Source organism: Triticum aestivum, chromosome 6A (assembly GCF_018294505.1).
Source record: "Triticum aestivum cultivar Chinese Spring chromosome 6A, IWGSC CS RefSeq v2.1, whole genome shotgun sequence".
Lineage (NCBI taxonomy): Eukaryota > Viridiplantae > Streptophyta > Magnoliopsida > Poales > Poaceae > Triticum > Triticum aestivum.
The window spans coordinates 271520781-271664959 of NC_057809.1; the positions used below are offsets into that span (position 1 = coordinate 271520781).

The 144179-nt window shown below is 46.9% G+C and overlaps 1 protein-coding gene across 6 annotated transcripts; it reads right to left on the reverse strand.

Moving 5' to 3' along the window:
• Positions 1-37812: 37812 nt before the first annotated feature.
• On the reverse strand, positions 37813-115185 carry LOC123127423 (probable protein transport Sec1a). 6 transcript variants are annotated; one of them, XM_044547120.1, is made up of 21 exons: positions 114879-115184; positions 109958-110013; positions 109014-109095; positions 94618-94696; positions 91280-91330; positions 91090-91186; positions 90953-90985; positions 83406-83534; positions 80373-80564; positions 80201-80284; positions 80008-80106; positions 79857-79930; positions 79258-79354; positions 68108-68233; positions 67929-68024; positions 62111-62224; positions 61949-62026; positions 39102-39298; positions 38380-38470; positions 38208-38297; positions 37813-38128 (listed from the first exon to the last, which is right to left on the reverse strand). In XM_044547120.1, exons 1-21 carry the CDS (start codon positions 114946-114948, stop codon positions 38075-38077), a joined length of 1989 nt encoding a protein of 662 aa, XP_044403055.1. In that variant the 5' UTR covers positions 114949-115184; the 3' UTR covers positions 37813-38074. The 6 variants fall into 6 exon arrangements, with proteins under 6 accessions (XP_044403055.1, XP_044403057.1, XP_044403056.1 ...); XM_044547122.1 differs by lacking the exon at positions 114879-115184 and adding an exon at positions 111203-112015; XM_044547121.1 differs by lacking the exon at positions 91280-91330.
• Positions 115186-144179: the final 28994 nt, after the last annotated feature.

Sequence of the window (144179 nt, forward strand, 5' to 3'; positions counted from 1 at the left end):
CTGCAATGTTAAAAGTGGGACTAACCCCAAAATCTGCAGGCAGCTCAAGTTTATATGCATTATCATTTTTTTCTCTAACACCTTAAATGGACCATCAGCACGTGGCAATAGCTTTGATTTGCGCAAATCAGGAAATCTATCCTTACGCAAAATGTAACCAAGAAAGATCTCCAGGTGCAAAGACAACATGTTTTCTACCCTTATCTCCCGCGAGTTTATATTTAGCATGCATATGCTCAGTGTTCACCTTAGCTAGCTCATGTGTTTTTAATATCAATTCAGCACGTTGTTTAGGATCAAAATTAACCTTCGCCGAAGATGGAAGAGGCAACAAATCAATAGGTGCACGAGGAAGGAAGCCATACACAATTTCAAAAGGGCGCATCTTAGTAGTAGAATGCAATGAACGATTATAAGCAAATTCAATATGTGGCAAGCATTCTTCCCACATTTTCTTGTTATTCTTCAAAACAGCTCTAAGCATAGTAGACAATGTTCTATTGACTACTTCAGTTTGTCCATCAGTTTGGGGGTGACATGTAGTACTAAAAAGCAGTTTAGTCCCCAACTTAGCCCATAAACATCTCCAAAAGTGGCTAAGAAATTTAGTATCGTGATCTGAAACAATTGTATTTGGCACACCATGCAAGCGAATAATTTCATGAAAGAACAAACCAACAACATTAGCAGCAACATCGCTTTTATGACATGGTATAAAGTGTGCCATTTTCGAGAACATATCCACAACAACAAATATGCTATCCCTTCCCTTCTTTATTCGAGGTAAACCTAAAACAAAGTCCATAAATATATCCTCCCAAGGAACACTAGGTACAGGAAAAGGCATATATAAACCATGAGGATTGAGTGGTGACTTAGCTTTTCGACATGTAGTGCAGCGAGCAACAAAACGCTCAACATCCCGTCTCATCTTTGTCCAAAAGAAATGTGTAGCAAGTATATCCTCCGTCTTCTTCATGCCAAAGTGTCCCATTAATCCTCCTCCATGCGCCTCCCGCGACAACAAAATACGAACGGAGCTAGTTGGAATGCATAGCTTGTTAGCACGAAACACAAATCCATCATTAACAATGAACTTGTTCCATGTTCTCCCTTCCTTACAATTCTGCAATGCATCTTTAAATTCAACATCATGCACATATTGATCTTTGATGGTCTCTAAACAAAATATTTTAAATTCAAGTTGTGAAAGCATAGTATAACGTCGAGACAATGCATCAGCAATAACATTTTCTTTACCCTTCTTGTGTTAAATGACATAAGGGAAAGTCTCAATGAATTCAACCCATTTAGCATGTCTATGGTTCAGTTTTGCTTGTCTTTTAATGTGTTTCAAAGATTCATTATCAAAATGTATAAAAAAATTCTTTGGGCCATAAATAATGTTGCCATGTTCCTAAGGTCCGAACAAGAGCATATAATTCTTTATCATAAGTAGAATAGTTCAAACTAGGCCCACTCAATTTTTCAGAAAATTATGCAACAGGTTTGTTATCTTGTAATAACACACCTCCTAATCCAATTCCACTAGCATCACATTCAAGCTCAAAAGTCTTATTAAAATCAGGAAGTTGGAGTAAAGGAGCATGTGTCAACTTATCTTTCAATACCGTGAAGGCTTCTTTCTGTGCGGTACCCGAAACAAAAGGCACATTCTTCTTTGTAAGCTCATTGAGAGGTGCAATAATGGTGCTGAAATCTCTCACAAAACGCCTATAGAAACCAGCGAGGCCAAGAAAACTCCTCATTTGTGTGACCGTTTTGGGCTGCGACCAACTCTCAATAGCTTCAATCTTGGCTTTATCAACTTCAATTCCCTGTGGAGTAACAACATAGCCAAGAAAAGATACTCGGCCGGTGCAAAAGGTGCACTTCCCAAGGTTACCAAACAAATGTGCATCACGTAAAGCAATAAAAACAACACGTAAATGTTCCAAATGTTCCTCCAAAGATCTGCTATAAATCAGTATATCATCAAAATAGACTACCACAAATCGTGCAATGAAAGCACGTAAAATTTCATTCATTAATCTCATGAAAGTACTAGGTGCATTAGTTAACCCAAAAGGCATGACTAACCACTCATATAATCCAAACTTAGTTTTAAATGCTTTTTTCCATTCATCCCCCAATTTCATACGAATTTGATGGTATCCACTACGCAAATCAACTTTGGAGAATATTGTAGAGCCACTCAATTCATCAAGCATATAATCTAGCCTAGGAATAGGTGATGATAACGAATAGTAATATTATTAATGCCTCTACAATCAACACACATACGCGATGTACCATCCTTTTTTGGCACTAGAATAATAGGAACAACACAAGGACTAAGGGATTTGCGTATATAACCTTTGTCGAGCAGCTCCTGGACTTGGCGCATAATCTCCTTCATCTCCTCTGGATTGGTATGGTATGGTGCACAGTTGGGTAGCGATGCACCGGGAATTAAGTCAATCTGTTGCTCAATCCCTCGAATAGGTGGCAATCCCGGTGGCAGGTCTTGTGGAAAGACGTCAGCGAACTCCTGCAAAATGTTAGTAACAACAGGAGGCAAAGACGAAGGCACATCCTCGAATGAAAATAATGCCTCTTTGCACAGAAAAGTATAGCAAACAGATTTGCTAAAATTGAGCTCATCAATATCAGATTTGGTGGCAAGTAAACATGCACTTTTCAATTTAATTTCAGAAGCAACACTAGATGGTTTATTATTAGGCTTCATGTGTTGCTCAAATTCTTTTGCCACAATCTGATTTTCACTCTTATTTTTCTCCTGTTTTGCTTTATTAGCTCTATTAATATCATCTTTCAAAATGGAATCAAGAGACATAGGAAGCAAAGTAATATGTTTATCCTTATGATCAAGAGTATACTGATTGTTTCTACCATGGTGTACAGAATTTTTATTAAATTGCCATGGCCTACCAAGTAATATGTTTATCCTATGAAGAAGAGCATAGCTTTCTTGTATCACAGTTGGAGGTGGCAGCTGACGGAGGTGTCGGTGCAGCAGAACGTGTAGAAGTAGAGGATGCACGCGGTGTCCATGATGAAGGTCGGCCTGCAGAAAAGTTAGTTCGCGTCAATGTCTGTCGATCCTGCACTTCACGTTCATCTTTGCAAGCAAGATGGAATAAGCGAGTGATATTATTATATTCCTTATACTCTAGAATGGTCTGAATCTCTTTATTTAATCCACCCATAAAACATGCAAGCATAGCTTCATTATCCTCAACAATACCACATCTAATCATGCCAGTTTGTAATTCCTGATAATATTCTTCTACAAAAAAATTTCCTTGTCTTAAACGCTGCAATTTTTGAAGGAATTCACGTTGATAATATGGTGGAACCCAACGAGTACGCATAGCAGTTTTTAAAGCAGCCCAAGTAGCTGGAATATGATATGATATACAATGTTTAGACCACCAAACACATGCAAAACTAGTGAAAGCACAAACAGCAGCAGGAACACTTCTCTCCTCAGGATATTGTAAACATGTAAAACGTTGTTCAGTTTCTAACTCCCAAGTAAGATATATATCAGGAACATATCTACCCTCAAATGATGGAATATTGAATTTTAATTTAGGAAGATGGTCATAATCTTGTACCTTAGGTGGTGGTGCAGCCCTACCATTGTGATGATATGCATGAGGACGACCTGATGGTGGTGGTGGTGCTGGTGGTTGCACGTAGTTCTGATTTTGATCAACCTCATCCTCGTAATGGTCCTCCACCTTTTCAGTAGCAGCAGGAGCTACAGAAGCATCAACAGTAGTGTCGGGGAAACTGATCCACGAACACCTATGGGGATCGGCGGACCGAGCCCCTTTCGATTCGGTGAGGGCGGAGGTTGAACAAAGAGCGGATCGAGGCAGTACACGCGGGCAGTTTTACCCAGCTTCGGGCCGCACGGATGCGTAAAACCCTACTGCTGCTTGTTTGTGTGTATTGAATCTTTGCTCAGGAGCGATCGACGCTATCAGACTGAGCGTGGGAGTGTTTCTGGTGTTTCGAATGAGCCGAACCAGCCGAACCCCCTCTACGTTGCGCCTGGGCCTCCTTTTATACTTTCAAGGGGTCACCGACAGGTGGCAACGTAGACTAGAAGGGTAAAAATGGAAAAGAATGCGATAGGTGCAGCTACCGCTACTGTGGATACAGTGCACCCTACCTAACTCTGACGGCAGGGGACAAGGGCATTAAATGCCTGTCTGAGTTGCCTAAACAGTGCAAAAAGTGACCGTTAGGAGCGCCACCGTTTGCCACGATGGGCTTCTCTTCATCTCCGCTTGCCACCGCGCACCCCTAGCTGCACGGCTCCTGCCATGTGTGCTTGGGAGAGTCCTAGAGCGACACGTTAGCAGGTGTGCTGGAGCGCGGGCACGAGGTGGGGGGTTTCCCGTGGCAAGCTCCTTGCCGCGGCCGTCGTCTTGTCGTGTTTGGGAGCTTGTTGCTCACCGGGCCTTGCCGGGACGCAGGGCGCGTCGCGGCAAGCTTTCTTGGTATGCCTTAAGTGGCCTTCCCGGCAAGCTCCTCTTGCCGGGGTCTTGTCTCTTCCCGGCGAGATCCTCTTGTCGGGGCCTTGGTTGGCCTTCCCGGCAAGCTCCTCTTGCCGGGGCCTTGGTTGGCCTTCCCGGCAAGCTCCTCTTGCTGGGGCCTTGGTTGGCCTTCCCGGCAAGCTCCTCTTGCCGGGGCCTTGGTTTGAGTACTTTGTTCTTGAATGGTCTTCAAGGGAACCACGGAGGGTCTTGGCGGTCACCCGGCAAGCCTTGCCGCGGGGCGCTGCAACTGCCCGTGCACGAGTTCGGGATACTAGGGTACCCCTACTCTAGTACACCGACAGGAGCCCCCGGGCCTGGGCCATACACGGTGCCGAGCGCTGTTGGGCCAGGCCCAAAACAGTGCACGGGCACGCGCGGCCTAGGTCACGCCGCATATCTCTCCGCTCCCACCGCGCACGCCCAGAACGGCACGCGTCAAACGCGACGTCGTGCGTGACGCGGGCGGCGTGCGCGGGGCTAAGCCCCTCGAGCATGCGTCAGGCCACGATGATGAGGACGGTTCGCGCCCAAGGCCGTCAGGTCGAAGTACGAGGGCGTGGTGCCCTCGACAGCGTGCTGACGTCCTGCCGCCCCGTCTTCGAGCCCCGCTTCCATCGCCGCCATCGCCGTCCAGCCTTCGGACGGCCCCCGGGATGTTCTCTTGGTGTCTTCTGGCACCCGTAGCTCGCCTAGGCGCTCCTTTTGCCCCTTGTCGCCTCCTTGACCTGTCTCCTGAAGAGAGGGACAGGAAAAGGATTAGGGCATCTTATCTTTTCAATTTGTAAGCCTTCGGGCCTTAGCTGTATCTAAAACTTGTAATCCTCTCTTTCATGTTTTTCATCCTCTATGGACTGTACCTGAGTGGGATGTTTTTTTAATGAAAAGGGGATGCTTGCCGGGTTATTTGTCTCGCGAGTTGAACCCAGCCAAGGAGCAAATCCTTGGTATCCCTCGGACAGACATTTCATCTCCCGGCAACAGGCCCTGCCGCCTTCCCACGTCGCTCGACCTTTCTCACGCTTTTGACGGAGGCAGGAACGAGGTGGGTGCGGTCTCCTTGTTTCATCCCTTTGTTGCCACGACTACAACCAAACTTGGCCCCGAGAACGAGCCCCCAGGGCCTAGAGTTGAGGGAGCATGGCAGTTTTCGGGAAGAAACGTGGTTTCGCATTCCCCAGTCCATAAGAGGATGCATGATGAGGGATGAAAGACTTATCTGATATTGCAGCCCCCGGCAACTCTGGTTTGCCGTGGACGATTCTTGGCACTCGCAGCCCCCAGCGATACTGGCTTGCCGGGAAGGTTTTTATCTTCCAGCAGAGAACTTTGACGTTCTCGATGCCGGCTTCCGGCAAGCTTGTTGCCAGGAAGGCTTTTATCTTCAGTAGAGAACTTTGACGTTCTCGATGCCGGCTTCCGGCAAGCTTGTTGCCAGGAAGGCTTTTATCTTCGGCAGAGAACTTTGACGTTCTCGATGCCGGCTTCCGGCAAGCTTGTTGCCAGGAAGGCTTTTATCTCCGGCAGAGAACTTTGACGTTCTTGATGCCGGCTTCCGGCAAGCTTGTTGCCAGGAAGGCTTTTATCTCCAGCAGAGAACATTGACGTTCTCGATGCCGGCTTCCGGCAAGCTTGTTGCCAGGAAGGCTTTTATCTTCGGCAGAGAACTTTGACGTTCTCGATGCCGGCTTCCGGCAAGCTTGTTGCCAAGAAGGCTTTTATCTTCAGCAGAGAACTTTTATGTTCTCGATGCCGGCTTCCGGCAAGCTTGTTGCCGAGAAGGCTTTTATCTTCGGCAGAGAACTTTGACGTTCTCGATGTCGGCTTCCGGCAAGCTTGTTGCCAGGAAGGCTTTTATCTTCAGCAGAGAACTTTGATGTTCTCGATGCCGGCTTCCGGCAAGCTTGTTGCCGAGAAGGCTTTTATCTTCGGCAGAGAACTTTGACGTTCTCAATGCCGGCTTCCGGCAAGCTTGTTGCCAGGAAGGCTTTTATCTTCAGCAGAGGACTTTGATGTTCTCGATGCCGGCTTCCGGCAAGCTTGTTGCCGAGAAGGCTTTTATCTTCGGCAGAGAACTTTGACGTTCTCGATGCCGGCTTCCGGCAAGCTTGTTGCCAGGAAGGCTTTTATCTTCAGCAGAGAACTTTGATGTTCTCGATGCCGGCTTCTGGCAAGCTTGTTGCCAGGAAGGCTTATGGCGAAGAACTTCGTTGTTCTTGACACCGGCTCCTGGCAAGATCGTTGCCGGAAAAGCTTATGGCGAAGAACTTCGTCGTTCCTGACACCGGCTCCCGGCAAGATCGTTGCCGGAAAGGCTTATGGCGAAGAACTTCGTCGTTCTTGACACCGGCTCCCGGCAAGATCGTTACCGGAAAGGCTTATGGCGAAGAACTTCGTCGTTCTTGACACCAAAAAGATTGGTCCTAAGGGCGTTGCCAGCCCCCGGGCCATAACTGTGTTTAAAACACAACAAGTGATTAGCATCCGAAGTGCACTTAACTCGCTTGCGAATTTTGACTTTTGTTGCATATTCCCTATGCCTGCTGGAATGCTTTCCGGTGCGTACGATCCAGCCAGCAGCGCTTGAGGGAACGGGCCCTTAGCGGCTATTCGGGAACATCGCCTCCCGGAAAGGTTTACCTTCTTGGTTCTAGCGCAACCGCACAAGTTGCCGAGCGGACTCGAGGCAACATGGAGCGCAACTAGCCCCGAGAAGGCTCCTTGGGATACAGGTCTATGCAGAAATCTCAAATAAATAGCGCATGCTATCTTCCTGTTCAACCTCTCTTTGTATGTCCACCCTATGCTTTCTAGGGAAACTTGCCGGTGCAGGCACCCTTGCCGCGAGCACCGAGTGTGGAACTTCAGCAGCCTGCTGGCGAGGTCGCTACCGACAAGCAACCTTGTCGCAACTAGTTGCAGCTCGCTTAAGTTGTTGAGCGGACTCGAAACAAAGTAAGGGCGCTAGCGGCTCACTTAAGTTGCTGAGCGGACTCGAAGCAAAGTAAGGGTGCTAGCAGCTCACTTAAGTTGTTGAGCGGACTCGAAACAAAGTAAGGGCGCAACTAGCTACGAGTTGATTCCTCCGTGCACAGGTTTTCCATACAAAGAACAAGATCTCCGAGGCGGATAACCTTATATAGAAAGGAAATACCTAAAGTTTCGCACGACTTAGCTTTTCTGTTGCCGTACTGGCGTCGTTCTTTTGCTCGCCCGCTTCTTAGGAGCCATGATGATGAAGAACAGGTGAGCCTTGACGTGGACGGAACAGCTGCCGCCGAAGCTCCCCCTACCTGGCGCGCCAAAGATGTCGGGGAAACTGATCCACGAACACCTATAGGGATCGGCGGACCGAGCCCCTTTCGATTCGGTGAGGGCGGAGGTTGCACAAAGAGCGGATCGAGGCAGTACACGCGGGTAGTTTTACCCAGCTTCGGGCCGCACGGATGCGTAAAACCCTACTGTTGCTTGTTTGTGTGTATTGAATCTTTGCTCAGGAGCGATCGACACTATCAGACTAAGCGTGGGAGTGTTTTCTGGTGTTTCGAATGAGCCGAACCGGCCGAACCTCCTCTACGTTGCGCTTGGGCCTCCTTTTATACTTTCAAGGGGTCACCCACAGGTGGCAACGTAGACTAGAAGGGTAAAAATGGAAAAGGATGCGGTAGGTGCAGCTACCGCTACTGTGGATATAGTGCACCCTACCTAACTCTGACGGCAGGGGACAAGGGCATTAAATGCCTGTCTGAGTTGCCTAAACAGTGCAAAAAGTGACCGTTAGGAGTGCCACCGTTTGCCACGATGGGCTTCTCTTCATCTCCTCTTGCCACCGCACACCCCTAGCTGCACGGCCTCCTGCCATGTGTGCTTGGGAGAGTCCTAGAGCGACACGTTAGCAGGTGTGCTGGAGCGCGGGCACGAGGTGGGGGGTTTCCCGCGGCAAGCTCCTTGCCGCGGCCGTCGTCTTGTCGTGTTTGGGAGCTTGTTGCTCACCGGGCCTTGCCGGGACGCAGGGTGCGTCGCGGCAAGCTTTCTTGGTATGCCTTAAGTGGCCTTCCCGGCAAGCTCCTCTTGCCGGGGTCCTGTCTCTTCCCGGCAAGATCCTCTTGCCGGGGCCTTGGTTGGCCTTCCCAGCAAGCTCCTCTTGCCGGGGCCTTGGTTGGCCTTCCCGGCAAGCTCCTCTTGCCGGGGCCTTGGTTTGAGTACTTTGTTCTTGAATGGTCTTCAAGGGAACCACGGAGGGTCTTGGCGGTCACCCAGCAAGCCTTGCCGCGGGGCGCTGCAACTGCCCGTGCACGAGTTCGGGATACTAGGGTACCCCTACTCTAGTACACCGACAAGTAGGTACATCGGCACCAGAATTTTGACTAGGCTCAAGGGGAACGCATAGTGCTCGTCCCACATGATTTGGAAGTTGACGTTGTTGTTGTTGTTTTTGTTGTAGAGGTGCCACAGGTGCAGCCGGCGGTGCTTGTGAAAGACACGTGAGCAATTCCTTAAACTTGTTGTCGAGCTTTGTTTTGAACGTCTTCTCCATGGCCTCTTCAAATCTGTAGAGCACATCTTGCACCTATCCACTCATCATTTGCTAAAACTTATCATGAAGCTCCTTGTTCGTCAAGTTCTCCCAATCAATCTCGTCGGCTTCTGATCCTGCCATAGTCAGCAACAATAGAAACACACAAGAATATGATCCTACGGACTACTAACAAGTGGTGGTGGTGGGTGTCACAAATCCGTCAAGCAAATCTAAAATTCTTACCAGTTCTTACCCAGCAACAGGCGGCGATTGGCAACTGTTGTAGTCAAAACTCTCAAAGCTTGGATAGAGCGATTACCAGGGAGAGTCAAACGCGTGACGTAGATGTATGTGGAGCTAGGAAGGCTTATAATATGGTAGCAAAAAGGGTCAGCAATAATCAATTCAGAGATGCAAAGTTGAATAAACGCTCAACGACGGTACTGTGCTGGTCCTAGGCTAGACCGTACTAGAGACATGAGCCTAGAACACGAACAAAATCACGGCACGACACGTAAACAAGGGGAAAGCACACTCTGAAAAAAAATTGCTCTTTTTTGCGCTCCTCTTTTTTGCGAAAAATCATTATAATGGCGAGTGTCTCAAAACTCTTCCCAAGTCAAACTAACAGGATAGGCACGAAATTTTTTTGACAATTTTTTTTGGAAATTAGGGCAGCGACGCCGAAAAAGTGCGACAAAAAATCACTATGGTGGCGAGTGTCTCAAAAGACTCAGAAAACCCTAAAACAGGATGGGGGAAAAATATTTTCGGCTGCCGAAATTTTGGCATAAAAACTGCCCGGGGGTCTCCAGACTCGTTTTTTTCCGAGACCTACTCAGGCAAGGAAACACGAATTGGAAAATAGATGGATCTCGAAAACAAACCTAATATGAAAAGAATCCGGATTGGTGGTGGATATATGATGGTAAGATATGGCAACAGTGGTGGTGGTATATGGATACGGATTGGTGGCGGATAAGCGGTGGTGGTAGATGGCAGGGGCGATGATGATGGTGCGGTGGCGGCGTGACAACTTATGACCAGAACTAGAAACTCTAAAAGACTAGACGCTAAGACCAGCAACTAGACATGACGATGCAACCGCAAATTCAACAAAGCAAAAACCCTAAAAAGATTATGCAAAGGCTCAGATTGGTTCAAATATGATGAACTAAACCTAATTTTTTGTGGCTTTTCGTGTCTGCTCCTGTTGATTTCTTTGATTAGATTGTTGATTAAAACCACCTTGATTGCGTTGGCCCTGAAAACTGGAGTTTGAGCCGCCACCCCCGAAGCCAGGTCCGTGAGAGCCGGATCCTGAACCGCCATTCGGGCCATGATTATTCTGAAAAAATTGTAATTCCTGTACTCCCTCATGATGAAGCAATTCTTCCATAGACGGCTGGCCGGCTTCTCTTTCGTCCCGTGTTTCGGGCAAGGCTGATTCATCATTGCCTCAAGGTTGAACTTTGGCCCGCCAAACCGGGATACTAACGACTTGCCCTTACGATGCTAATTGTTATTCTGTGCATTGGTGTTAGCCACAAAGTCTAAACCGCCGTTGGCTTTGCGCTTACCGTTGCCACCTTGACCCGCCGTATTATGTTGTTGCCCTTTTGTATTACTACTCTTCTTCCCCTTGCCAGCCTTCTCTTCATCAGACTCGGGGTCTTTAGTACTATCAGAGTCGACGTACTTAACAAGAGCCACCATGAGCTCCCCCATTGCAGTTGCGCTTAAGCCGCCCCAGCTTCTGTTTAAGGGAAGGAACCGGCAATTCTTCTCCAACATCAGGACGACTGAACCGGCATTGATATTGTCTGATGAGTGGATAACTGCCGAGATCCGGCGCACTCAATTGGTCGTTGACTCGCTCTCACCTTCAAGAATGGGCATAGGCTGCTTGCATGTGTCTTTAAAATTTTGAATAAAACGCGCCTTCAATTCAGCCCATGATCTGATGGAGTTAGCGGGTGTAGGATCGAAAGTATGTCTAGAGGGGGGGTGATTAGACTAATTGACCAAATAAAAACTTAACCTTTTCCCAATTTTAGTTCTTGGCAGATTTTAGCTATTGTAGGACAAGTCAAGCAATCATCACACAATTCAAGCAAGCATGCAAAGAGTATATTGGCAGTGGAAAGTAAAGCATGCAACTTGCAAGAATGTAAAGGGAAGGGTTTGGAGAATTCAAACGCAATTGGAGACACGGATGTTTTTCCCGTGGTTCGGATAGGTGGTGCTATCCTACATCCACGTTGATGGAGACTTCAACCCACGAAGGGTAACGGTTGCGCGAGTCCACGGAGGGCTCCACCCACGAAGGGTAATGGTTGCGCGAGTCCACGGAGGGCTCCACCCACGAAGGGTCCACGAAGAAGCAACCACCCACGAAGGGTCCACGAAGAAGCAACCTTGTCTATCCCACCATGGCCATCGCCCACGAAGGACTTGCCTCACTAGCGGTAGATCTTCACGAAGTAGGCGATCTCCTTGCCCTTACAAACTCCTTGGTTCAACTCCACAATCTTGTCGGAGGCTCCCAAGTAACACCTAGCCAATCTAGGAGACACCACTCTCCAAGAAGTAACAAATGGTGTGTTGATGATGAACTCCTTGCTCTTGTGCTTCAAATGATAGTCTCCCCAACACTCAACTCTCTTTCATAGGATTTGGATTTTGTGGAAAGAAGATTTGAGTGGAAAGCAACTTGGGGAAGGCTAGAGATCAAGATTCATATGGTAGGAATGGAATATCTTGGTCTCAACACATGAGTAGGTGGTTCTCTCTCAGAACATATGAGTTGGAATTGTGTATGTGTTCTGATGGCTCTCTCCACGAATGAAGAGGAGGTGGAAGGGTATATATAGCATCCACACAAAATCCAACCGTTACACATAGTTTTCCAATCTCGGTGGGACCGAATCAACAAACTCGGTCGGACCGAAAAGGTAAACCTAGTGACCGTTAGAGATTTTCGGTGGGACTGACATGCAACTCGGTAGGACCGATATGGTTAGGGTTTGGGCATAAAGTAATCTCGGTGAGACCGATTACACAAACTCAGTGAGACCGATTTTGGTAATTAGCTAACCAGAGAGTTGGTCAGGCAAACTCGGTGGGACCGATTTGCTCTTTCGGTGAGACCGAAAAGTTACAAAAAGGAAACACTGAATTTACATTGCAATCTCGGTGGGACCGATCCGCTCTTTCAGTGAGACCGAAAAGTTACGAAAGGGAAACAGAGAGTTTGCAATCCCATCCCGGTGAGACCGAGATCCCTGTCGGTAGAACCGAATTGCTAGGGTTTGGCAGTGGCTTATGACAAGTGAAACTCGGTGGCGCCGGATAGAAAGAATTGGTAGGACCGAGTTTGGCTTAAGGTTTAGGTCATATGTGGATATGGGAAAGTAGTTGAGGGTTTTGGAGCATATCACTAAGCACGTGAAGCAAGAGGCTCATTAAGCAACACCTCATCCCTCCTTGATAGTATTGGCTTTTCCTAAAGACTCAATGTGATCTTGGATCACTAAAATATAAAATGAAGAGTCTTGAGCTTTTGAGCTTGAGCCAATCCTTTGTCCTTAGCATTTTGAGGGTTCCACTTTCACATCCATGCCATGACAATCATTGAGGTTTCCTGAAATAGTCATCTTGGAATAGCATTAGCTCAATGAGCTATATGTTGTTATGAATTACCAAAACCACCTAGGGATAGTTGCACTTTCAATCTCCCCCTTTTTGGTAATTGATGACAACATATAGATCAAAGCTTCGATAAATGATAATAAGCATGAGATATATCGTCGCTTTGAGAAGTATGTGACAAGTAAGAGCTCCCCCTAAATTTGTGCATATTTAAAATTTGCTTTGGACTGCAAATGCACAAAGAGTTAGAGTCATGGGTTACTCTTCCATGTCACATACATCTTGGTGAAGCGCTTAAAATGATAAGAATGAAATACATGCACTCATCACCAAGAATAGTGAATGATCACATAAGATAGATAAGATGATAATATTAGGCAAACATTAAGTGTAGCTTATGATCAAACACATGATCATCAATGTCTCACGAGCAATGACATAGTATCTCACACAAAAGCAAACAAAGTTCGAAAAACCACCAAATAAAACAAGAGAGAATAAAAGCAACACTCTCTCTCGAAGCCTATGATCTATACATTTTCTCCCCCTTTGGCAACAAGTGACCAAAAAGTTCCTAGAAAATGCATAGTGCTAAGTCGACACTCAGGCTTGATCTTCAGGTGGTGGTGGAGTCCGGAGCACTCCAAGGACGAAGCCTTCTATAGACGTGGTCGGAGTCGAGGCTGAAGTGGACGCTGGAGCTGGTGGAACTGAGGCTGTAGCTGGTGCAGAAGTGGTGGCTCTGGTGTCAGCAACTGGCACTGCATGTGATCTCTGAGCTCTTGGCACTCTGGCAAATGCATCAGTTGTAGTCTTGCCTCTCCTCTCCTGCATGTCATCCTGAAGTTGTTCCACTGCAGACTGAATCTCTGTTACTTTGACATCCAAGTCATAGAACTTTTGTTCCATGATCCTCTCTAAGCTTGCCTGGTTTTGAGTTAGGGTGGCTAGTCCTTGCTCAATCCGCAGGGTGGATGCAATCAAGTAACCAAGCTGCTCTTGTTTGGTTTTCAAGAAATACTCAGATGCCTCCTCTTGAGTTGGCATCTTGGCAGCTTTCTCCTTCCTTGCCTTCTCCTTCTTGGCTTGTGCTTGTGCAGATGATGGTTCATTCTCATTCATGACAACTTGATTGTCCTCAAAGTCTGGATGAATGGGCAGGTGTTCCTTGTCCAAGAAGTATATGCCTGTGCCCATCTTTGAGTTGATTAACTCCTGAATTTGTGGGGCATATCCATAGCTCCTCTTCTGATCAGCTGTTGTCCTCTTAATGGTCTCTACCATGAGGCTCATCACCTTGAACTTCTGTGGCACATCAAATATATGAAGCAAATTGATCGCATGGCCTCTGATCATCTTGTGATCACCTGACTTGGGCAACAAGGTGTGCCTCAGTATCCAATTGATGGTTGGCAGCCCTGACAGAAGATAGTGTACTGAGCCAAACTTGAAAGTGTCAAGTGCTTCATTTGGAATTTCCTTGTACATGTTTGACATTGAGTTATGATCCATCTTCTTCTTGGCATATACATCCAAGTCATCTTCCTGCTCTTCTAGGGCATTAATCAGCTGAGCCCATTCAGCAACTGTAGATTGGTACCTCGTACCTTCAGACATCCATGTTATCCTACCATCTGGATAAAAATGTGTTGTGGAGTAGAACTGCATGATAAGCTCCTCATTCCACTTTGTGAGCTTCTGCCCAACAAAGTCCTCTACTCCACATGCCTTGAAGCTGTCCTGCACTCCAGGGTAGTGCTCTTCGTTTTCCTTGATGTATTCCCAGTCGACCCATCTCATATCACATACAATTGGCTTCTTGTCCAACAAAACTGTCTCATAGAAGTCCTGATGTTCCTTAGTGTGGCACCTGTAGTCAACAGCAGTTCTTCTCCTTGAAGCATACGGATCTGCTTCTCTCCACTTCCTCAGCCCTGAGTCTCTTCTGAGCTTCATGTCCTCAGCCACAGGATGAGCATCATTGTGGTCTGGGATCTTGGGCTTGAGCTTTCTAAGAACTTGCTCTTCATCATCTTCTGCAGTGTCAGGCACTGGGGCCTTGTTCTTCTCAGCAGCTGGGATGCTTCTTGTATTTCTCTTTGGAGCTGTCTTGACCTTTGATGCAGCCTTGGCTGCTTCCTTGGGATTAGATGCAGTAGCCCCTGATTTGATAGCATCACCCATTAGCTTGGGTGCCTTAGGTGCTGGTGCAGCAACCTCTTCTTGTTCCTCTTCTTCCATGATGGAAGCCTTTCCAAGCACTCTGGCTACGGTCTTCTTGACCCTTTCCTTCCTTTTCTTTCCTTCAGCAGCAACTGGCTCTATGGTTGCAGGATTTTCAGGAATCTGAGTTGAGGCTCTGGCCTTTGGCATAGGCTGCCTACCTGCTGGCCTTTTGATTTTCAATCCTGGCTTTGTGCCTTGAGCTGAGCCATGTTCCTTCTCGAGCACTACTCTCTTTGAAGTTGCTTCCTCTTCTGACACATAGTCCTCATCCTCTGATTCTGAGGTTCTCTTCTTCCTTTGTCTTGTGGCAGCTTTTGGCAGATTGCTAGGGGTGCTCCTGCTGCCTTCATCTGAAGAACTTGAGGGACTATGTAGCGACCGACCCAAATGGATCAAGTCTCTGTGCTTACGTGTCATCCCTGGATCGGTATGCTGACACACACAGTACTCAAAGGATTTATAACAGAGGTAAATCACATGTATAAAGTAACGTAAATACTATTAACTCAATCCATATAGCGGAAGTAACAAGGTTGTGGATTCCCATCAACATCAACGGCAAAGTTGAGTGTAGAAATCGTAACCCTAACGTATCACTTACTCGTCGTAAGAAACCTGCAACATAAGACATTGCAGCCCGAAACGGGTCAGTACATTGAATGTACTGACAAATTCACACCATAGAGAAAATGATGAACAATGGCTATCACTATATGCATATTTGGCTGGTGGAAAAGCTCTATGGTTATAAAGTTTTTGCGTAAAACCAATTTTTCCCTACTGCAAAGGAATACATTTTAATTAACTATCATGGTGGTTGTTGAACATTGAGAATGGTTGACAGTATTCTCAATCCCAATTAAGTAACATCATTAAACCCAACAATATTCATTTAAAGTAACATGATGAGATTCACATGATATTCAAGTACTAGATACTCAAGTTGTCCATAACCGGGGACACGGCTAATCATGATTAGTTTGTACACTCTGCAGAGGTTTGCGCACTTTTCCCCACATGACTCGATCGCCTCCGTTTGTTTTCTCGCACTACATGGTGTTTGAGAAACGGATGACCGAGACATAGTCTTTCAGATGCACTAGCACCTTACATGTGGGGTAGACCGTACCACCTACAACCCCTACATCTGCTAGTCCACCCCGTAAGAGTTCGCACAACTTAGTCAACTATGCCAGAGCCCATAGTAGCATGTGGCTGCACACGGAAGTTTCTAGCATGAATTATCTTATGATCCCTTTGAGCCTGGGTGGCGGTCCGAAATAAAAATAGGCAAGTCCTGATAGACATCAGGTGCCTCAATCCACCCAGATGTGTATTTAAGTTGCCACCTTAAGTAAACCATTAAAATTAACAAACTCACATCTGTCATGGATATCACTCACCCAATCCACGTCTACTAGCATAGCATGGCATAATAAGCAAACGTAGAAGTAACTCCCAAAGGTTTCATAGTAATACAGGTGATAGGTACTACCTCATCTACTTCCCATCCCACAATTTAATTAGATCCTAATCATGCAAGGTGAGAGGATTGATCTAATGCAATAAAACATGGGTTGTAGAAAAAGGTATGATCAAAGTGTGAACTTGCCTGCAATGTTGATGAAGATGATTCGCACTCAAAAATCTTGATAGCTCTACTCGTCACACTCCGGTCAATCTATCGTAAGCAAGCAATAGTAACCACACATAAGCAATCACTCGAAAGATCAAAAAGATCGAAGAAGACAATTCGAAAAACATCAAAACCAAGAAAATAGCTCTTGCAACACAAAACAATTTCTAACAGTACCAAAATTATGTGAATTTGGCCTTATTAGAATGTTTAGGTCAAGAGCTTCAATTTGCAAAAAGAATCAACTCAAACGGAGCTACGAAACTCAAGTTATGATCAAACGAAGTTTGAATTCAAATCTGATCTAATTCAAATTTTTAAACTTTTCAAAAACATGTTTGAGTTGGATTAATGGATAGAGGGGTTCGTAACGAAGAAGTGGGCGTTGGTTTCGTTGGATTTGGACTAACGAGCAAAAAGATATGATCGTTTGAAACAGAGGGACTAATCTGTAAGAAAAACAATCACATATAGGTCCCTGGCCGCAATTTTAAAATAAAAGGAAAAAGAAAAACTCTACTGAGCGAATGTTCGCTGCCGAACGCTAACTAACAAAACTGTTCGCTAAAGAGATCTAAACGGAAAACGTCCGCTGCATAGTAAATCAAAACGGTTCTTAGAAAAAAAACCGATCTGGACCGGTCGATGGCGGTTTTACCGGTTCGGTCAACTCCGGCGGTGGGGTGGCGTCTCCGGCGACTACGGCAACGGCGGTGGGGCGGCTCCGGCGGGCGAGGCGAGCGGCGGTGCGGCTCAGGAGGAGGAGCAGCGAGCGGTGGCTGCGCGAGGCGGGGCGCTGGCGGAGTGCGGCGACGGCGGTACGGCGCAGCAGGCGGCGGCGATGCGGGTGAAGTGCGGCGGCGGCGGTGCTGGATGCGGGCTCCGGCGAGGAGAGGAGGCGGGGCCGGCCTCGGGTTATAAAGGGGCCGGGGCGGCTCCTTGCTTGGGGAAGGGGCGGCCGGAGGCGGGCGGTGCTCAGACTCCGGCAAGTCCGGGTCGCACACGGGAGGAGGAGGCGGCGGCGCTGACGGGCCGGCTGGGCCTTTGGCCCAGTTCGGTCCGCGGGAGAGATTTTTTTTTAAGATTTTGGCAGACAAGAAAAGAAGCAAAACAAAATAAAAATAAAAATATAATATATCAAAATTTTCAGAAAAAGATTTTCTACAACATGAACATTTTTCTAGCATTAAATAAAATACACACAAATTCAGATAAATCAAAGAGTGCTACTGGTCTATTAAAATGCAACAAAAATCATTTTAAAAATACCAAAATGATTCCAAATAAATTTTTCTCCAATTTTCTATTGTAGGGAATCATGTTACCCTAATTTTCATATATTTTATTTTTGGATAAAAATAATTTGAATAAACTCAAATAAATCCAAATTGGAAATTAATTCCAAAAGGACTTGAAATTGATCCTTTGAAACTCCCAACTCATATTTCATAATTTGAAGAAGTCATTTTATCTTCTCTCATGAAAATCATTGAGTTGCATAAAGTTTCAGAATTGGAAAATAATATTTCCCAATGGAATTCAAATATTTTTCAAACACCCTTTTCATTTTAAATGGAAGAAGTCATGTCATCTTCTCTCTAGGGTTTGGTGTTGAAAAGAATTTGAATTCATGGAGATCATGAAAGCAAATATGAAAGTTTGGGAAAGTCCTTTTATTCCATCTCATTTAACTTTCAAAAAGTTTCGAATTCACTCACTTTCAGACAATCAATCAAACAATCAATCAAATCTATCTACTTATTATAACATTCCAAAATTTAGAATTTTGGGATGTTACAGACAAGTGCCCTCACTCATCTGCACTGGCTGTTCTGACATGTTCTGGCTATCACTTTGGTCTGACATGATGAACAAGCTGACTGATGACCCTATGAATAGTTTATAGATGAGATAGAGTGGATAAGCATCACAAAATGCAGAGATTTTTGCAAAAGAATAATTCAAAAACTTAGTTTTAGTTTCCCACTGAAAGCATCTCGGATCTACCGATTTCTAAACTCGGTGATACCGAAGCAGTTTTGGCACCTAAACTAGTGAACTCGGTCAGACCGAGTCACAGTTCGGTGGCACCGAGACTGCTAGGGTTTCACAGAGTTCCAAAATCGGTCACACCGATAAGTAATTCTCGGTCAGACCGAGTCTCACTTGTGCAATGGCATAAGCCAAATCGGTGGGACCGAGTTTTTCAACTCGGTGGGTCCGAGATGGTTTCGGCGGAAACCTAACCCTAAATTTTTTGAATTAAACCTAATCTATGAGTTTATTGACTGGATAGAAGTTTAAAAAACGTGGCAAGAATCATGATGATCACAATGTGCTAAGAATCGGATTGGGGAATAGCACAAAGATCGAGTCCATACCCTAGTTCGGCGAAGACTCGCTACGGCGGCAATGGCGGGGTTGAATTTCTGTTGACGGTGATGGAGACCAGCGACTGGAGGCGGCTGGCGGCGAGGAGACGATCCGGAGACCAAGTTGGCAGAGCAGGCTATCGCGCGGGCGAAGGGGTTCGGAGAAATTTCCAAATTTTTGCCCGTGACTATATATAGCCTGACCCTGTCGGTGTGACCGAGTGGAACAACTCGGTGGCACCGAGATGCAAAACTGTATACAGTTGTTGCAACTCGGTGTGACCGAATGGTTCAAATCGGTTGCACCGAGATCGAAAACCTAGATCAACTTAATGATCTCGGTAGGACCGAAAGTGGGGTATCGATCAGACCGAGAATCATAAAGAGGTTTTGGAAGTTTAAGTCTATGACGAATCGGGGACTCCGAGCGCTCCCCACACAAAGTGGTTCGAATCTGACTTGATCAAATTTTGTGATGTAGCATGAATAAGTTTGAGACGAGAAAAGCATAGATAGCTAGAGGAGGTTCTTATGCATTCTTGTCCATCCACTTGGCAAAAGGAAATAAAACCAAACAATCAAAACAACAAGTGGATGTCCTCGAATGAGTAAAATATGCAACCAGCATGCTCACACAATAAGATGGCAAATGAAATATGTGACAAGGCATGCACAACCAATTCTAGCATCTATCAAGCAATTTGCGATGACAAGGTCATCTATATATGAGTATATTGACTTAGGAGTCAAGTGAGAACACTTGATCATAGGTCATACTCATTGTTTAAGCTCAAGTGGGGTTACCACTTTTACATAAAGCATTGTTGTGTTCATATCTTTAGAGTTGCTTTAGCTCAAGTCTTAGAGTAAAGCTCCCCCTAGATGTGATATCCCCCCTTAGAGGGATGAACTAACCTCGGGTTTTGTCGATGATGACTTCATGTAGATGTTGAAGATGTGGATGCTCAATGTTGATGTAGATCACTTGGAGCTATCCATTTGAGTGAATTGCACTTTCAATACCTACATGGGTTAGTCCCACAAGGAACAAACAAGGATATCCATGGACATAGAGTGATGCACACACAAGATGATGTCCATGAAAACTTTTAGGTTACCTTGTCCCTTGTCTTACCAACAAGAGGGTTTGTGACTCTTTGAACTAGTGCAAGATGTGGAAGTTGATTGCACTTGTTCTTGCCAAAATGATAAGAGTGAAGTATGTTGGCGGAGTCACCCTCAAGAACTCTCTAGTTCTTCTTCTTTTGGATCCACACCATCTTGATGGGAATCCTTGGAGTTGTAGTCGTACTTGATGAAGTGGAACTTGAAGTAGTCTTGGGAATCCACTTGACTAAGGTCTTAGGAGCTTCTTCAAATGCATCAATTTCCTCTTGAAGCTTGTCCTTGCCTTTTTGCTTGTAGTCTTGTGGTGGAAGATCACCTTGAGCTTGTATACCCTTGAAATAAGTATCATACTTCTCTTGTTGTGGAACAAACTTTGTCTTGGGGTATTGATCTTCTTCCCACTCAACTCCATTGGCATTGAACTTTCGTTCAAAACCAACACCTTGATTCTTCCGGTGCATTCCTTGCTTGCGCACAATTTCCTCGAATTGCTTACTCCCGGCAAGGCTTTTGTACACTCCTTTCTCTATAATTCCCTTCAATAAGCTATTTTCTTGCTCAAGTGTAACTTGGCTAAGAGAATCATTAGTGGAATCAAGAGAACTACTAGAAGCAACAATATTGGATTTAGCATGACCATTGTTACTGCTAGAGGAAGAATCTTTCTTGTTCTTGTTACTAGACTTGACTTGAGGCATGTAAGTGGATAAGAGTAAACGCTTGGCAATGTAAGAAGAACTTTTCTTGCGGAGATCATCATTGATTGCTTTTAAGAACTCATGCTCTTGCTCAAGATTGAGCTTTTCAAAGCGTAATTTCTCATGAGCTCTTAAAAGTTCTCGATGATCTTCGAAGATAGTTTCATGAGCTAACTTAAGAGTGTTTAGTTCTTTAGTTAGAGCCTCAATCTTCTCATTATCATTGTCATTCGTTTTATCTTGATTAGCATGATTAATTGACATTTCATCATAGTATTCATCACTAGAGTTGTCAACAAGCAAATCATCACCTAACAAGTCATCTTCATCACTACTGAAATCAACATACTCGGGGTGTGTTACCTTAGGACCTTTGGCCATGAAGCATCTTCCAATTCCTTCATTTGGTGAGTCAAATATGTCGTAGGAGTTGGTTGACACAAGTGCTAGACCGGCAACACCTTCATCTTGAGTATCTTCGGAGTCGGAGTGATAACTTCTCTCGGAGTGGCTGTCGGAGTCGGAGCCGGATACCCATTCACCAACATGAGCTTGATGTCTTCGTTTTGTGTAGCTCCTTGATGATTTTTCCTTCCTTTCCGAATCCTTGCTTCTCCGTGAGTATCTTCGTTCATAACGATCATCTCTACTCCTTCTCTCTCTTGGTGGTGATTCTTTGCTTCTTCTTTTTGGAGAATCTTCTCTTCTCTTGTAGGGAGCCGTACACTCATTGGAATAGTGTCCGGGTCTTCCACAACTGTAGCAGTTTCGCTCTCGACTAGAAGATCTTTTGTCATTGTAGGACCTTGACTTGAAGCTTCTATCTTTGCTTCTACTCTTGTAGAACTTGTTGAAGTTCTTCACCATTAAGCTCAATTCTTCATTGAAGTTTTGTTTCTCACTTGATGATGTAGGGGCTTCACATGAGGCTTTGTAGGCACCACTTGATTTGTTGTGAAGTTCCTCTTTATCCTTAAGTGACATCTCATGAGCAACAATTCTTCCAATCACCTCCGTTGGCTTGAGATCTTTGTAATTGGTCATCATTTGGATCAATGTGCACACGGTATCATATTTTCCATCCAAGGCTCTTAGAATCTTCTTGATGATGAATCTATCGGTCATCTCTTCACTTCCTAAGTCGGCAATCTCATTTGTGATGAGAGCAAGCCTAGAGTACATTTCAGCGACACCTTCACCATCCTTCATTTTGAAATTGTCAAGTTGACTTTGAAGCACATCCAACTTGGATTCCTTAATGGAGTCGGTACCTTCGTGCATATCAATCAAACTGTCCCAAATTTCCTTTGCATTCTCAAGATGGCTGATTTTGTTGAATTCTTCGGGGCACAATCCGTTGAAGAGAATATCACAAGCTTGAGCATTGTATTGCAACATCTTCAACTCATTCGCGGTAGCTTCACGGTTTGGTTCTTTCCCATCAAAGAAGTCACCTTGCAAACCAACACACATAATAGCCCAAACGGCGGGGTTATGTCCAAGAATATGCATTTTCATTTTATGCTTCCAACTAGCAAAATTAGTACCATCACAGTAAGGACCTCTACGGTGATAATTTCCCTCGCTAGACGCCATACTCTCCTAGGTTGTGAAACCAAGGCCATGACCACCAAAAGCTATGGAGATCAAAGCAAATGGAGACCAAAGCTCTGATACCACTTGTAGGATCGAAAGTATGTCTAGAGGGGGGGTGATTAGACTACTTGACCAAATAAAAACTTAACCTTTTCCCAATTTTAGTTCTTGGCAGATTTTAGCTATTGTAGGACAAGTCAAGCAATCATCACACAATTCAAGCAAGCATGCAAAGAGTATATTGGCAGCGGAAAGTAAAGCATGCAACTTGCAAGAATGTAAAGGGAAGGGTTTGGAGAATTCAAACGCAATTGGAGACACGGATGTTTTTCCCGTGGTTCGGATAGGTGGTGCTATCCTACATCCACGTTGATGGAGACTTCAACCCACGAAGGGTAACGGTTGCGCGAGTCCACGGAGGGCTCCACCCACGAAGGGTAATGGTTGCGCGGGTCCACGGAGGGCTCCACCCACGAAGGGTCCACGAAGAAGCAACCACCCACGAAGGGTCCACGAAGAAGCAACCTTGTCTATCCCACCATGGCCATCGCCCACGAAGGACTTGCCTCACTAGTGGTAGATCTTCACGAAGTAGGCGATCTCCTTGCCCTTACAAACTCCTTGGTTCAACTCCACAATCTTGTCGGAGGCTCCCAAGTAACACCTAGCCAATCTAGGAGACACCACTCTCCAAGAAGTAACAAATGGTGTGTTGATGATGAACTCCTTGCTCTTGTGCTTCAAATGATAGTCTCCCCAACACTCAACTCTCTTTCATAGGATTTGGATTTTGTGGAAAGAAGATTTGAGTGGAAAGCAACTTGGGGAAGGCTAGAGATCAAGATTCATATGGTAGGAATGGAATATCTTGGTCTCAACACAAGAGTAGGTGGTTCTCTCTCAGAACATATGAGTTGGAATTGTGTATGTGTTCTGATGGCTCTCTCCACGAATGAAGAGGAGGTGGAGGGGTATATATAGCCTCCACACAAAATCCAACCATTACACACAGTTTTCCAATCTCGGTGGGACCGAATCAACAAACTCGGTCGGACCGAAAAGGTAAACCTAGTGACTGTTTGAGATTTTTGGTGGGACTGACATGCAACTCGGTAGGACCGATATGGTTAGGGTTTGGGCATAACGTAATCTCGGTGAGACCGATTACACAAACTCGGTGAGACTGATTTTGGTAATTAGCTAACCAGAGAGTTGGTCAGGCAAACTCGGTGGGACCGATTTGCTCTTTCGGTGAGACCGAAAAGTTACAAAAAGGAAACACTGAATTTACATTGCAATCTCGGTGGGACCGATCCGCTCTTTCGGTGAGACCGAAAAGTTACGAAAGGGAAACAGAGAGTTTGCAATCCCATCTCGGTGAGACCGAGATCCTATCGGTAGAACTGAATTGCTAGGGTTTGGCAGTGGCTTATGACAAGTGAAACTCGATGGCGCCGGATAGAAAGAATCGGTAGGACCGGGTTTGGCTTAAGGTTTAGGTCATATGTGGATATGGGAAAGTAGTTGAGGGTTTTGGAGCATATCACTAAGCACATGAAGCAAGAGGCTCATTAAGCAACACCTCATCCCTCCTTGATAGTATTGGCTTTTCCTAAAGACTCAATGTGATCTTAGATCACTAAAATATAAAATGAAGAGTCTTGAGCTTTTGAGCTTGAGCCAATCCTTTGTCCTTAGCATTTTGAGGGTTCCACTTTCACATCCATGCCATGCCAATCATTGAGCTTTCCTGAAATAGTCATCTTGGAATAGCATTAGCTCAATGAGCTATATGTTGTTATGAATTACCAAAACCACCTAGGGATAGTTGCACTTTCAGCGGGCAATCCCTTCAGCCAAGTACGTGCTGGCCCATCCAACATCATGGTGAAGTATTTAGCACATGCAGCATTGCTGACATCCAACATCTCCATGGCCATCTCATAGCTCTCAATCCAGGCCTCTGGGGGCTGATCTACCGTGTAATTAGGCACCTTGAGGAGGCCCTTAAAATCCTTGGGTAAGCGCTCGTTACGAAGAGCCAACACTAAACATGGCACACCAAGGGTTGTAGAGGTCACTCCTGCCTCCACAGACATCGACGGGTAAACTGGGGATTGTTGATGAGCCACCAGCTCTGCCTCCCGACGCGCCCTGCCCTAATCCACCAAAGCCTGAGCATCGTTACCGACACACGGCAGGTCATGCCTGCGAGGCTGGTTATGGTGCCGCTCACTGCTTGAAACTGCTGGCGAGTCAATATGCCTGATGTAACTCCGGCTTGGACGATGGGTAGAATGAATCCGTTCATGGCTATATGAATAAGCCGCCTGTTGAGCCACTGCTGTCTGAAGAAGCTGTCCGGCCCTCCGTATCTCCATCGCAGCTGGTGACTCGCCTTCAACGGGGAGAGCCGCCAATCATGTAGCCGTCGCAATCATGTTGTTCAGAGGGTTAGCAATAATGACCCGGCGGTGTCGGAACATGCTAAGGCAGAGTCAAATTCAAACGAGGCGGTTCATCAGCACGTGACTGAACCGGTGCTCCGTTCATGGGTGTCTCAACGGCCCGGTTCACCACGGGTGGATCACTGGTCCCTGCCCCGGGCATGTTGAAAAGGTTCCTAGCCTCAAACTCTGTAGGTAGACGGGTCTGGTGCCTCCTCCTCATAATAGCGTTTGAAGCGTTCTGATCCAAAGTGAGCCGGAACGACTCTGCCTGAATCCGCTGTGATTGTGCGTCCAAGGCGGCTCGCTCCGTTGTCATAATAGCGTTCTCAGCAGCAAGTTCTTCCTTGGCTTGCGCTATCTCACCTCATAGCTTCGCGACATCCACCTTATGTTGTTCTTGAGTCTCTGGGGTTACCCATGTCCCCATTAAAGTCGCCAAAGCATCCAACAGCTCGGTCAAAACCTGAGCCAGCGGGCGCGTAGAGCCGCTAGCACCAGCCGTCGCTGCAGCCGTTGAGCTGGAGGTCATAGCCACAGCGGTCGTCGAACCGAGCACCGGTTCTGTACCGGCCATGAAGATCACAACCCTGTTCGGTGGCTCATAGGGATCCGGAATACTGTCACCATCGAAACAGCCCCCAAGCCTACCATCCTGAAGTTGATACATTGAATTGGTCTCACCAGTTGAAGACTCACCATCAGAGCAGATTACCGTCTCTTCCATGGACTCAGATCCTTCCTCAAGATCCGCCCCATGGATGAAACCAACAAAGGCATGCTTCACGATAGCTTGAACCTTGGCGGGTCGTGCGCGCTGAGCCGTCTCGACGATGTCGGTGCAGGTGTCCGGCTCAGGCTCTGACTCGCCGATCTTGCCGATGAAGACATGGATTCCGTCAAAAGGGACCCGATACCCGTACTCAATTGAGCTGGCCTCGGGGCCCCAGCCAGCGTCGTCGATGTAGAGCTTGCCGCGACGACTCTTGGTCATCCGGCCCATGGCGTATCCCTTGATCCCTGCGAAGTCACCCTTCAAGAACTCGAAACCACCGTGCGCTGGCCCCACGGTGGGCGCCAACCGTCGTGGACTTAACACGGCAGATGCCCTAGCGAAAGGACTTAGGTGTGGAGCCATCACATCTAGGTTAGCTTGAAGAGGTTAAAACGGGACAAAGGACACAGAGAGTTTACCCAGATTCGGCCCCACTCAACGAGGTAAAAGTCTACTCCTGCTTTTGGTTGTATTACTTGGGTTCCGATTACTAGGGAGCGAATACGCTTGACCTAGTTTTTGATCAGTTGTTTCTTGTCCTAACCCGCCGTCGGGTCACCCCTTTATATACACCAGTTGATGCCCGGCGGCTTACAAAGTCCCAGGCGGCTCATACAAAATGTGTCCGGCTTGGTATCTAATTAAGCTTGCTTTACAATACAAGTCAGACATATGATGGTTCATCCTCTTGGGCCTCAAGTCACCTCTGGGTCTTGGGCCGTCAATAGGCTTGCTTCATGATTCGCCATCTTCATCTTTAAGTCACCAGTGGTATGACCCGGCCCCTCCTAGGCGGGTCTACCCAATAGTTATGTCCCCAACAATCCCCTTTCTCCCCGACGACCTCGGCGGTCTGTTCCGGCGAGCTCCGACAGTTTCCGTCGTCATGCTATCTATCAAACTACTCCGGTCTACCATCTGTCCAGGTGGTTTTGTCGATTGCCACCTCCTTGCGTCGATCTCTATTCTATTTTTTGGAAGAAATTGCCTTTATTATTTCTTTTTTATCAGGTTAACAAATTTTAACCAAATTTAATTTTAACATGATATGCACGTCGTGGTGGAAAAATATGGGCACATATATTTTCTGACAAACCAATTACACTAAGACCCATGAAAACACATATGGGCTGGAGAAAAGGGTACCCTGAATATTGGGTAGCCGTTACCTGTTCCTCTTTTGTTTTGCTTTCTCACATATATTTCATAAAGCGGACTCTATGGATCCCCACAAGTGATCAATTCTCGCATGAATTGCTAAGGATCTAGTAAAGTACTCTCTCTGTTTCATAATGAAACGTTTTTAACACCAGTGTTACACTACGGGACGGAGGGAGTAGATTTTTAAAAACGCTTCTCATCAGTAGTCTGGCAGGATGCTTTTGTCAGACCGGTCGTGTGACGTCGATACGTTTTCATCTCACGGTTCAGATTCCTCCAAAATTAGTCGCCTAACACCCACGAAAAAAGCCTATTTTCTCTCCCCTAATAACTCCTCATCAGTTTCTCTTTCCTGAATTAATCACACCTTCCTGACGCAGCTGAACCCGTTCCCATCTCCCGCATGCCGCCAATCTCTCGATGCCCTCCCCTCCCCAGCTTCCTCCGCCGGGAACAAGGCCTTCTCCAAGGTGGCCGTGCGATCCACCGTTCCATGGCTTCGTGCGGTGGCTGCGCCCACCATTATACGTGACGGCGCATGAGCAAGCTCGCAAACCCCCTCGGCGTCCGGTGCTCCCACCAGGTTCTGGTCTCGCAACCTGTAGCACACCATGCCGAAGGGCCGTCTCAATTGGGGAGTGAGGGGAATGAATCAATCTGGATAGGTATTGAGTCCTCTCACGATCTCATCCGAAAACAGTGCTAGTTAATTCCTATTTTTTTTATGTTGCAAGTATTGTTTTAACATCCGTGTGTTACTGTGTCCATACACTTGGTTCGATTTTGTTATGTCCTGTGTGTAGTTTATCACCAAATCAGAGACAAATATCTGTGAATTTTGTATCAACACGACACAAATATGATGCTTCCAAATATCCATGCTTCTTATGCATCATTCGCATGCTTCTTTGTTGCATAGAGTTTGCGCCAACTAGACATGCTTCTATTTTTCTATACTATTTGTGTTATCTTGAGATAGCATGAAATTGACGCTTCTTCCAAATACCACCAGCGCATGTTAGGCTGCCATTACAGGTTGGAGAATCCACTTACCATAGCGAGACGACGACGGTAAGGTCGCTGGGGTGGCACTATTATCATGCCACCGTGTTGGCATCTTCTTCGGCGTCGTTGCATCAAATGGTGCTCCCAGTCGATGGGTTCCTTTGTTCAGGCCGGCATCGTCTCTCATGCTTCCTACCCTCGATGCCTCTGGTTCCTCGACGTTGCTGGCTCTACATAGTTGGAATGATGTGCTTCATTGTCATAGACGCAATGCTTCAGATTTTTGTATTAAGTTTCATACTACCTATGTATATGCTTCTATCAATTTAGTATCAGATATTTGCTTCTGTATCATATGTGGCATGGTTTCCAAGTATGTACATGTTTGGTTTGTTGTTTACACAACCATGGTAAATTATTAATGCTTCGGAACTATTTTGTTCATGCTTCAGCATTTGTCAAACCATGTTTTCGATGGTTCACTGCGACATAAAATGCATCTGTATACATTTGACATGATATGTTTCCTGGAAAATAATGTGTGCTTCGTTAGTTACGATAGTATGTGGAACTTGGTACTACATTTCTCGTGCTTCAACCTAACAAAATTGTGCTTCGCAACACAACCATGCGTGCTTCACAGTCATAGCATAAAAGAAATAATGATAATGGTTGGAGAAAATGTGACCATAAAGTATGAAGCATGCCTTGTACTGTTGAAAGCATATATTTAGCATAAATATCTGAAAAAAGTATGAAATACAAGGAAGCATCATGCATATGTGGAAGCACCTATGATTATATGGACATGAAGCGAATATCGGAAGCATATATGGAAGCAGCGTATTATAGAATGTTTACGAATATTATGGAAGCATATTTTCTATTATGGGAACAAGCTTTTGCAGGTGCACGGGTTAACATCTTTGCTTGGTTTTTGGGTGTGATTAACTCGAGGAACAAAATTATATGGAAACAAGTGTGGACCCATGTTCAAATTCTGACCAAGCGTGATTTTTGGAAGCAATTAATTCTATGAAGCAGCTGATTACAAGGAAACTACCAAGAAAAAGACCCACTCTCCTACTAATCCAACGGTTGAAGCAATCTCATTCTACGGCATTGGGCTGGTCTGATGCGAGGCTAGGGATCAGTAGTCTAATCCCTAGTGATGCTAGATTTTTATGATCTGATAAAGAATCAAGCTTGTTTATAAATGTTCCAGCTATTCTCTACCTCCTTGAAAAGGGTGCTCAACCAACAAGAACTGTTTATGATATTTTAAGCAACAACCCATCAAATTTATCTCAAATTGCATAAGTGCAATCAATTCATTATGTGTAAATATGCAACGAATCAAACATGCTTTGTACGCACACACATTAGACCGAAGTGCAATAAGATGGGACAAACAACAACTGCATGTAAAAAAGCTGGGATAGGAGAGCACATAGCGGGCCAGCACCATACTAAGAGAGGCGCGGACCGTCCGTCCGAAGTTCGGGTTGCAAGGCGGTGGGTTGGCATAGCCCTATGTCGGGCTCCGACAGGGTGGCCAGGGTCCGGGACCCTTGCCAGCTTTCGCCTGTTGGCTTGACAGGGGCTGGTGGTCTTCTTGCGACGAAGAGCTTGCGCTCTTCCTCTACGACGTGCACCGACAAAAGCTGTGCAAGGCCTTGATCGTTGCTGGCCTATGGACCCTTTATTAAAATGTCTCGCTATTCTAAGTTTTTTTTCAAAGAAATGACATTAAATTTATTGGGTTAACTAGCACATATGCCCGTGCGTTGCAAACGGAAAAATTGATATTTTGTGCAAGCATAATGTCCCAAAACATCGGATTCACTATGAAGAACATGCTGCAATGCAACATCTTTCTACAAAATGAACATAAAAAATATGTTGCAATTTAGTTGTGTTCATATTTTTTTATAGGGCATAATCTCCAACTGATTTCATTTAAGTATAATCCTTTTTAATAGTATTTAAGTATAATCCTTTTATTAATTACCATGACGTCCTCATCTGTTTTAGTCGGGAATCAGATCCTTCCTTTTCTAATTTAGTAGCCCAACACATTGAAGCCTATAAATCTTTCTTTTAATTATCCTACCTTTTTGCCTCAAATCCTTCATGTAAAATTTATTAAGATCACAATCTTTCTTTTAGTGATTCCACGGGTTTACCCATAATTCTTTCTTTAATTAGCCACATCCGTTTGAATATTCTATTCAAGCCCACAATTCTTCCTTTATTAGCTCATTTGCTTAATTAGCTCGCCCTAAATATGATGACTGCCACTCGTATATTTAGAGCGAGTTGGGAGTAGTAAATGTGAAAGGCGCATAGGTCGTTGGTTGTTATATCGAAGAGCTAGACATGAGATCATGTGTTTAATTTCCTCAATGTTGATTTATTTTGACCCAATTATTTTTCATGGTTTCTATAAAGCCCATAAAAGGCCCCTCAACGTACAAGTATCTAGCCCAAATCACTTAGCGTGTGAACCAAACGAAAATGACTAAACCGAACCAAGAATATCTATTCCCTTTAATAGTAGGTATAGATAAATGAATCTATTTTCTAGAAAAGACACTTTCACGATCGCTCATTCCAACGGTAGAAGCGCTCCTTCCGTCCCCAATCATCTGGAATACAACCCATCCATCCATGGATGCCCCCCCCCCCCAAGAGATGCTCGAACCGCCCACCTGGACTTCGGGTTGTAGGGCGGTGGCGCGTTGCTCCCCCCCAAGAGAGGCTCAAACCGTCCGTCCGGACTTTGGGCTGTAGGGCGATGGCATAGCCCTATGTTGGGCTCTGACATGGTGGCCAGGGTCTGGGACCCTTGCCGGCGATCACTCGTTCCAATGGTAGAAGCGCTCCTTCTGTCCCCAATCATCTAGAATACAGCCCATCCATACATGCATGGGGTAATATACACCTAATCCCCCTCACCCCACCCCCCCAACAGAGGCTCGGACTGTCCATCCAAACTTTGGGCTGCGGGGCGATGGGTTGGCGTAGCCCTGTGTCGGTCTCCGGCAGGGTGGCCAGGGTTTGGGACCCTTGCCGTCTTTCGCCGGTTGGCTTGACAGGGGCTAGTGGTCTTCTTGTGTCGAAGAGCTTGCGTTCTTCCTCTACAATGGGGTCACATTGCCGTGCCTAGGAGGACGTGGCACCGGCAAAAGTTGTGCAAGGCCTTGATTGTTTATGAACCCTTTATTAAAACGTCTCGCTATTCTAAGTTTTTCTTCAAAGAAATGACATTATTTATTTATTTTTATTGGGTTAATAAATGAATCTATTTTTAGAAAAGACTTCCAACGGTAGAAGCGCTCCTTCCCTCATCTAGAGTACAGCCCAGCCCATCCAATATTACACCTAATCGCCCCCCACCCCTACTCCTTCATGTCGGAAAGCGAGCGTGCATTAGCCTCAGTGTTTTCACTAAATAACTGCCTTGATTGTACTCCCTCCCTCCAGAAATACTTGCCGGAATCAAATAAAATTTCCCTTCTTAAATCACTCTCTCCCATACTGATCATCATTGCCCTTCCTTGTCCAGTAAGTATGAAGCAACGGGAGCAGCGCTGATGAGGACACCAATACCATTGTTACACCCATAGCCCCTGCTGCTATACATACTGAACCAATTACTAGAGCTCGCACCCGCCAATTAAATTATCAGGTACTTTCGTTTCTTGGTAATGATTCTAATGTTTATGAGAATATGATGCTGCCTAAATTGGATACATTTGTTTTGCTTACAAATGAAGGGCCTGGCATGGATAAGAGGGATGAACACTGGAGTAAGACCAAGCATGGAGATGATGGCATGCACAAGGGGATCAAGAACGGAGTTACAAGTGATGATTTCAGGACTTTGAAGCCACCATAAGGAGTGCATGAAGCCTTGGACGAAATATATAAGATGCCACTACATAAATTTCGTCCAGAGGCTATTCTAGGTGATGCGTCACCTTATTATTGGGCCAGGCCCATGTATTTTCGAAATACTTAAGTATAGGCTGTTTTTAGAGTCCGTATGTGTGGGGAAACAAGAGTTAGGGTTGGTTTCGGACCCCTCCGAGGGCCACGAAATCCCCCCTCTTCCTCCATATATATAGCCCTTAGGGCGTCGTTTAGAGTTTGGGTTTTGTTTAGATTAAAAGTTCGCCATAGTTGCAACTTCACGTACTTCGTTTGTGTTCAACGACCAAACAAAGGCGTCACAGAACCCCACCTTCATTAATAAAGCTTTCCTCTTTTATTCGCAATATCCAGATTGCAATCTCAGTTTCTTCCTTGTTCTTCATTTGCTCGCAGGAAATAGACCCTCGTGGTCAGGTTGATCCTGTTCCGGCGTGGTCAATAACGCTCGGAAGTTGGTTTAGCGATTGCTAAGGCGCGACGTCTTCGCACTTTCGTAGTTGGATCGTCAAAGTCGACTCCCACAGAAAACGATAACTATCTCATGAAACATCGGGACACCTTCGCCTCTATCAAGTGGTATTAGATGTCCAGGTTGCTCGGTGCGATTTTATAGTTTTTCGTAGTTTAGATCGAGTCTGTTCTTCATACCTACGGTCCACGAAAAAGCCAAAAAAAATATTAGGGTTAGTTCATCATATCCGAACCAATCTAAGCCTTTGCATAATCTTTTTAGGGTTTTGCATTGTTGAATTTGCGGTTGCATCGTCGTGTCTAGTTGCTGGTCTTAGTGTCTAGTCCTCTAGATTTTCGAGTTCTGTTCACAAGTAGTCACGCCGCCGCCGCATCATCATCATCACCGCTGCCATATACCACCATCATCGTCACCGCTGCTATATACCACCATCATCATCACTGCTGTCATATACCACCATTGTCCTCACCGCTGCCATATACCACCATCGTCGTCGCCGCTGCCATATACCACATATCCACCACCATCACGATAACCCGAGTCCACCTCCATCACAGATTCGCCACCAGTCCGTGTTCAACCGCCCTACATACATCTCTGCCACCAGTCCTAGTCTGAATCCAGTATTTCCAGATCACGTCATACTCCGAGTCGTGACAGAGTAGGACTTCCCAACATCAGTGCCACCCATACAAGAAAAATAGTTCCATTTTCAAAAGAAACTAAGTCTGGAAAATTCTGGCGAGGCAGTTTTAAGACCATTTGTAGACTATTTTGAAAAAAAAATGTTACGGAGCAAAAAAAGAGGAAAAAAAAGTGCAAACAAAGTGAAAAAATGAAAAAAATATGAGTGTGCTCCTCCCTTGTTTACATGCAGCGTCGTAATTTTGTTAGTGTTCTAGGCTCGCGTCTCTAGCACGGTCTAGCCTAGGACCAGCACAGTATCGTCGTTGAGCATTTATTCAACTTTGCATCTCTGAATTGATTATTGCTAATCCTTTTTGCTACCATATTATAAGTCTTCCCAGCTCCACATACATCTACGTCGTGCGTTTGACTCTCCCTGGTAATCGCTCTATCCAAGCTTTGAGAGTTTTGACTACGATGGTTGCCGATCACCGCTTGCTGTTGGGTAAGAACTGGTAAGAATTTGAGATTTGCTTGACGGATTTGTGACACCCACCACCACCTCTTGTTAGTAGTCTGTAGGATCATATTCTTGTGTGTTTCTATTGCTGCTAACCATGGCAGGATCACAAGCCGATGACACTGACTGGGAGAACATGATGAATAAGGAGTTGCATGATAAATTTCAGCAAATGATGAGTGGACAGGTGCAAGATGTGCTAAACAAATTTGAAGAGGCCATGGAGAAGATAGATGGCATGGAGAAGACATTCGAAACAAAGCTCGATAACAAGTTTAATGAATTGCTCCCGCGTCTTCCACCACCACCACCGGCTGCACCTACAACGCGTTCCCATTGAGTGGGACGAGCACAGCGCGTTCCCATTGACCCTGGGCAAAATTCCAGTGCCGTTGTTGATGCTTCCATAGCTCCTGCTGCTACTGCAGAGGTGGAGGACCATTACGGGGATAAGGTTGGTCAAATCAGAACTATGTGCAACCACCAGCACCACCACCACCAGGTCGTCCTCAGGTATATCATCGCAACGGTAGGGCTGCACCAAGGGCTGCACCACCACATGAGGTACGAGATCATGACCATCTTAATAAACTGAAATTGAATATTCCACCATTTGAGGGTAGATATGTTCCTAATATATATCTTACTTGGGAGTTAGAAACTAAACAACGTTTTACATGTTTACAATATCCTGAGGAGAGACGTGTTCCTGTTGCTGTTTGTGCTTTCACTAGCTTCGCATGTGTTTGGTGGTCTGAACATTGTAGATTATATCCTATTCTAGCTACTTGGGCTGCTTTGAAAACTGCTATGCGTACTCGTTGGGTTCCACCATATTATCAAGGTGAATTAATTCAAAAATTGCAGCGTTTAAGACAGGGAAAAAATTATGTAGAAGAATATTATCATGAATTACAAACTGGCATGATTAGATGTGGTATTATTGAGAAGAATGAAGCTATACTTGCACGTTTTATGGGTGGATTAAATAGCGAGATTCAGACCATTCTAGAGTATAAGGAGTATAATAATATCACTCGTTTATTCCATCTTGCTTGTAAAGCTGAACGTGAAGCACAGGATCGACGGGCATTGGCGCGAACTAACTTTTCTGCAGGTCGATCTTCATCATTGACACCACGTGCATCCTCTGCTTCCACTACACCAGCAATTCCATCAGGTGCCACCTCTAGCCGTGATACAAGAAAGCAGGCACAGCCACCACTATCTGCCAAGAGCACACCTGCCGGGCCTGCGCAGAGCTCTTCTTCTTTCATGGCATCAACAGGGCACACAAGTGATATTATTTGTCGTCGTTGTAAGGGAAGAGGACATTTTGCGAGAGAATGCAAATCTCAGCGTGTGATGATTGCTACTGAGGATGGTGGGTATGAGTCCGCTAGTGACTATGATGAGGAGACTTTGGCTCTTATTACACATGAAGAACACGGTGAAGAGGATTCTGGTCATGAGACGCAATACATGGATGCTGAAGATGCTGAAAGGTATGAATGTTTAGTTACTCAACGTGTTTTGAGTGTGCAGGTTACACAAGCTGATGAAAATCAGAGGCATAATTTGTTCCATACAAAGGGAGTTGTGAAGGAACGTTTTGTTCGCGTCATCATAGATGGAGGGAGTTGCAACAACTTGGCTAGCATGGAGATGGTGGAGAAGCCATCTCTCACCACAAGACTGCATCCACATCCTTACTACATCCAATGGTTCAACAACAGCGGCAAGATTAAGGTAACACATACTGTTCGTGTGCATTTTAGTATCTCTACATATGCTGATTATGTTGATTGTGATGTGGTACCCATGCAAGCATGTTCCTTATTACTTGGTAGACCATGGCAATTTGATAAAAATTCTGTACACCATGGTAGAAACAATCAGTATACTCTTGTTCATAAGGATAGCCATATTACTTTGCTTCCTATGACTCCTAAATTCATTTTGAAAGATGATATTAATAGAGTTAATAAAGCAAAACAGGAGAAAATAAGAGTGAAAATCAGATTGTGGCAAAAGAATTTGAGCAACAAATGAAACCTAATAATGAACCATCTAATGTTGCTTCTGAAATTAGATTCAAAAGTGCATGTTTACTTGTCACAAAATCTGATATTGATGAGCTAGATTTCAGCAAATCTATTTGCTATACTTTTGTGTGCAAAGAGGCATTATTTTCATTCGAGGACATTCCTTCCTCTTTGCCCCCTGCTGTCACTAACATTTTGCAGGAGTTCGCCGACGTCTTCCCACAAGACGTGCCACCGGGATTACCACCTATTCGAGGGATTGAGCATCAGATTGACTTAATTCCCGGTGCATCGCTACCCAACCATGCACCATACTGTACCAATCCAGAGGAGATGAAGGAGATTATGCGTCAAGTATAGGAGCTGCTCGACAAAGGTTACATACGCGAATCTCTTAGTCCTTGTGTTGTTCCTATTATACTAGTGCCTAAAAAGGATGATACATCGCGTATGTGTGTTGATTGTAGAGGCATTAATAATATTACTATTCGTTATCGTCATCCTATTCCTAGGCTAGATGATATGCTTGATGAATTGAGTGGCTCTACAATTTTCTCCAAAGTTGATTTGCGTAGTGGATACCATCAAATTCGTATGAAATTGGGAGATGAATGCAAAACAACATTTAAAACTAAGTTCGATTTATATGAGTGGTTAGTCATGCCTTTTGGGTTAACTAATGCACCTAGTACTTTCATGAGACTAATGAACGAAGTTTTACGTGCTTTCATTGGACGATTTGTGGTAGTCTATTTTGATGATATACTGATTTATAGCAAATCTTTGGAGGAACATTTAGAACATTTACGTGTTGTTTCTATTGCTCTACGTGATGCACGTTTGTTTAGTAACCTTGGGAAATGCACCTTTTGCACCGACCGAGTATCTTTTCTTGGCTATGTTGTTACTCCACAGGGAATTGAAATTGACAAAGCCAAGATTGAAGCTATTGAGAGTTGGCCGCAGCCAAAACGGTTAAACAAGTGAGGAGTTTTCTTGGCCTCGTTGGATTCTATAGGCGTTTTGTGAGAGATTTCAGCACCATTGATGCACGTCTCAATGAGCTTACAAAGAAGGATGTGCCTTTTGTTTGGGGTACCGCACAGAAAGAAGTCTTCACGGTATTGAAAGATAAGTTGACACATGCTCCTTTACTTCAATTTCCTAATTTTAATAGGACTTTTGAGCTTGAATGTGATGTTAGTGGCATTGGATTAGGAGGTATGTTATTACAAGATGGCAAACTTGTTGCATACTTTTCTGAAAAATTGAGTGGGCCTAGTCTGAACTATTCTACTTATGATAAAGAATTATATGCTCTTGTTCGGACCTTAGAAACATGGCAACATTATTTATGGCCCAAGAAATTTGTTATACATTATGATCATGAATCTTTGAAACACATTAAAAGTCAAGCAAAACTGAACCGTAGAAATGTTAAATGAGTTGAATTCATTGAGACTTTTCCTTATGTCATTAAACACAAGAAGGGTAAAGAAAATGTTATTGCTGATGCATTGTCTCGTCGCTATACTACGCTTTCACAACTTGACTTCAAAATATTTAGTTTGGAGACCATCAAAGATCAATATGTGCATGATGTTGATTTTAAAAATGTAATGCAGAATTGTAAAGAAGGAAGAACGTGGAAACAAGAGTTCGGGTTGGTTTCGGACCCCTCCTCCAAATTCCCCCTCCCCCCTTCCTCCATATATAGCCCTTAGGGCGTCGTTTAGACTTTGGATTTTGTTTAGATTAAAAGTTCATCATAGTTGCAACTTCACATAGTTCGTTTGTGTTCAACGACCAGACAAAGGCGTCACAGAACCCCGCCTTCATTAATAAAGCTTTCCTTTTTTATTCACAATATCCAGATTGCAATCTCAGTTTCTTGCTTATTCTTCGTTTGCTCGCAAGAAATAGACCTTCGTGGTCAGGTTAATCATGCTCCGACGTGATCAATAACCCTCGAAAGTTGGTTTAGCAATTGCTAAGGCACGACGTCTTTGCACGTTCGTAGTCAGATCATCAAAGTCGACTCTCACAGAAAACGATAACTATCTCATCAAAACATCATGACATCTTCGCCTCTATCAAGCGACACGCTGCTGCGGCACCCTGTCAAGATGAAGCGAGGAAAAAGGTGACCGGGCTGAGCTGACCATGGCTGGTATCAAATGGGGCAGGAGCACTCCCTGTCCACATAAAAATAAAGGATGCATATGGGCGATCTATTTGACAAAACATGGGTTCAAATGGCTATATCAACAACAAAGAAGCATGTGAAAGTTCCAGTGGCATTTCTCGATTTGGCAAAAATTGCAGTGGCATTTATCGAATAAACCCAAATTTACCCAAAGAAATAGATAGATCAGGTACGCATTGCACATTACTCGATACTCAAACAGAGAATATTTTCTCATCCACTAGAGAGAAAAATGAACCGTCAGCCAAATAAATAAAACTCACATAGTTACAGTTTCTGGCGACTGTTATGTACATTCATTCAATTATGAGTAGCGGGTTTTGGGAAGTCGCTCCTTACAGAATGAATATTATGCAGCTTAACGTATTGATAGCCTGTGGTTTTGATGCAACTAGTGTGTAACAAACCAAACGATCACAAAGAAAATACCAAAATAAAGGAGAATTCCCGATGGAGCCCTGAAGTACATGTGCATAATGCTTTTTATATGTGAAGATCGTCCAGTGTTAGCTCTTCGGCGGACATCATCTTCAGTTTCTGCAAACAATATACTTGATCAAACCTGCTAGGCCATTGCATATTCAACACGAGATGAACAAAAATAGAAACTACTTACTGTGATGAACTGGGGTGGATCATCAAGGCTGGACGAACCAAGGATGACCTCACGCTTCAGCTTCGATGAAAGCTTGTGTGCAGCACGTAACTGGAAAACGCATATTATTGGTTACAGCATGCATATTAGTATGGCCTTAGTGAACTGTGGGTGTTCAACATACTGAACAAACCTCTGATCGAGTAGCACCACCAATGACAAAAACAAATATACGCTGGCCATGCTTTTGGAAATCACTCGATGCATGCTTCAATACAGAATCACTGCAAAGAAATGTCAAGTCCTCAATGCATGCTGATAATTACATACAACATTACCTGCTACTTTCAAACAGGATTTTAATTGTTAAAAACTGAAAAGCATATAAAATCAAAATGTATATGTTCACTAGCTAGAAGAACCTAAGGGCCATATATTTACTGGCACAAGGATTTAAGTCCGACTTTTGGAAGTAAAGGGACCTAGTCACCTCGATACTCCCTTTATGGAGGTAAAAAAATATGGTTACAGGGGAAGTTTCGTCCCGTAACTGTATGTTGTTTAGGTAGAAATGAGGCACCCTACGGAGGCTACCCCTAGAACAAGGGCACGTGCTCTAACCAACTGACTGCTGCCCAGTTCTCCCTTTTATGGAGGTACAGGGATCGGATGTGCAGTTTTGACTATTTTAGACACCTTACTAGTTGCATGTGAATTTTTCACAATGGCAGACATTATTTAGCGATATCAATGTCCAAGAGGCATCTTTAAACTCTACAGCCGGTGCAGATAGATAAAGAGAACTCCTGGCTATTCATGGCAACATAAACAGTGGCCCATACATGGAGAAAACCACAGGTATCATTGTTCTAGATAATTCTAGAAATACTGTACTGGACAGTATCCACCACTGACCTTGAATAACCATCATCAGAACCACGAGGCCTAGCCCATGATCCACCAGTCCTCCTAGATCTCATCGAGTGAGCTGGGCTTGTGCGGGCTGAGGTACTGGTAGTGGTAGGTCCTACATGGAAACTGGGACTAGGGTCGTTCATGCAGTTATATTCATCTTTTGGTAATTCACCCTTGCTGAGCTGCTCAATCAATTCCTGAACAAAAGGAATGTTATTTTACATGCCAAAAAATGGAAACAAAACTGCATAAAGTAGACATACAATGTGTGCGCCAAGGGCTATCGAGATGAACCCCACAAAATTTATAAAATAGCTGAGATTTGTAAAATAAGTCCCATAAGAACAAACTGGGGGTGTGGCTTTATATTAAATATTCTGAACTTAATGGGGCAAACACTTTTTTGGAATTCCATCAAACACAACTGAAAAGAATCTTAATTTGCAGTGATTTCTCAGTAAATCGGGTTTCAGATTGTTTGGCTTATTGAGTTGATCCTTCACACTGTGCTAAAATGGCTATCACATGTCAATGCTGTTGCAGAGTGTTAGAGGAGCAACTTGGATGTATTGCATAGCCCAAGGGGCAAATATATATTACAATGAACTTGGAGTACAAGGAAGGAAATCTAAACTAATGCAACTACATAACGGACACCTAGACCAATATTAATACCCCTTAACTCAAATGCAAACCGTGTCCAATAGCATTGCATTTGAATAAGTGTAACACTACAGAAAATGGAGATCCAAAATCCACGTCTTGAGAGTGTCATGGTAGCATGGAGTCTTGAAAAACCTGTTGAGTCAAGCAAAAGAGAGATAGAAGAAGAATGTTGCAAAGATCATTGCACAAGCAATGCAAAAGGAGGTGATGCGGAGCATCCTACGGTCATCCCATGTACACTTCAACTACTCCCCAAGCCCCAAGTGGACCTACAACGAGAGCTCGAGCATGTGCCATTGGAGATAAGGTGAACTCACTCCTAAGTGCTTCCCCTTTCCATTCAAGCGAAACATGGTTGCTACCTAAGACAAAGACACTATGTGTGCATAGGAACCAAGGACACGACCATGGAGGAGCTCGGAGCATATGACAAGCCACCACGGATATGTAACAAGAAGTGCCTCAAGTGGAGTCGCCACGAAGCTACATCGGCCGGACATACGGCCGAAGCCCGGATATCCGGCGCCACCGAACAGTGGAAGACCAGAACAAACGGGCGCCAACCGACTCTACAGTGGCCGGATTCGGCCGACACCCTGGACATCCGACGTCCACCGAACCACCGAGCATCCAGCACCGCCCCTGTAATCCGGCCAGAGGAGTCCAGAAGCTGCGAAGATGTGAGCCACCACCCGGCCAAACATCCAGCCCAGCCTCGGACATCCCGCGCCCCAAGTCGGGCGGACATCCGGCATGTCCCCGGACATACGGCGCCTGCGCAGCCGCGGCCAAAGGGCCATGTAACCTCCCTCTCTCACCCCCCCCCCCCCCACTTCGCCTAGACTATAAATAGACCTTCGCCTTCCTCTTGTTAGGGTTAGCAAAGTACTCAGATCTAGAGAGCTTTGCTTATATCTACCACCTCTCCCATGGAGATCAAGGCCTCCATGTGAGAAGACCCCTAGTAGGTATCAAGACCCCTATCTAGGGAAGATCCATCTTGGATTCAAGATCTCATCTCCCCACGGGATTTGGGATGAACCTTACCATGTATCCTTGTTTCCCTTTGTTGTTCATGTACCTTGTGGATCTTATGTGGATGTGAGTCTAGTGGACGTGTGATTGGACTTGTTCTTGAGTGTTCCTCTTGTGATTTCTCCATGTTCTTTCCCGTGTTCTTCGTGTTCTTCAAAGTTTTCCCCTCCAATTCATGAAAGATCACTAGAAAGGGCTTGGCCCTATATCAGGAGGCCACGAAAATTCTATAGAAAACAACAACGACCAGAAAGGCCACAAAAGTTGTACAGAAAGGGCCAGAAAAAAAGGCCGGCAGATAAGGGTTTGGTGGACTCGCATGACATGAGAAACATAGAAGAGCAATTGACTTGCTGGACGCAGTGGAAAATAGAGAGCTAGAAGCTATAAAGCAGACACGAGACAATGATACAGGAGCCATCATGTCTGCAGGAGGCTGTGGAGGAGGGAGAGCAGCGGAGAATTGCAACTAGCAGATGAGCACCCAACACCGGCGGAAGGTGTATGTGCGAGACGGTGCCGGTGAAACGACCACCGCTCAAAAAGCCATCAGACTGGCCTGGCATATTAAGACCAGCAGCGGGCGACGGGAAGCCAGCTGCGGAGGCGGGAATGATCGGACGAAGGCAGCGACTGGCGAGTAACTGGCTTTCGGAGGAGAGCATGTGCAGACAGCGCAACAGGCGAGGAGCGTGTGCAACGGATGGCCACACGCGGAGAGTGCCACCGGCGACGAGAGCGAGTGATGGAAAGCCACACATGGAGAACGCCACCGGACAGCAAGAAAGATACTATGCCCGATGACGGCAACATTTTTTTTTTAATTGAGTAAACAAATCTACCCTGGGACAGCACAGAGTACCTAGCAATGTGAGCAGCTGTTGAGGAAAGCAAGATGCAGGGCAGCAGGTAGCAAAGCAAGCAATGCAAGCTAGAAGGCGGAGAGCAACACGTGGGGCAACAGGAAGCCAAGCAAGCAAGGCATTTGCAGCGGTACAGAGAGCCAAGCATGGGGCAACAGATGAGCAGGCCTGCAGATGTGGGCGGACGGAGGTACAGCACAACCAGGTTGTTAGGCCCCAACTAATTGAAACTAAGAACAGCGCTATTTCTCATAAATGAAATGAAAAGTAGCAGAGTTCGAGGGAGAGAAGCTAGGGTTTGCACTGCCAACAGATACTCGTATTAGGCCCAGCCGGGGACAAGCCTCCGACGACATGGACTTTCAAGTCCACTACACACACATGAGTATCATTTAGGTGGAACATGCATCCAACCACAATGACTTTCAAGTCCAGTAGAATGAAATACTGAGTGCGGCATCTATAGATCTCACTAGGGAGAACAAGACGATGACGGGCGACACCGCGGGCGGCATCGCGGGCGCTCCCGCAGCCGGTTGCGCCGCCGCCGCCGAGACTCCTCTGTCGCCCTCCCCTTCTCCCTCCCTGCAGGCCCCCTCGCCCGCGGCTCCGCCGCCGCTCCCCGCGCCGGCCGCCTCCGCGCCGGCTGCCCCGGGCGCCTCCTTCCGGTGGGCCGATTGCGCGGACGACGCCCCCTTCCCCCCTCCCCCCTCTCCGTCTGCCCCCGCCACTCCTCTCTCCGTCCGGCAGCTCGCTCCGCCCCGCCGGCCGGCCTTCTCAGCCCCCCACGTGAGGGGTTTTGACGCCGGCAGGCGGCCTCAGGCGGCGTGCTCTCCGGCGAGCCGCTGCCTCGCCCGGCCCCCGCGCGGCCAAGACCCGGCCTTGGGCGGCCCCTCCCTCCGCCGCCGCCGCGTGCAGGCGTGGGGTGTTGCCGGGCGGGCTGACTGTGGCCTCGCGCGCTCCTCCTGGCGCCGGCCGGCGGTGGATGTCCGGCCGCCGGCCCCTCTCCCCCCTCTGCTTCCCCTCCCCCTCCCCGCCTCCCTCCCGGCCCCGGTGCCGCGGTCGTCGCCATTCCGCCCCTTCATCGCACGATTCGGATCCTCGGGGCTCCTCGTGCGCACTTCCCGCGCCGCCCGGCCCCCGGCCGCTCGCCTCGCTGACGCGCCGCCGGCGGCGGCGCCTTCTTCCCCGTCCGGTAGGGTTTCCCCTCCCCTGGCCGCTCCCTCCCCCCCCTCTGGCTCCCCGGCTGGGCCTGCGAGGCTCCTGGGCTACGGCCCATCCCTCTCAGGGGCCCATGTGGCGCCCCCCCCGGCTCCCCCTCCCCCCTTCCCTGCGGGCCGGCCCATCCAGGCTGGGCCACCTCCATGCCCTAGGCCCAGGGAGGTGCCGGCCAGCGCCTTCTGGCTCCCTCGAAGCCTCTCCCTCGCCCATCCCTCGCGCGCCGCCTCCCCTGCTTCGGGCTCGTCTCGCCCCGATCCCCCGCCCCCTTCTGCTCCCGCCCTCGCCCCGCATCCACCTCTCGCCGCGCCTCCCCCCTCGTCTGGCCGTCCGGCGGCTTCTCTGACGCCGGTAGCCCGCCTCGCCCTGCCCCCTCCCGCCCGGTTGCGGCTCGCCATGCCGCGCGACCAGGCGGACCTGGCTCCCCGGGCGAAGCGCAAGGCGGGGGGTGATTCCCGCGACTCGTCCCGGCCCTCCCCCGACTCCCTCCGACGGGAGGAGGAGCTCCGGCGCGAGCTCCGGGAGCTCCGGGACAGCCGCCGCTCCCCCTCCCGTCGGGATGACCGGGCCCGGTCACGCTCGCCCCGAGCGTCGTCGGGCAACTGGCGCCGCCGGCGCTCCCCCTCGCCCTCCCGTCGTAGGGACCGGTCCCCCTCCCCCGCCCGTCCGGTTCGTGATGGCATCCTCCCCACTCCGGACACCCGCCGCTACGTCCCGCCTCACGCTGCCTCGGGGTCCTCGGCCCCGGGTCCGACCTCTGGGGGCGCTCCCGCCCGCGGCCGCCCTGGCCCCGCCAAGAAGAAGAAGCGTCGGGGTGCCCGACCCACTCCGACCATCCCTCCATCCTCGGGTCCGGGGGCCCCCTCCGCTCCGGGCCCCGTCTCCGGTCTTCCTCGCCCCCCTTGCTTCAACTGTGGGGTGAGGGGGCACTCCCAGGTTGCCTGTGTCAACCCCCAGTGCTGCTACCTCTGCAAGGATCCGGGCCACCCCGCCATTCTGTGTCCGGACAGACCGGTGGTGTCCGAGCTCATGATGTATGGCCACGGCATCGAGGGGTTGGGCTTCTTCCACCTTGAGGTCCCGGATGCCCCTCCGCCTTCGCCCTCCCTTCAGGCGATCGTCACGGTCGTTGACGGGGTGGCCTCCCCGGAGATGATCGAGGCCGAGCTCAACCACCTCTACCGTTGTCAGTGGGACTGGGTGGTTACCCCCACCGCCAGCCACATCTTCTCCGTCGTCTTCCCCGACTCCGTCAGCTACGGCTACGGCACGCGTAGTGGCCGGATCACCCTCGCCCTCAACCAGCTGGTGGTTGAGATCTCCGAGCCTGTTCTCGACGCCCAGGCCGTGGCCGTCCTCGACACCGCTTGGATCCTCATCTCCGGTCTCCCTGACATCGCGCGGTCAGAGCTTGTCATCCGCCAGATGTCTCGCCTCTTGGGCAAGGTGGTGGTGGTTGATGAGCTCTCACTGCGCAAGGAGGAGGAGGTCAGGGTCAAGGTCAAGTGTCTCGACTCCACCAGGCTGCACACCTCGGTCCGGGTCTTCTTCAACGACCAGGGCTTCGACCTCAGGATCGCCCCCGAGCCGCCCAACCACGTTGGACGCCCCCGCTCCCTCGACGTCGGTCCCCCAGACGACTTCCGGGGGGCCGGCGGAGACTACCACGGCCGTCACCACTCGCGCTCCCACCGCTCTGACGAGGAGGGGGAGTCCGAGGACTCCCGCTCTCCTCCTCCCTCGCCCCCCCCTCCGGCTCCGGGGGGCAAGGGCCGCCAGGCCGCCCCAGGCCCCTCCGCTGATGACCCCCCGATCCCTGACGGGTCGTCGTCCGAGGGGAGCGACATCTCCAGTGTCGGCCTGGTGGTCTGCCCGGCCTCCTCTCCGCGCTCCCCCGTCTCTCCCCCGGCTCCGGAGGTGGCTCCTGTCGACCCGACCGGCGGCCCCATCCCCTCCGCGCCGGCGGCCCCTGAGGGTGGGTCGCCGTCTCCTGCGGACGCCCCCCCCCTCCGGCCTCGCCTCCCCCAGCCTCCATCATCTCCTCGCCGCCTGACGCCCCCTCGGCCCCGCCTTGCTCTACGGCCTCGGGTGCGATCTCCCCCCCTCGGGTCGCTCCCACCCCCTCGACAGTGAGCCCCGTCGGCTGTGCTGGGCCGGGATTGGTGGCCCCCCCCTCGTCGCCCTCTGGGGAGGTGGCGGCCCAGATCATCACCCCCCTGGCGGCCCAGCCTCCCCCTCCTCGGTCTGCCGCCTACTCCCGCCGCGGCCGGTCGGCCTCTTCCCCGGTGGTCGCCGGACGCAGGAGTGCTCGGTTGGACGCCGCTCACCCCGAGGGCCGCCCGGCGCTCCCCATCTCCGAGCGGGCTGAGCTTCGCGCTGCCGCCCGCAACCTGGAGCCAGGTACGCCCTCCGCCCCCCCTTCTACTTCTGCTTCGTCTTGCTCCTTCTCTGCTCTTGAATCTGTCCCTTTGGGCCATCTCGCCCAAGTGGCCGCCGATTCCGCGATCATCTTCCGTGGGGAGGTGGGTCCCCCCCTCGCCCAGATTGAGGCCATTCGGGCCCGGGAGATTCTGGATGGGAAACTGGCAGAGGCCCGAGCGGCCCTTGCGGCTCCCCCTCCCCCGGCCCAGGCGCCCCCTAGAGACCCCTCCCCCCCTCCTCGGACGCGGCAGACGGCCCCCCGCCCTTCGGGGGCCGAGCTGGTGATCCGGGGTCGCACCCGCTCCCGCACGGCGGCCCTCCGCGCTCTCAGCGCGTCTCGTGTCTTGGGGTCAAGCAGCCCCCCAATGGCTCCTTGATGCGTGCCCTATTCTGGAACATCCGCGGCTTCGGCCATGATGGCCGACGCCGCCAGTTAGTGGAGTACTTGCGAGATGAACGCATCGACCTAGTGGCCGTGCAGGAGACCATGCGCCGGGACTTTGCGCTCCCTGAGCTCGACCGGCTGAGCTCTCACCTATTTGCGTGGCACTGGCTCCCTTCTAGTGGGAGTGCAGGCCACTCGGGTGGCATCCTCCTAGGCGTGAAGGATGCCACCTTTGAGGTGGGCAGCATGGACCGGGGCGAATTCTTCGTCAGCATGGAGGTCTTTGAGAGATCTCTCAATTTCAAATGGGAGATCATCATCGTCTATGGTCCGGCTGACCATAGTAGGTCGGCCTCCTTCCTGGAGGAACTTCACCGGAAAATCTCGGCCGCCTCCCTCCCCGTAGTTGTCGGGGGGGGACTTCAACCTGTTGCGGTGTGCGGAAGACAAGAACAATGGCAATGTTAGTTTTGCCCGGATGGACATGTTTAACGACTTCATTGCCGACCTCGCCCTCAGGGAGCTTGATCGGGTTGGGGCTCGTTTTACTTGGACCAACCGCCAAGCCTCCCCGACCCTCTCCGTCTTGGACAGGGTCCTAGTTTCCCCCGAGTGGGACCTCCGGTGCCCCTTAGCCTCTCTTCGTGCCGTCACCCGGATTGGGTCTGACCACGTTCCCCTGCTTCTCTCCTCCGCGGATGAGCGCCCCCCGATTCCCCCTCGGTTCCGTTTTGAGGCTTTCTGGCTCTCCCAGGCCGGATTCTCCGACGCCGTCAGTGCTCGTTGGATCGAGGCTCGTGGCCATCCCCACCCCCGCCCCCCTTCCGCCATAGATGCGTGGCACTTCTGTGCGAAGCGTGCCCGACAATTTATGAAGGGGTGGGGAGCCAACCTGGGAAGAGACTCCAGGGAACGGAAGAAGGCTCTCCTGTCGGCGATCCAGGCCCTCGACTTCAGGGCTGATGCGATCGGTCTCTCTCCTGACGAGTGGATGTCCCGTTATGACCTCGAGGACCAGCTCTCCGTGATTTACTCTGATGAGGAGGCTTATTGGCGCATTCGGGGCGCCCAGCGTTGGGTCTTGAAGGGGGATGCGAATACGGCCTACTTCCAGGCGATCGCAAATGGGCGCCGTAGACGCAACACCATCTCCTGCCTTTGGGAGGGAGCCACTCTCCTTCAGGATCCCCGCGATATCCGCGCCCATGTTGATGGCTTCTATCGCTCCCTCTTCTCCCCCGCTCCTCGGAGCGGCCTCTCTCTTGCCTTTGACTGCTGGACCGGCGACCGTCTAGTCTCTGACGAAGACAATGCCACCTTGACGGCCCCCTTCTCTGAACAAGAGGTCTGGGAGGCTATCAAGGGTATGAATCCCTCCTCGGCGCCGGGCCCGGACGGCCTCCCGGTTCTCTTCTTCCAAACCTTCTGGAGCGTGGTCAAACCCGAGATCATGGCCATTTTCGAGGAATTCTTCGTGGGCTCGATCGACCTTGGCCGCCTCAACTTTGGGACCATCTCCCTCATTCCCAAGGTCCCTGGGGCGACTGACATCCGCCAGTTCCGCCCGATTACGGTCATAAACGTGATCTTCCGGATCTTGGCCAAAGGGTACGCCAATAGGGTGACCCTGCTGGCCGACCGGATCACTCACCCTAATCAGTCGGCGTTCATTCAGGGCCGGTTCATCCTTGATGGGGTCTTGGTCCTGCACGAGGTTCTTCATGAGGTCCGGGTCAAACACCTGAAGGCGGTCTTTCTGAAGATCGATTTTCACAAAGCTTATGACACGGTTAGCTGGCCCTTCCTTCGGGAAGTCCTTCTGCGCAAGGGATTTGACGACCGGTGGATCACGAGAGTCATGCAAATGGTCTCTTGCGGTCGCACGGCGGTCAATATTAATGGCGAAATTGGTCCCTTCTTCCCTACCCTTTGTGGGGTGCGCCAAGGCGACCCCTTCTCCCCGTTCCTCTTCAACATGGTCGTGGACGCTTTGGCTTCCATTCTCGATAAGGCGAAAGCTGCGGGCCACCTCCGAGGCATCGCCCCCCATCTCTCCGGGGACGCGGGGATCTCCATCCTCCAGTATGCGGACGACACGATCATCATGGTCGAAGGCTCGGAGATGGACATCGCCAATCTCAAATTCCTCCTCCTTTGCTTTCAGCAGATGTCGGGCCTCAAGATCAATTTTGATAAGAGCGATGTTATGGTGATGGGATACTCTCCCGAGGAGTCAGTGGCCATTGCCAATAGACTCAATTGCCGCTTGGGCTCGTTTCCTTCTACCTATCTGGGGACGCCCATCAGTCACTCGCGCCTCCTGGCCGCCGATCTTCGCCCCTCCGTGACCAAGCTCCAGACTAGATGCGAGCCTTGGCAGGGGAGGTGGCTGTCCAAGGCGGCCAGGACTATTCTTATCAACTCCTCCCTCTCCAGTCTCCTCTTATTTCTTATGAGTTTCTACAGCCTTCACGATTCTCTTCATAAGGAGATCGCCAAAATCCAGTCCCGCTTCTATTGGGCTGGGGAGCACGGCAAGCAGAAGTATCACATGGTCAGCTGGCCTGACATCTGCAAGCCGAGGGAGCAGGGGGGTTTGGGGATCATGTGCTCCAAACGGATGAATATTGCCCTCCTCTCCCGATGGCTGTGGCGCATCTCGCAGGGCCACGGGGGCCTCTGGCTGGACATTATCCGGAATAAATACCTGCGCGGCCAACCCCTTGCCTTCTGCCAGAAGTCGGGTGGCTCTCAGTTCTGGCAGTCCCTTGTCCAGCTCCTCCCTGTGCTCCGCATTGGTACCTCTATCTCGGTAGGATCTGGCCGTTCGACGTTATTCTGGTATGACCGTTGGGCCGGTGACGCCCCCTTTGCGGCTCGCTTCCCCATTCTCTTTGCTATCTCTGTCGACCCCATGATCTCTGTTGATAGGGCCCTATTTGACTTAGGGCGCCTCGCTTTCCGTCGGCCATTTGGGCCTGCGGAATCCGCCGCCTGGCGTGAGCTTCTTGAGTGCGTCGCTCTTCATGAGCCGCTGGTTGACGGCGTCCAAGACCGTGTTCGATGGCATTTGGAGCCGTCTGGCCAGTTCTCTACCAAATCGCTCTATGCGGCCATTGCCCCCTCCGCCGCCCCTCCCCCCCTCTCAATGGTTTGGTCCGTCCGCCTCCCTCTGAAGATCCGTATCTTCATGTGGCAGTGGATCCGGGGACGGATCCCCTCCGGTGTGGAGGTCCGCAAGCGTAATGGCCCGGGTTCTGGTCTCTGCCCCCTCTGTGCCGTCCCCGAGGACTCTAACCACATCTTCTTCGCTTGCACCTCTGCCCAGTTCCTCTGGAGCTGTTTTCGCGAGCTTGTCGGCGGAAATTGGACTCACACCAACTTCCCCGACCTTTTTGCTGAACTCCAAGCGTCCCCCCCGTCCTCCCGCCACATTAGGTGGCTGGAGGTTGGGACCCTAGCCTGGACTCTTTGGACTGTTCGTAATAAGCTTGTGATTGAGCGCACTCCGCTTCGTCGTGCTACTGACGCTCTCTACAAATTCTCGGGTTTCCTGCAGCTTTGGCGGCCGCTTAGCCGTCTCCTGGAGCGTGACGCCATCTCCGCCTTCATCGCCGACCTCCGCTCGATGGCCGTCCGCCTGTCGCCGCCGCCGCCGCCCCCTCCGCCGGAGCCTGACTAGTCCCCTGCGTGGGTCTCTCGCCCGGCCTCGCCCGGTTTCCTTTTCTGTTTCTTTGGGCTTGTTGAGCTGTGCCCTCAGCAGTACCTTATGACTTTGTTGTGCTACTTGGGTGTGTGTGTCTGAACCTGTTGGGGTTGTGTGTTTTGTGGCGGTGTGCTTTATCTATAAAGCGGGGCGAAAGCCTTTTTCGGTATTAGGCCCAGCCAGAAAACGGAGGCTAGGGTTTCAACCAATTTACATAGAGATGCCCTCTTCCATAAGGAGAGAAAAGCAGAAAAGTAGAAAGGGAGCAGGTGAGCACTACCAGAAAGTGAACAACGACCTTTGAGTGAATAAGGACCGTCCAATCGCAGATGCCCTCTTCCATAAGGATCCGAGGCTTTATAGCCATTACAACTTGAGAGAGGAAAGCAGAAAACTAGAAAGGAAGCAGGTGGGCTTTGCCGGAAAGTGAACCACAACCCTTGAGTGAATAAGGACCGTCCAATCACAGAACAAGTCGGTTACGAGCTCTTCTTGGCGCAAAGCGGTAAGTACCGAGGTCCGTTGGATTAGCGATGCACAGCTGTCTCTGAATCTCTAGCGAAGCAGTACAACACAACAGTTAACTGAATGTGAACGAGTGTCTCATTCTTCAGGTTAGGGCCCGATAAGGCCCTAGTGGCGAGATCAGACTTGTCCAAAGGATGAAATGCAGGGAAAATTTTCTGTGTGAAGGTAGAGTCCTCCCAGGCAGCCATGTCTGCTGACATATTCTTTCACTTGATTAGAGACAGCACCACATGAATGCTGATGCTCCCCATGTATTCTAGGAATTAGTTTTCTGTCCAGCAATTCTTCAGGTTCAGTGAGCATTGTGCCGTCAGGGTTTAGCAGTGGAAGAGTAGCATTAGGTACTGCTTTAGGACCAAGGTGCTTTTTCAGTTGACTGACATGGAAAGCGGAGTGAATCTTGCATCCCATAGAATTTTGAGTGTAACTTCAGGCTGTGATGAAATACTGAGAGGGGGGGGGGGGGGCTGTAGGGTTGGAGCTTTAAATAGACCATGTATCCAACTTGGAAGGTCCTCTCTGATCAGTTTTTGTCACCATAAGTTTTCATACTTTGCTGGACCTTCTAAAGGTTATGCTTTATCTGAATAGCCATCTCTTCAGGTGAGCAGATTCAGCAATCTTAGTTGGTGCTCTACCATAGACTGCCTTGAAAGGTGTCATCTGTTTGGCCGTCTGTCTAGGAGTGGTAAGAAGTGCTCATGTGTAGAAGTTTCTGCAAATTGGTATCCTGATGTATAGTTTCTGAAGACGGAAGTGTTTCATCATGAATTCCCATAAGTCCATAGGCCATTTGGACCGGATTGCATTGAAACAGAGACTGTCAGCCCCAAGGATAATGTTATATGTGGCATCCTAGCTTAAAAGGGTTGATAGTGCTACTCATATCAATAAGATGCATCTTCTTTGCTGGAAGCTCATCGCCTATACTCTCGGTTAAGTGTGTTTGGCTTGGAGCAATTCGGGGATGGGTGGTTGATCGGGAGGTTTCCCTTGCTGCACACAAGTACAAAGTGTGTTGGAAAGACTAGTGTTTGTTTGTGGGCCAGTCTAGAGCATAGAGGTCCAGTGCGGGAGTGGCTGGTGTGTTATGTTATATCCTTGTGGTTTGAGCACCCTGAAATGAGAACGGAGGACTTGATTTTGGATGGTGTACTTGCAATTCTTAGAGATGAACTCAGCCCAATGTTGCCTCCCATTTTTTGCTACTAGAACTTTTGTACTATTTGTTGGTGTAAGTGCACACTGAGCTTGATGTGCTAAACACTATCAATTAGTTCAGTAGCAGAGATATTAAAAGAAACTGTGGCAGTGAATTTGTGCTTCTTGTTGCTGAGGCTCATGAGACGATGCATGGATATTTGGAGCTACTGCTCAGTGGTCCTTTCTTGATCATCACTGTCATTGTCATTCTCAATGAAATATATTATTTCAGCATTGGCAGGGATCTGTGCCTGCATACCTTGAACTTGCCTTTCATATGACATTTTGCTCAGCATTGGCAAGGATCTGTGCCTGCATACCTTGAACTTGCCTTTCATATGACATTTTGCAAACTTTCATGTGTCCACGGCTCCATGTGCACTCTGGGAACCCTCTGTTTTGGGGCGTTTTCTCGTTCACGTGAACAACCGGTTTGGAAGAAAAAAAGAGCAGGTACAATGTCATCGGGCATGGTTTCCCTCCCTGGCTGTCTCGTGCTTTTTGCTGGTGTGGCCTCGGATTCTGTCTCGTATACGCAGCTTTTCATTGGTGTTGGTGCTCATCAGCCTGTGGCATCACCTCTTCTGGCAGTATTCCTTAATCTTGATGGCCGTGCCTGCTTTTCTCCTTGTGGTGCTACGTCAACCACTTCAGCTCTGTCTCATCCGCCAATTACTATTCTCTGCCGGGGGCTGCTCCCCGTCGGCATCTCACATGCTCGACCTCCTCCACAACATTCACTGCAGACATGATGGATCCTGCATCATTGTCTGGTTTCTGCTTCCAAGCTTCTAGCTTTCTATGTTCTGTTGCGTCCAGCAAGTCCGTTGCTCTTTTGTGTTTATCATGCCATGCGAGTCCACCAAACCATTTATCTGCCAGCCTTCTTTTCTGGTCCTGGTCCTTTCTATACAACTTCTGGGCCTTTTTGGTCCTTGTTGGTTTCTATAGGATTTTTATCGCCTTCTTTTGCAGTATCATTGATCGACGCCCATTCTCTTGCCACCGGGGTTCTTTCGCCACCGGTTTCAATGGGCTACGATTTTTGCGCTATGCTTCATTCTCTTGATGTGCCATCTTCTCTTGACACTAATCTTGTATCTTCTCCTAAAGTTGTCTTCCTCTGATGTGCCATCTTCCCGTTTTACCCTTTTGGGTTGACTCAACAAGTTTTAAAGACTCCATGCCAAGACGACACTCCCAAGATGTGGAGTTTGGATTATCCCTTTCTTTCAGTGTTATACTTCTTCAAATGCAATGCTATTGCATATGCTTTGCATTTCAGGGGAGAGAGGGCCGGGGGTTAAGGAGTATTAGTATTTGTCCAAATTAGTCTAGACGTTCTTACCTATACCCCAAGTCATTTGTAATATATAAATGCCCCATGGCCTATGCAATACAACAAAGTTGCTCCTCTAACAGCAGGGACTCCATTTCAAGATCAGCAGTAGCAGTGGAACCAATGCAGGTAGAACTTGCAACCTATCTAACAAGATGAACTAGGGAGAAATCTTGTCACAGCAAGATGAACTAGCGATGAACTTGCAAACTGGGCTTGAGAGAGCAGGTCCTTCCACCGCCACACCACCGCCTGCGCCCCGCCGCCAAATGCACCAGAAGGGAGGGTGGGTGGGAGATCAAAGAAGTATTCTTCAGAAACCACAATCCAACCCACTTCCTGAAGCCGAACTATCTACCGCCGCTATGCTTCACCGATGAGCCACACCACCACCGTAGATCAGGAGGGAAGGGGATTTATAGGAAGCCAACCTTGACCTCTCCAGATCTCCAATGCCTCGAAGAATTGCTAGCTCTAGATACCAATTGTTAGCCCCTGACTAACTGAAATTAAGAAGAGTGCTATTTCTTCAGAAATGACAAAAGTAGCAGAGTTTGAGAGAGAAAAGCTTCGGTTTGCACAGCAAGCAGATACTTGTATTTGGGCCAGCTGGAGCATGACAGTTAGGGTTTCAACACGATTATGTAGAGATGCCCTCTTCCAAAAGGATTTGAGGCCTTATAGTTGTTAAACTTAATGCACTAGCCAACGCAACCAAAAGTCCAAACTGATGGAAAGGGCTAGCAATCCACATCACTTCAACACCCCATCTCACGTGTGACGCGGGAAGTCAACACGTGAATACTCAGAGGTATGGCTCAAGAGGCCTATACATGGACACTGAGGGGGGCGCAGCAATTTTTTCATAAATAGCGAAAGCCAGAACTTGAACTCGAGAGCTTAGGCCTTGATACCATGTTAAGCTTCTTGAGCCATACCTCTGAGTCTATTCACGTGTACAGTTCCTGATCGGCTGCTACTACCTAGTACTATATTTTGTAATACCAATCCATGAAAAAAAAGCTTCATGTTTCCTCTGCTGCCACCCCCGCTAGTCTAGTGTGTGCTTCCTAGCTTCTAGTTCTATGTTTTCCGCTGTGTTCACCAAGTCCATTGCTCTTTTTTTCGTGTTTCTCATGCCATGCAAGTCCACCATACCTTTGTCTGTCATCCTTTCTCTGGTCCTGATCCTTTATATACAACTTTTGTTGCCTACTAGTCCTTGTTGTTTTCTATACGATTTTCGTGGACTCTTTTTGCATTGTCGATCTATGCCCATTGTCTTAGCCGTTCAGCTTTTTTTCCCATCGGTTGTCGTGGGCTATGATTTTCTACGCAATGTTTAATTCTCTTGATGTGCCATCTTCCTTTGACAATCCATCTTCTCTTAATACTTATCTTGTATCTTCTACTGATGTGGTGTGTTTCTCTGATGTACCATCTTGTTACCCCCTTTGGCTTGACTCTGAAGACTATCATAACGGCCAGCAGCACACGCGAACGGAGCAACCCCCTTTGGCTTGACTCTGAAGACTATCATAACGGCCAGGAGCACACGCGAACGGAGCAGCGGCCTACGTCCTGGCCAGGGAGGTGGAGGTAGCATCGGCCCTGAGCTGAACGAGGCAACCTCGATTTGGTCTGCCTGGTGGGGTAGACGACGGCGGGAAGCTGGGTAGGTGGGCAGCGCAAGACCCGCAGGCAGACAAGAGGCAGCAGTCCAGCGGAATCCAGCAGCCGTGGACCTGCAGGGCCGGCAGGCGAGCTGGGTAGGGGCGGACGTGCGAAGCATCGCGCCCAGGAACAGCAGCCAGCAGAAGTCAACGGGGCGGCCTGATCTAGATTTTAGTGAAGCGTCCCGATCTCAGACTTGGAGTTGCGCGACTTTTATCTTAATGGTCGCAGATATACATGGTCTAACGAATGTCGCCAGCCAACCTTGGAGAAGCTGGATCGATGCCTCGCCTCTGGGGAGTGGAAGCCATTATACCTATCATCTTTCCCCACGGCGTTGAGCACTAGTGTCTCTGACCATTGCCCTCTGCTCCTCAGCTTGGACCCAGATCACAGAAGGCGGACACGGTTTCATATTCAGAGTTTCTGGACAAGAATTGATGGCTTCCATGAGGTGGTCCAGCAAGCATGGAACTCAGTCACTCCGGAGCAAAACCCTTTCAAGAGGCTGGCGGCTAAGCTCAAGGCTACGGTTGCAAGCTGGCAAGCTGGAGTGATCGTTTTGTCGGCAACATTAAGCTACAAATCCTTATTGCCAACGAGGTTATCAAGAGATTGGACGTGGCTATGGAATCCAGAGAGCTATCGGTAGAGGAACAAGCGCTTAGGCGGCTGCTCAAGAAGAAACTACTCGGGTTGGCCTCACTTGAGAGGACGATTGTGAGGCAAAGATCAAGGATCACGTGGCTCAAGGAAGGTGACGCATGCACACAGTTTTTCCATGCCCAAGCGAGTCATAGGAGGAGAAGGTCCATCACATCGTTAAATGTGGAAGGCACTCTGGTCTCGGATCATGAGGATAAGGCAGATGCGATGGACGAGTTCTTCAACTTGTTGGTTCCTGTCCGGATAGGCGTGGAGAGGCCGTGGAGATCAGAGACTACCGGCCGATAAGTCTCATACATAGTTTCCCGGAGCTAGTGGCCAAGGTGCTTGCCACTAGGATGGCTCCAAGATGACCACACTTGTTGGATCGCATCAAAGTGCATTCATTGTGGCAGATGCTTACATGATAATTACATGATGGTGCAAGGGATGGCCCAAAAACTTCACAGCTCCAAGAAAGCGGCAGTGATGCTAAAGCTGGACATTATGATGGCTTTCGATATTGTGGATTGGGCCTTCTTACTTGAGGTTCTGCACAAGCTTGGTTTTGGTCATCGTTGGCGAGCTTGGATCCTGGGCTGCTATCCACCTCATCTACTCGCGCGCTGGTGAATGGCATACCCGGCGAGGTGATCTACAACCGGAAGGGGTTGCGGCAGGGGGATCCCCTATCCCCGCCGCTATTTGTCCTACTGATGGACGGGTTACACTTCATGCTGCGAGCTGCTGCTGAGCAGGGTATTTGTAACGCCCCAAGGCCGGAGCTTCAGATGCCTTCCAGGGTTTCCGGGTTTTCGTTGTGTGATTTGTTTCTGCTTGTTGCAGTCATCTTTGCATCATGTGCATTGCATCATGCCATCATCTCATAATTCTTTTGCATCTCAACTAAATAAATTGTGTGGATCTTCGATCCATTTAAATCGAGGGAAGAGTGACTTCTCTTTATAACATATCCTTTCAATATTAGGGAGCTATAATAAATATTCCATTCCTTTGGAATTCACCATAACACACTTGCAAATTATCCCAATGCCTTTGTTATCTTAATTCTTGGTCTTCAATCTTGCCATATATTCTTTCATCATATTCCGGAGCTCCACCAAAAAACCTCAACATTTTTGGACCTCCCTATCACCTACTTCCTATGCAAAACCATTTGAATTAAATTCAAATGAGTTCGTTTCAAACTTCACCCACGTGATCATTTCCATTTTTCGTGGATCAAGCTCATTTTTGTGACTCTGAGAAAATTTACTTCATGTCCAAACTCCACTGCAATCCCTCTCGGCTTTTCTTCCAAGTTTCTTTTCTTTTATATAGTTAAAAAAGAGTTGGAGAGGGGAGAGAGAGCCCAGCAGCCAGGCCTTTTCCCTTTCCACAGGCCCAGCCGCAGCCCACTTGGGCCTCCCCACTCTAGCCGGTCAGGCCCAACCCGCACCGGACCTAACCCTAGCAGCCACTAGGCCCGACCGAGACGACCATCTCCTTCGATCCCTCGCGCACCTCTCCCTCTCGTACCCCTTCCACCCAGCGCCGCCAGGGAGAGCGCTCCCGATCTCATCTCCCTCGATCCCACTCCTCTCACTCTCATTCTCCCGTGCCCGATCCCATCTTCCTCTCTCCCCTCGTCCAGTTCTCACGAGCGCTGCCCAGGCCTCGCCCGACCCCCCGTCGCGGTCTCTTCAGGCGACCATGGCGCCCCGTCGGCCGACGAGCCGCCGCTGCCGTTGGCACCCGCTGCCCTGCCGCACCGGAGTCTCCTCGTGCGCCTCCCTACTTCATCCGGCCGCCGCGCCGCCAAGCTCCTCCACCGCGCCTCGCCTTCGACCTCGGATTTCGCGTCCCATGGCCACGAGCGCCACCAGCAGCAGTTTCAAGCCGTCCCCATCGCCGAGTCCCTCTCCGCCCTTCTGCACCTCGTCTCCGGCCCTGCCCGTCGGAGCCACGCCTCCCGGTGCCCGCAGCTGCATCGCCGGTCTTCCTCCTTGGCGTTGTCGCCTCGAGCCTCCCCATGCCTCCCGAGACCAACGTGCCAAGTTCCCGCCGCTGCCGCTGCAAGTTCCGCGGCCGTTGCTCCTGCATCGCGCCAAGTCCCTGCATCACGCCCTGTTGCAGTGGACGCCAAGTCCAACGGTCACCGAGCGTGGAACTCGCCAAGTACCACAAGTTCCTGATGGATGCGCCAAGTCCCCAGCGAGACCCGTTTTCGTCAAGTTCGACTACACGGCTAAGACCTCGGAGTTGGACCGCAAGCGCCAAGTACCCCACCGGCAAGACCACACGGATGCCCGAACGAGTACCGAACGATTCGCAAAGACCGACGAGAACGACTTCGTGGACCGACGAGTACCACGGCGACCGTTGTACGCCAAGTACCTCTCCGAAAAACGAACATGTACCACTACGTCCGGAGGAATCGGATCCGTCAAGTCCAACCACGAATGGGTACAACTATCGGCGACCCCGAACGACTACGAAACGTGAACCTCTACCGTCGACCCTAGAGCATGCGAGATCGACTACTTCCACTACCGCCGTCGCGAGAACGCCTACTTCCTTCTACGAACGAGAACCGTCCCCTTTGCACGCTACAAAGGTATAACCACCGAGATCGGCGTCCGAGAACGAATGCTTGTGTTGTATGAGACGCACCCTTTGTCTCCACCGTGTCCGTTTTGCCACTCGTTTCCATGCCCCTAACCCGTGGGAACCCGGTTACCGGGATCACCCCACCATCTTTTGCACGCTCCCGTCACATTTTCTTTTGCACCGACGTCTCAATGAGTTGTCGGAACCGGAACATTGCCGTGGCACCGTTTCGTTATCGTCGCCGTGGCACCCCTTTCGTTTCCGCCACGATGACAAATGCTTCTTAATGCTCTTGTCAACTTTTAATAAAAATTGCATAAACTTGTTCATGTCATCCGCATCATGATAACAACAATTAAAATGTTTAAAATTGTTGTTTGCTTTAAATTGCTATATACATGTGGGGATTTACCGGAATTGTTGTTGTTGTTTCCGGCCTCATTTAAACTTGACTAGATAGGTAGTTTTACTTTGCTTCACCCTCTTGCCATGTTTAACAACATTTAATATTGTTGGGTACATAAACAAGATCGAACTAAATAAGTCACGTGGTACTTAATTTGTAGGGTTGTTTGTGCACTTTGCCATGCCATGTATCTTTAAACCGGACATGCATCATACTTGGTTGTGCATCATGCCATGTCCATGTGTTGTTTGTTTACTATGTTGTTTGCTTTCTTTCCGGTGTTGCTTCTTCGGGTTGGTTCCGTTAACGTCGTGTTGTGAGGATTCGTTCGACTACGTCCGTTTGTCTTCTTCATGGACTCGTTCTTCTTCCTTGCGGGATTTCAGGCAAGATGACCATACCCTCGAAATCACTTCTATCTTTGCTTGCTAGTTGCTCGCTCTTTTGCTATGCCTATGCTGCGATACCTACCACTTGCTTATCATGCCTCTCATATTATTGAACCAAGCCGCTAACCCACCCTGTCCTAGCAAACCGTTGTTTGGCTATGTTACCGCTTTGCTTAGCCCCTCTTATAGCGTTGTTAGTTGCAGGTGAAGATTGAAGTTTGATCCTTGTTGAAACATGGAGATGTTATTCCTTGTTGGAACATGTTTACTTGTTGGGATATCACAATACCTCTTATTTAATTAATGCATCTATATACTTGGTAAACGGTGGAAGGCTCGGCCTTATGCCTGGTGTTTTGTTCCACCCTTGCCGCCCTAGTTTCCGTCATATCGGTGTTATGTTCCCGGATTTTGCGTTCCTTACGCGGTTGGGTTATAATGGGAACCCCTTGACAGTTCGCCTTGAATAAAACTCCTCCAGCAAGGCCCAACATTGGTTTTACCATTTGCCACCTAGCCTTTTTCTTTCCCTTGAGTCGGCCGGCTCAAGGGTCATCTTATTTTAACCCCCCCGGGCCAGTGCTTCTCTAAGTGTTGGTCCAACTGAGCGATGTCCGAGGCTACCAGGGGCAACTCTGAGCTGGCTTACCCGACGTCTTGCTCATCCGGTGTGCCCTGAGAACGAGATATGTGCAGCTCCTATCGGGATTTGTCGGCACATCTGGGTGGCTTTGCTGGTCTTGTTTTACCATTGTCGAAATGTCTTGTAACCGGGATTCCGAGCCTGATCGGGTCTTCCCACTAGAAGGAATATCCTTCGTTGACCATGAGAGCTTGTGATGGGCTAAGTTGGGACACCCCTGCAGGGATTTGAACTTTCGAAAGCCGTGCCCGTGGTTATGGGCAGATGGGGAATTTGTTAATGTCCGGTTGTAGAAAACCTGAAGTTGACCTTAATTTAAAATGCATCAACCGCGTGTGTAACCGTGATGGTCTCTTCTCGGCGGAGTCCGGGAAGTGAACACGGTGTTGGAGTTATGTTTGACATAGGTTGTTCTAGGATCACTTCTTGATCATAGTTGTTCGACCGTGCTTTTGCCTTCTCTTCTCGCTCTCATTTGCGTATGCTAGCCACCATATATGCTAGTCGCTTGCTGCAGCTCCACCTCATACCTTTCACCTTACCTATAAGCTTAAATAGTCTTGATCGCGAGGGTGTGAGATTGCTGAGTCCCTGTGACTCACAGATACTTCCAAAACCAGCTTGCAGGTGCCGAGGATACCGTGCAGATGACGCAACCGAGCTCAAGGAGGAGCTCGAGGAAGATCTTGTCTTTTATGTTGTTTCGTTCTAGTTGATCAGTAGTGGAGCCCAGTTGGGGTCGATCGGGGATCTATGTAGCATTTGGGGTAGTCTTCTTTTATTTTGGTTCCGTAGTCGGACCTTGTGTGTATTTGGATGATGTAATGCTTTATTCATGTAATTGTGTGAAGTGGCGATTGTAAGCCAACTATGTATCTTTTTCCCTTATGTATTACATGGGTTGTGTGAAGATTACCTCACTTGCGACATTGCTTTCAATGCGGTTATGCCTCTAAGTCATGCTTCGACACATGGGAGATATAGCCGCATCGAGGGCGTTACAGTATTCTGCCTCCCCTAGCCACTGTGGGACTTCACCACCTGCTGCTGAGCAGGGTATTCTGCCTCCCCTAGCCACCGTGGGACTTCACCACCGTATGTCCATATATGCGGACGACGTCATGACATTGTGGCGCCAGACACAGAGGGGCTGAGAGCCTGTGTCAGAATGATAGACGACTTTGGGAAGGCATCCGGCTTTTGCACAAACCTGGCCAAGTGCTCTGCACATCTCATCAGATGCAGTCCAAAGCAGGTGGATATAGTTCCGGAGGAGCTCAAATGCCAAACCCTCCCATTCCCATGCACATACCTTGGCCTACCGCTTGGGCTACGCAAACCGTCCCCAGCTCAACTGCAGCATTCGGTGGATAGGGTGACCGACAAGTTACCAAGTTGGCGAGCCTCTCTACTACACCGGAGTGGCAGATTGGTGTTGGCAAAAAACACCTTGACAGCAATGCCGGTGCACGCAATGCTGGCACTTGACCTGCCTGCCAAAACAAAGTCCCAACAAAGTCCCTACTATAAAATATCGCGGAATGGCATGTGGTGGGCCTTGAAGAAACACAAAGTCCCAACAAAGTACATTACCCTCATCAAGGACATGTACGATAATGTTGTGACAAGTGTTCGAACAAATGATGGCGGCATTGATGACTTCCCGATTAAAATAGGACTGCACCAAGGGTCCGCTTTGAGCCCTTAACCTTTTGCTTTGGTGAGGGATGAGGTCCCAAGGGATATACAAGGAGATATCCCGTGGTGTATGCTCTTTGCGGATGATGTGGTGCTAGTCGATGATAGTTGGGTGGGGGTTAATAGAAAGTTAAGAGCTATGGAGACAAACCATGGAATCAAAAGGTTTTAGACTTGGTAAAACTAAAACGGAGTACATGAGGTGCGGTTTCAGTACTACTAAGCATGAGGAGGTTAGCCTTGATGGGCAGGTGATACCTCAACAGGACACCTTTCGACATTTGAGGTCAATGTTGCAGAAGGATGGTGATATCGATGAGGATGTGAGCCATCGTATCAAAACCAGATGGATGAAGTGGCGTCAAGCTTCTGGCGTTCTCCGTGACAAGAGAGTGCCACAAAATCTAAAAGGTAGGTTCTACCGAACGACGATTTGACCCGCAATATTGTATGGCTGAGCGTTGGCTGATGAAAAGGCGACATATTCACCGGTTAGGTGTAGCGGAGATGCGCATGTTGAGATGGATGTGCGGCCACAAAAGAAAGAATCGGGTCCTAAATGATGATATATGTGATAGAGTTGGGGTAGCACCGATTGAAGAGAAACTTGTCCAACATCGCCTGAGATGGTTCGGCCATATTCAGCGCAGGCCTCCAGAAGCTCCAGTGCATAGCTAATGGCTAATGCATGCTGATAATGTCAAGAGAGGGCAAGGTAGACCAAACTTGACATGGGAGGAGTCCATAAAGAAAGATCTGAAGGTCTGGAATATCACTAAAGAACTAGCCATGGACAGGGGTGCATGGAAGTTAGTTATCCACGTGCCAGAACCATGAGTCAGTTTCGAGATCTTATGAGTTTCAGCTCTAGTCTACCCCAACTTGTTTGCGACTAAAGTTGTTGTTGCTGTTGCTGCAGTTGTCAGAGATAGCTTAGCAGATTGGGGTGAAACCAGCTGTCACATGTGGGCTTAGCTGGTGCAACCGGTAGCAGTTCACATTAGGAAACAAATCTGCATCTTGAAGTTTGGTAGGGTCTTATCTCTAGAAATTGTTTCCTAGTTTGTATAGTCCTTTCCACGTTTGCTAGGATCCTAGCCTTAGGCCTCAAGTCTTCTGTATGCACTTTATAGTGCCCACCTCCTAGTCAGATCAGGCTAGCAACAAAGAATCAAATTATCTCCCATCTGATAATTCTTCCCTTGCCTATGCTGTGCAACAACCCCTCCCTGGCTGGAGTCGCACCGCAGGGGTCCAAGGCTTCGGCGTAATACCCACACTACATGAAACCAGCACTAGAGGTAAGGAAGTGCATAAAAAAGAACTTCTACATGAAGGGAAAAATACATAAAAGACCATGCAAAGAATCATAATTGACATGGTTGGGCAGATACATAGATGTAGTTTCAAGTAGATACCTCCAGAACCGGATAAAATCGGGACAGTGCCCATGCTGATTGTTCCGTTGTTCGCTCTTTTCTATGTGCATGTTTTTTCTGTTTTCAATACGAACAAATGAGCAAACTCTGACATTCAAATTTTGTATACATACAAGCTAAGCTGGAACCTGTAACTTTTACCTTCTGAACATCAAATTTCAGTGTAAAACCTCCTCCTGAGGACTTTTTTGTGTCAGTGCATAAGCAGCGCATATTATTCACAGCGATCATGTCATCAGCAGATAATCCTGCCAACTGTCAACAAACATAATATCTTAAAGTTTCGTGCCAATGATCACAGATAGAATCAGCATGGGATCACTTGAGGACTACAGGCTTGTACAGAAGAATAAATGCAAGTTATAGACCTCTCATGCAGCAAGTTGATACTTGATACCACTTCATTGTCACTTATAGGTGCTACCAGCAATGTGGTTCTGAAATAGTTTTGCTTGACAGTAAGATTTAAAGGGGCACCCAAGGAATACAACAATGATAACAAAACCTTTTTCAATCATGTGCAATAAAATAACATTGGAACATGCTCATTCACAGTTCCTTAGTATTTATCCGTAATCCACAAATACATGGTACCAGGATAGTCATGCGTTCCAGTATGAAAACTGTATGTGTATGTGCATGCTAGTGTCATATATTCAAGTGTTATCAATTTAGTGGTATTATGGGAGGCAGTGGTAATATGCATTGCAATATCCCTATATGTGGGCGACGTGGTGCTCTTCTGCCACTGTACGTCGAGCGACATCGTGGCTGTGCGGGAGATCTTGGAGCTCTTCGGCCACGCCTCTGGCCTACGTGTGAACTACACTAAGAGCTCTGCCTCGCTGCTGCACTGTGACATGGATGAGGCAACGGACGTGCTCGCACACCTCGGCTGCCCATTGTTGAGCTACCGATCACCTATCTCGGGATCCCCCTCACGATACGACGGCCTACTGCTGCCCAGCTGCAGCCGCTAGTTGATGGGATTGCTGGCCGGCTCCCTGCCTGGAAGGCTGGTCTGATGTCCAAACCTGGGCGCCTCGCACTAGTGAAATCTGTCCTGGGAGCCATTCCAGTGCACCAGCTCCTCGCCTTTGCACCGCCAAAAAAGACTCTGCGCCAAATTGAGAAGATCCAGCGTGGCTTCCTATGGGCCGGCCGTGCTACGGCTAACGGCGGTCACTGTCATGTCAACTGGCGACGCATCTGCCGGCCCATCTCGCTTGGTGGTCTCGGAGTCCAGGACCTCGAGCGTGCTGGCCTCGCCCTGAGACTACGATGGCTTTGGTACTCTCGCACTGATCATGAGAGCCCATGGCATGGCCTGGACCTGCAGTTCTCTGCCGAGGAGAGGGCACTCTTCTTTGCCTCCACCACTATGACCATTGGAGATGGCCAGACTGCACTTTTCTGGGAGGACCGCTGGATAAATGGACAGTCCATCAGTCAAATAGCCCCAGCCCTGTACAACTGCATCCCCAAGCTCCGCCGCAAGACTCGAACCGTCGCTCAAGGTATACAGGGCAACAGCTGGGCGAGCGACATACATGGGACTGTAGGGATCAACGAGATTGGCCAATATGTGCAAGTCTGGCAGGCAATCGAGCACTTCTTACTCTCGGATGCCCCCGACCAGCTTGTCTGGAAGTGGACTACCTCTGGCACCTATACAGCACGCTCCTGCTACCTTGCCACTTTCCAAGGATCCACAACTTGTTTCTCCTGGAAGCTCATCTGGAAAAGCTGGGTGCCGCCACGTGTCAAATTTTTCCACTGGCTAGCCAACCTTGATAGGTGCTGGACTGCTAACCGCGTTGCTCGTCGTGGCCTCCAGCAGCAGCCCCGGTGCCCGCTATGCGACCAGGCGCCAGAGACGATGCGACACCTGCTCCTGGAGTGCGCTTTCGCCAAGCAAACCTGGCATGAGATCCTAGCTTGGCTAAGGATGACAATCGCAGGGCCAAACCAGGAGGATACTCTCATGGACTGGTGGCTCCATGCCAAGCAAAACACGCCTACACCGATGCGCAAGGGTCTCGCCTCCATTGCCCTCCTGACGCCGTGGATGATTTGGAAGCGGCGCAACGAATGCATATTCGACAGCGCCCAACCTCTTGTCCCAGTCCTGGTCTCTAGGATCAAGGACGAAGCCGAGCAATGGGCACGAGCTGGTGCTCGTGGCTTGCGGGTCATCTTACCCACCACCTGGGATGTACACTAGTTTTTTACTGATCCGGCATGAACTTCGCCTCTCAGGAGGATTGTAAATAACCTTCTATCTTTCCAATGCAATGAAATGCAAGTCCTTTGCGTTTTCCCGAAAATATGCATTGCTACAAAATGTAAGTGCTACCTGTTACAGCAAGTGCATGACAAGTTATCGTTAACTCGTATGAAGTGCCTACTAAGGAGGCCTCGAGAGACTGCCACACCATCTCACTATTTACCTGCCGTCGGACGTCAAATCTACCAGGTGGCTGTGCCTATTTCTCCAAAGTCTTCATCTCATTACAAAAACGAAGAATGTTCAACTATCTATGCTGTGAGGAAATATGCAACTTGTATTTCCATGAGGCCAATGGTCAATATATATAAACATACAGGTCTGGGAAATATGCAGAAAGCCCTGTGGCAAATCAAGTAACCACCGTAATAGGACATCAACCATCTTCCTCTTAGGGATCATGTTATCAAGGTGATATAGTCTTATCTCATGTTGGAACGGATCAACAATTAGCTATATCTTTACCAAGCGACTAGATGAAGCTAAGTTTCGCAAGTTAAGGCATGAGCTCAGTATCTTAATTCTAGTAGGTTAGATTTATTGCAAGACTGAAATGAACTCGGGAAGCCAAGGATAAAGATGTTAAGGTGTGTTAGTATTGGTCTAGGAGTCCTATTAGACTATGTTTCATTTCCTTGTACCTCAAGTCTGATGTAATATATATACGCCCCATGGGCTATGCAATAGAGATAGGTTGCATCCATAACATGGTATCATGTGCCCAGGTTTAGGGATTTTTTGGGCGTCGCAACTCGCCTTCCCAATCTAATCTTGCGCCACCATCTTTCTCCTTGCCAGCTATGCTGACCTCCTGTCATCACTGCTCTCCCACACCTCCCATCCTGCCTCTTCCCCACCGCTGCTGTTTCGGCTACTGCCGACCCCGGCTTCCCGCTGTCACCGGATCTCGCCGGGTCCCGTCCTTGATGTTAACCGCGCGTATTAGAAGGCTGCCACACGAAAATGTCCCAGTTCTCACGGAGGAACTCGCAGAGTGCACTTTCCTATTTGGGGTCCATGTTGGCCCCGATCTGCGCCGCCTTCGACGTGTCACTAGATGGATCTGAATGGTCACCCGACACCGTGATAACTCTGTTAGGCCACGACATGTTTAGCTTGAGATAAACGTAATTCGGCATTGCCATGAATTGGCAAAAGCCAACCGGCCTCGGAGGGCGTGGTAACCGCTCCTAAAGGGGACACGTCGAACAACAGTGTCTCGAGGCGGTAGTTCTGCAGCGTGCCAAAGACCACATCAAGGGTGATCTGGCCAAGCCCGCTGGCCTCCTTGCCGCGAATGATGCCCGTGCAACCTGGTTTTGATTAGCTAGAGGCGGGAGGGCGGGATTGCCATCTTCTTCATCGTGTCCAAGTATGGCAGGTCGATACTGTTGTCGTCGTCCATCAGAACCATGTTGAGGTAGCAACCCTCAATTATGGGGTCGAGCACCAGGGCGGCCTTCCCAGGGTGAGGAATATGTTCCGAATGGTCGGACTGATCAAAAGAGATCTGCGACTCGAACCAGCCCGGGAACTGTGTTATCGTGTGCATCTCTGCGTAAACTTCCCGGGTTGACACCTTCTGGGTCCTCTTTGACTATGCGCTAGAGAAGATCATCTGATATGTATGTCGGCCGGCAAGGGTGTTGCTCTGGGCTGCTAGGGCGGCGCCACCTGCGTCGCCCCCGTGTCTGCCGTCGTTGAGCAGATTCGGCCTTTCGTCGTGGTTGTCGTCCTCTCCACCGTTGGCTATCCATTGGCCTGCTTTCTGCCTATTGGTGTGCGTGGTCGTCGGGCCATCCTTCAAGGAGTGGTAGTGGCAGGGCATGTTCATAATTTTGTCGTAGGTCGGGCCTCTGCCCTTTTCCTTTTGCTGCCATTGGCGCTTCTTCGCGCCCTTGCTGCCGCTGTTGCGTTGGGCCCCGAACTCAGTGTTCACGTGGTATTCGAGCTTGGGCTCCTTGCGCTTGCAATTTCGGTTGTTGTTGTGGCAAGGTCGGCTCCACCCATCTTTCACTCCGTGCATGCCGGGGTCGCCCCGAGAGTTTGAGGACTTCCGTGTTGTCTGCTTGGCTTGCCAAGCCTCGTCGCCGGAAGCGAACTCGCTGGGGACTCTCGGTCATGGGAGTCCGGCCCATCTCGAGGGTGAGCCACTCTTCATTCTAGCCGTTCTTGAAAGTTGTGATGGCCTCGACGTCAGTGATGTCGGTTATGGTATTCTTCTTTAACCACTGCCATCACAAGACCCTCCAACTCTCCTAGTCCCTCGAAGGCTACACACCCACCGGGTGCACTAATCGTGCCCCTAGTCTCTACAGAAGACGAAGAAATCATGAAGCTTTGCAGGCGTCACCGAAGCTAGCTCTTTGGAAGCTGGTCATCTTCAGCAACAATCCAAGACCAGGAGGTCGGATGCCGCACGCGCCTCGCGTAGCCTGCTCCGCCTTCCCCTTTAGGCATCCAAACCCGGCATATCACATTGTTTCCCGCCCTGCAGTCGACTCGGCGTGTGGTTTGCTCTATCTCTCAGAAGTTAATGAAGACCCTCCATCAGACTTCGTGAGCAGGCCGAAGGATCAAGGGCCACTGATGGTGTCCCTTACCAGGGGTACCGTGAGCCGCATGAAGTCAAACCAAGAGGTCGGGAGTTGGCCCCATAGCCCATAGGGAGCATCATCAACTTATAAAGCAAGACATGTACTTTACTTGTGCTGCAACCCTTGTAAACCGACTTGGACTCTTAACCCTACCCCTCGTCCACCTATATAAGCTCTCCCTCTCCCTCCCTCCCTCCCTCCCCTCTCTCTCTCTCTAGACATGCAAGAGTAGGGTATTACCTCACCTCACGGGCCTAAACTTGAACTTGGTAAATCATTCATCTCGTGTACACCCAATCTGATCCTCTATGCATGCCACCCCATGATTATTTCTCTCTGGGTCATCGCACTAGTTGCGGTACCCCATCGAGGGATCTGCCGAATTTTACATCGGATTTACACCGACAAATGGTGAAGATGATGATGTCACTACTGAAAAGAGTTGGTAGATGAGTTCACGAGGACGGAAAGACCGGTGATGGTGGCCGCAAAAGGATACAAAGCATTGCACCAATAGTGTACGGAAGGCAATCAAGACAATGAAGATTGGAAGGGACCGAGACCAAAAATATATCAATTGGGACGGAGAATAGTTGCAGCATCGCGAGAAAAAAAAATAAACTTGGCTCTAATACCATGCGAGGAAATATGTAACCTGTATTTCTACAAGGATACACACAGTTATATACAACTTAAACAAATGCATGGTCGTTCCCTTGGTGAAACATTAATGCTTCGATATGTTCAACACACTAACCCATATATCGTTTAACACTACGTGTCTAGTGCATAAAACAAAGTGGGCTATATCCTTCACGGAAAAGACAAATCAAGAACACCCACGATGACACTAAGGCCTTGCAAGTTGCAGCTATCACTACAAAGCATGTCTTGAAATAATGTTTCAAGATGTTAAACTGTGTTGCATATATGTACAGGCAAAATAACATTTACATCGGAACCAAAACAAATATGGCAGCAGCCGAAAATATAACAAAGAATTTAATCGAGAACTTACACAAATTAAGCACAAGATATCTTGAAGTTGACAAATAAATACAAAAGGAAAGATTACCTGCATCATTTTTGTACCCTTATCGCTTTCAAACTTCTCTGGATTGATTGCTGCGTAAATCATGAGCAGACGCAACTTATTTTCACGACTTACACCCTACAGAGTCAGTAAATATCCAAATATAATGTCCAAAGAAATCCAATGTGTCATTCTATGTAGTTAAAATTAAAAAAAAATACCAATTGTGTCCGGAAAAAATTGATTAATTCTTTTGTCCCAGCATCACCAAATACAAGATCTTGCTCTAGTTGTCCAACATCTCTAAGACATTGCTCCCTTATTATGACATTGAGTTTTCCTGCAATCTGCATGAAGCAGTAATTAATTATTAATGGATGTGATACATGACCGAACGTTATCTTGTGAGATGTAATTGTTACGAAATGAACCCAGTTGTATTGAACGAGCCAACAGCAATTACATATACATGGGAAATAAGCAAAGAAGACCCTACACAATGTGGTAACTACACACACAGCTCAACCATGTTCTAACCCCCCCCCCCCCCCCCCCCCCCACCCCCCTTCAAACTCATGGGGGATCTTGGACTGAGTTTGGACAGGAGAAGGCTGTGTTGTGGCCGTGTTGTGGCCGTGTCTAAGCTTTCGTCAGAAAATAAGCAAGCTGAAGCTCCAAGGGCACATACTGAAGGGCCACAGTCCTCTCTTGCACCTGAGAACGCATGTAGGGGTCAGAGAATAAGCAAGTTGAGGCTGCGAGGGCACATACCGATGTTCTTGGTAAGCTCATGCTTCACAGGATCATGGGCAATGTTGAGTGCCACGTGCTGTCGGAGAGCAAAGGGGTCAGTGCAGCAGTGGGAACACAAAAATCCTGAAAAAGCCACCGTCCAAGTAATCTTTGCAATCACGGAGGCTATAGTGCGCAGCTCAGCCTCAGCAGTGGAGCGAGATACAACAGTCTACTTCTTGGTCTTCCAGGCAATTAGAGAGGAGCCAATAAAACATAATAGGTGGAAAGAGTGCGGCGATCAGTGTGATCGCTTGCCCAAATCACATCACAGTAGGCCTGAAGCTGGAGAGCTAGAGCTAGAGAAGAATAGGTGACGGGTCACAGTCCCACAAAGATAACGAAGAACACGGAGAACATGACTAGTGAGGTTGAGTGGGAGCAGAGACAGACTGACTCAGAATCTGCACAACATAAGAAATGTCAAAACGAGTGATGCCTAGATAGACAAGGCTCCCAACAAGATGATAGTAGCAAGTGGGATCCGCAAGTGGTTCACCCTCACCAGGACAAAGATGAAGAACAAAATCGATAGGAGTGTCAACCGTGCGCTGATCAGTGAGGCAAGCACGAGTGAGAACACCTTGGATGTACTTCTCTTGAGAGAGATAAGTGCCCTCAAGGGAAGAAATGATCTTAAGTCCAAGAAAGTAGCAAAGAGAACCCAAATTGCTCATCAAGAATTGCTCATGAAGACGTTTCTTGACAAAATCAATGAATTGGTGGTCATCCCCTGTGATAACCATGTCATTAACATAAAGGAGCAAAAGGGTGCGACCATGAGTGTGAATAAACAGAGTAGGATCATGAGTACTAGAAGAGAAATCTGTGATGGCGGCGGAGAAATGCTCAAACCAGGCACGAGGATCTTGTTTCAGCCCATAAAGTGAGGGGCAGAAGTGACAAACAGTGCCATCAGAGACGGTACATCTAGGAGGTGGTTGCATATAGGCCACTTCCCACAGTTCACCATTCAGGAAGGCATCTTGACATCTAATTGAGAGATGGACCACTGCGGAACAACAGCAACAGCCAAAAGAGTGTGAATAGTGGTCATATGAGCAACATGAGCAAAAGTCTCATCATATTCATGACCATACTCCTGCTAGAAGCCACGCGCAACAAGATGAGCTTCGTAGGCGATGTTTGCGTGCAGACACCCATTTTGAGCATGGGCGCCAGGACAGGAATACTGAGGAAAGGTGCCATGTTTAGAAGGAAAACCACGAAGCACACAAGATAGGTACTCACCAGCTGAATCAGCACGAAAAACTCAAACAGAGGAATCATACTAAGTGTGAACCATGGTAGCGAAAGACTTGTAAATTTGAAGCACTTAACTATGAGATGACATAAAGTAGATCCAAGTGTGGTGAGAAAAATCATCAATGAAAATTATATATTATTTGTGACCTCCTTTTGATACGAAGAGGGTAGGACCCCATATATCAGAGTGAAGAAGTCCAAAAGGTCATTGAGAAACAGAATTACTAGAGCGATAGGGAAGTTGTATGTGCTTGCCAAGCTTACAGCTCTACAACTTAGTAAACTATCACCGGAGATAGACCCTAGAACACCACTCCTAACCAAAGAAGACAAGCAAAAGCCACATATGTGACCCAGTCGATTATGTCACTGAGCGAAGGAGGTGGTGGAGGTGGCAGTTGAAGCAAAAGGGGTGGTGATGTCTGACTGGCTAGAGGACCCACGGGAAGGAAGGCACAACCAGTTGAGCTCCCAAAGGCGCTGAGAGTCATGGCGCCGGGGACCAATCCCAACCGGGTTGGAATCCAGAATAACACGACAATCCAAATCAATGAGTTAGCAAACAGAAGTTGCATAGTTAGTTTAGTAACATGAGTTGACAGCACGAAGGTGATGTATGTGTGGTGTCATGTGAAAGGAGGCCCAGAATCAAGAATCCAGGGTAACGATGTACATGACGAAGAGTGTGGTGGTGGACCAGACGTTTAACCAGCAGAACCTAAGGATGGGGCAGAAGCAGCAAGGTGAACATCTCCTGGTGAACCTTCTCAATGGAGCCCTCACGAGAATTAAAGGAGCCTCCTGAGTCCTTATGAGAATGGCTACCATGGGTCTCTTCCTCTTGATGCACTCTCATGATAATGTGCCCATCCTGCTTGAAGTAGGTGCAGCGAAGGGGTTCAGGAGGCTCCTGTTGTTCTCCTCAGGGGAAGGGTCACCACCGCCAGCGAGACGCTTCCACTTCGAACCACCCTGGTTGTTGCAGCCGAGGTTCTTCGAGATGGTGCGAGATCGTTGGGTCGAAGCCGCAGCCTCCCCACCATGGTATTTTTGCGACACGGACATATGGCACCACTGCACTAAGGTCGCCCGCCAATTCATGCGGGGGTGGGGAGCTAACCTTGGCGCGGACCTCCGGGCCCGTAAAGGGGCCCTGTTGAACCAGATTAAGGCCCTCGATGAGGAGGCCGATGCGGCCGGTCTGTCGGCCGACGATTGGCTCCAACAGTACGCCCTTGAATCCTCGTTGATGGAGATATTCAAGGGCGAAGAACTATTCTGGCAATGCCGCGGGGGCCAGAAGTGGCCCCTCGAAGGGGATGCCAATACCGCATACTTTCAGGCGATTGCTAATGGGCGCCGTCGGAAATGCTCTATCACGTGCCTCTGGGAGGGGGACACCCTCCTGGAACACCTGGAAGAGATTAGGTCCCACATTTACTCCTTCAAGGAGCTCTTTACGGCGGAACCCCATGGCGGGGTGTCCTTGGCGGAGGACTTCTGGCCAGCCAAGGACAGAGTCTCTGACCTTGAGAATGCGGAAATGACTCTCCCATTCTCGCCGAAAGAGGTGGGTAGGGCTATCGCCTCTATGAAGGCGGGGTCGGCTTCGGGGCCTGATGGGATCCTAGCCCTTCACGAGATTGTCCATGAGGTAAAGACGCGTGGCCATAAGGGCATCTTCCTCAAGTTGGACTTCCAGAAGGCATACGACCACCTAGATTGGTCATTCTTGCGGTTGGCGCTTCAGCGAAGGGGCTTTGATGACAGATGGTGTTCATGGATCATGCAGTTCTTTCGGTCCGTAAGGACGGCGATTAATATTAATGGCGATGTGGGACCATTCTTTACGTCCTCTGCAGGAGTGAAGCAAAGGGACCTGATCTCCCCCCTCCTCTTCAACCTCGTCGTTGATGCTTTGCTGGCAACCTAGATAAAGCTAGGGTGTCTGGCCACCTGTTGGGGGTAGTTGGCCACCTGATCCCGTGGGGAGGGGTCACCCACCTCCAATATGCGGATGACACCATGATCATGGTGGAAGGGACGGACCTTGACATCGTGAATCTCAAGTTCCTCCTCCTTTATTTCGAGGCTATGTCGGGATTGAAGATCAATTTTGATAAGAGTGGAATCGTAGTCCTAGGATTCTCCGCGAAGAGCAACAACGCATTGCGAATAACCTAAACTGTAGACTGGCCACGTTCCCCATCACATACTTGGGGATGCCAATAGCTGATACGAAGATTTTGATGAGTGCATTTGACCCGATGGTAGGGCGTGTGGCGTGACGGGCTGAGCCGTGGCGCGGACGGTTTATCTCTAAGGGGAGTAAATCTGTCCTTATTAGCTCTAACCTTGCGAGCCTCCCCATGTATATGATGGGGATGTATATCTTACCGAAGGGCGTACACTGCTCGTTCGATAAGGAGCTCGCTAGTTCTTCTGGCAGGCAGCCAATGGCCACCAGAAGTATCACATGGTCAAGTGGGCGGACACTTGCATGCCCAAGGACCGGGGAGGCCTAGGTATTATGGCCTCCCGTCGCATGAACGTTGCGCTCATGTTACGATGGGTATGGTGGATCATGCAAGGCGATGGGGGCTTTGGTTCCAGATCATCCAAGCAAAATACCTAAGGGGTGAACCCCTGTTGGCATGTTCCCGCTCAGGAGGATCCCAGTTTTGGCGATCCATCCAAAGGATCAAGGAGGGCATTCGTCTAGGAATCTCCTTCTCTATAGGTAATGGGGATGGGACCCAATTTTGGCTGGACCCATGAATGGGTATCAAGCCCCTCAGGGTAGGATTCCCTGTCCTGTTTTCTATCTGCGCGGAGGCGTTACTCCTCATCTCCGCGGCTGCACGCTCTGGGCACTGGGATATACGGTTTCGCCGGTTGTTTGGGCAGGCGGAGAATATCGAGTGGTCTAGGTTGCGGGCAGCCCTACCGCCGGTATTGTCGGATTATCCGGACACCGTGTCCTGGTGGCTCTCACCGTGGGAGAGTTCTCCGTCAACTGCGCATACCAGGCATTATGTCGGTCCCCTACCATTCCTTGGCTTTCTCCCTTGTGGAAGGCCCCTTTGCCCTTGAAGATCAAGATCTTTGTTTGGCAACTCCTTAGAGATCGTCTCCCTTCGGGGACCGAGGTGCTTAAGCAGCAAGACCCGGGTGATGGCTTGTGCACCTTATGCACGATGCCTAAGAATGGGACTCACATCCTATTCTCATGTACCACGGCTCGAGTCTTGTGGACGTTCATCTGTGAGGCACTAGGGCCCGACTGGGTGGCCCTGGACCTCACGGAGTTCCTCCAAACAAGGGCTACCCAACCTGGGCGGCATCGCCGCTTATTTTGGCTTATTTTGCGGCCATGTCGTGGACTCTTTGGACAACGCGTGATAAAATGGTGATTGAGCGGGTGTTTCCGACTCGACCGTCTGACTCCTTCAAACTCCTTGCTTTTCTACAGCACTGGCACCCGCTTTCTAGGCAACGCTTTCTAGGCAGCGCGACCGCGATCGTCTTGGCCTCATGTTGGATGCGCTCCTGGCTACAGCACGCCGATTATCGTCATCGTAGGGCCGCTTGTCGGCGGCCACTAGGTGGCTTTTTTTATTTCTCTTATGTTTTTGGGCATGATTGTGTTGTTGCCCCAGCCGTTGTTCTGTCGCGGATTTGGATGTTGGTTGTACGGATCATTGCTTTATTTATAAAGCGGGGTGAAAGCCTATTTCGAGAAGTAGGTGCAGAAAGCTCTAGTGGAGGCTACTACCACCGGTGTAGGAGAAGGCACACCTTGTAGTGGTGGTGAAGTGCGGGCAGCCCGAACTGCTGAAGAGGACGACAACAAGGCCGTGATGCGTAGACGCAACTCCTCATAGTGCACCTCAGCATGGGCCTCCGGAGTAGAGAGCCGAGGATGGCGTGCCAACAGCTGAGCACGACTATGCTCAAACTCCAATTGGAGGCAAGTGAGCAAGTCGTAGAGGCAATGAACCTCCAGTTAGCTTGTCGCTGCACACAACACTGACATGTGCGACAAAGATCACCTCCCGGAGAGTTCAATTGGTGCCACACCGCCGACATCTCCTGTCGGTGTACTAAATTAGGGGTCCCTTAGTACCCCAGACTTGTGCATAGGCAGTTGCAGCCCTTTAGACGACAAGGGCTTGCCGGAGGACAACTCAACCCAAGACTCAAGATTCAACATACAAGACCGTGAAGAAGAATTCCCAGCAGGTCATCGAGAAGTACCAAGTTAGTACTGAAGGTCAAGATTCCAATTGCCGGCAAGCTCCATAGCGGCAAGCCAAGACCCGGCAAGCTCCTTGTCGGGAAGTTTCTCCCTTCCTGCTTCTCGATCACTCCACCACATCGACCAGCTAATGGCTTGTCAAGATTAGGTGTCGAGCGGGCGAGCGACTTGGGGAGGATCATCAGGACGCGCGTCAGCACGTCGCGTGCAGATCAACTTTATTGACACCCTCTTATGGACGTGTCAACAAGATAGGCTTATCCAGGCCGAAGGCACAAAAGGAGAGACGCCTTTTGACAAAGGATTGCTATCAGTTCACGGTGCATTAAATGCCCTTGTCCTAGTCCGGCAGGATTAGGTTGGATAGCATCGAGGCCACTATTCACAAGATGTAATGACCATGTTGCCACTATGGTGACCCCTTTTTGTCTATAAAAGGAGGCCCATGGCTACCTGGGCACGGGTCGACACTTTGCTCATGCTTACACAGTAGTTGCACCTTGCTCACGCTTTTCCGGCAAGCTGCGCTTGTAACTTGAGCCCCAAGTCAATCCACCAAACAAGCAGGAGTAGGGTTTTACGCCTCCGCGGCGGCCCGACCTAAGAAAACCTCGTGTGTGAACTCTTGGATTTGCTCTCCATGCTCATCGATCTCCCAAACCGAACTGCAAAGGGACCACGCTGGCCCCATAGATTGTCGTACACCGACATCTTTGGCACGCCGGGTAGGGGGGTCGCTTGTGCGGATCTACTCCAGCAGTTCTCGTGCAAGTTTCGCCATCTTCTTCATCCATGGCGCCCAAGAAGAGCACGGCAGTGGGTGCACCGTCTGCCTCTAAGCTGCCGACCCAGACGACTCCGGCGGGAGGGGCCGGTGGCGAGCGCTCTCCACACCCTTCCAGCGACAAGAGTCGTACTCACTCTGCCGGAAGCCAAGACCCGCTGAAAGTGCAACTAATCCCCGAGTGGTTTTGGTAATTAATAACAACATATATGTCATTGATCTAATGAACATTGATGATAGATTTCAAAAAAGATCAACGATTGGCATGGCTAATGAACATTGATGATAGATTTCAAAAAAGATCAACGATTGGCATGGCATGGACTAATGGAGTGTGGACCCCTCAAAATGTGAAGAACAAATTTGGCTACCCTAAGACTACATTTTTTGTTTAGTGATTCAAGATCACATTGAGTCCCTTAGAAAAGCCAATACTATTAAAAGGGGATGAGGTATTGTTGATGAGGTTGTTTGCTCAAAGTGCTCAGTGATATTGCTCCAAAAATCCTCAATCAATTTCCCTCAATCACATTTGTCCAAACCCTAAATCATCATTTCGGTCCCACCGATACTATCTACCCCTGACCCACCAAGAAGATCATTCTACTGCCACAGCCAAAACCTTAACATTTTGGTCTGACCGAATTGGTTCTCGGTCCCACCGAGAAGGCCTTGCCAAGTTTTTGTGATGAAATCGCTTCGTTTCGGAATCAGCGAGACAAAACGATCGAAATTACCAAAACGCAGCTCTGCCCTAGCCATTGCACTTTAGTCTCACCGAGATGGTATAATCGGTCTCAGCAAAAACACTAACGGTCATGTCTTTTGCACTATTCGGTCTTACCGAGATTTTCATATCGGTGCCACCGAGTTGGGTCAACATTCCATTCCTACCATTTGAACCTTGATTTCTAGCCTCTTCAAGTTGCTTTCCACTCCAATCCTTCTCCTACCCAAGCCAAACTGTGTGAGAGAGGTTGAGTGTTGAGGAGACTATCATTTGAAGCACAAAAGCAAGAAGTTCATCACCAACACAACATCTATTACCTTTTGGAGAGTGGCGTCTCCTAGATTGGTTATGTGTCAGGAGCCTCCAAGATCATCTGGAGTTGAATCAAGGAATTTGTAAGGGCAAGGAGATCGCCTACTTCGTGAAGATCTACCCGAGTGAGGCTAGTCCTTCGTGGACGAAAGCCATGGTGGAGTAGACAAGGTTGCTTCTTCGTGGACCCTTCGTGGGTGGAGCCCTCCATGGACTCGCGCAACCGTTACCCTCTATGGGTTGAAGTCTCCATCAACATGGACGTATGATAGCACCACCTATCGGAACCACGCCAAAATCATCGTGTCTTCATTGCGTTTGAAATCTCCAAACCCTTCCTTTACTTACATGATGTTTTACTTTCCGCTGCTACATTCTTAGATTTGCATATGTAGGGTGATACTTGACTTGCTAGAATTGCTAAAATATGCCTACAACTAAAATTGGGAAAAGGTTAGGTTTCATTTGGTCTTAGTCTAATCACCCCCCTCTAGACATACTTTCGATCCTACACCCGTGCATCGCTACGTCAAGAGGCGGCGCTACGGCCCATGGGGTCGCGCGGCTACGTCCAAGGACGACACCATAGGATCCAAGACCAACGGAGCTGCGGGGCGCGTGCCGAGGCCATCGCAAGATGGGCACGAGATGCTTCCCCGCAACGACATCGACCCTGGCCAACGACCAGGCAAGGAGCATGTGCACCGTTCTCATGGTGCGCAGGGCCTGCCACCACGTCAAATTGTTGGCGAGCATCGACCGCGGCAGCAGGACAGAGATGGAGCTCCTTCTGGCTCGCACAGAAGTCGAGCCACATCTCAGTGCTTGCGCCCAGTCATGCCCAAGTCACCAGCAGAAGTGCTAGCGCAGGTGGAGCTGTTGCTGAACTTTCCTCCGGCTCCGGAGAAGATAGATGAGTGGGGTGCCGCCATCCAGAGCCTCATGGGCTACGCCAACAACGATGCGGCGCGGCCGGCGTGGCCCTCTCAGTGGCAGCCAACGGCGCCAGTACAAGGGGCTGGGGAGCGAACCGCGGGTGTTGCGCCAATGGTGCATTCCCCTCCTCGGCAAGTACGGCAGAGCCAGCAGGTCGACACCCGTGACGATGCATCCATGGCGTTGTCACAAATTGGGTCCCCTACCCCCTCCGTTTCTAGCCTCTTTTTATGGTTTTCTTGCCTAACTCGAAAATTTCCAAAACAAATAGCCCAAAGTCAGTTTCAAGTGAATTGTTTGATTTCATGGGATTTGGTAGGTTTTGATCCATGAATCTCTTGCAGAACTAGTTGATCTACCTTCCTTTCCATCCCTTGGGCACAATTTTTCTTTTCTCCATCGGTACAATAGGGCCGTTATGTTATTACTAAACTTGTTGAAGAGATGAAATAGAACCAAGGTCTATCTTTTTGATCAGAGGTTGAATCGATCATCAGAAGAAGAATTAGGCCAAAAATTAGGAGCGTAGGAGATCAAACTGTGAGTCGAGTAGGATGGGTAAAAGGGCGACTCGTCGTAGTCAATACCCATGGTAGATATAGACTCGAGGGATCGCCTGACTAAAGTTTCCGCCGACTGGTTGGGCGCCCAAACACGGAAGTGAAGCTTATCGATCTTGTCGGCGATGAAGTCCAGACTGCTGAAGCGAAGAGTCTTTCCTACAGTGAAGGCAGTAGTTGGGGTCAGACGCCCCACCGGATCGGCGGCGAAGTCTAGGGAGCCAAGGTGGGTGCCTTAGCCCAAAGTGAAGACGCCGGAACCGATGAAGGAACCCATCTGGATCCAATCTGACAAATCTATGCGCACATCCCCTACATGGCGCGCCAAACATCAGTGTAAAGAGCCAAAAATAATATACATAGGGCAGTGTATGTATAGAGAATCTAGAGGGTGCACATGAGACATGATTTTCCCCATTTTAGGCCCTCAGAGAGAGGCAACACCCTACTTTCTACCTTTGTGAATTGTATTGATGGTCGCCTTGTATGAGAGCTAGGGTTTGTGTGTTTGCACGTATGGTGTGTATGCGTAAGCATAGAGTTGGGTGAGCAGTATGGTTACACGGGACGAAGTAGGTTTACACGGTAGAGATCCCATTGATTTACAATTTGATCTACCTACTATACATGTCTTGTATTCCAAGGTGATGGTGCGCCCCGAATTGCAGGACGACTCCTAGTCACTAGCCAGGCCCACCCTGCGGCTATTGGATCAGATTCAGCCTACCTGACTATACATGGGAGCTATGTCAACATCACCTGGCGCCAACTCACGGACTATCTAGACGTGTTGTCTGCGTGCAGAGTTGGGCAGAGCCCACATATCCTCCCTTCCCCCACTTACCTATACTCCCCCCCCCCTCTTCCACTCTAGGGTTAGCAAAGTAGAACTAAAACCATAGAGCTTCCTCACCACCTCTCCCCTTGTGGGATGTCCCTTGTGGAGAAGGCCACCTTGGGAGGTGAAGACTCTTGAGGACTACAAGAACTTCCTAGTGGAGATGATTCCTCTTGGAATATCAAGACCTCCATATCTTAGGATTGGGGATGAACATTCTTTCTTTGTTACTTCTTTTCCTTTGGATGTTGTTGGATCCAATTGCACCTTGTGTATTGACTCTTGGATACGAGATGTGTATGTTGGCTTGTATATCTCCCTTTGTTCTTCGTGTTTTCCCCCCATGTTCTTCATGCTCTTCCTTAAATCCACCTCCAGTTCGTGATTGGGCCACCCCTACGGGTTTGCCCCATATCATGACGCCTCATGTGTCCAGGCCTTTTTTAGGTTACCTCGAATAGGCATAAGAGCATTTACCCTCTTGTAGTCTTGTGACATAGATCTGCTCAATTCAGCCTTCGTGGGTTTTTTAGTGGCCTTGTTAACTTATCTTATTCAAGGGATTTATGAAAAGTAGTGCTCCAATGACCCCCCACAGGCCCACACAGAATAATGTTCCTCGCCAAGTAGCATCCTTCTTTTGTGCTAACCAGTTAGTGAATAAGGGAGTTGAGAATGTTGGTTTTAAAGATACCATATTTAGATGGAATTTATAAAATTAGGAGCAAGTGCCACCTTACACCATTTTCAAGTAGGTCCACAAAATACCAATTACGTTGGAAAATCTAGAGCTAATACGTCCACATGTATAGTTCTGTGTATAGAAAAGAAATGCAACAGGGCAAGTACCGATCTTAAAACTTTGAACCATATCACGGACAACATAACAACCAACCTCGACATGCAGCGAAAGCTTGTCAATTTGATCAGTGTACTGTGGAAGAGCTTGAACCATTTTTTGTAGGTCTCTAGTTGATAGCTCTCCTCCAGTTCTAAAAAATTAAACAAGAGGCAAAGAGCACTAGTAAAAGAAGCCCAAAACATAACAAACAAATAATGATTCATTCAATTAAGCATAAGAAAATAGAAGTGAATAGATAATTAGAATTAGGTTGACAAGGACAGATTTAAGTTTGTTTTGGACGTTGAGTTTTCACTTGGACTTAGGTAGTTAAATTAACTAAAAAAATAACTCTGAGTCCTCCACTATGTAGCTAGGCACATCATATTGCAACTATTGTGCTTGCTTATTTTTCAGTTATGAGAACAGTACATGTAGTTATGAGTTGCTGCTATTCAACCGAATTTAGTCGAAGTCACGCTTTCTCAGAATGCAATACAGGTGCATTTCATTTAAATTGCTATTTTGTTCACGAGACAGAAATGAAATAGTCACAAAAAGACATGCGAAGAACAACACGAATATGAACATATTTAATGTAACAATGAGCCACCACACCTAACTATGTACTTGGTTTGAAAAAGTGAACGAACCTTGCTTGCTGTAGTTGGGCAGCTTTGTTCTTCGAGACAAAATGTGTCATCTTATCATGAAGTCTTTCACTTGCCTGAAATTATAATGGTTAATTGTATAGCTGCTGAAAGTGGAACCACATAAGAAAGATGGACTGAGAAGTGCTCTCACATCTGCTATATGGGAATGTCGAAGTTCAAGCCAAACTGGATCATGGTCCTCTAACAGGACCTCCTTTTTTTCTGAGGCTGAACCATTTTTACTTGAAACCTTTTATTCAATCACATATAAGGATCCGTAACCATCCAGGGAAACAACAGACCATAATTCCACCATTAAGAAAAAAGACCAATGGCATGCTCACCTCATGTATGTACTTGTTACCATCCATGCATAGCAGATCATGGCACATGGCATCATAAGTCCATTCATGAATTATTGGTGCGATCTGAAGTATACTAGAAAAGTGAACCAGCAGAATAAATAGCACCAGTAAAGAAGTTGAACCCAGATATACAGGTATGTTCACCACGTACCTGATCTACTGAACGGTCTACTATGAGAAGTTCACAAGTTTCTGTCTGCGGGAATTCAGGAATTGACGTTTTATATTTGGAAAGGTAATTCCATACACCAGCAGCAATCTTTGTGGGCACCATGTCCCTTAGTGTTGTCATTGTAGAAGCATCAATGGTCTTGGCAATGCGGTAGTGCACACGGGGAAATTCCTATAGTTTATAGAACAATACATGTCAACAATAAGCTAATAGTAAGAAGTGACCTTAGCTCACTTGGTTAGTTGAGAGGATTCACAACCCAGCCACCCAGGTTCCAGTCCTCACAGGTGTGAATTTTGGGTTCTTATTCTTTCAAAATAAAATCGATGTAAAGGCCTTCCCTACCACATTTCTTTCAAGAAAAAAAAAGCGAACAGTTGCTGTGTACCCAAGTTGCAACATGTCAAGCATTAGAGCTCTTGTTGAAGTTGAAAGAAAACGAACATGTAAAGAAATGAGGATAATGTTGGCGCCGCCTCTCCTCGCGGCGCCGCTTCTTCTTCTTCCTCTCGCGACTCTCTTGGAATTTATCTCCAGAACACACACCATGGAAGAAACCGAGAAAAACACACACACACACACACATGTACCAAGGAAGAAAGCCAGCTAGCTTTGCCGAGAGGCTATCCTCCTCACAAGTGCTACATCTTTCTACAGCCCTCATGGCCACTTTCTCATTCATCTATTCTGACTTAAATAGCCTGTACAAAGAGGACTTAGACGCACCTACTAAACCGGCCACCACGCACGGCCACTCACCCAACTAACTCCATGCACTAACTAATCACCTACATGCACTACATCCACGCCCACGTACACCGCCCTTGTAGCTCCTTTTGAATGGCCACACGACCCGGCCAAGCAGGCTAACTAACTCATGCATGTCTAACTCAACTAACTAAGCTGACTACGTGCACTTATTTCTAGCTAAACCAACCATAAGCTTGCATGTACACTAGTGATCACATCTCTACATGTGCACACACTGCCGCAACTTCCGCTGGCTAACTCACCATATGAAATAATCTAAACCTAGCACTAATAACAAATAAATCGCAGTAACAAAGTTCAAATCATCAGTTGAACTTGAACATCCACATCATCTTGTCGCTTTCTCTTATTTTTAGTACATTAATTGCGACCAAGATTGTCTGTTTTTATTTTCACCACATTATTTTTCCATGAACCAAAAGTTGCCTATTCCTCTTGAAGTATGTGGATTGGCCAACCTTCTCCATAAGTTCGGACTTTTGGTTCTACTGGTTGGTGCATGAAACTTAATATGGTAGAGCAAAGAGGTATTGGGTTCAAGTGTTGGCTTTCGCCCTTTAAATAAGAAGCATTTCTTGTCCTCTTTCGATCCACATTTAGGCCTTATCGAGCCACACGTGAGAGGGGGGCCATGTGGGCAAGGCAGGGTCTTCATTGAGCTCCCTGACACATAGCATTCCTAATTTTACGCCACCGACTTAGATGAGATTGTTAAGGAAGCAACTTATCTTCATTGAAGGCCCAAGGGGCATATATATATTACACAAGACTTGAGGTGCGAGGAACATAGACTAATAAGGACTCCTGGACCAATACTAATACTTCCTAACACCCCCCCCCCCCCCCCCCCCCCCCCTCAAACCCCCTCAAATGCAAAAGCATATGTGATAGCATTGCATTTGAAGTGTAATACTAGAAGAAGAAGAAATGATAATCCAAATCCACGTCTTGAGAGTGTCGTCGTAGCATGAAGAGTCTTCAAAACCTGTCGAGTCGCCAAAGGGGATAACGAAGAGATGACACATGAGAGGAAGACACCGCATCAATAGAAGATACAAGAGAAGTATCAGGAGAAGATGAGTTGTCAAAAGAAGATGGCACATCAAGAGAATAAAACATTGTGTAGAAAATCATAACCCACGAGAACCGACATCGAAAGAAGCTCGACAGTTAAGGCACAATGGGCGTAGATCGACAATGCACAAACAGTCCATGAAAATCCTATAGAAATAACAAGGGTAATTAGGCCAGAAAAGTTGTATAGAAAGGATCAGGACGAAAGAAAGGCTGACAGACAAAGGTATGGTGGACTCGCATGGCATGAGAAACACAAAATATCAACGGATTTGGTGGACGCGGCGGAAAATATAGAAAACTAAAAATCACATATTATACAAAATGCAATGACAGTGAAAGAGCACGCAACACCGAAGGAAGGTGCATGTGCGAGACCGAGTCGACGAAACGACCACCGTCGAAAATCACCGGACAATGACAGGAGTCGGTGTAGAACGACAATCATCATGTGTGAAGGTCACAAGAAGAGCCACAGTAGGGCGACCAACAGAGCCTGCGGAAGATGCTGGAGTAGCACGCAGATGGACATGCAGGAGCAGAGCATGCAATCGGAAGCAGAGCAGCACAAGCTGCAGCCAAGGTAACACACATCAGCAAGCAGTAAGTAGCATGTGCGGAGCAGAGGCAGCGGCGGGCGCACGCAGTAGGCAGATGTGTGCGTTGCGAATTGAAGGAAGAGGTGCTCGATCTGGATGGAGGGCAGCAGACAAAGCCACGCTGGTAGGCAGAAGCAGCAGCGAGAACCAGCACATGCGCGTGAGGGGAGGGGGGGGGGGCAGTAGTAGGAGAGCAGCAAGCCTGCATGGCTGCGTACACACTTGGAAAGAAGCCAGCAGGAAGCATAGGTGGGCTCAGGAGACCTGCACAAGCGGATCGGGCGGGGCAACGTTGACCGGGGCGGCAGCGATGTTTAGCAGGAAAAAAGCATCAGCGACGTGAGAGATTGGATCGGGAGGGCGAGTTGTGTGCATAAACAAATAGGCATGCAAAGTTGAATGGGCATATATATATTACACAATACTTGAGATGCAAGGAAAGTAAACATAGACCAATAAGGACTCCTAGACCAGTACTAATACTTCCTAACAGAGATAAGGCACTTTTTTGCTGCTGTACCAACAATCCTAATTCGGGTAGGACTTGAAGGGGAATGAACATACATACCCTCATTGATGCAAATACTGTAGATATACGAGTAGCCATTGCATTCAAACAAGCATTGTATTTGTTGAAGCCCTCTGCACTCTCACAGAAAAGCTCTTCCAATGCCCTTTCATGGTCAGTTATGAAACCCTGCACACAATCACCATGAGTACACTATGCCAGACAAAAGGAATTACTATAAAATTGCTGCCAGCTTAGGTACATCCATGCTCTCCCAGTAAGAATATAAGTCCTCTTTATTTTTAAACTGATTCCTAATGCAGCATCCACGTTAAACCACATCGCCATAAAAAAAGTGTTACATCAAGGATAAATCAAGTCCGTTAGGTCTTGGCACTTGGGGCCTAAGAACAGTCATGTCCTTTGGTTAAAATACACATCCTTTCGTGAAATGATGTCTCTTCATGGAAAGATAGGTCCCTTGGTCAATGATATTGCTTCGTGAAAAGACATGCCCTTGGTGAAATGATGTCTCTTCGTGGAAAGACATTAGACAAGAAGCACAATAATTGTTAGACTAACACGATGCAAAATTCAGTTTGTAACATCCCAAAAGATGCAACCATTGAATTGCCTTAACCGTGTGAGAAAAATAAATGTACCAAAATTTAACATGTCTATTTGTTTATGCACTTCAACAACATTCAACTTTGCAACTTTATGCTTAAATTTTATATATAAACATTTCAAAAATAAACTCGGTGAAAACATCTAATAATACCCACAGCTAAACCTGGGCATTGACCAGGCCGGGCCGGGTTTCGGGCTGGGCTTCACAAGGCCTGGCCTCTAAATCCCAAGAATGGACCCAACTCGGCACGGCCCGAGGCCCAAAAAAATATCTATTTTCGGATTAAAAAAAACAAAAAACCTATTTTCGGGATTAGATAATGTAATATATCAAAATTCACGTTTTCTGGGATTATACCTGTTTTTCCTGTAATATCCCAAAAATCATGTTTTCCCAGGCTTCAGGCCGGGCCATGGGTGAGAGAGGCCCGAGCCCGGCCTGGATGCTGGGCTTTGGGACAATCCTGCCGGGCCGGGACACCCATGCAATCAAATCGCAGGCTTTACACTAGTATATACTCAAAAAATCGAGCAATTGACCGGAGCTCTGCCTTTTCATTAAGAGAATTGACCAATTAATGAGAAAATTTGGCTAAAAACGATAAAGTTGTGACGCGCGCACACCAACCCCAAGGTTGCGTACCAGCCAAGCGGGCGACTCCACCACCCAAGTGGCCAGAGACAACACCCTACAATGCAACGGTGGATTTCGGAGGAGACGACACCCTACAATGTACCGGTGGATTTCGGAGCCGCCGCGCCTGCATCCACAATAGCCCCGAGGTAGCGCCCCAAGTGAGTCACTTGCGGTGTGGCTAGAGTAGACACCCTACAACCATATCCAGTGCCGCCAGTCCAACTTCCACAACGGCCCCGAGGCCACGAACCAAGCCAGCCGATAGCTCTGCCACCCAAGCGACCAGAGCCGACACTCTAAACAAGATGACGATATCCGAAGCCATCGATCTGACTTCCACACCTGCTCCAAGGCACGCACCACCTAAGTCGATGGCTCAGTCACCCACACGACCGGCGCTAACATGGCAACTCTCCACGCGACAGAAGCTCATATGGGTAGGCCATGGACTCCTAAGATGATGCCTCGAAGGAGCAAGTGACAGGGAGCTCGCGCATCGTGGAGAGTAGCAAACACCCTTGACTGCGGGAAATGGGTTGGAGCACCCACAGTGACGCCTCCAATGAGGGGAATGAGGCCCACGGGCGCCGCATCAGCAGTGGCAACCAGGTGAGTTGTGTTTCCACCCGAGGTTCTAGCACACCCGCACCGTCACCATCAAAGGCGCACGCTGCGCCACATGCCATTGCCGCCGCAAACAACTGCCACAGGCCACATGAGGCCCACAGGCCACTGCCACCACGCCAGCCATCGCCAAGCTACCATATATTAGGAAATATGCAACTTGTTTCCCAGGTAGTCATAGGCCAGTATATATACATGTGCTGGTATGGTACAATATGCAAAATACAAAGGAGTACACGGCTAGAAACTAAACTGCTCCCTAAGACGTGCCTTACCAAAGGCAATGTACTCAGGGTCGTCGCAAATGATGATCATGTCATCAACATAGAGAAGAAGAGTCTGACCACAAGGTGAAAGGTGAACAAACAATGGCAGGATCATGAGTGCTCGCCGGAAAACCAATGGCAGTCACCACAGAGGCAACACACTCAAACCGGGCACGAGGAGCTTTCTTAAGGCCATAGATAGAGCGATGAAGATGACAGACCATGCCATCTGAAATAGAATACCCAGGTGGTAGATGCATGTAAACCTCCTCACGCAACTCACCATTAAGAAAGGTGTTCTTACCATCAAGCTGAGATACAAACCAATGGCGGACAGAGGCCACAACAAGTGTGCGAACAATGGTCATAGGGCCACGTGAGAGAAGTTCCATAATAATCATGACCATGCTCTTGCTGAAAGACACGAGCCACAAGACGAGCTTTGTAGTGCTCAAGAGAACCATCGGAGCAAGTCTTAACCTTGTAGACCCACTTACAAGTGTTGGGACGAACACAGGAGGAAGATAAAGAAGATCCCACGTGTCAATGTGCTCAAGAGCAACAATCTCCTCTTCCATCGCAAGCTGCCACTCGGGATGAACAACAGCATCACAATAAGAGGTCAGCTCAAGAAACAGTAGCACCAACGCATGGAAAACCAAGGCAATGAACAAGCGGAAGTGGACGAGGACATAAGCCATAACTAGGCTGAGACGAGGAAGATGACACATCAGAAGTAGATGGCGCATCAGTAGACGCATCCACAACACGTGAACGACGAGTATAAAAGTGAGAATACAAGGAATCACCAGGATAGATTCGGGTGATGGAGCCGGGAAAGCCACCGGGGATGAAGGTGTAGAATTCCATGGTAAACGAGGTAAGGAAACCATAGGAGATAGCAGCGGCGGATCTGCAATAGTCAGAAAAGCAGGAGCAGTAGGACGGATGGACAAGGGCTCGACAGCAGTGATAGGAGTGTTGGGGAAAATGAAAAGGGATATCCTCCAGGAAAAAGGTCAAGGAAGATGGACAAGGGTAGAATAAACAAGACTCGTCAAAAGTTACATCCCAAGAAATACGCATTCGATGACCGACAGGATCCCAACAACAATATCCCTTATGCTCGTCACTCTATCCTAAGAAGACAAAATCAACAGATTGGGCGATCGGTTTGGTGCATTCACGGGGGGCTGAAAGGACATAGCAAACACAACCAAACAAATGAATCGCCGAATAATCAGGAGGAAGATCAAAGAGATGTCAAAAGGAACGCCAACCTGCAAAGCAGTGGATGGCTGAAGGTTGATGAGATGGTGGAAGTGGAGACAGCTTCAGCCCAAAAGTGAGGCAGAAGAGAGGTGGCGATCGTCAATGCACGAGTTGTCTCAAGGTGACGATGCTTGCGCTCAGCCACGCCATTCTGAGCATGAGCACCAGGACAAGAGAAATGAGCAAGGTTACCCTGCTCAGCAAGGACTCCATGCAACATGTTGGAGATATACTCTCTGGCAGAGTCAACACAGACACATGAATAGGCGTAGAGAACTGAGTGTCAACCATGGCAGCAAAACGCTTATAGATAGATAAGACCTCACTACGAGAAGACATAAAATATATCCATGTGTGTTGAGAGAAATCATCTATAAAGATAATATAGTAGTGATGGCCTCCACTGCTTTGAGGATAAGGCAACCGGACCTGTTTACCAAGCTGACAACCTTAACAGTATAAAAACACACCACCGGAGATGGATTCAAGAAGACCACGTCAAACTAAGGATGAGAAACGAGAGCCACACAGTGGGGTAGACAAGGGGGGCGAGCAGGGGTCCCCCCCCCCCCTCCCCCCCAATCGATCTTGTTGACAACGATAAATACTCCGTATTAGCGGTGGCACTTACGTGATTGCCCCCTGACTCATGTGTTGTTTTAGGCTCCCTGAGTGATGCGTAAACTCTGCCAAAATAAAGAAAGCCCATAGGAAAGCCCAGCCAAGGCCTCATTCGCTCCCAGCTTTTGGCGTTAATTGTCATCTCCATGATTATAGTGATGCAAAAAAAACTTGCCGCTTCCATCTTACCCTAAAAGATTCAGACGGCCGTCCTCCTGCCTCCAGCCTTCATTTCTCCTAGATCTAGATCGAAGAAGTCGGTGGTTCCTTTGCTACTCGTTTCAACTAGGGCTCACAGAGATGCTTGGACAGCCACTGCTGATTGTGGTTGGTGGCTAATCAAGCACTCACGCTGCTGATCAACTTGGGCACTCACATTGTTGATCAACTAGGGCAATCACGTTCATAATCCAGTGAACTTGCCACCAACCAATTTTTCAAGGTATATTCTATTCTGGTAATCTACTTCTTTTGATGTGTTCATGCCTTAGTAACTGTGAGCAGATGAGAAAAACATATCTTATATATTTTTATATTAGCTATATTTTTTTATTGAAAAAATGAAGAGAAGGATAGAATAAATTTCTTACTAAACCACTTGTTTCAATATAATCCTTAACCACGGCGTTGAAAATTTGGATTCAACTTTGATGAGATTGCTAAATCCTACTCTTCTTGTAGTTAGCTAAATTTAAATCAATAATTTTCAAGAAAACGCAAAATAGTCTTTGCGTTTCATTTCATTGAAAAGAAGAGAAGGTACAGTCCTCCTAGGAGGTGGGGGTTACATGGGCTAGCACCCTATCAGTGAACATCCCAGTCAGTGGGAAGGACTACCCTGAGGCCCATAGCGCCGGCTTGTGCCCAACATTTGGCTTCGGCCTTAATCCTATTTACGAGTGTGTTAACCGAGGGTCGAGCGTTCTCGAAGACGCACTCATTCCGCTGCTTCCAGATCATCCAAGGAACTAGCATGGCGATAGATTGCAGGCCTTTCCGTAGCGCATGTGGGGTCTGCCCTTTCGTTCGCTGCCACCAGTCCGTAAGGGTGGGCTCGTTGTTCGACGGCTGTGAAGGTATCCTCGCCCAGCCCAGGACATCGTGCCAGGTTTGCCGCGCAAACAGGCATTCTAGGATCAGGTGCCGCATTGTCGCCAAAGCACATATATATTTGTGTGCTTATATGTGCAAGACAAAATATAAACATGTAGCATTATAGCGAACGTCGTCTCTTGGCCCCCCTATGGTCAAATCCTGGCTCCGCCCATGGCCACACAAGTGACCAAGGCGATGATACCACTACTAAAAAGAGCTAGTCGACAAGGCAACAGAGGTGGAGAAACTGGAGGTACTGGCACCGCTGGGAACATGAAGCTAGTCAAGCTCCGAGAGACCCTCAGAGTCACGGCGCTGGTGGCTAGCACCAAGGAGAGCACCGATGTGATGGTTCAGACAGAACATGAGTTGCATGGTAAGTCGAGGAACATGAGCAACATCCATGAAAAGATGAGGTGCTAAGTATGCCTCGGACATTAACCGGGGGGAGTTACCATCAACCGTAAGAATATGAACAGAACAATTGAGAGGTCAAAAAGAAGACAGAGTGGATGAATCATGAGTAATATGAAAAGATGCTCCAGCATCAAGAATCCACGGAGATATACCTGCTTGTGTAGAAGGCGGTCTCAAAATGCCAAAAGAGGCGGTAGCAAAAGCAACAGAATCTGTCAGTGGAGAACTAGAGGACGCAGCTAGCAGGCCAAAGTGCTTAATCTCCTACTCAGTCAATTGAAGAGGTCGACATAGGTGCGCCCGGCAAGGAAGAATCGAAGGCAATAAGCAGGTCACGAAGTCGCACAATCTCCTGCTCGGTGAAGGACACGGCTTAAGTAGTCAATGTAGTAACACCGAAAGAGGAGCGGCCACCACCGCCTGTGGATGCCGCTAGGGGAGGCAGTGTACCATGACCAGTATCATCTGCAGAGGCCAATGGGGGAGACGAAGCCGCATGCAGACAAGCACCAAGCGCCAAGGGAAGATGTGTGTGCAAAGCGCAGTCAATGGAGTCAGATGCACCGGCATGGCCAGTGAAAGTCACGACACGAGTCGGTGTAGAATCACCATGGGCGGAGATCACGAGAGGAGTGGCTGAAGAGCGACCACTACAGCCATGTGAGAGGCCATGCAAGAAGTCGCAGAAGAGCGACCATCTGTAAAAGTCGGTGTTAGCGAGCATCACCACCGGCGGAACTCATGAGAAAAGTCACTAGAGAGGGTACAACACAGCATGCAAAAGACGCCGGAGGTGACGACATCACAGGCGGACGAGCACCAAGCATCGAGAGACGGCGCATGTGCAAGACGGGATCAATGTAGGGAGCACCGTCAAGAGTCAGCAGGCAACAAGGGAGATGCGTACCCGACAAAAGCATCGTACCTTTTTTTTTTACTTTTTTTATATAGATTAGAGAGATCACATAACTTGGAAAGCAAACCAAATCTTAACAGTTTGGAAAGTAAAGATAACTTCCTAATAGAGATATATTTCCCTAGGGTTAAACTTGGACTTATTGGCCGCCAAGGATTAGCCATGTGCCTACCTAAGGCCCAACTGTTGGTATTGTGGTTACGGACTGCGCTGCATGTTTGGGCTTGCGGTTACAGTGCTGCCTCCAATACCTGGCGGCAACACTTACAATTCTAGCAACAAATTGTAAGATTACTTATGTAATTTGCTATGATCTTAGTTTTTAAAATATAAATAATTAATGCATATGCCTTTTTATGTTCAAAATCACCTTCCATCTATTTAGATTAAGTCTAAACTTATTCATAAATTTGCATAAACAACAATTTCATTGGATTATAGTTTTCAAATCAAGGCTTTAGGAGTACACATTAAATTGTATCATTTTCTAAGTACATGGAAAACTATAGAAAGTTTATCGTTGGTAGAATCAAGTAGGACAACTAGATTCTGTGGTTTGATGCTAGTGATTCTATCGGAGCATCTCCAATTTAATTGAAAATATCAAAACTGACGAGTGATAACCTTACCGTAGCAACATCTAGTGCTAGGACAAATACAGAAAACACATAAACCCGTCTAGAGATATGCTTATGGATCTTTTCACAATGGAGCATCAGTTACATGCTCTATACAATGACAAAGCAGGACCAAAAAATCAAAAGGAAAAGGCACGAAGAATCCTATACTGCTAATTGAATTTCACTGTAATCTAAACAGCAATATCTTCCCCCTTTTATTTGTGAGAATCTGACAAAGCAGGACCAAAAAATCAAAAGGAAAAGGCACGAAGAATCCTATACTGCTAATTGAATTTCACTGTAATCTAAACAGCAATATCTTCCCCCTTTTATTTGTGAGAATCTCATGACTGAGCAAACGTGAGGCGTCAAGTCAAATTACCATCTGCTGTTAAATCATGTGTGAAATAATATTTATTGGGAAATATGTGTCAAAAATAACAATTGCGGAACATGTATGAAGCAACATACTGTATCTGAACAAATAATCTTTCAAAGAACTAGGATACCTGGGAATCAATAGGGAAGTACTCCAAATTCATCTGGAAATGACATGGAGAACAAATAGTGAATAGCCAACAGAACACTTTTTCATTTTAACAATACTCAAGTATAAAATAGAAAGGAACGAAAAAGCTAAGGTAACCTCACTAAGTGCACCAATACGAGGTAATATACTTGAATCCCTTTTTATTTGAGCAACTAAGTCTTTCTGTATGGGAGAACTGAAAAACACATACGCCCTACAACACGAGCAACAGTGTGTCAAAAAATTAACCACAAAAGCAACTGTGCATAAAAGATGTGGGTGGTAGTTCATGTTTATTCAGGCGTACTTCTTGTATAACGGGCTTCTTCCTGACATGTCAGAGAGGAACATAACAACACTGCAATCACCACCATATGATGGTTAATGAACAAAATCGACAATGATGCATGAAAAAATATCAGAGTGAAATTTGTTAGGAATATGCAACTTGTATTCCCATGAGGCCATGGGCCAGTATAAAAGCTGTGATACGTTGTAGTCTGGGCCTTCATGAAGAAATCAGCCAACTTTGACTCGGAAGGCGTGTATTGAAGAGGAACCAGGTCCAGCATTCGACTCCACATGCCACCATGCGGAGGTTTGGCCCTTTGCATGGTCCCGAGCAGGGTGCACAACAGCAGCCTTCATGCAGAAGAGCCGGTGAGGGGTGGGGTGGGGGTGGTGGGGAGCAACAAACGAGGGTTCCGGGAAGGAGTGTGGCCATAGGCGTTGCAGTTCTGGGGCCTACGTGATGAGGGTGTCTATCAGGCAAAGATTTTTCTCTTTTACTTCTATATTATATTGGTTCATTGTGTTATTGATCTGCGTATCTTAAAAGGAAAAGTGGAGAAAATCTAAGGTGCGTCAAGGATAAGGAGAGATGATTTTATGTTTGGGGCAATCTGCTATAAGAACCCTAGGCGGAGAATCAGAGAAGGAATGACGAAGAACTAACAGAGAGATACTTGCAATGTCTAAGTGGCCAAGAGCAAAATTGTCTTTTTACAGCTCTAATGGTCTGTCTAATGGACAAGAGGTATACAAGGGTTCAAAATCATTTTGCAGTGGCATAAAAAGGTACAGCCTTTGTACAGATATGAAGGAGTTCAAAATTTGTAAGAGTAAACGGGTTTGACATTTTCTGGATGAAATCGAGAATGGGATGGAGATGAAAGAGTTTTTTTCCTTGGGAGCTTTTCCGGTGAGATGAAGGAATAGCTTGGAGTTTCTCAAGTTATATCCACTGTGGCTGCTGGGGCAGGAGAGCAGGAGCACCAAATCACACTGCCAAGCTCCTCTTCGGGAGTGCCACACTGTCATAGCAGGTAATGGAGGTACTATTTTGTTTCTTTTTATGCTAGCAGGTGCGCCAATAGGAGGACAGAAGTGTCAGGCCCTAACTGGAGAAATCAATACCAGAACGATTCTTCAGTTAACACATAACTTACCGCTTCGCCTAAAGTTCAAATTCATCCGCCCAATCTGCATCCAACGGTCCAAGACCTCACTTACCGCTTCGCACCAGAGTGAGCTCAGATTCGACGTTAAAATTCGATCGGATGGCGACCAGCTCTCTTCTTGCCGCTGTTTACCATCCGACAACTTCACCTGCTCCCCTCCTTTCTGTTTTACTTTACAGCTGCTGTAATGGCTATAAAGCCAAGGATCTGTAGGTAGTGGAGGTATCTCATTTTGTAAAGGGTTAAACCCTAGCCACCATGACCCGACTGGCTCTATCTCGCACCTCTGTTGGTGTCAAAATCCTAAGTAAAATTCCCCCAATTTCCTCGCTGTTCTGATGATTGTCTGAATGTGAGGAGTGATAGTAATTTCAGTAGCTCGGGTCTAACAAGAAGCCCCATGGAGCTATGAAGATGACTTCAATAAACCATATGTACGTTTAATCAAGAATATAGAACCCTCTGAATGGATTGTAAATCTGATAGTTTGCCTTTTATTTGACATTCATCTTATGGTTGTGACTGAGGAAATATGCAACTTGTATTTTCATGAGGCCATAGGCCGAAATATATATATGTACTGGTGTGGTAAATATGCTGAAAACCCCTTGTAGAATTGGGATACTGCACGGCTAATATATAGTACAACTCTAACAACCACCAAAAACAACCCCGAACCCCTCAGACTCATGGTGGATTAACAACACTGAGTTTGGAGAGGTACAAGCCAGAATATGCTATAATATGGGCCTCCGTGAAGAAATCCACCAACTGCAACTCTGAAGGCACATACTGAAGAGCAATCACCTGATCCTGCACATGGGAGCGCACAAAGAAAGTATCGACACCAATATGCTTGGTGAGCTCATGCTTCACGGGGTCTCGCACAATACTCATAGCACATGTATTGTCAGAGAAGAAGGGAGTGGGTGTGATGACAGAAATACCAAAAATCCTCAAGCATCCATCGTAGCCAAGTCACCTCTATTGTCAAAAGAGCCATAGCTCTAAGCTCAGCCTCTGCACTCAAGCAGGATATTGTTGGATGTTTCTTCATCTTCCAGGCAATGAGAGAACCACCAAGAAAATCACAGTAAGCAGAAAGGGGCCAGCGGTCCGAAGGATCGCTAGCCCAAGTAGCATCAGAACAGGCCTGAAGCTATAACAAACTGACTTGGGGAAGAAAAGACAATGAGAGAGTCCAACAAAGATATCGTAAAGCGAGAAGGAAGTAACCGTACTGAACCAAAGTGGGAGCAGAGGCAGCAGCAGCCAACGAACCGGCTGCAGACGAGGGTCAGACAAGGCACCGAGCCACGGGGGAGAGCCGGGGGCGCTAGCGGCCAGGAGAGGAGCCGTTAGAGAGCTGCGGCTCCAGACAGGGACGGCCGGCAGCAGCCTGCACAGAATTGGAAGAGCAGCCCCTGGCGAGGGTGTCAAGAGGGCGGCAAAAGCGGCGGGCGGCAAGGCAGCCTGCAGTGCTGACCTCGATAGAGGCTGCAGACGTGGAGGTGCTGCTGTGGGATCGATCAGGTCGGGGTTGAGTTGTTGCATGGGGAAATCGATCTCGACTGTGTAGGGAACCAATTGTTGACAGATCGAGAGGGGGGGGGGGGGGGGGTGATTCATGGCAAATCGATTAGTATGGGGGAGGGGAGGAACTAGGCCCTAACAACATGTGAGAAAATATGCTGACTTGTATTTCTATGAGGCCATAGGCCGATAGATGCGATGTACGCAGGAGTGATAAGTATGCAAAAAAAACTTATACAGTTAGGATGTTACACGACTAATATATACTCCCTCCGTTCCTAAATATAAGTCTTTTAGAGATTTCAATATGGACTACATACGTAGTTTATACAGTTAGGGAGTACAACTCTAACATTGATACTGTAGGTGATGCAACAAATATGTCACCCGCAAGAAAACAAATATGTGAATACCCTATTACAAGTCAACTTTCAGAAAATAAAGATTCCAACCGATGTCCAACATAGACCCATAAAAGAGTACATGCTCGGACTGAACTAGATGATAAACTCACCTTATTAGACCCTAATACTAACTTGTCAGCATTTCTGAATATAACAGCAATATGGTGCAGAGTTTGAATATATATAGAGATTGTATCCAACAAAAATTACTTCAAGCTAAACAAATAGTCATACAAACAAGAACTTACTTTTCTTTAGTTGGTTGGATGAAATATATAGCATCCAGTGAAGGCAATGGCTGTCTCCGTTTGTATAGATCTTCAACCACTGGAAAATGACTATAATTGCTTAGACTTAATATAGGTGACAAAAGCTGCATCTAATGGAAGAATCATGTACAATGTTACAAGAAATCACGTTTTGATGGAATCAAAAGGTTCAAGATGCAAGCTCAGAATTGTTGAAATATATTAGCCATCCTTCCCCCATTAGCTTAAACTTTCGGGTGAACTGGTTAGGTGCATGTAATTCAATAAAAATATTTAATAACAACGGGAATGTAACAGTTCAGGATCGATAGGCACGGCAGCAAGATGCTAAGTACCATAGAAGGTTAGCAATAGATAAGGGCAGTTAAGGCAAAACTACTATAGAAACCTGTTATGGTGCATCGACGCAACTTCCAGTCAGGCACGGTTGTCGCACAATTATAGACCAAAGGCAGTTCTTTTAGATAACATAGATGGCATTTTAATAAATTTTGAGGGCACACCTACAGAGGCAGGAATTTTTCAAGCTACCATTGGATCTATTGAAGATTCGTCACCCTCAAGTGCATATAAGGTAGTTATATAGCCCTCGCAAGAGATATCATAATCCAACAGTTGCCACCGAAAACCAACACCCATAATTTTATGTGATGACATGATGAAATTCCTTGAATCAAATCATAGGATCTTCACTCAAAGATACGCTCCATCAAAATAGATTTGCAAATGATGACAATAACGTCAAAAGGGCTTTTCAATGCAAGACATGTATGAGGTAAGAAAAACTTCTAGAAAGAAAACAGTAGGCATATCGCATGTAAAGCGGATAATCTACAATGAGAGTGCTATCTGCCGGTTGCGGCATCTGGAATGTCACAAAATTTGAAAAAACAACTTCCAGGATGGTAAAAGTTATATAAAATGTATCATCCAAATGTCATATATGTTCCGTCATTTGGAAGGTTCAGGATAACATATATATTAATCCCACTTTTGACAAATATATATCAAACCCATTGTCGTCTGGGTCACATGATTAAGTTTGACCCAGAACGTTTGAAAATGTACCTACATGTCCAACATCCGTATGTCATTTAGAAATCCTAACTAACAGGCATGTCGGGTCCAATGGAGCTTGTCCAGTTTGCCACCAGGAGCAGAGGACATACGGCATTTATTGTTCCAATGCATGCATGCGAGGGACCTCTGGACACGTCTCGTCATGATATAGATGGTTGACCAGGACCGAGGTCAGGTTCGGTTATACTTGGAACATATTTAACTATGCCAGATAATCAGCTAAGGTTGCATCCGACTTTGAACTTCAAGCAACTTTTTTAAGTTGGCAGCTGGTTCTTGTGGTGGATTCGCGGCAAATTACTCATAATGGAGTTGTTCCACCAGCATGGAGGTGGCCACTTTGAGTTTTATCGATTGCAAGCAATTTTCAGGAGTCTTCATTCCCAACGCCTGTTATATCTGAAAATAAATGGAGTAGGCCGGACCCTAGATTCACAAAACTGAATGTGGATGCGGGGGTGAGTGTGACTGTGGGACAGCAGCAATTTTTGCAGAATGTGTGGACTTAGGTGCTTTGATTGGGAAGGTGATGCGGAGCATCCCAAGGTCATCCCCATGGACCTATCATCGCCTCACCAAGTGCCTAGTGTTAGAAAAGCAACTTATCTTTATTGAAGGCCCAAGGGGCATATATATATTACACATGACTTGAGGTGTAAGGAAACTAAACATAGACTAATAAGGACTCCTAGACCAATAGTAATACTCCTTAACACCCCCCCTCAGATGCAAAGTGTATGCAATAGCATTGCATTTGAAGAAGTGTAATACTAAAAAAAATGATAATCCAGATCCGTGTCTTGAGAGTGTCGTCGTAGCATGAAGAGTCTTCAAAACCTGTCGAGTCGCCAAAGGGGATAAGAAGAGATGGCACACCGGAGGAAGACACCGCATCGATAGAAGATACAAGAGAAGTATCAAGAGAAGATGGGTTGTCAAAAGAAGATGGCACATCAAGAGAATGAAGCATTGCTTAAAGAATCATGGCCCATGAAAACCGACGGCGAAAGAAGCTCGGCGGCAAGAGAATGAGCTTAGATCAACAATGCAAAGAGAGGCCACAGAAATCCTATACAGAGGACAATGACCAGAAAAAAAAGGCTGATGGACATTAGTTTGGTGGACTCACATGACATGGGAAAACACAAAATATCAACGGATTTGGTGGACGCAACGGAAATTATACTAGAAAAAACACGTACTAGACGGGAAATCTAGCAGTGGCGGCGAAACTAGATCCATGGGTGACTAACAGCAACACGTAGTAGCAGGTAGTATTACCACGTAGTAGCATCACCACGTAGCAGTATCACGTAGCAGCACCCCAATCCAGCAGCTGTAGGCAGAGGATCTTGGACGGGATCCACGAGCAGAGAAGGCAGCCAGCGGCCCGATCTGGCCGAGGCACTGACAACGCCAAATAGATCGACATGTGCAGCCGCTCCTGGCTGAATCAGCGGATGGCCTTGTCCATCGCGTGCAGCAGCTCCCGTCCTTGTCCAGCGGAGGCGGGCAGCCGCACCTGCAGCGGGGGCCAGGTCGGGGCGCTGACCAGCAGGCCGGGGTGACATGCACCTGCAGATCAGGAGAGGAGCACATACGCAGCACGTTGATGTAGATTGAGGCATGCTGTAACAAGAGGGAGCAGCGTCGACCATCAGAGGAGAAGGGCAGCAGCGCGAGCAAGATTGGATCGGGAGATCGAGAGGAAGAACTCGATCGGGAGGGCGAGTTGCGGTGCCCGAAAAAAAAAAACCTAAGCTCTAATACCATGTTAGAAAAGCAACTTATCTTTATTGAAGGCCCAAGGGGCATATATATATTACACATGACTTGAGGTGTAAGGAAACTAAACATAGACTAATAAGTACTCCTAGACCAATAGTAATACTCCTTAACACCTAGAAGACCCATGACACGAGCACGTGCAAGAGCTCTCGAAACCGAGGTGACATCTCTCCTCTCACAATTCCACGTTGATGCACATGAGACATGGCTACTACCTCAAACGGAGACGTTGTGCATACTCAGGTATCAAGGAGTTAGCCATGGAGACGCTAAGGAACAAGGAGGATCCGAAGAGGAAGATGGACGTGAAGACGGAGAAGAAGAAGGGCAAAGTCAGCAGAAGCCCGGACGATCCGGACCGCCGTCCGGACAATCCGGCCCCAGCCCGGACGATCCGGACCACGGCCCGGACGATCCGGCTATCCCGCCCGAGGACACCCGAAGCTTCACCACGAAGCCGGATCATCCGGCCACACCCGGACGTCCGGACCAGGACCCGGACATCCGGACCTCCCCGCGGCGCCCACGACACAGCCGGACCATCCGGACGCCGACCCAGATCATCCGGACCCCCGAAGCCCGGATAATCCGGACCAACATCCGGACAGTGCCTGCGTGCATGATGTTGGGCCGAGGTCCATGTAACCCTTCGCCCCCCAACTCCTATATATACGAATCCACCACCTCTTTCTAGCGTTAGCAAAGGATTAGCTCATATTTCGTGTGTGAGCTTTGCTCATCCACTTGGTTACCTTCTCCTCGGAGATAGCGCCTCCTCGGAGAAGATCCCCCAAGCGGATTCAAGACCCCTTCACGGGAAGAACCTCAAGACCTCCTCACGGAGAAGATCGTGCTACTTGTATCGTCCTTAGTTGACCGTGGATCGTGTGATCTCTTGTGTACTCAAGGATCTAGCATATGTGTGACTATTTCTTGTTGGTTTAGTGATTCTCTCGTGTTTCCCCTTGTGTTTCCCCTTGTGTTCTTCGTGTTCATCGCGGGATCTGCTCCTTCCGTGAAAGATCGGCCCCTAGGATTCCTACCCTACATCATCTTGGTATCTAGAGCCACGTTGATCACGATTTCGGAGCCTCCCCGTTGTGTTTCTAGCTTGATTTTGTTGTTTTTCGTCCTAACTCGAAAAACCCCACAAAAATAGCCCCAAAAAATTTTCTTGTGATTTGTGAGTTTTGATGATGTTTTGTTGGTTTTGATCCGTGAATTTGTTGTGTTGCAAGTGGATCTTACCTTTCCCCATCATCTCCACCTTGCGGTCCATCCAAAAATCCGCGAAATCATCGAATTTGCCCCCATTTTCAAGTTCATCCCGAGCTTTCCCCGAGCGAGTTGACCCGCCTGGATCATCCGGAACCTGACCCGGATCATCCGGATCCGCCCGGATCATCCGGCTCCTGGCCCGGATCATCCGGCTTCCTCTGCCGAAACTGCAATTCCTGCAGTTTTATACACCGCCACCTACGCCTCCGCATACCCCCCTCGACCACCACCACCTAACTTCCGCCAACCCTTTCGATACATCCAACACTACCACCACTTGACCGCTACCAACTCCGACACATTTTGCCGCATTTGGTTTTGAGAGTTTGAGTTGTGGTTCATCGTTTCCTAGGGTGTTTCGGCTAACTAGAAACGGTTCGACTTCGACATCACCGCTGCTCATCTTCGCCACGGACGCGTCGTCAACAACGACCTTCACGGCAACCTCATCTTAGTTTCGTGACACACTCAACCGTAAGCAAGGACGGTAACTTCGACGACATCTTTGTCCACCCCTTGCCATTACATTGACAACCTCCATAGCCTTATCTTTTTGCGTAGCTTACCCCTCGAGACTAGCCTGTGAGTATTGTCGGCAACGTGACTTGTGCACATTAGTGATCATACTTCCCATAGCATACATACATATTATTGGTGCATATCTTGGTATCATCTCTTGTGTCCCAAAGTTGTCATCGCATACACAATTGCTATCTTGGTTCGTGAAGCATTGCATGAGAAAAGAGCTCAGAAAGGAAAAGAGCCAAACAAGCTTTTAAGCAAAAAGAGGAAGGATAAGCAAAGAGCTTATAAGCAAGAACCATAGCATCATACAACATTAAGATTGTCATACTCGATCATCTTGGATCATATCATCGGCACATCATACATAGATCATACTTGGGATAGAAGTCGTTGCATTTTTGCTTAGTAGGTTGTGCACAAGTCCGTATCCGCCTTTTGTGCAATCGTGCTAGCGTCTCTCTAGAGTTGTGCAACAAGAGCATTTTCATGGATTCCACATTTTGGCTCATTCCTTGGTTGCACGACCCCATTTATCTCTCCGTGTGTTGTGTTCCCGTGTGCCACATATTGCTATTGGTCTACTTGTTACATTTGCGAATTTGTGAATCTTTTTCAACATTATTGAGTCTTGCTTACTTTCACATCAAATTTTGTGCCACCATCCTAACCAAGCTCCACCATAAGCTTTTACTTGTGTAGGTGTGAGAAACCGACAAGAATTGGTACCAATTGTGCTATTTCCTTGTTCCACACTGGAGTGATCATTGATCCACCTTCAACTTCGGTCAAGGTACATTTGGTATACGTTCTTCTCTTTCTTCCACTCACATATTTTCTCTTGGAATGATGAATAGGCCAAGTATTTCTACCAACCCACTCTTCATCGGGCAAGATGACGACATGAACTCCTACGTCACAGAGCCAGCCACCTCTTTGATGCACAACGTGCTTTGCATCAAGAGCAACAAGCAATGGGTGAACACATCGACAATCTCGCCACCGACTTGCGACTATCCGAGCAACGTACACGAGACTACTTCAACCACAAGCTCGACAATCACAAGCAAGAGAACGACGCAAGAATGGACGAAATTGGCCATACCAAATCGGACATCCGGACCCCGCTCGGAAATCCGGCCCAAGGACACCCGAGAGCAACAAAAGTTGGGCAGATCCAGACCGGATATACGGCGCGTCGTGAACCACAAGACGTCTAGGCCCCAGCCCGGACATCCAGCACCTATGCGTGAACAGCCGGGCATGAGGCCCATGTACCCCTCTCCTCCTCTCTTATTCGCCCAAGACTATAAATAGGCCTCCCCTCCTAGCTAGGGTTAGCAAAGTATATTGAGACATTAGAGAGAGCTTTGCTCCTTGTACCTCCTTGGGGAATCAAGGCCTCCTAAGGGAGAAGGATCCCCATCATAGGATCATCAAGACCTGCTAAGGAAGAAGGATCTCTCTAGATCATCAAGACCTCACCTCCTTTGGAGTGCGAAGAACTTTACCCTTGTGCTATTTTCCCTTGATTGTTCATGTTATGCTTGTGGATCTCATATGTGCTTCTAATGGATGTGTGACTTGGGTTTTGTTTGAGTGATTCCTCTTGTTGTTCTTGTTGTTTCTTCCCCCCCCCCCCCAACAAGTGTGAAAAGATCATTAATTAGGGTTCCACCCTACATCATCTTGAATCAGAGCAGAGGTTCATTGACATCTTGGTGTCCCTACCCCCCACTTTCTAGCCTAATTTTGTTTGTTTTTGCCCAATTTCAAAAATCCCCACAAAAATAATCATACCAAAAAAAATTGTGATTTGTTGGTTTGATGATGTTTTGTTGATTTTGATCCATGAATTTGAAGTGTTGCAGGTGGATCTAGCTTCTGCACATATTTCTCCCCATTTACATCCACAAAATTTCTCTTTCCCCAAGTTCATCTTCAAAATTCATCCACAGATTGCCGTCCCCGGACATCCGGCCCGATACCCCGGACATCCGGCGCCTCACAATTATTGAATCTTGCTAACAATTTCATAAATTTTGTGCCACTTATCCTCACCAAGCTACTTCATAAGCTTTACTTTTGTAGGTGTGAGAAACAAACCAGGTACCAATTCTCCTGTTATAGCATTATATTGAGTGATACTCGACACATCTACAATCTTGAGGAAAGATAACATTGGTATTGTTCTCTCATGTCTTACCTCCACTTGATCATCATGGATAGGCCAAGCACATCGAACCCGCTCTTCAAGGAGCAAGACGAAGCGCACGACTACGTCACTAAAGGACGACTTTTCGGTGTTCAATGAGCTCTACATCAAGAGAGTGAAGCTTTAGGCGACCGCATCGAGCAACTCGCCACCGACTTACGCCAATCAGAAGCAAGGAATCGGGACTATCTTGACGCCAAGCTATCCACCCAAATGGAAGAATTTCGACACATGATGGTCAATTGCGCGTCTTCAACATCTTCGTCTTCAAGAGGCGCCACTCAAGTCGACACTCTTCGAACTCATCTTCCGACACAAATCTTCCATGAGTTCGTTCTCATCGTCGCGATGACCATCAAGCTCATCAAGCTCCACAAAATCCCTTTCATGGCAATGGTTTGCACGACTGCCTTCGAGAGCGCGAACGACATCGTCGCCAAGAACAAGATGCCATGGACCAAGAGGAAGCTCAACAACGCCAACGCCAAGAAAACCAAGACAGCAACGCACTGCAGCAAGAGCAACAATGCCATGAGGAACGAGCACTTGAGGCACAACTGCTCTCCGAGAAGCCAACCGCGTCGTCGAAGAGAACAACCGTCAAGTGTGTGAGCAAGAGGAAGCGCTCCGGCAAGAGCAACAAGATGAAGCCGCTCGCGTTGAGGAACGCCACGAAAGGAGGAACCGAGCACGAATCCCTTGCTCTTAGCATCACGCTAATCAAGAAGAGCAAGAGGTTGAAGACCCACCTCCAAGACACGAGCGACGACACCATCGACATGATGACGAGCAATGCTATGCCAAGCGCAAGTTCAACATGCCTAACTTCTCCGGAGGCACCGATCCCGAAGACTACCTCTCTTGGGCATTAAAAATGGACAAGATATTCCGTCTTCATAACTACGACGAGGAAGAGAAGGTAGCCATGGCATCACTTGAATTCCAAGATTATATTCTCATTTGGTGGGAGCAAGTCATCGAGCGATGCCAAGAGAAAGGCGAGCAACCCGTCACAACTTGGACACAAATGAAGGATGTCATGAGAGCCCGTTTTGTGCCTACCCATTATAGCTGTGATCTCTTCAAGAAGCTACAACTCCTCAAGCAAGGCACAAAGTCAGATTGCCATGATTTGAGACAATGTCAAGGAAGATGACGAGCACACTATGGTGCGTTTCTTGAATGGACCCAACCATCCAATCATGAAAATTGCAGATTTCCAACCATACTCCAACCTCCTCGAGCTAGTGCACCAAGCGACCAAGGCGGAGCAACAAGTGCAAGATTACTTCAAGAACTTCAAGTACTCTTCCAAGACCTATGGTTCATATACTCAAGCTTCCACAACCCCGGCACCTCCAACAACTAATACTCGAGCTTCACCAAGCAATGCGACAAGTCAAGTTCCAAGCAACCAATGACTTCTTCAAGTCGTCCTACCACAAGCAACTACAAGCCAAGAGCTTCATCATCAACTACTCCAACAGATACTACTGCCAAGACAAGTTTCATTCAATGTTTTGTTGGAATAAGCCACGGCGTATGTGGTCGGGCTCGTCGGGCGCGACGGATTCGCGCGGGACGTGCGGGGCGCACTGGTGCAGTCGGGCTCGTCAGGCGTGACGGATGCGCGCGGGACGTGCGGGGCGCAATGGAAACGTGGCGTGTGTGGCGTGGGTGTGTGGGCTCGTGGCAATAGCTAGGTTGTGGCGTACGTGTGTGTCACTGGGCAGGCGTAAGAGCCAGTGCTTTCGGCTAGCCATGCGTGGTTGTTAGTGCATGGTGGAGTTAGTTAGCATGGCCGAACGTGGAGGCCGTTAGCGAGGGTGCGTACGTGGGCGTTAGAAGCATGGGCGCTGCGTCGCCGCCGAGGGCTATTAAGCCGGCTGTAATCATGTTTGTAGTGAGGCAGTTGGAGCTGAGTAAAACCAGGGGCTGTACGAGCAGCTGGTGGCGTTCATCGCCAAGGGAAAAAGTTTGTCCCTGTACTGCTTCTTCTACCTCTGTTCTTTCTCCACTGTAGTCTAGAACTTGCTAGGGCTGTGCCAACAATTGGTATACAGAGCTTCAGTGCGGAAAGGGACCGGCGGCGGAGCAAGCTCTCTTGGCCGGCGCCAACGTCGACGACGACGGACTCCTCTAGGCCGTGGCTTAGGGGAGGTGTGTTGGAATAAGCCACGGCGTATGTGGTCGGGATCGTCGGGCGCGATGGATTCGCGCGGGACGTGCGGGACGCATTGGTGCAGTCGGGCTCGTCGGGCGTGACGGATGCGCGCGGGACATGCGGGGCGCAATGGGAACGTGGCGTGTGTGGCGTGGGTGTGTGGGCTCATGGCAATAGCTAGGTTGTGGCGCGCCCAACGGATTCGCGCGGGACGTGCGGGACGCACTGGTGCAGTCGGGCTCGTCGGGCGTGACGGATGCGCGCGGGACGTGCGGGGCGCAATGGGAACGTGGCGTGTGTGGCGTGGGTGTGTGGGCTCATGGCAATAGCTAGGCTGTGGCGTACGTGTGTGTCGCTGGGCAGGCGTAAGAGCCAGTGCTTTCGGCTAGCCATGCGTGGTTGTTAGTGCATGGTGGAGTTAGTTTGCATGGCCGAACGTGGAGGCCGTTAGCGAGGGTGCGTGCGTGGGCGCTGCGTCGCCGCCGAGGGCTATTAAGCCGGCTGTAATCATGTTTGTAGTGAGGCAGTTGGAGCTGAGTAAAACCAGGGGCTGTACGAGCAGCCGGTGGCGTTCGTCGCCAAGGGAAAAAGTCTGTCTCTATACTGCTTCTTCTGCCTCCGTTCTTTCTCCACTGTAGTCTAGAACTTGCTAGGGCTGTGCCAACATGTTTCACTTGCCAAGACCGTGGCCACAAGACATAACAATGTCCCACACGGCGCACCATGATCGCCAATGATGACGGCACCTACAACTCCATGAGCAAAGAAGAAATGGAAGCACTTGAGCATGTGGCCATCACCGTCAAGTGAATGAAGATGAAGGCGCTCAAGTCTTTTGTGACAATGATTCGAGCCCCGCTCTCGTTGTCTCCAAGGTCTTGACACTTCAACACCAACAAGATGAAGACCAACGTTGCCATATCTTCCACACCAAAGCGGGCATCAATGGACGTTTCGTCAAGGTCATCATCGACGGCGGAAGTTGCCACAATTTGGCAAGCGACGAGTTATGCTCCAAGCTACAGTTGGTCAAGAAGAAGCACCCTCGCCCCTACAAGGTCCAATGGCTAAGTGACTCCGGCACCATTCAAGTCTCCTTCAAGATTGGCGTATATGAAGACACATTGGAGTGTGATGTGGTTCCCATGTTTGTATGCCATCTCCTCCTTGGAAGACCTTGGCAATTCGACTGCGGCATCATCCACAATAGACGAACCAATCACTATAGCTTCAAGATGAAGGGCAAGGAGTACGTGCTTCGACCCATGTCGCCAAGTCAAGTCATCACCGACAAGCAAGCTTCAACCCGTCATGGAGAGAATAGTGAGTGATGAACCACAAAAAGAGAGTGAGCGCCACAAGCAAAAAACTGAGTGACTCCACAATGAGCAACAAGAAAAACTTAGTGCTTTTAGCCACGAAAAGAGACATGAGGGATGCGAGTGAGAGCCCGTCGAGTGTTCTTCACTTTGTACTTGCGTGCAAATATGAAGCGGTGAGAACTAATACTTCACAACATCTACCTTCGGTGTTTGTCTCATTTGTTGCAGGAGTTCGCGGATGTGTTCCCCGATGAGCTACCTCCAGGACTTCCCCCACTTCGCGAAATCGAACACCGCATCGACCTCGTTTCCGACACACCTCTACTAAGGCACCATACCGCGTCAACCCCGACAAGACAAAAGAGATCCAAAGGCAAGTCCAACATCTCATGGAAAACGGGTATGTACGCGAGAGCTTAAGTCCATGTGTTGTTCCGGTTATTCTTGTGCCTAAGAAAGACGGCAGTTTTCGCATGTGTTCCAATTGTCGTCCCATGAATGCTATCACCGTTCGATATAGACACCCCATTCCACGCCTTGATGACATGCTAGATGAACTTAGTGGTGCCACCATTTTCTCAAAAATTAACCTTAAAAGTGGCTACTATCAAATTCGCATGCAAGAGGGTGACAAATGGAAACGGCTTTTAAAACCAAATTTGTTCTATATGAATGGTTAGTCATGTCTATGGGCTTATCTCAAGCACCTAGCACTTTTATGTGTGTGATGCACTATGTTCTTTGCAAATATATTGGCATTTACGTTGTGGTATACTTTGATGATATACTTGTGTTTAGTCAATCTCTTGAAGATCATGTCAAACATCTTAGAGATGTCTTGCAAGTTCTTAGAAACAAGCGACTTTACGCTAACATGGAAAAAATGCACTTTTGGTGTTGATAAGCTTGTTTTCTTGGGCTTTGTTGTCTCTTCTAAGGGTGTTCAAGTTCATGAGTTGATTGACGCTATTAAAACTTGGCCACAACCAACCAATTTGCAACAAGTGCATAGTTTCCTTGGCCTAGCCAGTTTCTATCATCGATTTGTTAAAGATTTTAGCACTATTGCATCACCATTACATGCTTTGAGTAAGAAGAATGCATCCTTCGTATGGGGACCCTCCCAAGCTACCGCATGTGATGAGCTTAAGAATTTGCTTACGAATGCTTCATTATTTGCCTTACCTAAAACTTTTGAAGTGCATTGCGACGCTAGTGGTAATGGCATAGGTGGTGTCTTAATGCAAGAGAAGCGACTCATTGCTTATTTTAGTGAAAAACTTTCCGGCGCACAACTTAATTATACCATATATGACAAAGAGTTGTATGCTTTGGTGAGAGTTTTGCATAGTTGGGAACATTATCTTCGACCCCATGAATTTGTCCTACATACGGATCATGAGACGCTTACAAGTACCTTAAAAGGTCAAACCAAGTTGAATAAACGTCATGCCAAATGGAGTGAATTCATTGAGTCTTTTCCTTATGTCATCAAGTACATTCAGGTAAAGAAAATGTAGTAGCGGATGCTCTTTCCTGCAAGTGCATTTTAGTTACGCAACTTGAATTGAAACTTATTAGATTTGAGCACATTAAAAACTTGTATGCGCATGATACTTCGTTTGCGATTCCTTATGACAAATGTCAAGCTAACAATTTTTGGGAGCGATATTATCTCAAGAATGGCTATCTTATGCGGACTAACAAACTTTGTGATACCCGAGTCTTCTCTTCGTTTGTTTCTTTTGCAAGAAGCTCACGGTGGACTTACAGGACACTTCGACCACGACAAGACCTTCGCCACGCTCTCCAAAAACTACTTTTGGCCAAAGATGTTTCGCGATGTCTCACGCTACACCAACCAGTGCTCCATATGCCGCAAAGCTAAGTCTACCGCTCAATCCCATGGCATATATATGCCACTTCCTATTTTGTATCAACCATGGGAAGATATTAGTATGGACTTTGTTCTTGGTTTGCCTAGAACTCAAACTGAAAAAGATTCGGTATTTGTCGTTGTGGACCGTTTCTCTAAGATGGCACATTTTATTCTATGCAACAAGATAGACGATGTTTCACATCTTGCAAATCTCTTTTGTAGGGAGTGCCCAAGATGATTGTGTCGGACCACGATGTCAAGTTCCTTAACTAATTTTGGAAGACGTTATGCACCAAGCTCGGCATCAAGTTACTCTTCTGATCGTACCATCCACAAACCGACGGCCAAACGGAGATCACCAACCGAACCCTCTCTATACTTCTCCGAGTGTTGATCAAGAAGAATATCAAGGAGTGGGAGGAATGCTTGCCCATCGCCGATTACGCCTACAATCACGCAAGACATTCTAAGAAGTCTCCCTTCGAGGTCGTCTATGGCTTCAACCCGTTGTCCCCATTGGACATTGTACCGCTACCACTACAAGAGCGCCTCAACATGGACGCGAGTGCACGAGCAAGTTACCTCAAGAAGATGCATGAAGATACATGTTGCATGATCGAGTACCAAGTGCACCGCCTCGCTACCAAGCGCAACATCAATAAGTACCCCATGGTGTTCAACCCCGGAGATCTTGTGTGGCTACACCTACGCAAAGACCGCTTCCCCAACGAGCGCAAGTCCAAACTCCTACCTCGAGCCAATGGACCATTCAAGGTGCTAGCACGCTACAACAACAATGCATACAAGATCGACTTCCCGCGAGACAAGTACAACATGAGCGACATCTTCAACGTCAAGGATCTATCTCCCTTCCATGGTGATGAAGTTATGATCCGAGGACGGATCTTTCCCAAGGGGGCAGATGATGCGGAGCACCCTACGGTCATCCCCATCGACCTACCTTCGTCTCTCCAAGTGCCAACTGGACCAATGACACGAGCACGCGCAAGAGCTATCGAAACAAAGGTGACTTCTCTCCTTAACGAGCTTCCGTACGAACCACGTGAGACATGGCTACTACCTCAATCAAAAATGCTATGTGTGCTTAGGTATGAAGAAGGCCACCTCGGAGACGCTCAGAATGAAGACCAAATCCCCAAGTACACGGTTGAAGAAGCACGACGAAGGAGACCGCTGAAATGCTACAGCGGACAGAAATCCAGCCCCTGGCCTGGATATCCTACGCCCAAGTCCAGCAGCAAGGTTGCGCTGGAAGAGCTCCAGGAGCTAGACATCCGGCCCCGCCCCGGACATCCGGCCCGACCAGCCCGAACATCCGGACGCCACGCAAAAATCCGGTCCGAGAGCAACAGAAGTTGGGCAGATCCAGGCCGGACATCCGGCCCTTGCCCCGAACATCTGGCGCGTCGTGAACAGTCGGGCATGAGGCCCATGGGCCCCTCTCCTCTCGTATTCGCCCAAGACTATAAATAGGGCCTCCCCTCCTCCTAGCAAAGTATATTAAGACATTAGAGAGAGCTTTGCTCCTTGTACCTCCTTCTTGGGGAATCAAGACCTCCTAAGGGAGAAGGATCCCCATCATAGGATCATCAAGACCTCCTAAGGGGGAAGGATCTCTCTAGATCATCAAGACCTCATCTCATTTGGAGTGGAAAGAACTTTACCCTTGTACTATTTTCCCTTGATTGTTCATGTTATGCTTGTGGATCTCATGTCTACTATTCTAGTGGATGTGTGACTTGGGTTTTGTTTGAGTGATTCCTCTTATTCTTGTTGTTTCTTCCTTTTCCCCCTCCAAGTGTGAAAAGATCATCAATTAGGATTCCAACCTACATCAGAAGGTCATTTTAAAGCATTGTTTCCGTTCCTATAATCAAGCAGCTCATTTGCTAGCAAATTTCAGTTATTCTAATAAGCGTACTTTTAGTTGGTTGGATGAGCCTCCTAACTGTATCGTCAGTAAGCTCGTACACGATGTATCAGTGTCTCGATTTTAATAAAGCTAGCCATGACGACCTTCCACACAAAAATGAAATACTTGTACAAGAAATGTTTGTCTTTGCACACAAAATAAATTCATGGCCAAAAAGAGATATGGCTACTTACATGAAACCCCTTCTTCTGTGATGTCTGCCATCTTACATGAGTAGGACATTATCTTGACCGTAAACTTATCCATGATAAGAACCTATAAGAGGTCATATATATTTATTATTTATGTAAAAGAAAGTATACAAATTTTATAAGGTTATTTGCTAGAGTGAATATTAAAAATATGGTACAGCAATTAGATGTTCTCAAGATCATAACCAAGTGTTAAAAGTGTATTTTTAGTGTCTTTAATCTTATTAGAAAGGTTCATATATATGCACCAATATATATAAGATAATTAGTATATAGCCAATCAATAATTGCAACGGAATATGATTTTGGTGCCAATGGCGCCCATGCCCTGTTTATGAAAATTGCATGATGTGTAGTTTCCTAAGACTATATGATGGAATCATAGATGTGGCACCTGTCTACCTGCAAATTATCAATGTCAAATGATAAGCAGTACATGCACTGCATATGAATACTGCACGATGCAATATTTGACATTTAGGTGTATATAACATTAGATATGCAACATAGAAAATGTGTACGTGTAGTTTCCCGTACTCATCAGAGTCTGTTCCTTGGATTTAAAGCAAAGCTGGCTAGACCTAGTGAGGTTGATGCAGACAAAGACATTAATAAACTGACAGCGCTAACTATTGTTTTCCTATTTAAATCACAATAAGAGAATAACTTGCCAATGGATTATTTATATCGAAGTCGTCCATTTAAAGAAGTAATGGCCAAAGTTTGACATAACAAGCTAATAACATCAGAAACCTGATAATCGTTTCTCATAATTAACACAATAGCCGTACACAAATTACAATGATCAGTAAAAATAGTAAGGTATACCTACTGTAATATCAGGAAAAAATATCTAAGGATGAGTTCTTGATATAGCAGGAAAACCATAGCAGAGATCGGTTAACATGTCCAATGGAAAAGGATACCTTCCATGCTGATTTTGAATCCTTCCTAGTCGACCTGAGCATTTCAAATAATAATCCTGCATGATCAAGAAATTTGAACCGTTTGAATAAATATAAAAATAAACTGAACCACAGCACCAGGTTCTAAAATTGCACCAGCAATTGCAAAATCAGGATAAAATAATAAATAATACAGTGTGCTGTGGGCAATAGCAATCAGAGTTAAGAAAAAGTAAGATATAGCAAAAATTTAAGCGGTGATCATCCACAGGAAAATTGCAGGCTCCCACAACTATTAACAGCGTGAGAGGATGATTCCTTTATTGTCGTGACACCCACAGGAAAATGACAAGATCTGTGTATTAAACATCAACCTAGGCAGCCGGTTAGGCATTTGAAGCCATAATCATCTCTGTTAGACGCTCGACTGAAGCAGAGAACAGCAAAAAGAGAATAGAAAAGGAAGCAGAATCAAGCAACAAGAAGAGGCGAGCGGCAAGAAGCAGATGTGAGCAGCTTACAAACAGAGGTGGAGGTGGACATGGAATCAGGGGTTAGGATAGAGATAATAGGCTGGCCATGTAGCCCACCTAGGCACAAAGTCGCCTAATCCTAATCAACAGTAAACAAGTGTTTGTCTGCGTGTGTTGGGTGTGTGTGTGTGGGGGGGGGGGGGGGGGGGGGGGGGGGGTTGCAACACCGTATCCATGGCAACTGAGCAAGAATGGTAATCCCCACCCCCACCCCAATATTGGGTGTTTCCTTCCCTGCTGATCCTTTCCTGCACATACTACCAATGCTCCTATGCAGAATGCTCGCCCCCATGAGGAAATTCATGATAAAGCAGAAAGAATCATAATTTGTCATTCTGACAAATCATGAATGCATTCTCCTTTTTTCCATAGCAACACAAATATAATAAACGGTGAAGGTGGAAACCCCTGAAATAAACATACAATTAATGTAAAATATATCGACGTTGTTAACGAGTATTAGTATTGGTCTAGGAGTCTGTCTGTGTTAGGCTATATTTCCTTTCTTATATCCCAAGTCAATTATGCAGCCATACCAATGAACTTTCACCATTCCCGTTCTTTGAATAAGCCCTTGTGCAAGGACATTCTTTCCCTCAATAATAATAAAGGGGCAGCCCGGTGCACATAGCTCCTGCTTGCGCAGGGTCCGGGGAAGGGTCTGACCACTTTGGGTCTTTGTATGCAGCCCTTCCCTCAATAATAGAACGCCAAATTTGAGACAGATGATTACCTCTGCAGGCATAATGTCATGATCAGGGTAGTAGACTGCTTTAGAATGTGAGCACTTAATGCAGTTGGATCTTGAACGAGTCTCCAGCTTGGCAAGGGGGAAAAAGACAAATGAAAAAGTTCAATGTCTCTAAATCCGAGAACCCCCAAGTGTTTTGGCCTTGTCCTCATATGACAGGAGACTCAGATGTGTAGGCATAAACCATGGTGGAGCTTACAGCATGGCATAGAAAACATTGGGACAGCTTGTGCCACGGAATTAATCAAAATCTCTTTGCCACCAAAAGAAAGGATTTTTTTTCCATTCAACCATGAACCTTATTCCACACTCTTTCCTTCAGATAAGGCACCATTCTTTGAATGACCAACACTGGTAGGCATTCCTAGATATTTGTCAGGAAGGGACTCATTACTTGCTTCCCAGATTTGTTTAATTTCTTCCTGTATAGGTTGAGGGCACCCTTTACTGAACAAAATCGAGGATTTATCCAAGTTTATTATTTGTCCCGATGCTTGACAATACCTGTCTAGAGCTTAGGAAACCAAAGGAGCTGCTCCACCGCTAGCTTTGAAAAACACTAGGCTGTCATCGCAAAGAGCAAGTGATTCACCGGAAGTGCCGAAGGGGCCACTTTAATACCATGGTGTGATGACTGATTCTGACTTCATAACGAGCACGTGAGGCCCTCTGCTGCTAACAAAAACAAGTGTGGAGATCGGATCCCCCTGGCAAATGCCACGAATCGGTTTAAATTCATCAAGCTTATTGCCATCAAAGAGCATTGAAAAAGATACGGAAGAAACCATGTTCATAACAGTACCTACCAATTGTTGAGAGAAACCCAATTTAATTATCATAGCTTCCACATATTGTCGTTCAACTCTATCAGTCTTTCATCATGTCCAATTTGAAAGCACAATGCTGTTTTGCTGATTTGTTACCCTTCATAAAATGTAAGCACTCGTGTCGTGATGATGTTGTCAGTTATTAACCGGCCAGGCACAAATGCTCGTTGTTCCTCGGAAATAATCAGTGGAATTAACCTAAGGTGATTAGCTACTCCCTCCGGATGGGGATATAAGTCAGCCACGGGTTTTTAGGTCTTCAATTTGATTAGCAAAAATGTATTGTATGTCATAAAATATAAGTCAGCCACATGTTTTGCTGGTTAAATTGACGACCTAAATTCATGTGTGAGATTATATTCCCATCCAAAGGGAGTATAACATGTTATACTAACTAATGGGGCGGAACCGAGAGAGAAGCTTTTGGTTATGTACCTTCGAGGTCAGGACTAAAACCGTTTTATTAATTTCCTCCGACTCTCTTGGCCATGAACAACACCTTCAGCTGACCATTGAATTCTAGACCCTTGTCGCCACATAGTCTCCTCGCGATGATAAAATTACATCAACCTGTTCAGGGCCTTCGTCTCCTCCCTTGACGGCCAACACGAATTGGAATATTTCTGAGTTCTTCCAAGCGTTTTTTTCAGATTCCAAATCTCTGTCTTAACACTCCCAAAGGTGGTGCTGCCCCACAAATGAAGTGCCATAGCCATGCCATTAAGCTTTTCCCTCACGAACCGAAGAACATGTAGCCTGGTCCTTCCGCGCTCTATCTACGGCTGTTTAAAATTCTCAATTGATTCCCACATAAACTCAAATCTGAACTACCGAGTAGCTCGTCCCTGATTGTGTTGGGGATGGTCCAAAGACAGCAGAATAGGACCATGGTCTGAAGCAGCCGACAGATGTTTCTGCAGTCAACAGTAGCTAGGGACCTGTCCAGCCTGACTCGCGTATAGCCACCTCCTGCAACTTTTTTCTCAAAAGTCCAGCTTCTGCCAACATACCCAAGATCACACGAGCTGCACTCATCTACAGCCTCCCTAAAACCCCTTATTTGAGCCTGAGTTCTTTGCCCTACTTCAACATGCTCATCTTGCCTGAGAACTTCATTAAAGTCTCCCCAACATGACAAAGGGAGGTCACTTTCCGCCTGAATGTCACGAAGAGTATCCCCTGTTTTATATCTCTCCCGAGTTGAGTCTCTCCTACACACAAGTCATGTGCCAAGTATTCATTCCCAGCAGAGTAACATAAGAGTCAATGTGATACTTCAAAAACTGAAACTAAATTAAATATCATGGTTCCAGAACACACCTAATCCACCACTTCTACAAGAACTACTGGCTACAAAACAATTACCAAAACCTAAAGCACGAGATCAACTTTCGACCCGCGTCTTGTGCACCTGAGTTTACAAAATACACAGCACGGTTGGGGCTGTCGCGGGCAAGCCCGGGCCGTGACAGTTCCAACTGAAGAATCTCATTGCTCTGGGCGGTGCCCCACCGATGATGAGTTGGTTGATGTGTTGTCATCCTTTGTTTCTCCAGATGATGATGAGTTGGTATGCTTTGGATCTCTTTTTGCAGATGGGCTCGGCGGCACAACAGCAGCTGCATTCCCCAAGGACTGAACTTGATGCACTAAATTACCCACTTCATATGCTGCCCCACCCTGCACACCGTCCGGGGTGGTAGGCTTCTCGGACACTGCACCTCGTTTCCTGTTAGGGTCTTTATCATCCATGTCTGCATCTGTGCTTTGTTCTCATCACCATCAGATGAAGGATCCTCCTCCATACTTTCATATGTACCAAGTGCACCATAATGTGTGGATTTCGGCACCTGTATTGGCGCTGCCTAGGAAGGGCTGCCTAGAAATTCCTTCCCCATACCCCATAATGTGTGGGTTTCGACACCTATATTAGCTCAAACATTTTCTCACTATTTCTTCATAAATAATATCCTCATTACACATGAAGTAAATACTCTAATTTGGAAATATGGTTTGCCTACTACTCAAAAAGACCTCCTCAAGCAGAGAAACGCGGGCATCTTTGATAGCGAGCAGCCCAACATCACCGGCCTGCCCAATGCTACCCGAGCTGAGTCTCGGTGCGTTGGCAAGGGCGGTGGCTCGCGACGCTTCTTCCATCGACACCTCGCACTTAGGAGCAGGGGCGTGGCATTGTAATCAGCGTCGTTTATAAGGCGGTAAAGCAACCTAAGGCGAGCACCACCCGCTCTGATGCCTACGTGCCTAAAGCGGGCACTTAGGCACCTAAAGCGAGCATATTTCTAAGGCACTGACAGAGCGCCTTGTCGCGTCTAAAGCAGGACACCTTATAAATAATCAGGGTATTGCCCTATCTCGGGATTGTCAACTTTTTCTTCTATCAATGCATCTAGACGCGAAGCTTTTGTGATTCCTTGGGGAAAAAAGAGATGTGATGTCCCGATTGTCCAGTGTGTTAGCTTGCCCCATAATCCATTAGACATGATCTCCGTATATTGAGAAGCACATGCTCGAGCAACAAATATAACGAAACAAATGGCTACCCGACTGGCTGATACGACTACAACTCACAGTTCAACGGTAATGAAGCATTTTGAAGACCTAAAGTTAAAGGCAACAAACGTGTACAATAACCTACTCCGCTATGAGCCCTAAACAACAAGTTTACACGACCATGCCAATTTCTCAACTCCACAAGCAGCTAGATCCAGCGGCCCAGTTCCAGTGACAACATTAGGCAAGCAAATCAAAATCAGAAGAGGCGGGGGGGGGGGGGGGGGGGGGGGGGGGGGAGCAAAAGGAGTGGTTACGGTCTCGTGTGATCTGCCGGAAGCTCCGGCGGTCGCCGCCCTGCGAAGAGGAGTCCGAATCCAACGACATGCCGCCGGGAGATCTCACCGCCTCCCTCCGGTGACGAGGCCTCTGTTTGTGGCCGTAGGGTAGAGACAACGCACGGCTTTAACTTGCTGAAGTTGGGTGCGATCGGAGGACACGAAGATGCAGAAATTGGGGTGTGGGAGAATATGCAGCGACCGCGTGCGAGAGGAAGAAGAAACGAGAGTACGAGGCTCCCAAGACCACCAGGACCAAGACCGTCATCGGCCGCCACCGGCGCAGGAATTTACCAGACTGCCCCAGCGTTACCAGAACAGTCGCCATATAGATTTGGAGTCTGTTAGGCATCTTCGATGGATTGTATGTTAGTTTTGTTGATAAAATGTCCATATCATCGACCAACAATCTATCATACAACTATTTTAATAGGTTGTATCTAAGCTATTCAATAGATGATGAGAAAATAAATGTGTTTTCTCTCTATTGCACCTTGGAGTTTGTGCAAAGGTTGTTGGTTATTCTACATATAATTTTGCTCTCCCTCTACATTTATTACATGACATATCATCGTTATGTCCTAAATGGCAAATTTACCAACATCTATCTTACAGCTGTCGGAGATGTCCTTAGACTTTGTTCTTTTTCTACAATACCCCACTGGCGTACCATATTTTCATAAAAAATAGAATGTTAATTACAAAAGCGGTCTATTGAAGATGCGAACATCTACAAAGGCTCGAAGCCACCTTACACCAAAGAAAAACAAAAGTCATTCTCTCACAAAGGGGTCTAAACCACCAACACCAAGTCCTGCTTCGCTCCACTCTTTGATCTCGTCTAAGGCTAAGTCTACCAATTGCCTCGCCGTCCGCTGCTGCTGTTGCCTATTGAAGACCCTAGTATTCTGTTGTTTCCATGTCAGCCAAGCGGTACCAATCACGAAGGAGTCGAAACCTCGTCGAGCCTTGTGCGAGAATTTGGTTCTTTGGCGAAACACCAATCTTGGAACCTGCCCATGGTGTTAGGGATGTCAGCATTGACCTGTAGCCTGTCCCAACACCTATGCCAACCCTCCCTTGCGTAGACACAGTGTCCAAGAATGTGGTCCGCGTTGTTCTCTTCCTGCAAGCAAAGGAAATAGGGCAAGGGTTCGTCCTGAAGCCCGTGCCTCGCACGACGGTCCGAAGTCCAGAGGTGGTATTTGATTGTCAACCATGCAAAAATCTTGCACAGTAATATTTGTCTCATTCATATCATTTTTACCTAATAATAAAAGATGGATGCCATGACGACCGAGATTCAATTGAGCAATCCTCCTGTCCTCATTACGTCATCCTGCCTCGGTTCGTTCGTTAGTTCATCCGCGTGATTGGTCGTTGAGTCCAAATTATATACGGTACTAGATCATTGTTGGCGCGCGTTGCTGCGCCCATTTTGTCTCAATAGTTTAATTGTTATTTAAGAATGGAAAGAAACATGTTCCAATTTGTTTAGTATAATGCATTTTCTCACTTCATTTTGTAATTTAAGCGATATACTTCTATCTCTATTGACGTTGTATTGGTTTCTAAAACAAAGATACACCAAATAGAATAAGAATTAAAAAAGAAGTTTATATAAGAATATTTTTCGTAGTTTCTTTACTTGGATTATTTGTCCAAGATTTCTATGATGAGTGTACTATCACCCCCATCCATTTATTTGATGGAATAACAGGATGTTTGTAAATATACATATGCAATAAAATGGAATCAAATCTGCATAACTCATCCATATAGTGGTCAATAATAAAAAATGATTAGTTAGATAAAAAGATTCCTTCTCAAAACTTGGAATGCTTCTTATTTCAAAATTGACAAACATGTTAGGTTACTGATAATCACACAACAAAGATCTCATGAAAACCATACAACCAAACACGAAACAAGCAAATATGGGTTACTGACCCTTCAAGGATAATGGCCATTCGGATAACTATAAAACTAAATGCATGATGTACACAATAGAACACCTATTAAGCTTGTACTAATATCTAAGCATGCTACAACGGAAATGATTCGAAGTCGGCGAAAACACACTTAGCTATGACTGATTCCAAGACTTCAATTATAAATATACTTCTTTTTTAGGGATTTTATAAATATACTATAAGGTAGAAGTTCATGGAACCTGTAAATTTAACTGAAAACTATATTGAACGACCATAGACATAAAGGCTCATTCAAGTTGAAGGGAACAATCTTAACTATGACTGGATCCAAGACTTTAATTCTAATTATGTACTTCTAAAGTAGAAGTTGAAGAAACCTGATTCAACAATACCATGCACGATATCATTTTTACTCAAAATCATATTAACCTTGTTTCGCATATAGGGGTCACCCAAAATTCTTTATTAGCATAGCTTAATTTCACACCAATGGAAATGGTAAGAACAGAGGTTTATAATCCGCGTCAAGAAGTGAGAATCACCAATCCCGTATACTACTTACAGTATATCCTCAAAGGCTTCATTTTCATCTATTTGTGACAACGGAAGTGCTCTACACACGATAAAGACTACGCACGACCATTGCACGATCGCCCATATGTGGATGTGCTGCTGTCTGTTCCCATGCATCAACGGACTGATTAGCTTGTCGTCTCTAAATCGTGCACACAGTGTTGTGCATATAGCAGTGCTCTTGTGACAATAGCATATAACCATATTCACTTAGCTGAATTTTTGTAACCCTAATTAGAAGTTTTAAAATAGGAGAAGGCATGGTTTAGCTGAGAAGAGGTTCAGATGTTACCTTTTTAAGGATCTTAAGTTCAACTACGGTCCAAGCTAGCAGTTGGAAGACCGGGATTGAAAGTCACATAGTAGTTGATCTACAACACTATTTGCATAAAAAGAGGAAGAAAAGGCACAAAATAATGGCAGTTGATAACCCATAGATAAAAGAAATTTGTACCTTTCGATTTAGCATTAACACCTGATAAGCGGCTAACAATTTTCTTAGGTTGGCGTTGCGTTCTATCCATTAAGCAAGGTGCTCCATGACCTGGACGCATGACGGCATCAGCTGCGATCTCTTTGTTGAGGGTGAGAAAGATATGGTTGATCGCTAGAGGGGCTACCGGCAACTGCGATGGTGGTGAAGGAGACACCACTGGTACGCGTTAGTGCTATACAAACGGTTTTTAACCCCTTTCCGCGACGACATTTGAAACTGTCCTCAAGTGAGCGTGGGCGATAGGGGGGTCCCACACGACCCAGAAACCGTCGGGGATAGGGAGCCAAGATGCAGATATAGTACTCCTACTTGTTTGTGCTTGCATTGCCATCGCAGTCGGTATTCTGTGGTGCTATGTTTACGATGCGCAGTCCATCACAAACGGTTCACTATTATAGAACGTGTATGATAAGCAGACAATCGCACACATTCGCTTTTCCTAAACCATATGCGATAACTAATTAAGAAGATTAGCTAATCGTCGTATGAGTGTTGGATAGGATTACGAAACATCGGACCGTCGTAACATCGTCGTACACGACAACTACCGCACACGGTATTCTGTGATGCAGCGTTTACGATGCATACTTTATCAGAAACAGTTCATGTCGGGGAAATGACACATATGGGATCATGTGGATCCCTTCTACGGTTTGGCAGGGAAGAGGAGTGCGCAAAGAGTAGATCTAACGATCAACAGGAGGGATTTTTACCCATGTTCGAGCCACTGAGAAGCGTAAAACCCTAGTCCTGCTTTTAGTGTATTGAGTGTTCTTGAGCTTCGGCTAGCTGCTACACATGCAAACTGGGCCGGAAAGTCCAAAAGTCCCCTCCTGCATTGCCTTGGGCCTCCTTTTATACCAAAGGGGCTACCATAGTGGCGTACAGGCATACATGAGGTGTAAAGTAGCTACACTGTACATGCTTATCACTGACGTCTTAGGACAAACACATTAAATGCGATATTTGCGTGCCCCTAACTTTATCGGGGCGAAAATAGAGCCCGTCCCGTCCGTCGCCGCATCACCCCGTCTTGACACGCACCCAAGATGACAAGGCATGCAATGCCAAGCTGACTAGCTAGCCGTTGCACTGGAGCGATGGCGGAATCTTCACGAAGATCTGCATGCCACCATGCAGGTGCTTGCCAGGCTGGCAGGCTAGTCGTTGTGCTGGAGCGGTGGCAGGGCGGCGGAACCTTGTCGTGTGCGAGCCTTGCCGCGGCCTCGCAAACGTCCCTAGCAAGAACCTTGCTGGGAACTTTGCCTTCTAGTCTTCACAAAGATCTGCATGCCACCACACAGACACCCTTGGATCTTGGTCTTGACATTGTCGATGGTGTCAGAGCTCTCAACCTCCAAGGGTGGTAGCCTTGCTGGGGCTTCGCAGACCATCCCGGCAAGAATCTCCAAGGGTGGTAGCCTCCAAGGGTGGTAACCTCTAAATGGTCGAGACGTAAAGATTGATATATTGGACGACTATATTCGGACACCGGAAGTGTTTCGGGTGATTTCGGAGAAAACCGGAGTGCCGGAGGGTTACCGGAACCCCCCCGGGCGAAATAATGGGCCTTATGGGCCTTAGTGGAGAGAGAGAGGGCTGGCCTAGGGCAGGCCGCGTGCCCCTCCCCCTCTGGTCCGAATTGGACTAGGAGAGGGGGGCGGCGCCCCCTTTCCTTCTCCCTCCCCCCTTCCTTTCCCCCTCCTAGTAGGAGTAGGAAAGAGGGGAGTCCTACTCCTACTAGGAGGACTCCTCCTCCTGGCGCACCATAGAGGGCCGGCCGGCCTCCCCCCTTACTCCTTTATATACGAGGGCAGGGGGCACCTCTAGACACACAAGTTGATCATTGATCCCTTAGTCGTGTGCGGTGCCCCCCTCCACCATAATCCACCTCGATCATATCGTAGCGGTGCTTAGGCGAAGCCCTGCGTCGGTAGCAACATCATCACTGTCAACACGCCGTCGTGCTGACGGAACTCTCCCATGAAGCTCTGCTAGATCGGAGTTCGTGGGACGTCATCGAGCTGAACATGTGCTAAACTCGGAGGTGTCGTGCGTTCGGTACTTGGATCGGTCGGACCGTGAAGACGTTTGACTACATCAACCGCGTTCTCATAACGCTTCCGCTTACGGTATACGAGGGTACGTGGACGATACTCTTCCCTCTCGTTGCTATGCATCACCATGATCTTGCGTGTGCGTAGGATTTTTTTGAAATTACTATGTTCCCAACAGTGAAGAGATGACTAATAGATTCATCATCAAGAAGATCCTGAGAGCCTTGGATGGAAAATATGATATAGTGTGCACATTGATTCAAATGATGCCCAACTACAAAGATCTCAAGCCAACGGAAGTCATTGGAATAATTGTTGCTCATGAGATGTCACTCAAGGATAAGGAAGAGCTTCACAACAAGTCAAGTGGTGCTTACAAAGCCTCATGTGATGCTCCTACATCATCAAGTGATAAACAAGCCTTCAATGAAGAATTGAGCCTAACGGTGAAGAACTTCAACAAGTTCTACAAGAGTAGAAGCAATGAAAGAAGTTCCAAATCAAGGTCCTATAATGACAAAAGATCTTCGAGTCGTGAACAAAATTGCTACAATTGTGGAAGACCCGGACACTACTCCAATGAGTGTACGACCCCCTACAAAAGAAGAGAAGATTCACCCAAGAGGAGAAGTAGAAGAGAAGAATCACCACCAAGAGAGAGAAGGAGTAGAGATGATCATTATGAACGAAGAACATCACGGAGAAGCAAGGATTCATAAAGGAAGGACAAGTCATCAAGGAGCTACACAAAACGAAGACATCAAGCTCATGTTGGTGAATGGGTATCCGGCTCCGACTCTGACAATCACTCCGGGAGAAGTTATCACTCCGACTCCAAATATACTCAAGATGATGGTGTTGTCGGTCTAGCACTTGTGCCAACCAACTCCTACGACATATTTGACTCACCAAATGAAGAAAATGGAAGATGCTTCATGGCTAAAGGCCCAAAGGTATCACACCCCGAGTATGTTGATTTCAATAGTGATGAAGATGATTTGCTAGGTGACGATGATTTACTTGTTGACAACTCTAGTGATGAAAACTATGATGGACTTGCTATTAATCATGCTAATCAAGATAAAACGAATGATGATGATAAGAAGGAGATTGAGCATCTAACTAAAGAGCTAAACACTCTTAAGTTAGCTCATGAAACTGCCTTGGAAAATCATCGAGAGATTTTAAAGACTCATGAGAAGTTACGCTTTGAAAAGCTCAACCTTGAGCAAGAGCATGGGTTCTTAAAAGTAATCAATGGTGATCTTCGCAAGAAAAGTTCTTCTTACATTGCCAAGCGTTTACTCTTGTCTACTTACATGCCACAAGTTAAATCTAGCAACAAGAGCAAGAAAGATTCTTCTTCTAGTAGTAACAATAATCATGTTAAATCCAATGTTGTTGCTTCTAGTAGTTCTCTTGATTCCACTAATGATTCTCTTAGCCAAGTTACACTTGAGCAAGAAAATAGCTTATTGAAGGGAATTATAGAGAAAGGTGTTTACAAGAGCCTTGCCGGGAGTAAGCAATTTGAGGAAATTGTATGCAAGCAAGGAAGGCATCGAAAGAATCAAGGTATTGGTTTTGAATGAAAGTTCAATGCCAATGGAGTTGAGTGGGAAGAAGATCAATACCCCAAGACGAAGTTTGTTCCTCAACAAGAGAAGTATGATCCTACTTCTTTCCAAGGGACACAAGCTCAAGATGATCTTCCACCACAAGACCACAAACAAAAAGGCAAGGACAAGCTTCAAGAGGAGATTGATGCATTTGAAGAAGCTCCTAAGGCCTTGGTCAAGTGGGTTCCTAAGACTACATCAAGTTCTACTTCATCAAGTACGACTACAAATCCAAGGATTCATATCAAGATGATGTGGATCCCGAAGAAGAAGAACTAGAGAGTTCTTGAGGGTGACTCCGCCAACATACTTCACTCATCATTTTGGCAAGGACAAGTGCAAACAACTTCCACATCTTGCACTACTTCAAGGAGTCACAAACCCTCTTGTTGGTAAGACAAGGGACAAGGTAACCTATTGCCTTCATGGACATCATCTTGTGTGAACATCACTCTATGTTTATGGATATCCTTGTTTGTTCCTTGTGGGACTAACCCGTGTAGGTATTGAAAGTGCAACTCACTCCAATGGATTGCTCCAAATGATCTACATCAACATTGAGCATCCACATCTTCAACACCTACATGAAGTCATCATTGACAAAACCCAAGGTTAGTTCATCCCTCTTAGGGGGGATATCACATGTAGGGGGAGCTTTACTCTAATCAATTGAGCTAAAGCAACTCTAATGGTGTGAACACAACAATGCTTTATGTAAAAGTGGTAACCCCACTTGTGCTTAAATGATGAGTATGACCTATGATCAAATGTTCACATTTGACTCCTAAGTTAATATACTCATATATAGATGACCTAGTCATCGCCAATTGCTTGATAGATGCTAGAGTGTTTGTGCATGCTTTGCCACATATTTCATTTGCCATTTTATTGTGTGAGCATGTTGATTGCATATTTTACTCATTAGAGGACATCCACTTGTTGTTTTGATTGTTTGACACTTTATCTTTTGCCAAGTGGATGGACAAGAATGCCTAAGAACCTCCTCTAGCTATCTATGCTTTTCTTGTCTCAAACTATATTCATGCTACATCACAAAGTTTGATCAAGTCAGATTCGAACCACTCTGTGTGAGGAGCACTCGGAGTCCCCGATTCGTCATAGACTTAAACTTCCAAAACCTCTCTGTGCATTTCGGTCTGATCGATCCATCCATTTCGGTCACACTGAGTTCACTGAGTTGATCTTGGTTTTCAATCTCGGTGCAACCGATTTGAACTTTTCAATCACACCGAGTTTGATGTAGGGTGGAACCCTATACGGCCGATCTTTCAGAAAGGAGCGGATCCCAACTAAGAACCCGAAGAACATGGGGAAGAACGGAGAGAAATCACAAGGGGAAAGACTCAAGAACAAGTCCAATCACACATCCACTAGACAATCAAACACACAAGATCCACAAGGTACATGAACAACAAAGGGAAAGATACAAGGTAAGGTTCATCTCCATGAGGAGGTCTTGAATCCACGAGGGATCTTCCCGTGAGGGGTCTTGAATCCAAGGTGGATCTTCTCCGAAGAGGGGCCACGGTCTCTCTCGTGGAGTAGATCTGTAATGGATGAGCAAAGCTATATCTCTAAATGAGCTACAACTTTGCTAACCCTAACTATGATGAGGGGGAGTAGTATATATAGTCTAAGCCACGAATGGGTAAGTGGGAAAGGGATACATGAGCCTCTGGCCCAACTCTGCCCGCAGGCAGGCGCCGGATGTCCGGGCTGGGCCCGGATGTTCGGCCGTTCGCGGGAGGCCGGATGTCCGGGGCATGGGCCGGATGTCCGGGCTGAAGTGGCAGTTTGAGTCCTTCTTTGGATAGGGGATGCCGGGTTTTCGGGAGGGATGCCGGATGCCCGGGCACACGGGCCGGATGTCTGGCCGCTGATGCTTCGGCCGTCTGTTGGTGCAGCTCCTTGGAAGCTGCACAGGCGCCGGATGTCCGGCCTCTGGCCTGGATGTCCGGCCGCTGTAGCTTCAGCAGCCCCGTCTTCTTCCGTCGTCGCTTCCAGGCTTCCCTCGCGGATGGTGTAGTTGTTCCTTGGCTCTTGCACTCCTCCTCAACATCTGTGAAGCTCTGACAATACCTATGCATGCACACGGGAGAAGTGTCAAGTAGTATACCATCCTCGAAGGGGTCAAGTGAGCACGTGTAAAGGAGATGATTCACCTTTATGTATGTGAAGTAGATGTCGCACGTGTCACTTGCAAAACGGACTCTTGACATGGTGATGTCCATAGGATGCTTCGCATCATCTCCCCTCCCTTGGGAAAGATCCGACCTCGGATCGAAAACTGGAAGTGCAACTATCCCTAGGTGGTTTTGGTAATTCATAACAACATATAGCTCATTGAGCTAATGCTATTCCAAAATGACTATTTCAGGAAAGCTCAATGATTGGCATGGCATGGATGTGAAAGTGGAACCCTCAAAATGCTAAGGACAAAAGATTGGCTCAAGCTTAAAAGCTCAAGACTCTTCATTTTATATTTTAGTGATCCAAGATCACATTGAGTCTTTAGGAAAAGCCAATACTATCAAGGAGGGATGAGGAGTTGCTTAATGAGCCTCTTGCTTCATGTGCTTAGTGATATGCTCCAAAACCCTCAACTACTTTCCCATATCCACATATGACCTAAACCCTAAGCCAAACTCGGTCCTACCGATTCTTTCTATCCGGCGCCACCGAGTTTCACTTGTCATAAGCCACTGCCAAACCCTAGCAATTTGGTTCTATCGATAGGGATCTCGGTCTCACCGAGATGAGATTGCAGTGTAAAACTCTCAGTTTCCTTTTTGTAACTTTTCGGTCTCACCGAAAGAGCAAATCGGTCCCACCGAGTTTACCTGACCAACTCTCTGGTTAGCTTATTACCAAACTCGGTCTCACCGAGTTTGTGTAATCGGTCTCACCGAGATTACGTTATGCCCAAACCCTAACCATATCGGTCCTACCGAGTTGCATGTCAGTCCCACCGAAAATCTCTAACGGTCACTAGGTTTACCTTTTTGGTCCGACCGAGTTTGTTGATTCGGTCCCACCGAGATTGGAAAATTGTGTGTAACGGTTGGATTTTGTGTGGAGGCTATATATACCCCTCCACCTCCTCTTCATTCGTGGAGAGAGCCATCAGAACACATACACAATTCCAACTCATATGTTCTGAGAGAGAACCACCTACTCATGTGTTGAGACCAAGATATTCCATTCCTACCATATGAATCTTGATCTCTAGCCTTCCCCAAGTTGCTTTCCACTCAAATCTTCTTTCCACAGAATCCAAATCCTATGAGAGAGAGTTGAGTGTTGGGGAGACTATCATTTGAAGCACAAGAGCAAGGAGTTCATCATCAACACACCATTTGTTACTTCTTGGAGAGTGGTGTCTCCTAGATTGGCTAGGTGTCACTTGGGAGCCTCCGACAAGATTGTGGAGTTGAACCAAGGAGTTTGTAAGGGCAAGGAGATCGCCTACTTCGTGAAGATCTACCGCTAGTGAGGCAAGTCCTTCGTGGGCGATGGCCATTGTGGGATAGACAAGGTTGCTACTTCATGGACCCTTCGTGGGTGGAGCCCCCCGTGGACTCGCGCGATCGTTACCCTTCGTGGGTTGAAGTCTCCATCGATGTGGATGTAGGATAGCACCACCTATCCGAACCACGGGAAAAATATCCGTGTCTCCAATTCTGTTTGAATTCTCCAAACCCTTCCCTTTACATTCTTGCAAGTTGCATGCTTTACTTTCCGCTGCCATTATACTCTTTGCATGCTTGCTTGAATTGTGTGATGATTGCTTGACTTGTCCTACAATAGCTAAAATCTGCCAAGAACTAAAATTGGGAAAAGGTTAAGTTTTTATTTGGTCAAGTAGTCTAATCGCCCCCCCTCTAGACATACTTTCGATCCTACAAGTGGTATCAAAGCTTTGGTCTCCATTTTCTTTGATCTCCATAGCTTTTGGTGGTCTTAGCCTTGGTTTCACAACCTAGGAGAGTATGGCATCTAGCGAGGGAAATTATCACCATAGAGATCCTTACTTTGATGGTACTAATTTTGCTAGTTGGAAGCATAAAATGAAAATGCATATTCTTGGACATAACCCCGCCGTTTGGGCTATTGTGTGTGTTGGTTTGCAAGGTGACTTCTTTGATGGGAAAGAACCAAACCGTGAAGCTACCGCGGATGAGTTGAAGATGTTGCAATACAATGCTCAAGCTTGTGATATTCTCTTCAACGGATTGTGCCCCGAAGAATTCAACAAAATCAGCCGTCTTGAGAATGCAAAGGAAATTTGGGACACTTTGATTGATATGCACGAAGGTACCGACTCCGTCAAGGAATCCAAGTTGTATGTGCTTCAAAGTCAACTTGACAAGTTCAAAATGAAGGATGGTGAAGGTGTCGCTGAAATGTACTCTAGGCTTGCTCTTATCACAAATGAGATTGCCGGCTTAGGAAGTGAAGAGATGACCGATAGATTCATCATCAAGAAGATTCTAAGAGCCTTGGATGGAAAATATGATACCGTGTGCACATTGATCCAAATGATGCCCAATTACAAAGATCTCAAGCCAACGGAGGTGATTGGAAGAATTGTTGCTCATGAGATGTCACTTAAGGATAAAGAGGAACTTCAGAACAAATCAAGTGGTGCCTACAAAGCCTCATGTGAAGCCCCTACATCATCAAGTGAGAAACAAAACTTCAATAAAGAATTGAGCTTAATGGTGAAGAACTTCAACAAGTTCTACAAGAGTAGAAGCAAAGATAGAAGCTTCAAGTCAAGGTCCTACAATGACAAAAGATCTTCTAGTCGAGAGCGAAACTGCTACAGTTGTGGAAGACCCGGACACTATTCCAATGAGTGTACGGCTCCCTACAAGAGAAGAGAAGATTCTCCAAAAAGAAGAAGCAAAGAATCACCACCAAGAGAGAGAAGGAGTAGAGATGATTGTTATGAACGAAGATACTCACGGAGAAGCAAGGATTCGGAAAGGAAGGAAAAATCATCAAGGAACTACACAAAACAAAGACATCAAGCTCATGTTGGTGAATGGGTATCCGGCTCCGACTCCGACAGCCACTCCGAGAGAAGTTATCACTCCGACTCCGAAGATACTCAAGATGAAGGTGTTGCCGGTCTAGCACTTGTGTCAACCAACTCCTACGACATATTTGACTCACCAAATGAAGGAATTGGAAGATGCTTCATGGCCAAAGGTCCTAAGGTAACACACCCCGAGTATGTTGATTTCAATAGTGATGAAGATGACTTGTTAGGTGATGATTTGCTTGTTGACAACTCTAGTGATGAATACTATGATGAAACGTCAATTAATCATGCTAATCAAGATAAAACGAATGACAATGATAAGGAGAAGATTGAGGCTCTAACTAAAGAATTAAACACTCTTAAGTTAGCTCATGAAACTATCTTCGAAGATCATCGAGAACTTTTAAGAGCTCATGAGAAATTACGCTTTGAAAAGCTCAATCTTGAGCAAGAGCATGAGTTCTTAAAAGCAATCAATGATGATCTCCGCAAGAAAAGTTCTTCTTACATTGCCAAGCGTTTACTCTTATCCACTTACATGCCTCAAGTCAAGTCTAGTAACAAGAACAAGAAAGATTCTTCCTCTAGCAGTAACAATGATGGCTATATTCATGGCACTAGGTATATGGTGCAAAGAGGCAAGAAAAGCATGCTTCACAAGAAATATGTCAAAATCTCCAAATATATGCGAGAATGTTATGGGGGCAAACTCATTATCAAGACTAAAGGCATAGTTGCACTCAATACATGGCAAATCATCTAGCATGAGAGAGGCAACACATGGAGATATATGACAAGAAGCAATAACAATCATGTGCAAAGCATGTAGGTGGTTGTCATCAACCGCATGAAAGGAGCAAGTATGAATCATCGGTGATGCAACAAGCCAAGCAATCATAGTAATCAAGTCATGCAAGCTAGTAGTGCGAAGATGCAACATACTAGAGGAAATCATGGCAATCATGTCATGTGAGCAAATAATAGGCATAGACAATGCACATGACATATCGCAAGCACAAACACAAAGCAAGATCGTAGTATCATCATAGGCATGGGGCACAAAGCAAATATGGCAATAACAAGTGATATCTCCACCAAGCTTGCAAATACACATACAAGTATGAGAATCAATCATCATGTGTAATGCAAAGCATGGGTTACGAATGCATGGCAAAGGCATAGTAATGAGCATATCATGCAAAGTGAACATGGCAAGATGGGCATATAATATGTAATGGACAATAACCCATAACCATGTGAGGACCATGTAGAATGAATGCACGAAGTCTTTGCGCGAAGAGAGCGGTGGGAAAGATAATCCATGGAATCCCAAGTCATCATTGCTCTTTAGAGCTCGTTTTGTCAACTCATGGGATTGTGAGGTTGACAAGTATTCATGGGTACCTACACAAAAGAGACACAAGCAAAAGAAATTGTGTGTGTGGTAAATGTACACATCATCCATCATGATGTGTATGTGCACATGAGAGTTAGCACAAGATAAGCATCGCTCAAAGAAATTTGATGCATGGTATAGGAACATGTCATCCATCATGAAATAATAGTTATTGTGTATAACACGATGGGGATGCAAATTGAGCATACAAGTATAAGGCACAACAATAGCATTTTTATTCATGGGGAGCATATGGTGCACACAAGTATTGGGATCATGCAATGAATGGGATGAATCAAAATCTCCTAAAATGTATGAGGAAACTATGGGGGTCTCCTCATGAGCAATATTGGAAACATCACATGGAGAAAATGGAGAACATCCAAAACAATGCATATCCGATGCTAGGTGGTCATGGCATGGCATATGAGATAAATGATGCAAAGGGAGCATATCAATATCATCACAAGACAAATGCCAATAACATGGGCTTGTCATCTATGCCATAAGTGCAAATTGGGTTTATTTTAATGACATATGCATAGTCACTACGATGAGATTGCAAATATGACATATGATTAATCTCATGCATAGCATATGACAAGTCAAGCGGATTGTCAAACATGATGTGACCTAAAGAATTGTCATAAGAAATCCTATGTAACGTGGCATCACAACTAATAGACTCCACATGGCAATCATCATACTCATCATAAATGGGTAAATCATCACATGGGGAAGTCGCACTAGCATGAAGCATGGTAATAGGTTGATCAACATCATGCAAGCAATCAATGTCAAGAATGTCCACTAGTGGGACTAGAGCATCACCGCCACCTATGTTACCGTTTTCATTCCACTCATGTGGTGTAGGCGAGGTGGCAAAGAACAAATGGTGGTCATCTTCATCGTGATGGAACCATGTGGGGGTGCATCATATTCCACCATGGCCATCGTCTTGTCCAAAGGTAGGACATAGTCCTCGCGAATCGGCACATCATCATATATGGACCTAGCACCAAATGAGAAGACACAATAGAGGTAGAGGTCAAGTCGTTAGAAATGCAAATGACCTCACATGCCCTATAAACTATCACACTCTCTCTATGTGGTGGTTCACTCGCTCCCTCAAGGTAGATGCGCTCAATCTCACGTATGGTGGAGTCACTCATCTCACTCAAGTGGTGGGGGTTGTGGCTCTCCTCACATGGGAATTGGGGCAACACATCATATATGATGCTAGTGGTGAAGTCACTCTCACTCTCAATATGGTGGCAAAAGTCAATCAAGTCATCATACGTCGCCGTGGTCGAAGGGAAAATCTCATGCTCAACCATCTCATTGTCGTCGCCATGGATGAAGGCCGAAGATGGCACATAATCACTCTCGCCTCCTAAGATGGAAGCATCATGCTTGCTCGTCACCATGTCGCTCGCCTCCAAAGCTTGGTCCTTGATGGTCTCCGTAGTTGTAGTCATTGCCGCACCATCTTGAAAAAGAGTCGAAGTAGACTCGGCATCATCAATGCCACAAAGAGGGATGGCGGTGAAGTCGAACTTGGGAGCATCGTCTTGGAGCTTGTCGGGCTTGGACATCGTGGTGGTACTAGCCTCATGCTCATTCTCATGGAGCTTGGTCGCCGCGAAGTGAGTTTGGGGTGGAGAAGCTTTGGCCTTCATGAGTTCTTGTTCGCCTTGAGAGCACCAATGTAGTTGTCGTCGAGGGACTTGTATTTCTTGAGGAAGATCGTCTTGGAGATGTCGTTGTGCAATCCCATCATGAAGTGGAACTTCATTGAAATGGGGTCTTCCATGCCGGCTCGTCGCAAGGCAATCTTCATCTCCTTGAAGTACTCGCCGATGGACTTAGATCTTTGGATGGTGTTCTCCAATTGGCTTTGAAGTTGTTCCGTGTAGGTTGGAGGCACGAACTCTCACCGCAAAGCTCTCTTCGTCTTGGGCCAACTCATGTCGTAGCTTTTTGAAGGTGTGTGAAGCCACCATGTGTACGTGTAGCCGTGGAAGTTTCTTGTGGCGCACTTCACTTGATCTTCGGGAGGAACTTGATGTAGCTTGAGGTAGTCGTCCATCAAACGTTCCCACTCGAGATACTCCTCGAGTTCAGAGTTCCATAGAAAGGAATCTCATGGTCAATGTCGAGGTCTTGGTAGCTTGTGGAAGTCGCGGACTTGAGCTCGGGGAGCTTCTCTTGAGCGTAGTCTTGAGGTGCTTGTTTGTGAAGATGCTGTATATCCGAAGGCGAAGATGCCTTGAAGTCACTTGGCGAAGATGCCAAGGGAGATGGTGAAGTCGTTGAGCGGTTGTTGGTGTTGAGCTCTTGACCTTCACATTCGTGGTGGTGATGGTGTCGATGCCGATGTGACCTTGCCGGAGATGGTAGCTTGGAAGCATGTGTACTTGAGCGTCTTCTCTATTTGAGCTTGCATCTTGGTGTCGGTAGAGTTATTCGTGGCATCGAACTCGTCGTTTTTGTTGTAGACCGAAGGTGAAATGCCTTGCCTATCCATCACAAGACTCAAGTAGAGGTGAGTAGGAAATAAGATAAACAATACCAAGTTACCTTTTCCCAAAGTTGAGGACGTATCCCATTTCACTCAATGTGAGATGAAAGAATAGTGGAATTGGTACCGGACTTGTTCACTCACACCTACAAACTAAAGCTTATGGAGTAGCTCGGTGAGGATAGTGGCACAAAAATTTAATGTAAAATGTTAGCAAGAGTCAATAATGTTGAAAGAGATTCAGAAATTCGCAAGTAAAACAAGTAGACCAATAGCAATATGTGGCACACGTAAACACACACACACGGATAGATAAATTGGGTCGTGCAACCAAGGAATGAGCTCAAAATGTGGAATCCACAGAAAATGCTCTTGTTGCACAACTCTAGAGAGATGCTAGCACGATTGCTCAATAGGCGGATACGACACTTGTGCACAACCTATAAGATGCAAAATAGATAAACTTTCTATCCCAAGTATGCTATGTGTATGATGTTTTCGGTGGTATGATCCAAGATGATCGGATATGAGAATCTTATATGCAATGTGGTATGATGCTATGGCTATTTCTTACAAGCTTCTTTGCTCTCTCTTTTTCTTTGCTTAAAAGCTTATTCCTTTTTTTGGTATGGCCACAAAGCGAAATGCACAAACCAAGATAGCAATTGTGTATATATGGGAACAATCTTGTGACACAAGGGATGATATGATACTAATATGATATGGTATGTATGCAATGGAAGGTGTAGATCACTAATGTGCACAAGTAACGTTGCCAGCAATACTCAAATGGCTAGTCTCGATAGGCAAGTGACACAAAATGGGCTAGGGGTTAACAATGTAATGGCACGGAGAATATACAATGGATGGATACCACGATACCGAGATGATATGGAGGTTACCGTCAAGGGTTTGTCGTTTGTAAGCCACGGACGGATGGTGGTGAAGTGGTTAATGTTGATGACGAACTCGAGGCGATGATGAGTGGCGGTGATCTTGATGGAGATACCAGGATGATGGTGACTCATCCCTAAGTAGCCGAAACACCTTAGGAAATGGAAAAACCGCGAACTCAAAATCTCAAATGTCAAATGTCAAATGGTGGTAGCGGGAAAGCGGTGGTGGTTTTGCGGAAGCTAAATGGGATTGGGGAATGCAATGGTGGGTTTTGAGATGCAATGCGGAAGTGGAGGGTAAGGTGGTGGACTATACACGGTGTCGTAGTTGGAAGCACGATCCCTAAGTAGCCGAAACACCTTAGGAGACACAACTCACAACATAAATCAAATTGGGTTAAGTTGGGGTGGCGGAAGTGTATGGTGGGTAAGCCTATGCAGAAGTTATGGCGGTGGTTGATGAAGAAGCAATCGTCCCTAAGTAGCCTAAACACCTTAGGAGACTCAAATCACAACTCAAACAACCTCAAATGCTATGGGGATCAACATGGGTTAGGTTGCGGAAGTTGCTAGTGGTGTAGCGGGTGATGTGGTGGAAGCCCTAAGCAAAACGAGCTAAAGAACGCGAAAATTGGACTCCGGATGAATTAGTTATGGTCAAAACGGTGAAATGGGAAAGGCTAAAATGCCAGGGGCCGGATATCCGGTGGTGGGGGCCGGATATCCGGGGGTTAGTGTTCAGAACCGTGCAGATTTGGTGCTCCAGGAGCCGGATGTCCGGCTTGGGGCCCGGATGTCCGGCCTGATGATTCCAGATCTTGTTTGGGGCGGAAATTTTTGAATTGGGGGCGGAAATTGATGATTCCAAGGGCAAAATTTAACGGATTTTGTGGATGGAAAGTGGGGAAACTTGGGAAAAGATAGATCTACTCAAGACACAATGAATCCATGGACCAAAATCAACAAAATATCATCAAAACCAACAAATCACAAAAAAAATTGGGGCTATTTTTGGCGGGGAATTTTTAGATTTAGGACGAAATCAACAAAATTAGGCTAGAAAACAAAGAGGGGAGGCTCCGAAATCGTGATCAACGTGGCTCATGATACCAAGATGATGTAGGATGGAACCCTATACGGCCGATTGATATGTCTCCAACGTATCTATAATTTTCGATTGTTCCATGCTATTATATTATCTATTTTGGATGTTTAATTGGCTTTAATTTACCTTTTATATCATTTTTGGGACTAACCTACTAACCAAAGGCCCAGTGCAAAGTGCTGTTTTTTTGCCTATTTCAGTGTTTCGCAGAAAAGGAATATCAAACAGAATCCAAACGGAATGAATCCTGATGTCTACTACACAACCTTCTTCTTGTAGACGTTGTTGGGCCTCCAAGTGCAGAGGTTTGTAGGACAGTAGCAAATTTCCCTCAAGTGGATGACCTAAGCTTTATCAATCCGTGGGAGGCGTAGGATGAAGATGGTCTCTCTCAAACAACCCTGCAACCAAATAGCAAAGAGTCTCTTGTGTCCCCAACACACCCAATACAATGGTAAATTGTATAGGTGCACTAGTTCGGCGAAGAGATGGTGATACATGTGCAATATGGATGGTAGATAAAGGTATTTGTAATCTGAAAATATAAAAATAGCAAGGTAACTAATGATAAAAGTGAGCACAAACGGTATTGCAATGCTAGGAAACAAGGCCTAGGGTTCATACTTTCACTAGTGCAAGTTCTCTCAACAATAATAACATAATCGGATCATATAACTATCCCTCAACATGCAACAAAGATTCACTCCAAAGTCACTAATAGCGGAGAACAAACGAAGAGATTATGGTAGGGTATGAAACCACCTCAAAGTTATTCTTTCGGATCGATCTATTCAAGAGTTAGTACTAGAATAACACCTTAAGACCAGACCTCAAACAGCCTGATCTCTGTGCTCCGGTATCATCCCTGGATCAGTAATACTGACACCACACAGTACTCGAAGGATTTATAGCAGAGTAGCAATCACACACTTATTACATCGGGTGTCTCAAAAGAGAACTTATTACAATAAATATGGCTTAAAGCCACCTAATAACGATAACAGCGGAAGGCTTGGAAGATAAGTGAGTCCATCAACTCCAACGGAATCACTGAGTATAGAACCACGACCTAAAAACTCCTTAATCGTCGTCTAAAAAGTCTGCAACATTAACGTTGCAGCCCGAAAATGGGTCAGCACATGGAATATGCTGGCAAGGTAACACATAGAGAGTAATGGAATGAAACAACTATACTATATGCATATTTGGCTAGTGGAAAGCTCTATGGCTACAGTTTTTGCGTAAAGCCAATTTTTCCCTACTTCAAAGAAATAAATTTAATTACTATCATGGTGGTTGTTAAACATTGAGAATGGTTGACAGCATTCTCAATCCCAATTAAAGTAACATCATTAAACCCAACAAAATTTACTTTAGAGTAACATGTTGAGATTCACATGATAATCCAGGTACTAGATACTCAAGATGCCCATAACCAGGGACACGGCTAATCATGATTAGTTTATTACACTCTGCAGAGGTTTGTGCACTTTTTCCCACAAGACTCGATCGCCTCCGTTGGATTTCTCGCACTACATGGTGTTTGAGAAAGGGATGACCGAGACATAGTCTTTCAGAAGCGCTAGCTGAAGGAAATATGCCCTAGAGGCAATAATAAAGTTATTATTTATTTCCTTATAATCATGGTAAATGTTTATTATTCATGCTAGAATTGTATTAATCGGAAACATAATACATGTGTGAATACATAGACAAACAAAGTGTCACTAGTATGCCTCTACTTGACTAGCTCGTTAATCAAAGATGGTTATGTTTCCTAACCATGAACAATGAGTTGTTATTTGATTAAAGAGGTCACATCATTAGTTGAATGATCTGATTGACATGACCCATTCCATTAGCTTAGCACACGATCGTTTAGTATGTTGCTATTGCTTTCTTCATGACTTATACATGTTCCTATGACTATGAGATTATGCAACTCCCGTTTGCCGGAGGAACACTTTGGGTGCTACCAAACGTCACAACGTAACTGGGTGATTATAAAGGAGCATTACAGGTGTCTCCAAAGGTAGATGTTGGGTTGGCGTATTTCGAGATTAGGATTTGTCACTCCGATTGTCGGAGAGGTATCTCTGGGCCCTCTCGGTAATACACATCACATAAGCCTTGCAAGCATTACAACTAATATGTTAGTTGTGAGATGATGTATTACGGAACGAGTAAAGAGACTTGCCGGTAACGAGATTGAACTAGGTATTGGATACCGACGATCGAATCTCGGGCAAGTAACATACCGATGACAAAGGGAACAACGTATGTTGTTATGCGGTCTGACCGATAAAGATCTTCGTAGAATATGTAGGAGCCAATATGGGCATCCAGGTCCCGCTATTGGTTATTGACCGGAGACATGTCTCGGTCATGTCTACATTGTTCTCGAATCCGTAGGGTCCGCACGCTTAAGGTTTCGATGACAGTTATATTATGAGTTTATGAGTTTTGATGTACCGAAGGAGTTCGGAGTCCCGGATGAGATCGGGGACATGACGAGGAGTCTCAAAATGGTCGAGACGTAAAGATCGATATATTGGACGACTATATTCGGACATCGGAAAGGTTCCGAATGATTCGGGTATTTTTCGGAGTACCGGGTAGTTACGGGAGAAGTAATGGGCCTTGATGGGCTTTAGTGGGAAGAGGAAAAAGGCTGCTGCGCCCCCCTCCCCTTTGGTCCGAATCGGACTAGGGAAAAGGGGGCCGGCCACCTCTCCTTCTCCTCCTATTCCTTCTCCCTTCCTCCCCTCTTGGTGGACTCCTACTAGGACTTGGAGTCCTAGTAGGACTCCCTATCCTGGCCGCACCTTTGCCTTGGCCGGCCTCCTCCTCCTCCATCCTTTATATACGGAGGCAGGGGGCACCTCTAGACACACAAGTTGATCCACGTGATCTGTTCCTTAGCCGTGTGCGGTGCCCCCTGCCACCATATTCCTCGATAATACTGTAGCGGAGTTTAGGCGAAGCCCTGCTGCTGTAGTTCATCAAGATCGTCACCACGCCGTCGTGCTGACGGAACTCTTTCCCGACACTTTGCTGGATCGGAGTCCGGGGATCGTCATCGAGCTGAACGTGTGCTCGAACTCGGAGGTGCCGTAGTTTCGGTGCTTGATCGGTTGGATCGTGAAGACGTACGACTACTTCCTCTACGTCGTGTCATCGCTTCCGCGGTCGGTCTGCGTTGGGTACGTAGACAATACTCTCCTCCTCGTTGCTATGCATCACATGATCTTGCGTGTGCGTAGGAATTTTTTTGAAATTACTTTGTTCCCCAACAGTGGCATCAGAGCGTAGGTAATTTATGTTGATGTTATATGCACGAGTAGAACACAAGTGAGTTGTGGACGATACAAGTCATACTGCCTACCAACATGTCATACTTTGGTTTGGCGGTATTGTTGGACGAGACGACCCGGACCAACCTTACGCGTACGCTTACGCGAGACCGGTTCCCACGACGTGCTTTGCACATAGATGGCTTGCGGGCAACTGTCTCTCCAACTTTAGTTGAACCGAGTGTGGCTACGCCCGGTCTTTGCGAAGGTTAAAACGGAGTCTATTTGACAAACTATCGTTGTGGTTTTGATGCGTAGGTGAGATTGGTTCTTACTTTAGCCCGTAGCAGCCACGTAAAACATGCAACAACAAAGTAGAGGACGTCTAACTTGTTTTTGCAGGGCATGTTGTGATGTGATATGGTCAAGGCTTGATGTTGAATTTTATTGTATGAGATGATCATGTTTTGTAACCAAGTTATCGGCAACTGGCAGGAGCCATATGGTTGTCGCTTTATTGTATGCAATGCAATCGCGATGTAATGCTTTACTTTATTACTAAACGGTAGTGATAGTCGTGGAAGCATAAGATTGGCGAGACGACAACGATGCTACGATGGAGATCAAGGTGTCGCGCCGGTGACGATGGTGATCATGACGATGCTTCGGAGATGGAGATCACAAGCACAAGATGATGATGGCCATATCATATCACTTATATTGATTGCATGTGATGTTTATCTTTTTATGCATCTTATCTTGCTTTGTTTGATGGTAGCATTATAAGATGATCTCTCACTAAATTATCAAGAAGTGTTCTCCCTGAGTATGCACCGTTGCGAAAGTTCTTCGTGCTGAGACACCACGTGATGATCGGGTGTGATAGGCTCTACGTTCAAATACAACGGGTGCAAAACAGTTGCACACGCGGAATACTCAGGTTATACTTGACGAGCCAAGCATATACAGATATGGCCTTGGAACACGGAGACCGAAAGGTCGAGCGTGAATCATATAGTAGATATGATCAACATAATGATGTTCACGATGAAACTACTCCATCTCACGTGATGATCGGACATGGTTTAGTTGATTTGGATCACGTGATCACTTAGAGGATTAGAGGGATGTCTATCTAAGTGGGAGTTCTTAAGTAATATGATTAATTGAACTAAATTTATCATGAACTTAGTACCTGATAGTATCTTGCTTATTTATGTTGATTGTAGATAGATGGCTCGTGATGTTGTTCCGTTGAATTTTAATGCGTTCCTTGAGAAAGCAAAGTTGAAAGATGATGGTAGCAATTACACGGACTGGGTCCGTAACTTGAGGATTATCCTCATTGCTGCACAGAAGAATTACGTCCTGGAAGCACCGCTGGGTGCCAGGCCTGCTGCTGGAGCAACACCAGATGTTATGAACGTCTGGCAGAGCAAAGCTGATGACTACTCGATAGTTCAGTGTGCCATGCTTTACGACTTAGAATCGGGACTTCAACGACGTTTTGAACGTCATGGAGCATATGAGATGTTTCAGGAGTTGAAGTTAATATTTCAAGCAAATGCCCGAATTGAGAGATATGAAGTCTCCAATAAGTTCTATAGCTGCAAGATGGAGGAGAACAGTTCTGTCAGTGAGCATATACTCAAAATGTCTGGGTATAATAATCACTTGATTCAATTGGGAGTTAATCTTCCAGATGATTGCGTCATTGACAGAATTCTCCAATCACTGCCACCAAGCTACAAGAGCTTCGTGATGAACTATAATATGCAAGGGATGAACAAGACTATTCCCGAGCTCTTCGCAATGCTGAAAGCTGCGGAGGTAGAAATCAAAAAGGAGCATCAAGTGTTGATGGTAAACAAAACCACTAGTTTCAAGAAAAAGGGCAAAGGGAAGAAGAAGGGGAACTTCAAGAAGAACGGCAAACAAGTTGCTGCTCAAGAGAAGAAACCCAAGTCTGGACCTAAGCCTGAAACTGAGTGCTTCTACTGTAAGCAGACTGGTCACTGGAAGCGGAACTGCCCAAAGTATTTGGCGGATAAGAAGGATGGCAAGGTGAACAAAGGTATATGTGATATACATGTTATTGATGTGTACCTTACTAATGCTCGCAGTAGCACCTGGGTATTTGATACTGGTTCTGTTGCTAATATTTGCAACTCGAAACAGGGGCTACGGATTAAGCGAAGATTGGCTAAGGACGAGGTGACGATGCGCGTGGGAAACGGTTCCAAAGTCGATGTGATCGCGGTCGGCACGCTACCTCTACATCTACCTTCGGGATTAATATTAGACCTAAATAATTGTTATTTGGTGCCAGCGTTGAGCATGAACATTATATCTGGATCTTGTTTAATGCGAGACGGTTATTCATTTAAATCAGAGAATAATGGTTGTTCTATTTATATGAGTAATATCTTTTATGGTCATGCACCCTTGAAGAGTGGTCTATTTTTATTGAATCTCGACAGTAGTAATACACATATTCATAATGTTAAAGCCAAAAGATGCAAAGTTGATAATGAAAGTGCAACTTATTTGTGGCATTGTCGTTTAGGTCATATCGGTGTAAAGCGCATGAAGAAACTCCATACTGATGGACTTTTGGAACCACTTGATTATGAATCACTTGGTACTTACAAACCGTGCCTCATGGGCAAGATGACTAAAACACCGTTCTCCGGTACTATGGAGAGAGCAACAGATTTGTTGGAAATCATACATACCGATGTATGTGGTCCGATGAATATTGAGGCTCGTGGCGGATATCGTTATTTTCTCACCTTCACAGATGATTTGAGCAGATATGGATATATCTACTTAATGAAACATAAGTCTGAAACAGTTGAAAAGTTCAAAGAATTTCAGAGTGAAGTTGAAAATCATCGTAACAAGAAAATAAAGTTTCTACGATCTGATCGTGGAGGAGAATATTTGAGTTACGAGTTTGGTGTACATTTGAAAAATTGTGGAATAGTTTCGCAACTCACGCCACCCGGAACACCACAGTGTAATCGTGTGTCTGAACGTCGTAATCATACTTTACTAGATATGGTGCGATCTATGATGTCTCTTACTGATTTACCGCTATCATTTTGGGGATACGCTCTAGAGATGGCCGCATTCACTTTAAATAGGGCACCATCAAAATCCGTTGAGACGACGCCTTATGAACTGTGGTTTGGCAAGAAACCAAAGTTGTCGTTTCTGAAAGTTTGGGGCTGCGATGCTTATGTGAAAAAGCTTCAACCTGATAAACTCGAACCCAAATCGGAGAAATGTGTCTTCATAGGATATCCAAAGGAAACTATTGGATACACCTTCTATCACAGATCCGAAGGCAAGACTTTTGTTGCTAAATTCGGAAACTTTCTTGAGAAGGAGTTTCTCTCAAAAGAAGTGAGTGGGAGGAAAGTAGAACTTGACGAGGTAACTGTACCTGCTCCCTTATTGGAAAGTAGTACATCACAGAAAACTGTTTCTGCGACACTTACACCAATAAGTGAGGAAGTTAATGATAATGATCATGAAACTTCAGAACAAGATACTATTGAACCTCGTAGATCAACCAGAGTAAGATCCGCACCAGAGTGGTACGGTAATCCTGTTCTGGAAGTCATGCTACTAGATCATGATGAACCTACGAACTATGAAGAAGCGATGGTGAGCCCAGATTCCGCAAAGTGCCTTGAAGCCATGAAATCTGAGATGGGATCCATGTATGAGAACAAAGTATGGACTTTGGTTGACTTGCCCGATGATCGGCAAGCAATTGAGAATAAATGGATCTTCAAGAAGAAGAATGACGCTGATGGTAATGTTACTGTCTACAGAGCTCGACTTGTCGCGAAAGGTTTTCGACAAGTTCAAGGGGTTGACTACGATGAGACTTTCTCACCCGTAGCGATGCTTAAGTCTATCCGAATCATGTTAGCGATTGCCGCATTTTATGATTGTGAAATTTGGCAGATGGATGTCAAAACTGCATTCCTGAATGGATTTCTGGAAGAAGAGTTGTACATGATGCAACCGGAAGGTTTTGTCGATCCAAAGGGAGCTAACAAAGTGTGCAAGCTCCAGCGATCCATTTATGGACTGGTGCAAGCCTCTCGGAGTTGGAATAAACGTTTTGATAGTGTGATCAAAGCATTTGGTTTTATACAGACTTTCGGAGAAGCCTGTATTTACAAGAAAGTGAGTGGGAGCTCTGTAGCATTTCTGATATTATATGTGGATGACATATTACTGATTGGAAATGATATAGAATTTCTGGATAGCATAAAGGGATACTTGAATAAAAGTTTTTCAATGAAAGACCTCGGTGAAGCTGCTTACATATTAGGCATTAAGATCTATAGAGATAGATCAAGACGCTTAATTGGACTTTCACAAAGCACATACCTTGACAAAATTTTGAAGAAGTTCAAAATGGATCAAGCAAAGAAAGGATTCTTGCCTGTGTTACAAGGTGTGAAGTTGAGTAAGACTCAATGCCCGACCACTGCAGAAGATAGAGAGAATATGAAAGATGTTCCCTATGCATCAGCCATAGGCTCTATCATGTATGCAATGCTGTGTACCAGACCTGATGTGTGCCTTGCTATAAGTTTAGCAGGGAGGTACCAAAGTAATCCAGGAGTGGATCACTGGACAGCGGTCAAGAACATCCTGAAATACCTGAAAAGGACTAAGGATATGTTTCTCGTATATGGAGGTGACAAAGAGCTCACTGTAAAAGGTTACGTTGATGCAAGCTTTGACACTGATCCAGACGATTCTAAATCGCAAACCGGATACGTGTTTACATTAAACGGTGGAGCTGTCAGTTGGTGCAGTTCTAAAAAAAGCGTCGTAGCGGGATCTACATGTGAAGCGGAGTACATAGCTGCTTCGGAAGCAGCAAATGAAGGAGTCTGTATGAAGGAGTTCATATCCGATCTAGGTGTCATACCTAGTGCATCGGGTCCAATGAAAATCTTTTGTGACAACACTGGTGCAATTGCCTTGGCAAAGGAATCCAGATTTCACAAAAGGACCAAACACATCAAGAGACGCTTCAATTCCATCCGGGATCTAGTCCAAGTGGGAGGCATAGAGATTTGCAAGATACATACGGATCTGAATATTGCAGACCCGTTGACTAAGCCTCTTCCACGAGCAAAACATGATCAGCACCAAAGCTCCATGGGTGTTAGAATCATTACAGTGTAATCTAGATTATTGACTCTAGTGCAAGTGGGAGACTGAAGGAAATATGCCCTAGAGGCAATAATAAAGTTCTTATTTATTTCCTTATAATCATGATAAATGTTTATTATTCATGCTAGAATTGTATTAATTGGAAACATAATACATGTGTGAATACATAGACAAACAAAGTGTCACTAGTATGCCTCTACTTGACTAGCTCGTTAATCAAAGATGGTTATGTTTCCTAACCATGAACAATGAGTTGTTATTTGATTAAAGAGGTCACATCATTAGTTGAATGATCTGATTGACATGACCCATTCCATTAGCTTAGCACACGATCGTTTAGTATGTTGCTATTGCTTTCTTCATGACTTATACATGTTCCTATGACTATGAGATTATGCAACTCCCGTTTGCCGGAGGAACACTTTGGGTGCTACCAAACGTCACAACGTAACTGGGTGATTATAAAGGAGCATTACAGGTGTCTCCAAAGGTAGATGTTGGGTTGGCGTATTTCGAGATTAGGATTTGTCACTCCGATTGTCGGAGAGGTATCTTTGGGCCCTCTCGGTAATACACATCACATAAGCCTTGCAAGCATTACAACTAATATGTTAGTTGTGAGATGATGTATTACGGAACGAGTAAAGAGACTTGCCGGTAACGAGATTGAACTAGGTATTGGATACCGACGATCGAATCTCGGGCAAGTAACATACCGATGACAAAGGGAACAACGTATGTTGTTATGCGGTCTGACCGATAAAGATCTTCGTAGAATATGTAGGAGCCAATATGGGCATCCAGGTCCCGCTATTGGTTATTGACCGGAGACGTGTCTCGGTCATGTCTACATTGTTCTCGAACCCGTAGGGTCCGCACGCTTAAGGTTTCGATGACAGTTATATTATGAGTTTATGAGTTTTGATGTACCGAAGGAGTTCGGAGTCCCGGATGAGATCGGGGACATGACGAGGAGTCTCGAAATGGTCGAGACGTAAAGATCAATATATTGGACAACTATATTCGGACATCGGAAAGGTTCCGAATGATTCGGGTATTTTTCGGAGTACCGGGTAGTTACGGGAGAAGTAATGGGCCTTGATGGGCTTTAGTGGGAAGAGGAAAAAGGCTGCTGCGCGCCCCCTCCCCTTTGGTCCGAATTGGACTAGGGAAAAGGGGGCCGGCCACCTCTCCTTCTCCTCCTATTCCTTCTCCCTTGCTCCCCTCTTGGTGGACTCCTACTAGGACTTGGAGTCCTAGTAGGACTCCCTATCCTGGCCGCACCTTTGCCTTGGCCGGCCTCCTCCTCCTCCATCCTTTATATACGGAGGCAGGGGGCACCTCTAGACACACAAGTTGATCCACGTGATCTGTTCCTTAGCCGTGTGCGGTGCCCCCTGCCACCATATTCCTCGATAATACTGTAGCGGAGTTTAGGCGAAGCCCTGCTGCTGTAGTTCATCAAGATCGTCACCACGCCGTCGTGCTGACGGAACTCTTCCCCGACACTTTGCTGGATCGGAGTCCGGGGATCGTCATCGAGCTGAACGTGTGCTCGAACTCGGAGGTGCCGTAGTTTCGGTGCTTGATCGGTTGGATCGTGAAGACGTACGACTACTTCCTCTACGTCGTGTCATCGCTTCCGCAGTCGATCTGCGTTGGGTACGTAGACAATACTCTCCCCCTCGTTGCTATGCATCACATGATCTTGCGTGTGCGTAGGAATTTTTTTGAAATTACTATGTTCCCTAACACTAGCACCTTACGATCGGGTAGACCGTACCACCTACATCCCCTACATCTGCTAGTCTACCCTGTAAGAGTTCGCACGACTTAATCAACTATGCCAGAGCCCATAATGGCTTGTGGCTGCACACGGAAGTTTCTAGTATGAATAATCTCACGATCCCTTTGAGCCTGGGTGGTAGTCCAAAAGAAAAACAGGCAAGTCCTGGAATACCCAGGTGCCTCAATCCACCCAGATGTGTGTTTAGATTGCCACCTTAGATAAACCATTAATTAACAATCTCACATCTGTCATGGATATCACTCACCCAATCCACGTCTACTAGCATAGCATGGCATGATAAGCAAACGTAGAAAATAACTCCCAAAGGTTTGATAATAAACAGGTAATAGGTACTACCTCATCTACTTCCCATCCCACAATTTAATTAGATCCTAATCATGCAATGTGTGAGGATTTATCTAATGCAATAAAACTGGGTTGTAGAAAAAGGTATGATCAAAGTGTTACTTGCCTTGCTGATGATCCGCGAAACCTAGAGATTCAAAGTAACAGGCGGCGCACTCCGGGTATTCTATCATAGACAAACAAACAAGCATACAATAAGTACTCATCTAATGCACAGGTAAAACTCAAATAGAAGATCTAACCAGAAAGTTCAACTTAAGAACCCTGGTTTGCAAAAAGAATCAAATCGAACGAAGCAAAAGAAATCAAACGGTGAAAGAAAACAACTTTGTTCTAGTAATCTGGATCTATGTCAAATTTTACAGTAGCAAAAACTTGTTTAATTTGATTATTCAGAAAGAGGGTTTCGAGACGAAACTCTAGGCGCTTGAATCGCCTGATTCCGATAAACGAGCGAAAAGTTATACTAAAACGAAAATCGGATCGGAAATCGCGATCAGAAAATAATCGCGGAAAAATCCGACGAAAAAGAAAAACGACGAACGAATTTTTTTTTCCAAAAAAAACGGCACGGATTTCGAGGGCGGCGAACCTCGGGCGACGCGCGGCTCCGGCGGATTGACGGCGGGGCGGCAGCGGCAGCTGGGCCTAGGGTTTCGGGGCGGCTGGCCTTCGGGCTGGCTTGCCCAGCTTATAAAGGCCCCAGCCAGGGGAGTCCTGGCCGAGTACGGCCCATAGTCGGTTCCGCTCTTTTTTTAAATAATTACGCTCGAAAAAAATAAAAAAAATACTAAACGGACTCCAAAAATCCTGAAATAAATTTTTCCGGGTTTCTAAAATCAAGCCCGACAAAGTGAACATTTATTTGGGCCCTAAATGCAATTTTGAAAAACGCGCATTTTTCCTAAATTCAGATAAAAATACCGAAAAACTCTGAAATAAATCTTATTTGATCTTTT

What these genes read in the sequence shown, in the direction of transcription:
- LOC123127423 (XM_044547120.1), bottom strand. Translation starts at nt 114,948, where the DNA reads ATGTCGTTGGATTCGGACTCCTCTTCGCAGGGCGGCGACCGCCGGAGC. An exon ending in GTAACAAGTACATACATGAG is followed by an intron (nt 80,107 to 80,200) that starts GTGAGCATGCCA and finishes ATTGAATAAAAG; the next exon opens with GTTTCAAGTAAAAATGGTTC. An exon ending in GACATTCCCATATAGCAGAT is followed by an intron (nt 79,931 to 80,007) that starts GTGAGAGCACTT and finishes TTATAATTTCAG; the next exon opens with GCAAGTGAAAGACTTCATGA.